Source organism: Zootoca vivipara, chromosome 1 (genome assembly GCF_963506605.1).
Source record: "Zootoca vivipara chromosome 1, rZooViv1.1, whole genome shotgun sequence".
NCBI lineage: Eukaryota > Metazoa > Chordata > Lepidosauria > Squamata > Lacertidae > Zootoca > Zootoca vivipara.
In genome coordinates, this window is record NC_083276.1 from 74,313,426 (window position 1) to 74,435,321 (window position 121,896).

General features: G+C 41.2%; 1 protein-coding gene across 4 annotated transcripts; it reads left to right on the forward strand.

Moving 5' to 3' along the window:
* Window positions 1-8,976: 8,976 nt before the first annotated feature.
* MOB2 (MOB kinase activator 2) lies at window positions 8,977-115,163 on the forward strand. Of its 4 annotated transcripts, none has more exons than XM_035121672.2 (5): window positions 8,977-9,397; window positions 103,839-103,999; window positions 105,234-105,327; window positions 112,793-112,917; window positions 113,649-115,163. In XM_035121672.2, exons 1-5 carry the CDS (start codon window positions 9,381-9,383, stop codon window positions 113,972-113,974), a joined length of 723 nt encoding a protein of 240 aa, XP_034977563.1. In that variant the 5' UTR covers window positions 8,977-9,380; the 3' UTR covers window positions 113,975-115,163. The 4 variants fall into 4 exon arrangements, with proteins under 4 accessions (XP_034977563.1, XP_034977554.1, XP_034977545.1 ...); XM_035121663.2 differs by lacking the exon at window positions 8,977-9,397 and adding an exon at window positions 56,030-61,362; XM_035121654.2 differs by lacking the exon at window positions 8,977-9,397 and adding an exon at window positions 80,880-83,293.
* Window positions 115,164-121,896: the final 6,733 nt, after the last annotated feature.

Genomic DNA, 121,896 nt, shown 5'->3' on the forward strand with positions numbered 1-121,896 from the left:
AAGGATGGCATCTAAATCAAATGATGTATAGAAGTGGCGTGTGCAAATATAGCACAAAAGCTGTAGAATATAAAATGATTTCCAAATGCTATGGTCAGCTGTTCGCCGATCTGTTCTGAGTTCTTAAAAATAAGCATGAGTTAAAGCAAACTCCACTAAGTTCCATATGGTTGTCTGTCCAAATGCTAACACAAGGAGGAGCCACTGAAGTTTGCTATACATATTTTCCTCTGCATCTTTTCTTTTGGTTTCACAGAGAAGCCACTGCACGTTGATGTGGCCATTCTTGTGAAAGCGTCATAGCTGCCAAGTTTTCCCTTTTCTCGCGAGGAAGCCTATTCAGCATAAGGGAAAATCCCTTTAAAAAAGGGATAACTTGGGAGCTATGGAAAGCGTAGGCAGTCAGCATATATTTGCCATTGGCGTTTGTTGCCCTCAGGAGGCAATTCAAAACCCAGACCATTAACAAAACTAGCCACTAAGCCCAACCGTAGGATGCATGAAGTCCATGTGGAAACCCTTTGTGCAAATTGTCCCTGAAAAGGACAAGGAATAAAGACTATGCTATGAAGTGTGTGTGTGTGTGTTTCATAAGTGTGTATTTACACTCACTCTAATACAATCATGGTTGTCACATGTTCTCATAATACTTTGGTGACCTCATTTTTGGTGCTATGAAAATCTCAAATACTGTTTAAATTATAAACATCTGTATGCCAGCCTACAGTGTATTTAGTAGCATTTTACCCTATTATTTGCAATATAAAATGAGCAACATGTCTATGCTTTGCCGGGGCGGGTTATGGGGATTCAGTGAAGTTGGCTGTTTAAAGGAAAAGTAGCTCTGAGCAGCTTTCCATGGGTCAAAAGGATTTTTGCTAAAATGTTTGCTTGATCTTTACTTTTCAATGATTGTTTCAGAAGGAGCATTGTATTACTATGGACAGGAGAAATCCCTGCTTCTGTAATAAATTACATGGAGTAAGTCGTATGAAATCAAAACAAAGCCTAGGTATTGAATCTCATAGTGCAAATGAATTTTTTGCACTTCCTCTCTACGGAGTATGTTTCCTCTGAATAAAATCCTGGTTCTCCTTCATATCACATTACTACTACTACTACTACTATTCAGTGCTTTTTTTTCTTAAAAAATGTTTATGGGGACTCTCATTTTCCTACTCATATTGAAATACTGCCCCACAATGAGGCCAAACTTAGATTCAGAAAATGTTTAGGGGTATGCATACCCCTGCATCCCCCCAGAAAAAAAGCACTGTTATTATAATATTCTGTTGGGAGCCATCAGGAGTGGCTGGGGAAACCCAGCCAGATGGGTGGGGTATAAAATAAATAAATAATAATTTTGCACTTAACTCTTTGAGGCTCATTGTCTATTTCTGTGAAGCCTTGGGATCCTGTAAATTGTGGAACCACTCAGAGCTGGCAACATTCCATAGACTTGGACAGTAAGCACCATATATAGACAATGCATTTGACCTGACATATGGAGAAGACAAGTCAGGTACACATGGCACTGGAAAATGAAGGTATCTTATTTAATACAGTATCCATTTAAAGGCAAACTAAGACAATATAGAGGGACGCAGGTGGCACTGTGGTCTAAACCACTGAGCCTCTTGGGCTTGCCGATCAGAAGGTCGGTGGTTCGAATCCCCGCGACAGGGTGAGTTCCCGTTGTTCGGTCCCAGCTCCTGCTAACCTAGCAGTTCAAGAGCACGGCAAAAGTGCAGGTAGGTACCACTCCAGCGGGAAGGTAAACGGCATTTCCGTGCGCTGCTCTGGTTCGCCAGAAGCGGCTTAGTCATGCTAGCCACATGACCTGGAAGCTGTCCGAGGACAAACGCTGGCTCCCTCGGCCCATAGAGTGAGATGAGCGCCACAACCCCAGAGTCATCCGTGACTGGACCTAACGATCAAGGGTACCTTTGCCTTTACCTTTTAAGACTATATAGCTGTCCAGACAGGCTAAGAATGAGTCTCTCTATATTGGCATTGATGCATTTCTTTCACTAGCAACCTGATCCACACCTCACTGACAAAGGGCTACTGCTGAAGCAACACAGGCACAGAGATACACACTGCTAAGACTACTTCTGCCATTTTGCTTGTTGGGATCAAGTGGTCCGAATGGTAGTTGTGTTTTTGACATAATGCTATTTCCCACCCCCCCTTTCAGTGATATTCCATGGGCCCAACCTGGTATTTATATGGCTTTCCCCCCCCCAGGGCACAGTATGTCCAAGACAGCAGCATAAACATTTTAAAACCATGTAATCTTGAAACAACAAAAAATTCAAGATGGGAGGGGGAAGCAGAAGTAAAAAGCAGAGGGCAGGGCAAACCACTAGCTTCTCATTTAACATCAGTGCAGCAACACTGGGAACCTATGCATGAACACACATGGGGTGGTGAAAAAAGATCAGTTTGCCAAGTTAACACAGAAGTTGGGCCCAGCCTCACCCAGCAGCCTCACCCACATAATAATAATATATTGTTTATACCCCACCCATCTGGCTGAGTTTCCTCAGCCACTCTGGGCGGCTCCCAATTGAGTGTTAAAAACAATACAGCATTAAATATTAAAAACTTCCCTAAACAGGGCTGCCTTCAGATGTCTTTAAGAAACAGGATAGCTGCTTATTTCCTTGACATCCACTACCGAGAAGGCCCTCTGTCTGGTTCCCTGCAACCTCACTTCTCGCAATGAGGGAACCGCAAGAAGGCCCTTGGCGCTGGATCTCAGTGTGGGGGCTGAACGATGGGGGTGGAGACGCTCCTTCAGGTATACTGGGCCGAGGCCTTTTGGGCTTTAAAGGTCAGTACCAACACTTTGAATTGTGCTCGGAAACGTACTGGGAGCCAATGCAGATCTCTCAGGACCGGTGTTATGTGGTTCCGGCGGCCACTCCCAGTCACCGGTCTAGCTGCCGCATTATGGATTAATTGCAGTTTCAGGGTCACCTTCAAAGGTAGCCCCATGTAGAGCGCATTACAGTAGTCCAAGTGGGAGATAACTACGGTAGAGCATGCACCACTCTGGCGAGACAGTCTGCGGGCAGGTAGGGTCTCAGCTTGCGTTCCAGATGGAGCTGGTAGACAGCTGCCCTGGACACAGAATTGATCTGCACCTCCATGGACAACTGTGAGTCCAAAATGACTCCCAGGCTGCACACCTGATCCTTCAGGGGCACAGTTACCCCATTCAGGACCAGGGAGTCCCTCACCCCCACCCCCACCCCCTGTCCCCCCAAAACTGTACTTCTGTCTTGTCAGGATTCAGCTTCAATCTGTTAGCTGCCATCCATCCTCCAACCGCCTCCAGGCACTCACACAGGACATTCACCGCCTTCACTGGTTCTGATTTAAAAGAGAGGCAGAGCTGAAAGTGGCTCTGAAAGTGTATTAGGGATCCAGTACTAACTCTAGGACAATTGGCAAAAAGCACATTGTGCCCTCCCTTTTGACTTCAGTTTGACTTACACCACCCTTTTTGGTGGTGGAACTTGCACTGGTTTTCCAGGTCATGTGATGGAGCTGAATGGGATTAGGATCCAGCAAAGGTACCTCCTCCTTTGTTCCTGCCCTCACTACATCCCTATTTCAAGGCTTGCGCAAGCATATGACCCACCAGACTTGGCTCAGCTGGCTGAACTCCAGCTGAGCTCATATGGGGGACTCATATTGGATTGAGGGTCTTGTGCTGGTGTGACCCAGCTGAGCTGGAGATCTGCTGGATCCTAAGCTGCTTGGCCCGGCAGATCTATGACCAGGATTCCTCCCTTATACAATGCAAGCAAGCTGAGTAATATTGAACAAACAGCAACAATTGCTCGATGGATCTGTCAACGGTGTTCATTATCCCATAGAGTCCACAAATTATAAGAAGCAGTTTTCTTAGGTATGAAAGGAAATTGGAAGGGGGAAAAAATGGCTAAGCAGCAGTGACGATATAGCAGTACATGTAACAACAATAAAGACGGAAAGCTGTGGAATATGTTAAATAAAATTAATTTCAGAACTATGGGCGACAAATAAACAATTTCCATGTGCAGAATTTAAACAGAACTAGAGGTGGAAGATCAAAAGCAGGAATTAAAAAGCATGTTGTAACAGACATTTTAGAAGAAACTACTATTGACAGGAGGAATGTTCACATTTTTGTAAGTGTATCCTTTTCAAACCATTGCATAACCTCCAACATTCCTCAGATGAAAACAGAGACATTTCTGACTCCTCCCCAACTCACCCACCTCAACCCCCCCATTTTTGTCCCCCCTCCCCTGCAGAGCATTTCATGTCAAAAGAAGGGCGAGTCCCACTACCACTTCACCAATGGGACACAGCACACACACCCTCCACCATCCTGAGAAAAACCCTTAATCCCAATTTTATTTCATTACATTTTTTGGGTGGATTTACAAAAAGAAAAATGCACACCAATACTTTTTTTTTTAGAAAGAGGCAAGAGTAGACACAGGCACACAAAGCATTAAAATGATAATAATCAAGCCTCTCCTGAATTGCTGAACTACTGCTTCTGATCCTTTCCACTTCTTGCCTTGCCTAGATGGAGTTGGTTTGTTTGTTAGCTAATGCTGCAGAGGAGCAAGTTGTTTGGAGGTCTAGGCTAATGGTTAATTTACCAGCTTAACTAGTAATTTTCCATGTATTCCAAAATACCGTCCCATGTTTACGGGAGCCTTTGGCTGGTTCATTTGGGGGAAGATAACATTCAAAATGTAAACAGATCAAGTAACTTTTGCTTTAGCATGCATATAGCCAGGAACCATGCCTTTTAGATGTCCAGTTGCCGTACTAATTTTAACATAGCGTAAGAAATGGATCAGCAATATTTATGAGATCAAATGACAATTTATACTTTTTAGTTATTTATGGCCCTAAAGATAGTAAGATAGTATCTGAGTAATTCAGGCTTCAAAGACTCCATTCTGGACCTGAAACCAGGGGTACATCATTTTCTGACACCGAATATGGAGCTTTGGGGTAGTTATGTGCTCTCCAAACACTAGATCAGGCATCCCCAAACTTCGGCCCTCCAGATGTTTTGGACTACAATTCCCATCTCCCCCGACCACTGGTCCTGTTAGCTAGGGATCATGGGAGTTGTAGGCCAAAACATCTGGAGGGCCGCAGTTTGGGGATGCCTGCACTAGATAATACTATCATAGCTGCCAAGTTTTCCCTTTTCTCGCGAGGAAGCCTATTCAGCATAAGGGAAAATCCCTTTAAAAAAGGGATAACTTGGCAGCTATGAATACTATGCAGTTTAGCATCCACTGGTTTTTTAACCTAAGGAACATCTAAATTAACCTCTAGCCTTGCTAAGAGCATGACTCATATGCTTCTTTTTATTTCTTTTATCTGCTTCTCAAGGGACCTATGTGTCCCCAGTGGGGCTGTAACAAGATCTGAGATTCTTTTTAAAAAAGGGTGGCTTGGGGGTGGGCGGAGCCATTCTTGTTTTGCTGCCCCAGAAACCCTTGGTGCAACTTTGTTTCGCACCTAGCAGAGGCTAATCTAATGAAGCCTGCACAAAACCTGGAAGATATCTTAGACCAGGGGTCCCCAAACTACGGCCCCCGGGCCGGATGCGGCCCAATCGGCCTTCCAATCCGGCCCGCGACGACCCCCGCCGCCCGCTGCCGCCGCCCGCTCTCACGGCGCGCGGCGCAGCGACAATCTAAAAAATCGCCAAAAAATCGCCAAAAATCGCTTGTGCGCATGCGTACGGGCCTCTCCCGACCCGGAAGAGGTCATTTCTGGTGCACTTCCGGGTCGGGGGAGGCCCATACGCATGCGCACAAGCGATTTTCGGTGATTTTTTTTACCGCCCGTGTGCGTGTGCGCATGCGCACGGGCGCGCACTCCCCCGCCCTCCGGCCCGCTGCGCGCGCACTCCCCTACCCTCCGGCCCACCGCGCGGTCGGCGCGGCGGGCACCGGCCCGCCGCGCGGTAAGTCTGGGGACCCCTGTCTTAGACTGTTTCAATATGCAAAGGCTGGACTTTAAGACCATGTCAGCTTTTCCTTTTGTATTTTGCTTGACATCTATCCTACCCTGGTGTTGAAACAGGTACAATATTTATGTTTTTTGTTCATCCTCATACCATTGTTTCATGATAAAGACTAGAACGAATTTTTTTGTTGGGTGGTCAACATTTGTCAGGAAATCGTAGCTGTACTTCTCCACTACAAAAATGAAGTTGAACTGGTGTTTCCAAGTACCGGTATGTGTTGACCATTGAACATCTTTGTAATGTGGGCCACCATTTATCATACAAAGACTTTCACCTTGCAATCCACCCCAGCAACTTTTCTTTAACACATCTGAAACCCTGGACAAGGGAAAAGTAGTTTGGTGGCTGTGATGTTGTAGAGGCAAAACAGTAGGTGGGAAAAGGCTAAGCACCCTTGCCTTTTCCTCCCTTCCCCTCCCCACAAATATTTCCATTCTCCATCCCACCAACTGTTTACACAGGAGGAGCATGTCTGAGTTTTCAGATTCATGCCTACTCCTAAGCATTTAGCAGTACAATATGTTTAATATTTATTCAGAAGTAGGCCACACTGAGTTTATTCCTTAAAGGTATGCGGAACTCCCAGAGAGAGGTGATATTCTAATTGCAGAGCAGAACAGCAGAATCTGTTCACATCATTAACACATTATAGCTATACTGTTTCCTTTCCCCAGATTTCTCTTTCTTTTATTTCAAGGTTCAAAGTTACATTTTATCTCTCAACAGTTATAATCCTCATTCTATAATACTAATGACTCCCCGCTCACCCACCCTTGATATTTATAATCACAAACAATTGCGTCTTAAAATTCCATCACGTCCAGTTTCCTCCTCTTTAAAAAGTTTCTTCACATATTTTGCTATTTTCTCTCTATCAAACTTCAGCAGTGGACTTCACATATTAAATATTATTTTTTTAAATAGACGAGAAAGTGTCTCCAGTCCTCCTTGAAGGATATATTTGGGGGGGGGGGGAGTGGACAGTAGGGAAAGCTCTGAGGAAGTTTTAGAGGACCATGCTTGAGAAGAAGATACATGAATTAAAGCATGCATTGCTGTGGTGGGAAGGCTCAGCATTCAGATGGCATATAAGGAAAATTCCACTGAAACTGTTAGTTGTTACTCTCGGAGTTCCTATTGGCCCTTTTCTGCTTAGGCCAATGTAGGTTTTGATGGGTAGGTGTTGGTGTGTAGCATGTGAGAAAAGGTTAACCCACTCGACCCAATCCTGATTGTGCAATTCCACAGCTGGTGGGTTGTCGTTTTTTTGTAGGGAGAACTAGACATATGAGATGCAATTGCACATTTAGTGTAATGTCTTGGTTGTACTTCAGCATTATTGGATCATATCCAATTAAATTGTCCTGTTCCTGCAGAGACTTCTACAACAACAGTTCAGTGAAGAACTTCCCCTCCCTTTTTCCGCACAACCCATTGTTTTCAGAAATACATGACATTCCAAGTGAAAGTTCAGAATCTTTCAGGCATGGATCATGGCTAGGAAGGGGAACTGGAAGTATGCTTTCATTTCCAAAAATAGATTGACAAACATCCTAATCCCAGTTACAGGTAGGTAGCTGTGTTGGTCTGACGTCGAAACAAAATAAAAAAATTCCTTCCAGTAGTACCTTAGAGACCAACTAAGTTTGTCATTGGTATGAGCTTTCGTGTGCATGCACACTTCTTCAGATACACTGAAACAGAAGTCACCAGTCCCTTATGTATAGTCAGAGGGTGGAGCTGGGGGTATTACTCAGAAGGGTGGTGGGAATGGGTGATTGGCTGATAGGTGTGGTAGTTAGAAAGATGTCAGGCTGTACCTGTGCAAGTTTCAACAATCTAATTAATAATGATGGCTGTATTTGCAGTTCAATCCCATGTATGTTTACCCCAAAACAAGTCCTGCTCTAAAGTCATTTCTACTTTTAGAGACAGGTTTATTTTCTGGGGCTTTTGGCTAAAAGCATGAGCCTCTTCTGGTTTCCATGAGAATGAAGGACTACATACTATTTTAAATAAAGCCAGATAATACTACTATTATTTGGCTTTAAATTATTATTAATATAATATACTGTAATAATAAAATTATTAATATAATTATTATTACCGTGTGCTGCTCTGGTTCGCCAGAAGCGGCTTAGTCATGCTGGCCACATGACCCAGAAGCTGTCTGCAGACAAATGGCGGCTCCCTCGGCCTATAGATTTTCAACTTTTATTTATTTAAACAAGTTTTATTCAACTCTTTACCCATGCCTTCAGGCATGTAATCTAAAAAAGAAAAAGAAAAAAGGGGTTTTCTCTCTTTTCCAGCTGCAAAAGCTACGATATAGGCAAAACGAAGTAAAACAAAACACTTATGCATGCTTACACATAAGTAAGCTCCCCTGAGTTCAATGGGGCATACCGTACTTCCAGGTAGGTGCGAAGAGGCACTTTTCCCCAACCTGTGACACTTTACAGAATTGTTGGACTCCAACTCCCATCAGCCCCAGCCCCAACGGCCAATGGGCAGGAACGACGGGAACTACAGTCCGCCACCATCCACATGGGGCACCCCTGGCGCGTGGGAACAGCAGCCGCAACGTGGGAAAACCAAGACTCGGGTCGATAAGGCGGTAAGAAAGCGCAGTATCGCATGAACCTCGCATGATTCCCAGCGGCCGCCGTAGTTTCAGCCTTCCAGGTGTTTTTTTAAACCTCCCCCTCTCTTTCCGCAGCCAGAAGAAACTCTCCCTTCTCCGTTCCCGTTTAGAGGTTCTGTTCCCTCGGAGTTTGCGCCGGGACTCCATTTCCCATCGTCCCTCGGGAGGGCGGTCGCTTCCGGGTTGCTGTGCCGGGCGCGCGTGTGGAGGGGGGGTGGTGATGAGAGAGGGGCGGGGAGAAAATGTTGGAGGAAAGGCAGTGTGTTTACTTCCGGCCATCCTGAGCGCGAGAGCGAGGCGAGCGAGAGAGCGCTTGTGTGTCTCTCGCCCGCCGAGGCTGGTTGGCTGAGGGGACCCGGCGGGCGCTGCCTTGGGGGCGGGAACCCAGCGGAGCCGCCCGGAGCAGCAGCAGGAGGAAGACGAGGCGGCGGCGGTGAAGAAAGAAGAAGAAGTAGCCGAAGTAGCAGCCTCCTCCTCCGCCGCCGCCTGAGGGAGGAGAGAACGGGGCGCCAGACGGGAGAAGGTCCGGTGCGGGACAGGCGCCACCCATGAGCCGCCTCAGAGGCCGGAGCGGGCGGTGAGGAGAGGAGCACAGGCGGTCAAGCAGGGACACAGCCGGAGCCGCCTGCTTGCTCGCCCGGCCCAGCACCGCGGCGGCGCAAGGCAGCAGGCGGCGTCATGGACTGGCTCATGGGGTGAGTAGCCTTGGCTGGGCGAAGCGGAGGGCGGTGGGGGGCCGGGCTGGGCTGAGTTGGGGTTTTGTGCTTCGTTCGAGCTTCATCGTGGGGTAAGAAGGTCAGAAGGGGTGTTTCCGGGCTTGCTAGCGGTTGCTCCCACCTTCCCCCCCCCCACCTCCTTTCCTCTCCCCCCTCAGGCCGCGGGGCTCGGTTTTGGCACGGCGCTGGCAGGGTCAGGTGTAAGTTGTTCCTGAGTTGTAGTCAAGATTGGATTAACTTGGATTAAATTAGCGCCCAGCATACTTTAATCCCAGCCACACCTTTCTACTGATTCTCAGTCGGGGCAAGGTAAAGAATGGAAGAAGATGAATTTCATGCTGCCTGCCCGAACATGCATAATGTGTGTGCGCGCGAGCGCGCACGTGTTATGCACACATGTAGCTTTGCGCAGGGCATCCTTATGCATGGAGTGGTGGTTACAATTTTTATTTGCCATCTAGAATCAGGGTTAGCAAGTCCTGAGTTTGTTTTTTAAAGATACAATCTGAGAGTATTTGGGAGCTATTTTATGCTTGTTACAGGTGTTGGTCTGGTGTAGTCGAAACAAAATAATTCCCCCCTTCCAGTGGCACCTTAGAGACCAACTAAGTTTGCCATTGGTATGAGCTTTCGTGTGCATGCACACTTCTTCAGATACACTGAAACAGAAGTTTCAGTATGTAAAATGTATCTGAAGAAGTGTGCATGCACACGAAAGCTTATACCAATGACAAACTTGGTTGGTCTCTAAGGTTCTACTGTACTGGAAGGAAAAAAAATTATTTTATTTTATGCTTGGTTATGCATGCACTGTCCCATGCAGTTGTGTAAGAACCAGAGACTATAATGCAGGGGGTGTCCTGGATTTCGGGGGTGGGGGGAGGGCCGCAGATCTGGCTTGAATAAGATGCAGTTGCTATAGAAACCTTAACCCTGACACAGCACCAGGATGTCAAGGAGGAATTTCCAGTGGTGGGAGACTTGGCAAGGGGCACAAAAGGGAGTGGTGTGTGAGTGAAATGCAAAGTGCTCACTTTGATGGGAGTAGTACATTGGTCTCATGTGTGTATGTGGTGGTCAGTGTATTAAGGTTCTGCTGAGTGGCAGAGATGCTGGATCACATGTCCGTAAATGACATTTTCTAATTGCAAAATATGGAGCATCACAACAGCTGGCTTGGGATCCTGTGTTGTTGGAAAGCAAGGAATACAAAATGGTTGGTAATACCTGGTTGGGATTGAAGTGCTTTGTAATGGTGGGGGCTTGACAAGGGAGTTTCCAAAAAATCATAACTTGTTCAGGCTGAGGGGCAGAGAGGTAATGTACAGTAATGTTAGGAGTGGGGATTTTTTTTTAATGGACTGATGCTTTTATACTAGTCAGCTGTCCAGGACATGAATATTGCTTAATTGGGTTCAGAGAGAGGAGAAATGCAGCATACATATACAGTATTGCTGTAACCCAACAATTTAGTAATAATTTGGATTCAGGAGCAGCAAGTTGCAGCACATTTCTGTCAACTTAGACTTCTGTTTTTGTAATATCACTTCAGGTCACACCTTAAAACTTTTTCAACACTTTGCCTGCTAGAATGTAAAAGAGGAGACCTTGGCGGAGGTTAAAACCAAATCATTGCCATGCCAGGGGGCTTGGAAAGCTTGGGATTAATAGTACTAATTACCCAGAGAGACAGAAGGTAGAAAGCTATTTGCTGTTGGTTTTAGGGTTGAAAATCTCAGGCAGCTGAGGGATGCTAGCTATGATTAAATGCAAACGCTTGAATATAGTCTGCACAACTATTCTTGACGTGGGTGAACTATAAATAACGGTGATGTGAAATTCATTGGTGAGTAAGATGTGTTCCATAAATGTGCACTCAAGTTATTTATCTTTATGTAATAATTTGATCCTATGCCAAAGGATAATAGTTTAACAGGATATCATAGAGTTTTAGTAGAGGGGTCACAAGCCTTGTGCAATTTTAGATGTGGGTGGGGAAGGTGTCTTATGCTTATGGTGACTGAAATCAAATCAGTTTTGGGTAATACTTCTAATAAGAGTTTGCAGCTGCATATGGTGCTCCTCGAGAATACTTGCTGGGACATCTGGAGCAAGCATTGACTTTATGTGTATTATCAGATTAGGCAAGCTGGCTGATAGTGTATTATGCTTGCATGTATGCCCATCAGTGGAGATGGGTAACATAATGATGAAGGTTAGTTATTTAAAACCTCAGAGGTTTTCCGGAGTTAGCCCAGTTACTGCTTTGATGTTTGTGTTTATAAATCAGAACGTATAGAAGCTAGAATTGGACCATGTAGTTGCAAGTAACACTTAGGGTAATTTAATGCTAATGGTTTGTTCTGACCTTTTTCTGAACTGAATCATATATAGTTGAATAGAATTGTGTACTTTAGTGTCACTGGGATTCTTACAGCATTATGCAAATCAAACTTACATTGCTGTACATCCTTGCTGCTATCACCTGCAACTTTTGGAACACTGTCAGCAGTAATGGTGCCTGCTTTGTTTTATCTCAGTTACTATAGGCTTTCTACTTGTATAGTCTGGTTTTGAAGCGGGAAGCCTTCAAAAGTTAAAGTGTGCACTTCTAGAACAAAACACATACCGGTAGTATTTTACTACTGTAGCAAAGTTCTGATAATGGACAACAGACTTGCAACTAAAACTTAAAAAACAAAAGCCTAGTTTGCATGTCAATATAAACTATTATTAATGGTTTACTGCAATCATAGAAAATGGACCCTTTTGACTCTTCCCCTAGTGTGAGCGAAAACTACAATGCCTGGCTTAGTGTTCTATCTGAACTGGGGATCATGGTTTGTTTCGGTCCACACCATGATTAGTAAGACAAGAACAAACCTTGGCTTCACATCATGGTATGTTTGGCCCCAAACAAACCTGCTGTAAGGGAAACACTAATATTGGGGTTTCCAAAACTGATGATCGGGGAATGTTTTGTTGTGAAGAATCTGTGTTCAAACAGTGTTTTACGAGGCTATAGGTCCTGAATACCTGGAAAATAACAAACCACCATCCTTGATTCAAACGTAATGCTAAGCCACTGTGGTTTGTAGCTTGCAGCAACAAATTAACATAGCCAGAGCCACCCCTCTAAAGTTTATGCTATCTTTTAAAAGAGGGATTTCTGTGAAATAAACTGCTTTCTTAATTTTATGTGTTTTCTCTCCAATACTGTTGTGTATTGGTTTCCTTTAGGCTACAGTCCTTTACCTAATTACCCCTGAATAAAGCCTGTTGGAGTAATTCATAGAGAATTGTAGAGTTGGAAGGGATCCCAAGGGCCATCTAGTCCAACCCCCTGCAATGCAGAAATCTTAACTAAAGCACCCCTGACAGATGGCCATCCACCTCTGCTTACAAACCTCCAAGGAAGGAGAGTCCACAACCTCTCAAGTGAGTAATTGGGACTCACTTTTGAGTAGGCATATACAGTGGTACCTCTGTTTTTGGAAGCCCAACGTTTTGGTTTTCGAACGCCGAAAACCCAGAAGTAATTGCTTTTTATACTTTTGTATTGAGCAACATTGACCATTGTCCTTATTCTAGGCTTTCACAATTTCAAGTTCATTTGCTCTTTTGAGCCATTATTCAAAATCTCTGGTTACCTGAGTGAAAGCATGGTGCGGATGTAATGTTTTCTGATCTATTAACCATAGTTAAGAGATTGGAAGCATGCACAGACTCGGGTGCCTTCTGTGTTTAACATGATGCGTGGTATAGCATCCTATTTGTATCATAGTTAGCTTTAACCAGGGTTTGAGTCTCGTTTATAAGCTTCGGTTAAAGCTAACTGTGATGGGTGTTTACCCTCATTGTGGTGCTCTATGTTTGGTCTTACAATATATTTTTATTGTTTTATTGTCTGAGTTTGTACCAGAAACATTGTGCTTCTCTTTTGTGTTCTCGTATGATTTGCTAAAAGTTTGAGGGAAGAACTATGTGAATCAAACTGTCATAACTGGATCTCCAAATTTCTATGACCTTTCTTTACATTAGTTAAATATTGTGTATCCTGGTGCTGAACACTCATGTCATGTCAAGGTCAATGACTTACAGGTGTGTGCAAATCCAGTTAGTCTTTACAGGTGTTGCATAGCAACAGGGAATATGTTAAGCAATATATTGCAACTTTTAAGAATGGGAGATTAAAATGTTCCTATTACTGTATATGTAAACATATGACACACCACTTTGAATGGAGTTCAGAGTTGCATTTGGATTTTGTGCACTTAAATTTGGTATGAATATGCTGAGAGCTTTGTTTCCTTTTGGAAGAGGATTGATTGCTATGAAAGTTTGTTCTGTTAGTTTTAAGTGTCAACAAATAGTATTTGTGGTTGTTTCCTGTTACTATATAAATTTCTTAACTTTTTATGGGGGAAAAAAACTGTTAATAAATTTGTAGTTCTAAAGTGACAAGACATCATGGGAGCTGATATAATGTTATGTGACAATTAAAATGATTTATTGAAGAGCATCTTATTTTAGGAGACATTTTAACATCACCTGTCAAGTATTTTGTAGCCAGTTAATCTTTTCACATTTGGAACTTTTAAAGACTTGTACGTTCTAAAGGAAGACAAAAACATGGGGCAGGGAACTTGTGCCATAGACTCCAGTACAATGATAACCAGTTGGTGTGACAGAACCCTGTTCTTTGTTTTTGTACCATATGCTAGTTTTTAGAAATACTAAAATTGTAAACTGTCTGGAGTGCCATGGCAGAAAGGCAACATATAAATGCCAACATCAACCTTCTATTCTGTGTCCAGTTTTCAGAGCAGCGACCTCATTATTCAGTAGAAGCTTCAAGCTGGTCAGTATTATAACCATGTTGAATTCACCATCATATGGAACTGAATAGTTAAAGAACTGAGGGATATTGTTTTAAGAAACCCAATCCATCCTTTATCTATGCTAGTATGTTACATACATCAAAGTTTATATTCTTCATACATTTTGCACATTTCTGGCACCTTCTATGTAGAGTGTCAAGAATTGTTCTTTATTTTATTTTATTTCTATACCACTTTTCTACCAAGGCATGCAACACTGTTGGTAATTTTTAAAATATCAAAACAAATAAATGACATAAAATGTAAAGTTGAGGTGTAGGGTTGAAGTAGTTCCTGATGTTGTCTTTGCCTGTCTTCCTTGCTCTCTTCTTCATGCCCACAGGACAGAACATGTAATTTGAAAAAGTAAACATTGTGCCAGTTACTAATGGTGTAGCATCAGTGCTCTCCACATAGAGCAAAAATTGCTTACTCCAGTGGAAAGAACTCCTCATTTAAAGCTACCGGTAGTTGGATCCATACTTCCCGAGCACTGACACTGCTCGTGGGAGCCACCTGTTTTCTCTGAGTCCTCTTTCCTCTTGCAGCCCTCAGTACCCTGTGAAAAGCTGCTTCGGAGAGTTTGAGGCAGGAACTTCCTCCACTGGTTCTCAGTCCTTTCCCCCAACAGAAAGACAGATCTGGGTCCATGTTACCCCAAGAAGCCAGTTGTGATGGTGACATATAAATATGGTTGTATTATATTAGTGAAACTATGGACATCTTGATTGGGAATTTCCAATGTGCATGTAAACTTAGAGTTATGATGCTAACATGAAACATTTAACATGTTTAGGTCCTCATGTGTGGTAGACTAAATCTAAACATTTTAGAATTGCATTAATAGATTGGATCATGGCCCATTTGGGCTAACGGAAGTAAAATTTAGCTGTCATGACTGATAGAAACAACAACAAAAATTCCTTCCAGTAGCACCATAGAGACCAACTAAGTTTGTCTTAGGTTTGAGCTTTCGTGTGCATGCACACTTCTTCTCTGAAGAAGTACCTGAAGAAGTGTGCATGCACACGAAAGCTCATACCTTAGACCAAACTTAGTTGGTCTCTATGGTGCTACTGGAAGGAATTTTTTTATTTTTTGTTTCGACTACATCAGACCAACACGGCTACCTACCTGTAACTATGACTGATAGACAACTTCATGAAGAAGTTCTCTATCAGTGGCTAATTCCTTTTGGAGCCATCTTAACCAGTACCCTTCTCCATATATTGTGGCAGCAAATTTTGTATGCATTAATTCCTTAATTATGCATTGTGTGACGAAGCACTTTTGTTTGGCCTGAATTTAATACTAATCAGTAGATTAACTTGTAGTTTGTCAGTAAGCCCTAGAATGTCATCTCTTGTCACCTCTAATTCTTGAGATGTCTTGCCTGAAAAACGTAATTTAAGCATGATATCTAATGTCTTCCGCTGAAGATTGATGCAGAGAAGCAGAATGATATTGCCCTGCCCTCCTTTAGTACTTTCACATCTTGGCTATCTAACAGTTACCTCCCAGGCTAGTTTCCTGCTTCTGTTGTTGCCTATTGTCAGGACACTTTTTTGTCAGTTTGTGCTCCATTTCATTTGTACAAGATTTTATTTAGAGGAAACCGTCTTGGCTTTTATGGCTTCCTTGTCTCTGCTTCTTAGCTATACTGGCATACCTTTGGACTTGATCTCATCTAGGCAGCTCTGTAACTAATGTTTCTAAGATGTTTATCTAGACATTTTTGTCACCACATCTAAACATTGCTCCCCCATTGTATTGATTGCATGTAAAAGACATTTTTAATGACCATCAAGGGAGGTAATGTGTAAACCTGTTCTGAGTTTCACTCCTTTAATCAGATTTCACATAACCTCTGTTCCTACTACAGACTATTATTAGGGAGTCTAGAACTCCCTAATGTTTGTTAAAAGTGCTGCAGCTGCTTAGGTCAATATAATATTTGTTAACTAGCTATCTTTGTTGACTAAGCCTCCTTCTGCAAGGAGGCTTGAGAACTCTTGGATTTTTCATTGGAAAAGTACTTTTAGTAAAGTTTCAACTGTTTGTTGTCTCAGTCTGGTTTACATGTCAGTCACAGTAAGCCATAGTTTGAAGTAAACTGCTACCGGTATGTTTGTGCCTGCTTTGTTACCTAGCTTGGCAAAAGGAAGAGCAACCCATGGAGTGGATGGCTTAGCATTACAGTATATGTGATTCAGTGTGCATGGTTCCCCCCCCCCCAACCATGAGAGGAAGCTAAAGTATTTTTCGTAGCTTACTACTTGATGCTTGTTTCGTAGAAGCAAACCATATGTAACACCAACATAGTTTCTCCGTGGCTTCTCCCAGCTTGGCAAAGGAACAAGGGAAGCAGGTGAGATTGAGCGCAGAGCACATTGTTTGTTCATGGTAAACCTTAGTTTAGTTCAAATTATGGTTTATTACAATGTGCAGACAAGACCAGTGTGTGTATTAGTTTGTGGGCACTATTAGTGTGTTTACCATTATAAACGTTTTATATTTTGTTTATGGTACTATAAGGGTCTACTATGTTGCACACTTCTGGAACTAGTTTTGATATCATGTATAAGTGAGAACCATGAAGGAGTTAAGAAGGTTGGCAGCTACCCAAAACACCTTGTCTAAACATAACAGCAGTCTGATACAGGAAATGAATTAGATCTTAAACATTTATTAAAATTCTCTGTGGCTTTGTTGAGACAACTTAGAAAATTTGGGGATTTTCTCAAGAGCAGCTAACAGATCAGATACAATCTTATGATATAATCTCATCACTATTTCTTGTAGGTAGACTTTACCAAACTTCTGTTTGAAGTGGATTCAAATCCAAGTTGGTTACTACACATAGAAACATAAAATTGTAGAGTTGGAGGGGACCCGGAGGGTCATCTAGTCCAATCTCCTGAAATGCAGGAATCTCAACACACTGTCTCCCAATCAATTTGAAACCGTACTGGACCCTGCTGAGCTTTGCAAATGTTCTGACAGTTTTATTGCTACAGCACAACTAGATAGTTGCTATGGATGGATAATGAGTTAAAAAGAAACTTTTTCCTTCTTTTTGTAAAACCTTGTTGGTGTCACTTTGATTTACAGAGGTGCAGTGTATATGCTTGCTTTTTATTCTCATTTAGGCAGGTGCTACTCTTTTCTATTCCCACTGCTTTCCCCCCCTTTGTGAACTTCTTTCCCTCTACAGAAAACTACTGAAGATATCAGACCTATGTTTTCCACCCATGAAAAGGTTCATGTATTGAAATGTATTGATCATCGTATGCCATAAATGTCTGATATACTGCTTTCAATAATTTTCGTGACTTCTTCAAAGATACTTAAGGGTATAGAAAAAATCATTGGGAAGTTTGACAATTTTGGGATTCACCTAGCAGCAGCATTCAAAATTTGTCAGGTGGATATTGACCACTTGTGACCAAGTGAAAATGCCCAGGCACTAGGATGGTGCCTGATGTCTCCCATCCTCTGAAAGTACCACCCTCTGAAAGGAACCAAAAAGTTGTACAGTATTGAGAAATACGACTTTCAAGTTGTCTGGTCCAAAAAATGGCACCTAGACTAAGGTTACCAGATTCCCCCCCCAAGAATCCAGGAACACTATTTTTTTTGGGGGGGGGGGGTCCGGGGACAGATTTTTAAAAACGGGGACTGTCCCCGGGAAACAGGGACATCTGGTAACCGTAACCTATATGAGTTTCTAATACTGCCTAGCAGGTATTGCATTTCATTGTTGTAACAGAAGAAATAAGTGGATGATCTGCCATTACAAAAAATTATCTCAGTAAGAGAGAGTTTTGGCATCTTATATTCTCAGGACACTGTGAAGCTTATTCATAGCAGGGGTGCTCTAAATAAGTTTGCATGAATCAGAGCAGTGATGGGAATTTGTGGTCCTCCAGATGGTGCTGGATTACAGCTCCCATAATCCTTAACCATTGGCCATGCTAACTGGGGTTGATGTGAGTTGGAGTCCAACGACACCTGGAGGGCTGCTGTTCCCCACCACTGAATAAGAGTTCTAATGGAGAACAGGTGAAAGATACACAGTCATATAAATAAAAAATCAGTTTGAAGATCAGCATCCTGTAGCATGATGTTAGTAAAGAAAAATTAAGGCCATGTTCCTGAGAGTATTATCCTTATAATGATAGTGTGCTAGTTGCTTGGCATTCTGTTTGTGCATTTGTAGGTACAGGGTTGTTGTTTCTTTTTCTTTTAATAGGACAGTACACAGGAGAATCTCCAGGAAAGAATGAAAACAAATGCAGTGGCTTGACAGTATATATATATGATATAGGTACTGATCTGCTTGGTTTGGATGAGATATTCAAGGAGTTCTGTATTTTTCCTTCATATACCAAACAAAGGTTCACAGGAGGGCATTGCTTTAGCTTTGGCTGCTGACCAGAAAGTTTTCAGATGCCTTGGACTGTAAGCTGAACAAAGACAATAACTAAACAGACGTTGATTTCATTTTTCTTAAGAAAATTAAACCTTTAACTCTTGAATGCCAAGAGAATTCAGGTCATAGTTGTGATAAAAATTCTTCTTGTGGTTGTGTGGTATGTTTGCTGGACTGTCTCATGGCCTCTGGAGAATGTGGGCAATGTGCCCTGGCATGAAGGGCAATTGAAAGAACTGAAAGCTGGCCTGGGTTTTCTCTCTTACATGAACACATAACATTGGTTTTCTTGATTAACTTGGTGCATGGACTTGTTAGTTCATGCTAGTACTGATAATATTACTCAGTGCACAAACTTCATCTTCTTATTTGGAGAGACGTCCCCCCCCCCCCATATGCTATGTAATGCCTCCTTTGTTATCTTTCCACTTGTCGGAGGGAGAGTTCTCTTCAGTTTCTGAAGTAACAATTTTATGGGTTTCAGTTAATGTGAGATTTGTCTGCTGAATTGAGCCACCTTCCTTTTGTAAATACTTTGTAAGTTGTCTTGGTTTTGTTGCTGTACCTGTTGTCTTTATGCAGCAAATTCACAGCCTAGAAATACGGAAGTATGTCTTCAGTGGCAAGAGCACATAGTAAGTTAATAGGCCCTTGGCTAGTAAAAGAATGGCCTGGCTATTTCTGTTAATCAGATTAATGTGCACATACACATGTTACATTTTAATCCTCCTATGTTTTTTAGATCAGTTTGAATAATTTATGCTTCTTCCTAGGCACTTTTTGATGATGAGTGTGCTCTGTGACCTTCAGCTCTGGAGTATGTACTTGTATTATTTGAACTAAAAGTGTTAATTTCTCATACGTGTGTTTGTCACAGAGCAGGCATTTAATGCTGTTAGATGGGGCTTTGTGGCACCACCACTTGCTGGGCAGTAGTGTTTTTTTAAATGCTAATGGTTATACAGTACTTCTCTTTGAGCATCCGGAGCAACAGAATATTGTAGGGCTTACATAAAATGCAATGTGAACAAAAAATAGTCCTTTATACCTAATACAAACCAGGAACTGCTGTAGAAGAAAATATGTGTTTTGTCTAATTTCCTCGCCTTGTGCATGGATGAGAGGAGGAAGATGAAAGGAGAACATCTTCCTGAGGCTCACCATGACTTGCTGCTACTTATGCACTTAATAACAAGCTATGGTTTGTCGTTGCATCTAAACTGGGTCATTGTCCCTCAGGAATGCATGGATGCAGCTATCAGTCTGTGAGGGGGTTGATTTTGTTTTATAATGCAAGTGCTGTAGCTTTGTGGATAGAGTTAAGTGTGGGGTTGTTAATTTTTGCTGTGTGCACACATCTTTATGTGTGCATATCAAATTAATTATTTTCAAACAAAGTCTGTAGGAAATAACCTCTATCTTTATCCTATTTTCTGTATTATTACTCTTCCATTGGGAGAACAGCTACACTATCTCCTTTCCCTTTTAGTACTGTATTTGCATATTTTATAACTTGTAGACTTGATGCTGGTACTTTGTTCTTTTCCAGTTTCTGTAGTTTCTGCAAGGAAGACATGTGCGTGCAAAGCACCTCATATTCACATCCTGTTTTCAGGCACTGCACTTTTCTGATGTTTCTATTAAGAATGTGGCTTGGAGGGATGGATATACAATGCAGTGCTCATTGGAAAATATTTCAAAAGTTCTCCTCACCCACCACTGTTGTTGTTTTGTTAAAACACGTCTCCTGCATAACACTTGCTTCATCCAGTTGTGGTGTTGAAATACCATGTTTTAGTAGTTATTCTTTATTTGACTGTCTAACCAGTTTAAGATTCTCACTATGAAAAAATTCAACCACAGAGAAACGACAATTGCACAGTGAAGGAAGTGGTCTTGGAGAGGAAACTAAACTTGTTTCTCTTTAGTCATCTGGCTAAAGAGATGTGCAGATGTATAATACTGGAAAGTAAGAAGTTCATTTTATTGAAAGTTGATCCTATCTGCGCATTTAAAATAAATGTGTAACTAGCTGCATTCTAAATTGAAATAATTTGCATTAGAACTCACATAATTTTCCACCACAGCTTTAGGGGCTATGTCAAATTTGTCAGCTCAGGGTTACCTTAAATATAATCAGCAATTGTATAAGCTAGAAATGTTAAGATCCTTATTTTTATTGATATTTTTCTAAATATGTGTAATTCTTCATAAATCTGTTTAAAGCCACAGAACTAGGTAGCAGTCTACAATGCTCAGTGAATCCTCTTCAAGACAAATGCAGCTGGTTGTGCTCGTTGTTCTGATGTGAGGTATAAATAGGTATGGGTTACATAGCTGTCAACCCCCGGATTTGAAGATAAGGAATCCTATGGGGCTGTCAGCTCCCGGATATGAAAGTAAGGGCGCTGAATAAGGGAATTTCCCGCAAAAAAAGGAAAAGTTGACAGCAGTGATGGGTTATAAAGACTTATTAATCAAGATTATCTAACTACCAGTTGCCCAATTTTTGCAGTGTAAAAGTTGCAGTTATGTAGGCTTCTGAACACAAGCAATGTAAAATCATTGCAGCAATTTGAATAATGCATGTTCTTCTAAAATAGTATACAGTGGTGCCTTGATTTAGGAATTTAATCCGTTCCAAAGGCATCTTCGTAGGTCGAAAAATTCGTAAGTCAAAAAGCGCCATTGGAAATGCGATTTCCCATAGGAATGCATTGGAAACGGAAAAATTAGTAAGTCGAAGCAACCCTATCTAAAAATTCGTAAGTCGAAAAATCCCTATCTAAAACCGCCGCGGTTTTCCCCCAGATGTCGAGACATTCATAAGTGTGCGGCCATTACCCCCATTCGTAAGTCAAAAAATTTGGATGTCGAGTCGTTCGTAAGTCGTACCACTGTATTTGTACGTGGGACAGATTCTACAGGGTAAACTAACTTCTTAGTTCCTTTTGACACATCTGGAAGATACCATGTTGGGTACTCCTTTAGAATTTAGCTTTGTTACAATAAAACCCAGTGTTCCCAATCTCCTATGTGACAATGATTTCTGGTCTAAGGTTGCAGATTCCTACATATAGATCAGGAGTCAGCAACCTTTTTCAGCCGTGGGCCAGTCCACCATCCCTCAGACCATGTTGTGGGCCGGACTATATTTTGCGGGGGGAAATTAATGAATTCCTATGCCCCACAAATAACCCAGAGATGCATTTTAAATAAAAGGACATATTCTACTCATGTAAAAACACACTGATTCCTGGACCGTCTGCGGGCCGGATTTAGAAGGTGATTAGGCCGCATCTGGCCCGCGGGCCTGAGGTTGCCTACCCCTGGTATAGAGTGCTCCAGTTTATGGGTGAAGAAGGACCTGCAAATAGAATTCATAGAATCATAGAATTGTAGACTTAGAAGGAATCCTGAGGGTCATCTAGTCCAACCCCTGCAATGCAGGTATTTCAACTTAAGCATCCATTGGGCATCAAGAAAGCAGTTGTACCTCTGCATAGTGGAGGGACTAAATTGTGCTCTTCTGATCCTATATCATCAGAAAAAGGCAGACCTTTCCATAAACTCAACCAAATCCTGATGCAGGGTTAGGCATTTAACCCATCAACAAAATATTGTCAAATAATCACTCCTTTCTTTGCAATCAGATGTAACTTTGATGGGTGTAAAAAAGAAAGAAAAGAAATTACTGCTTACAGGGGCATTTGTGGCTGATGATATTTAGCTGTTTTTAAACAAATGCCCCAGTACATACCGTGTTTCTCTGAAAATAAGCCATACCCCGAAAATAAGCCATAGTGATAGGCAGTTTAACCTTGTAGGTTAAACTGTACCATACTTAATAAAAAAAAGACATTCCCTGAAAATAAGCCACCGTGGGTTTTTTTGAGGAAAAATAAATATAAGACGGTGTCTTATTTTTGGAGAAATATGGTAGTATTTGACCTGTGCTCTGCCCTTAAGTAAGCTTCAATATTTATTTATTTATTTATTGGCAATATCTCTGTCATATTCCTTTTGATGCAGTGGGAGAACATGATAGGTCTCTTCCCCCAGCAAATATCTGTATGTTTACGGTAGTAGGTAACAATTATGAAAACGTAGCTCTAATCTGAACTCCCTAACCTTGAAAAGGTAACTTTAAAAGGTTTGATATCCCCTTAAATGAAATGAGAACTATGACTGTGGAGAAAACAGAGAACTTCTATTTATGGTAGGTGTTTGTCCTACAAAAGATTACTGTATGTTGGTGCATTGGGTTGTAAGGGTGAGAGGCTTGTCCATCTCTGAAGCCTTGGAACTATCTATAAAAGTACGGTGCTGATGGAAGGAGGCTTTTTTTAGCTCACTAAAATGATTAGGATTTTTGGACAGAAGCAAACACTTGCATGACATTAAAATATCTTTTGAGCTAAAAATACATGATACTATTTTTAAAAAGTAAGTGACTGACTAAGGAGTAGGCCTGATTAGATAAAATTGTCAATCCATGGCTATCATTTGGATATGTTCAGTGAAATCCTGTTAAATGACCTGATTATGAAATAATGATAGTTTTTCAGAGCTCTGCCCTTGTGCACCAGGTGGTAAGAGTATTATGGTCAAGTGATCTTAGAGAGGTAAATTATGATGTGTAATTTAGCATCCACATAACCTTCTTGTGGTCTTGTATGAGCTAAATTGTTTTTTTAGGATTCACACACATTTGTGTGTGTGTGTTCAACCAAACCCATTTTAGCTCCCAGCACCACTGCTTATCTTGTTGCATCCTGTTGCTGTATACAAGAATATGTCGGCTGAGATACTAAAGATTCATATGAGGTCTGTGAGGTTAGGAAGAAGGATGATTGGAGGCAGTGGCAGCCTCCAGGGCCTGCCCAGCTACTCATGCCACTGGTCTGAGGAAAGGAACTGAGGGAATGGCTTCCAGCTGCTGCTTGTCACTTCATTGAGATCTCCTGTTTTCACTTCCATCTCTCTGTCTACCAGAACCAGGGTTGTGCTGCTGTGTGTGTTCCCAGGCACTAATAGTTTTCTAACAGCCGGCAACTACTTTGAGTCATAGCTTGTGGTAAGACGCCTGAACACACACACACCCCATTCATTTCTCAGGAATTGAAATGTAGGGATCATAGACCAGATCTACACACAGAGGGTGTAATTAACTGCATCCATGCATGTGCAGAATAGTTTCACACTCACTGTCTTCCTGTCCACCCACTGTGTGCCTCTTTGGAGTAGATTTTGCGGTTGGGGGTGTACAGGGGCAGGGAAGTCCTGTTACCAGAATGGACATGCACTTGTATAGCATTTGATTTTACCCAGGAGCAGTTCCTGTGAATAGCCTGGTTTGCTGAGTGCGAGTATTCTAGCCGCCTCTTGAAGCACTTCTACTTGCCTGCCACTTCTAACATCTTTTCGCTTCTCTTTTCCTCTGTCCCCAGGCTAACAGGCAGTGCATCAGTACACTTGTTACAGCTCTTAAGTGTACTGTGACAGTTTCACAGCTCTCTGGTGTAATGTGAAAGGCAGTGGGATAGGTTTATCAGAAGCAGCTGTTTTTATTTTGTAGATTGTTGCATGGGTGGAGTGGCAAGGGATGGGGCTAGTAGCTTTTGCAGGAGATTAAGATGTAATTGCAGGTTTGGCTTTGAAAAAACACCCTGCTAAAGAACAAAACCTGTGAGTAAAAGAAATAGAGCATCAATACATTTTAATAAGCCTTTCGCTTATGGATCTTTGTAGCAGCACCGCTCTAAGCTGTAGACCTCAAAATAAGTTTATTACATTCTCAATTTTGCCTTAAGTAATCCTTTATCAATTGTGAATTGAACATGGGCGTGGCTAGGCTGTTGCTGTTGCTGAAATGGCTTGTACAACCTTGAGATGGGTCAAGGTGTTTTGAGGCAGGGAATAGCCAATGAATTCACCCTCTATATAATCTATGTGATGGGACCCAGGTGGCGCTGTGGTTAAACCACTGAGCCTAGGGCTTGCTGATCAGAAGGTCGGCGGTTCGAATCCCTGTGACGGGGTGAGCTCCCGTTGCTTGGTCCCGTTGCTTGGTATGTGTTTTCATGGGGAAATTATGCACAGCTACTTTGCCCCTGACTCCTGCCAACCTAGCAGTTTGAAAGCATGTCAAAGTGCAAGTAGATAAATGGGTACCGCTACAGCGGGAAGGTAAACGGCGTTTCCATATGCTGCTCTGGTTTGCCAGAAGCGGCTTTGTCATGCTGGCCACATGACCTGGAAGCTATACGCCGGCTCCCTCGGCCAATAATGCGAGATGAGCGCGTAACCCCAGAGTCGGTCACGACTGGACCTAATGGTCAGGGGTCCCCTTTACCTTTATAATCTATGTAATCTATGTATTGTACCCTGAAAGTGCTAATCAAAGAACATGTAGCTCATTAGTGATAGGAAAGGAGGAGTCTGTACAATATGAATTCTAGACCTTTATGGAAAGAATAAGAATAATACTGCTTTGTGTTGATATTTTCTTCATCCCTCAAACACTTCTTAGAAATCTTAATGGTTCTGAAAGGTAGTGTAGTGTCGGTATAATTTTCCCCACAGTACAGATTGGGAGGCTATTGTGGCTGAAAATCTAGTTTGAAAATGTAAACCACTTGGTACTTTTCATTAGACTTTTTTATCCCTTCTAATTCTAGGTGTGAAATTCTAGAGAAGCTGTGCATTTATTATTTATCAGGCTTATCCTTCAGTAGAACTTACTATGATGTACACAAAGTTTCCAGGTGATCTCCTGTCTAGGTGTTGAAAAGACCCAGACCTGCCTGCCTTCAGTAAGGTTCAGCACCAAGTACCTTTTGACCATAGCTTGTTGGGGAATAAAATGAATTAAAAATTGTTTCAGGAATTTAAAGGTAAAGGTACCCCGACCGTTAGATCCAGTCACGGACGACTCTGGGGTTGTGGTGCTCATCTCGCTTTACTGGCTGAGGGAGCCAGCGTACAGCTTCTGGGTCATGTGGCCAGCATGACTAAGCCACTTCTGGCGAACCAGAGCAGCACATGGAGACTCCGTTTACCTTCCTGTCGGAGCGGTACCTATTTATCTACCGTACTTGCACTTTGATGTGCTTTCAAACTGCTCTGGTCCATGGGGTCACGAAGAGTCAGACACAACTAAACAACAAGGTTGACAGGAGCAGGGACCAAGCAACGGGAGCTCACCCCAACGGGCGGATTCGAACCACCGACCTTCCGATTGGCAAGCCCTAGGCAATGCTGACCAAACCTAATCCTTGGCATTCTGTTGAAATTGAAAGGAGTTTAGAAAATGTATCCCACAAATTACAGCATTGTTTGCATTCTGTGATGTCCTTCTAAAATGACTAAATTATATTTCCTGTGCTGATAAAATCCAATCCAAGATTAGTTATTCTAGTAGCAAATGGTGGACTTATAACAGCCCAATTTCTCATTAGTTCAAAAACATTTGTGAAATGTATTGTCCCAGGGGTCAGCAAACTTTTCCACCAGTGGGCCGGTCCACTGTCCCTCAGAACTTGTGGGGGGCCGGACTATATTTTTTGGGGGGGAGGGGGAATGAATGAATTCCTATGCCCTACAAATAACCCAGAGATGCATTTTAAATAAAAGGACACATTCTACTCATGTAAAAACACCAGACAGGCTCCACAAATAAGCCAGAGATGCATTTTAAATAAAAGGACACATTCTACTCCTGTAAAAAAACACTGATTCCTGGACCGTCTGCGGGCCGGATTTAGAAGGCGATTGGGCCAAATCTGGCCCCTGGACCTTAGTTTGCCCATCCATGTATTGTCCTATCACAGATACTATGTGTTACGTCTAATGCTAGTGCCACTTGCGGAGAAGCTAGTAGAGATGATTTCTGAGCAGAAATAAGTGCATAGAGGAACACTGGAGTGTCTACCTTGCACTAAAGAAACAGCAACTACAGGCGAAGTGGTCATAGCTGCCAGATCAGCTGCTGAGAGGGTGTAATCCTCTTCCATAAACACAGTCAGCTAGCTTGTTTCATGTTGCCTGAAATTGAGGCTGATCCCTGCAGCCCTGTTTGGAAACTTGATTTTTCTTGCCCTGCCCCTCCTCCCCCCAAACCCACTTTCCATCCCATCATCATTGGGAACATTTTACAATGGTAATGAGCTTGGCAAGCACAAGGCCTCTGCTTGCTGCCAGGATAAAACACAAATAAGAAAAACAACAGCGGCTCCCTCCTTTCTCTCTCCACCCTTTGCAGTGGGGTGGCTGGTACCACTGTGCCCATGCTGTAAGGAGGATAGAATGTCCTGCCTGCGGTTTCATGCAGATGGCCTGGAATCTGTCCGCACTGGGCAAGAAAAGAGGGAATGCCACTCACTGGCCACCCTGTTGTTTGTGATTAAACAGAGGGAAGACAATGCATCTAATTTCTCTGTTGCTCATTTTAAAACATACTGGCATGTACTGTTTACCAAAAGTAGATTCTGTGTAAGTTGATCAGGGATGATCCAGGAAATTATAGACCTCTAAAACTAGTTTTTTGTCCCATATGGTTGGCATCCGTATGTCTTGGGACAGATGGATTTGGAAGTGTGTGCCAAATAAATCAGTGGAAAGCACCTATATTAAACATATAGGGAAAACAAATAGAAGTACTGGCCTAGGTTGCCACCACCAATCCTTCATATTTTTTTGAGATGTCAGTAAAGACAGATGGAGTCATCTGGCTACATTAAAACCCACTTCCAAAGGATATTGCACTTATTCCTTGTGATGAGTACATTTTGGGCTTTCACATTTATTAAAGAAATAACTAAGGACAGAGGTTCATCATATGATGAGGATAGAGGAATTTCTTCCATTAGAGTATCAACCTGCAAAGGCCCTGGGGACTATGTTTTTATTTTAACTGGAGAGGCAAAGCCTCTATTGTTCCTGCTCGAGATATCCAAAGACACTCTGGGAAGTTGACTCACTGCTGGCTGAAAGTCTCTTTGTATTTTTAAATGTAAACAACAGCTGTGATATGCGATTGGTAAACTGAAGAATAAGATGTGTTGGCATTTTGTATTTATTGTTACTGGATGATTGTCACAATATATTTGGGGAGGTTGAGGTAAATGTTTCAGAGTTTGGGTAGATGGTGCTCAGAAGTTATTGATAGCTATTCAGTGATGATGACGACAATGACGACTATTCTATTTAATGCTGCTTTCAGCATGAACTTCAGTGACAGTGGGGGGTGGGGTGAGGGGAGAAATCTTGCAGGCACTAGGGGAATGCCTCTACAGGTGTATGTGTTCCTGGATCTGCTGTGCTGGCAACCCTTGGATTGAAACAAATCCCATTTTTGTGTGTGGTGTGAACTTGAAATTCCTGGGTTCACATAGCTGAGACACTAACTTGATGGCCTTTAACACGCTGTTCGCTCAGCCTCAATTTTCTATCTGAAATAGGAATAATAACCTATTTGAAGGACACATTGTGAAGATGAACAAAGGCTTGTAAAGCACAAAGTGCTAAAGTGCCATGATGGGGTGTAGTAAACTTCGTTTTAGAGAAATGCAAGTGGCAAATGCTACTTTAAAGAGCTCTTATTGCTCTGAGCTTCTCTCCCCCCCCCTCAAATGCTGTGGAATAAACGGAATAAATTTCAATGACTCCTGATGCTAGTTGTAATTACTCATTGTGCATTGTTGTCATGGTCTGATGTAATTAAGTTAGATGAAGGGATGATTTTGGCCTTTTACTGCTGATGTCCATTTAAGATTCATATAAGTCCATTTAAGATTCATATAATAGTTTTCAATCAAATTACCAGTCCCTTTTCTGAAGGCAAGCATTTCCTCATTTGTAGGGATAGATCTCATTTAACATTAGCGTAACTTTTGAATGTACACGTACGTTTTCGTTTCTATCATTGGCTTAAATTGGCAACAGCAAAGCAGGGCTTTGGCAGTCAGGAGTGCTCATATTGGTCTGTGCATTTCTTCCTTTCCTCCCTGATTTTTAACGTTATTTTACTGTGACATCTGAATTGGCACACAGTGGCATTGCTTTGCCTCCAAGTGATACTTCACAAAACCAATTCAAATCATGGTTCAGTGGAAAGATGCTGCCAGTATTGATTTTATCTTGTAGCAAACTTGATGGACAGGAGGGTGATGAAACAAAGTCACCCACCGAAAAAGTGGAGACCTTTGCACGCTTGGAGGGTGAAGCTGACTCCAGAGGACCAATTTCTGCCTGTCCATTTGATGAAGATACAAGAAGTTTACGGGTGATATTTCTTCCCTTAACTTTAGCAAAGAATTAAAAAAATCTCAGTGGGTAGAGCATGAGACTCTTATTCACAGGGTCATTCACAGGGTTGGAGCTACATGTTGGGAAAAGATTTCTGCATTTCATGGGGTTGGACTAGATGACCTTTGTGGTTCCCTCCAACTCTACAATTCTATTACTTTATCAGGCACAGCAGGGAGGAAGTATATAACTGCATACCTCACGGTGCTGCTTAGGTTAGGCACTTGATGATCGGATTCTTTTGCAACTAGCCCTCTAACCACCTTACTCTTTATACCGTAGTACTGTCCTCAGGCTTGGAATGAGTAACTTACAGCATGGAGAGAATACCTCTTCCTCCACTGAGTAGCCCCCAGTGTCCTCTCACTTTTTGGTCTGACTGCAGCTGACTTTTTTTTGTGTGTGACTTGCAGCTGACTTTTGTTGCTTGACTGTAGTTGCTGACTAGCTGCTGCCCTTTTATTTTCTGTTGTGTTTACTTGTTCCAAAACTCCCATTTAGAATAACTGCCAAATAGAAAGACATTTCTGCGAAAATGATTGCCTATGAATTAGTCACTTTAACAAGGCTGTGTAGATCTTTTCTACCATACCACACCCCATACGTCTTTTTTAAAAACCTGCCTGAACAAGCTGGAAAGGTAAATGAGCCATAGCTGTGTTTTGTTTTCCTTTGGTAAATCATTGTCCTGACTAATGAGTCTTGTCACCATTTTAAAACTACTTTTTTCATTGAAAGCAATTACTGGTGTGTTGATTAGATGTTTGATAGGTCCAATTTAATAGAACTTTGTATTTGTCTTCATGAAATTGAGATTCTCAGTCTAAACTAGTATTCAGTTCTTCTTGTAAACCAGACACGTGCAACATAACTGCAAGCCAGATGTGGGGCTTACTCACAGCCTATTTGCAGCCCCCTAGGATTCTTCCAAAATCCAATCAGTAGTGAACGCAACAGTTGTGTGTTGCTCCTGCTCTCTTTGGTTCCAAGAAGGGTGCTGGAGTTCATATTAGTTTGTCCAGTTCATTGCAGCTGGCTGTGGTGTATTACAGGGGAGAAGGACCTTTTTCAGCTCATGAACTTCAGTGTCATGGGCAACATTCCAGGGGTCACATGCCAGTGGTGGGCATAGCTAGAGGCAAAAGTGGGTGGAGCAGTAGATGTGACTCTTGCCTTTGTTTAGTAAGCTGCATTCTAGCCAGGCAAAAGCACCCAGAAGGGCATGGAGTGGGGTCTGTGGGGTCTCAATGGCTGAATATGGAGGCCTGGAGAGACACATTTGGGTCCCCTGCTGTCTAATGCTGTAACTCTGAATGAATTGCTGGGAAAAATAAGCACTTGGTGGGTACCCTTGTATTGAACAGAAATGAGGGTGAAGAAGGATTGAAGAAAGAAAAATTGGGCTAATTGTGAGATGAGGAGCAGAGAGATTCCTGGTACAGCGTATATATACACGTGTTGGGGAAACGGGATTTCAGTCCTGTGGCTCCAAAGACTTGCCTGATCTATCCCTGGTATGCTCCTCTCTGAGGGACAGGGGAGATTTCTGCCATGAATAGATCTTTGGTGAATTGTCTCATTCAACTACAGACATCCCTCTCCACCACTGAAGAGGATGGCCCTACAGTTCTATGTCACTCAGTGTTCAGAAAAATAAGGAATTAACTCCAGTTGCTTGTACTTCATTTGTAATAAGTATCCTCATTTGTAATAAGTATTTTCTACATCCCTTAACTGAGTATGAATGTTAAGTGAAAAGAGACATGGCTTTGACTTTTGCAAGTGGTAACTTGTGGAAAAATGGAATTGTGTAAGAGTATAAGGAGCTAAAAATCAGAAGGATGGAAGCTGTAGGAGTGCTCTTTTTGAATGCATTTGCTGAAGAGCTCCCTCTCTGTAGTTTGAGGGCAGTTATGCTGTCATTCTTCATAGAGTGGTTTGTAAGGATTACTGAAATAATGGTACAGTATATGGAACTCTGAGTATACCACCCCACGTTATGTAAAACATACTACAGACTATTCACATACTAATACTTGTATTTTATTGAAGATATATAAATAAAGTATATAAATAAAGTGAAGGAAAGAAAAAAGAAAAATTAAACTATAATGCAATATAGTAATAACTACCACCCACATACTAGGCCACTACTAGAAGTGCACTTTGTGTTGGGGGCTTCTCTGGATTTGAGAATTTTATGATGTATTCTTTGAAAAGTCTCCTTATTTTGTTGCACTAGCAGAGCACTTTGTATCCAAAATACGTTATTTTTATCGGGATATTGGTATTATCCTATTTAAGACGTGAGGGTTAAAAAACACCTGTCTATCTTGTCTCAGAAAGCAGATTGTATAGCTTTAGACAACTTTCCTCAGAACTAACCACAGAACAAGAGCACATCTCTTTTTTAAAAAGCAACCAAATGCTAGGATGAGCAATGATTTTAATGTAGGTTGTTAAACTCAGACTCCCCTGCTCCCTTCTGAAGTTATGAAAGGTTTCCTTGACTTTATTTTGACCTGGGCCAACTCAAGTTGCAGGCTGCAGATCTCCTTGCAACTCAGCTCTTTAAGCACCAGAGTTTCTTGCATTTGTAACTAGAGATGCAAGGCCCTAATTTATATTCCATGTGTGTTACTTTAGAGTTTATGGGACGTCAGATTCCAAGCAGCTACAGTTGCTCAGGTACAGAAATGAGAGCTGACAAGAGATGTGGACAGACATAAGAATTTGTTGAATGGGATATCTTCCAATCCCCATTTGAAATTAGTTGTTGATAAACTAAGCTTGAACTAAGGCAGGGACATGAGAACTCAGTTATGTGATACGAAGTGTCGTTCTTCTATTATCAGTATTTTTGTACTCAGTGCTACGAGAGATGTGAACTTTGAAATTAAACAACCTGTGTTCCAGCAGTTATTCACATTACATTTCTTAAGTTTTCTTAGCATCCCCTTAAACAACATCTGGGCAGAAGTAGTTGCGTTGCAGCTGTTTCAGCTTTTCCACTTGCATTTCTTGTTCCTCATATGATTTGTACAGTTGCTATTTGCATGGGATGAAGAGGCATATAGTTTGTTTCTTAGAAAATGATATTAGCAGCATCTCTGCCATGTGCTCTAAATCTGAAGTTGAGGACTATGGCTTCTTTTGTGTGGATTTGCAAACATGGTGTGTGTGTGTGCGCGCTAGCTAGCTAGCTAGCAGCTTCTTAACTTAGTAATGCACTTTCTGCCAGCTAGACAGGGAATCTTTATCAGTGCAGGCTCCTCCTTTCTTCAGAATGCCGAAACCAAATTAACAGCATTAACTGACTTTATTTCATACAAAATCTGTAACTTGTATTTGCCATGTATTATGCATTATAACTTTTCCAAGGGCAAAACACATAAACCATCAGCTGTAGAGAGCTTTTCAATTCACTTCCTCCCAGTTGGTGTTCTATGGAATCTGCCTTGCAGCCTTTTGATTTCACCTACTTGATAGTGCTCTCCAAGTGCACGTTTACACACTGTCCAAGCATAATGCTACAGTATGAACACAACACTTCAGAAATCATATATATGCCCCTTGGAATAATTGCCCTGGGAAGCCAACCCATAAGTGATACTTGCATCTCTCCCCGCCCCCCCCACCTCATTTTTACTGTAATGGTGGATTGTGGTGATCGTGGAGAGGTGGATCAGTTCTGGACTTCTGCCACAAAGCATTTGTTCTGTGGAAAACATGGACTAGAGCTAAAGCCTCAGCATTTCTACCATCATGGGAGGGAGAAGGCCGCTGCCTCCACCTTGATAAATTGCTTTCTCCATTCTCATTAACTCATTTCCATCGGGATAGAAGCTAGTCAACTGTTCAGCTCCAGCATGTTTTATTTTTAACAATACTGTGCTTCATTTTAGAAACAATAGGAGGTGCTGGATTTGAAACTTGGCCAGAGTCACACCTTTTGAAAATTACATAACTTTCTCCTAATGGCAGATGTGAAATAATTTGATGTAGTTACTCACTAGTAAAAGGCACTTGGATATACTCAGGGATGCCCTCTCATTATTTTATACACCTTTGGAATGTTTAAAAACAGCTTAACATGAACTATGTCAGGGCCCAAGTCTATCAGAAAGTCTTCTTTAGCAGTATTTATTCTAAATTTGTATTTGGTGGTTTGTGGTTACACTGGAGAGAATATGCTGCATATGCCCTCTTTTCTTTATAATTCCAGACAATCTATGCAAAACCAACCACATCTTTATGTTCTCTATCTGTTAATCTAGATCAGGGCAGCTCAACTTTTCATAGCAAGTGAGCCGCAATAGTACTTTCACCTGGAAACCACAGGCTGCACACTACCTTGTTGTGCTGGGAAGTGAGCCCAGCATTTGATGCCCAACCCAGCCCTCCTTCTGCCTTCCCAAAGCCAGGTTTGGGAATGAGGTATGAGGCTGGGTCTGAGAGCCCTCCTACCTCCTTCTCAAAGCTGGGAAAGTGCTAACTAGGCTTTGGGAAGGAGATGGGAGGACTCTAGGACTGTGTCAGAGCCCCCATGCCTCATTCCCAAAGCCTAGCTAGCACTTCCCTTACCTGGCTTTCAGAAGGCAGCACAAGGGCTGGAGGGGCAGGCATTAAATATTGCCAAGGGCTGCCAAAAAAGACCCTTGGGCTGCACATTAGACCACCCTGATCTAGAAGAAGTATATTAATAAGAATTCTCAGTTTTCCCAGGAGTGAGGATCAGCTTTCATATTTGGAAAAGCAAATTCTGGATGTAAAAACTGGTGAGCCTTAACTCAGTTTAGGTCATGCACCACTCAGATCTTCCTTTTGCTTCAGAGCTAAGACTTTGAAATGGGGCAGATTTATTTTCTTAGGTAAGGAGATGGGTTGGTTAGAAGAACTCACATACACTTTGAGTATTATTTAATTTATATAAAAAGTATATAGTGCTCAATATTTCAAAATAAAGGTATTGGGTTGACATGGTTTATGCCATTCTGTGGTGTGTGAATCTTGTGACACTGCATGGTTATCGGGTCAGCCAGGTAATACATGAAAGTAGTGTTAGACGTGTAGATGTAGCTACTTGTATGCTGTGTATTGTGTGTAGGGAGGGACAATTCTCATAGGTGGGCACATGTGCAACTGTATGGAAGTGAGAGCTGGGATTGCTTTGTATGACTGTGGGTGATCTAAAATTTAAACTCTGACCCCCCAACCCCATATCCATAACCATCCATTGAAGCATGTTGCCTCTTGGCTTTGTGTCTTGTTGAAAACACCACACTTTAAAGAGCTGTTGGGTTGCTGAGATGAAGTATGTTTTTTGGCAGGCTGTAACAGAGCAGGGTAGACATTTTGAGCTATTTTAGGCTAATTCTTATGGCTCTGGATCACAGAAGTTTGCTTTAAACAGAAGTTGTTGTTCTCCAATCAGGCATCAAACTGCGTTTGCAGATAAGGACTCTGTGAACTGGAAACTGGTAATTTACTAAAAATAACTGCTCTGTGGACCAAAGTAAGGCATCCTATGATCTTGTAAAAGTAATCATGTTACATATGTAATCATGTGGGGCTTTTTGTTTTGTATTACCAAACACACCATCTAAAATTTAATTTCCACCTGTCAAGAAACCCTTGTATTTTGCTTAAGGGTAGAAACAGACATGGGTAACTGCTAGCTTTATAGTCACAGATACAAAATCAGCCATTGCTATGTTTCTTGTTTCCAGTGAGTGTTAATGCAGCCTGATGCTTGCATAGCACCTGAAAGGCCTTATTTGAATATCTGCTGTTTCTACCCTTACTCCAACTTAAGACTACAAAATGCTGATAGAGATAGCTTTACCATTGGCCAAATATTTTGTTCCTCTTCCATAGCTCCCATGCCATCTAGGCTGATGAAGAATTCTTGGGAACTTGAAAGTTTTGTGCACTATTTCCTAATATTTTGGTTGGTCTAAAAGTTGTGTCCTATAAAATGGACTTTGGAGTTTTTCTTATGGGTCAGCACAGCTATCTTTACTTTTCATGCTAAATGAAATATTTAGATTGCTTGTTGAGCTTGCAAATAATTCGGGTATTTTTTCACTGTATGAGCAGCTGCTGATTTATTCATCCAACTGACACTTGCATCATTTAGTTCTGTCATTGCTATGCTCTTTCAGTAAGCTTCATGCTCTAACATAACTCCTGTTCTTCACTGCCAATTTGTGATTCACTTCTCTTGAATTGCCACTTAACTTGCAGAACTCTCTCTGCAACTCTTCCACCCCATAATCATCTAGTGCCCCCGTTGCCTCTGCTTTGGCTTTACTAGTGAACCAGTAGATTTGTGTTTAGCCTGGATGGAAACCAGGTTAAACCATGTACAGGAACCTTGTGACTTGCATGCATTTAGCTTGTATGCATTCAGTTTTAAGTGCTTGGCAAAAATAAACAAATAGGGTGTTGGCATCCAAAGGGAAAAAAGACTTCACCAACCCCACACACCATTGAACCCAATGTGTTTTAACGATACACAATTTTTGACTTTACGGGCTGTGCTCAGAATATAATCCCTGGGTAAGTTGAAAATCACTTGTACTAAAGATGATAAATTTTGAAACTACAATATTTCCTTGTTAAAGGTGCTGAAAACAAAGGTGGTATGTGAAACACTTGCAGTACTCAAAAGAGCAAAATAATTCAATTGGTAACACTTGTGCTTTTTGCCTTTCTTAAAAGGCCCCTCAAAATAAAAAACAAAACTGATGTCCTCTGAGATACTTTTCATATAATCATAGAATGGTAGAGTTGGAAGGGACCCTGAGGGTCATCTAGACTAACCCCTTGCAGTACAGGAATCCAGGCATGTCATACATGACAGTTGGCCATCCAGCCTCTGCTTAAAAATGTCCAAGGAAGGAGAGTCTACCACCTTTTGAGGGAGTTTGTTTCACTGTCAATGAGGTTTTTACTGTCAGAAGGTTTTTCCAGTTGGAATCTCCTGTCTTGTGACTTGAAGCCATTGGTTTGGGTCCTGCTCTCTCCAGAGCAGGTGAAAACGAGCTTGTGCCATCTTTCATGTGACAGCCCTTTAGATATTTTAAGATGGCTATCATATCTCCTATCAGTCTCCTCTTTTCTAGGCTAAACACACCCAATTTCCTCAACCATTCCTCATAAGGCTTGGATTCCAGAATGTCATATTGGTCGTCCTCCTCTGCACACATTCCAGCTTGTCAATATCTTTCTTAGATTGTGGTACCCAGAACTAGGCAGAGTACTCCAGAGAAGAAAAAAATTGAAAGCCAGATCCCTCTCCCCAGGTGGCAAGGGAGGGGCCACCATAGCTGGTTGATGGGCAGCTCATTAGGCTATTCAGCCTTTCCTCTCTTTGCCTTAGGCAGAATGAGTATTTGTTTTGTAGAAGTACCGGTAGCAGCCCTCACATAAAAAGGGCATGTTCCTCAACCACTCTATTATAATGACTCAGCAGGGCACATTGTCTCTTTCCCCCTTTGAGACACTCTGATGCTTAAGTGCTATAGGTATAAAGCCACCTATCTGCCTTTATTATGCAGAATGGCTGAGGTTTGCAATTTTATTTAAAACCTCATTTCATTGTCAAACTACAAAAATAGCAATTGGAAGTGATGACACATCTTTTTTGGGCCACAACAGATCAGTAGGGAACTGAAGCTTAAACCAAACAAGAAGCTATTAGTATCTCATCTACTTTTGTAATGGCTCTTTTCTTTAATAATTTGTTACAGATTAGCACTGATGCAAGTCAGCATTGATAACATTTCAGCTACCCACCTACATTTTTCTCAACACATATTGGTGCAATAGAAAGATGAGTGTAATAGTCCCCATGATTATTTGGAGGTAGAAAGACAAAAGTAGGCAGTGTTTGAACCTTCAGTTTGTTTTGCTTAGCAAAAGCTTGGGTGCAATTCCTATTTGTAAATATGTCATACCAGATTCACATTCTCATTTCCTGTCCATTATAATCACTGTTTTTCATGATTTAACTGTATCTGCTTTTTATGTGTAGAAAATATTTTTAATAAAAGTGTAGTATATCTCATTAAAACTTAATGTATTGTTTCTATCTGACCTCATCTGAATGTCAGTATTGCAATCCAGCACTTCTAATTTCTGCTTGATTTTCACCTGACTCTTCCCTCTACCCCATTGCCCAGCTTGTTAAGTGTTGCATGCATTTTTTTTCTTGAAAGAGAAAAGTGCAGAGTGTAATAGTTACAATGCATCAGAACCCCTAGCACTTTTAATGTCTTATCGGCTGTTTGAAAGTATGAAGCTATTTCCCTTGCTATTCCTATTTAGATTTCTAGGGTGCGTGAGAAGTTTATAATGGTTGAAGTGAGGACTCCATCCCATGCTACATTGAGAAGTAAATATGTATGTTGAATTCCCCAGGGCAAGAGTGTATGCTTAAATTGGGTTATGAAAATTTGTTCTGCTTTTGATGTAAATAGCAACCCAACCAAACACTCCCTTATGCAAATTGCTTGAGTGAGAGATGCTGCTTCTGAATCCTGCTAAATTATTGGTGTCCAAACTTTTTTCAAAGAGGGCCAGATTTGATGAAGTGAAGGGCTGTTGTTCACCTTTTTTCAGGATTAAAGTTGTTGACTTTGACCCCAAAGTTAGGATTGAAGTTGTTGAGTTTTTTTTTTAGGATTGGAGTTGATGAGCTTCTTTTGGGATTGAGGTTGTTGAGGTTTTTTTTTAGGATTTTACCCCAGGAAATAAACTGCCACACGGGCCGGTTTAGGCCCCCGAAACAGACTTTGGACATGCCTGTGTTAAAGGGACTGCATGGATTTAGTGGTTCCAGGACTTTCTGAATGAAATTGATTGTTTACCTCCAGTTCAGTCTGACTTTAGGCTTGGTTTTGGAATGAATTACTTTGGTAATTGATTTGTAGCAGATGGTGTACAGGGGATGTTTTACTTTGACTTTCCAGGGTATGTAAGCAGAGGTACTACCTATTGTGAGATTGGACAGCTGATTCAACCTATTCGATCGAAACCTATAGTACTACACTCCCCTTGAAGGAACAGTCACATAGCTTGGTAGTACTCCTTTTCTCCCACTTTCAAACTTACTGTACTTTATTGATTTTTCACAAAACAAAAACATTAAATTGTAGTCCAGTACCACAACTTGCATTATATATTTGCCATGACTAAACAATACAAGAGGGCCCTTATTTTGGCTTTAGACAGATCAATTTTTAGATAACCTATCCGCATATCTTTTTTAGTAGTGGGCAATGGGGACTCTTCCATGTTCATTGACATAAAAAAATAAATGGATGTCACACCATGTCAAACTTGTCTCTTTTTGAAGTTTCTTGTACAACTGTTCTGTGGCAGGTTAGTCTTTCTGAAAAGGCCACATCCCACATAGCATTGATTCATGGGTATTTTTGATTGATTTTTCCACTGCAGGCATGCTGCAGACAGAAGAAAACCTGTTAATTCTTTATGACCTTTAGCACAACTTGAGCTAAGGTCCAGCGCGAGGAGTGCTGATGCTGTATTAGGCTGCAAGGGTTGTTTAGTGATAATACAAATAACCATGAAAAGTTTGATGCAGAATTTTTGTACAATATTACATTCCCAAGCTTGGTTGTACTCCTTGACATAGTGCTTTTACTGGATACTTTGCTGGTTGCTACTCTAAGCAATCTTAGAGTGCCCTTTATTAGCTTTTGGCCAACTACGGCATTTCCTAGGGAGGCAGACTTGGTTTCTGTCATCCATGCTTCAGTTACCGTACTTCCAGGTTGAATTGTGATTTTAGAAATCACTGTTATTGTCATTTATATTGATTGTGTTATATGCCAGCCTGCGTATGTTTAGTCAAAAAGCAGGATATGAGATTGTTAGAAGTTGCTTTGTAAAGCTGGTAGCTGACTGAATTTCATTCACAGAAGAGAATGAATACCCACTAAATCATGAAAAATGTAATGCAGAATACATTAGCGGTCTTCAAAATACCTTCCCAATCTCGCTACTTGGTACTTACCATTATATCATTTAATATTCACGAGGGGGAAATAAACCAACAACAGTCTCACCCCCCAGAATGGAACTGCTGTGAATTATTATTTTTGAAAGTAGCAGGCTAAATGTATTTGCATTCATTATGCTTACTCATGGCATTATCAACTCATCAATCCCTAATTTGTTACGGTGTTTCTCTCATTTAGGATAGAGTAGACCAAGATAAACCAGTAATGTATAGCAGTTCTTTCTTTATGAGAAACCTTAAAGCAGACCTGGAAAGAGAAAGTGTATCTTCTTTGAAGCTTTGTCTTTATAACTTGTCTGCCTGGGCAGAAATTTTACACACACATCATCGCATTAAAAGGTGGACCTGTACACTGTCTCTAGCCAGGAGGCATTGGAGGGTGGAATTCAACTTTTTTGCTTTGATGAATGTTCTGTCATTCAGAACATTGCAGCTCTCCAGGCAGAATGATCTCCTCTGGCAAGAGAGGGGAGGAAGTCCCATGGCGCAAGCAGATGCTCTCACGCTGACCAACTTCATTAGGTGAATCCTACCCAGAGTATTTTGTAGTAGGCAGGAAAATATTAGATAAGCAGTGATTTCAATGTTGATGTTGTTGGATGCTTTTCTTTACAGAAAATACTGAATGAATGTAGTTGAGTGTTATTTGGCACAGTCTATATTTCACACCTCTATTGTATTTCAAAGATACACACCATCCAAAAAGGAGATGCTAAATGCTGTAAACTGCCAGAATCAGCCTTGTTTTGCAAGCTTTTATGCACTAAATGTATGCTGTGAAGGAGTTGAATCCTGTACCTCATGGCATTAGGTCTTTGGGAATAGCTTAGCCTGCTTCTCTTAAGCAGCTAACCTGCTGATGACTCAGTCAGCAGAGGGATGCAGGCATACAGCCATTTATTAATGCTTCCTTGTGGATTTGCTCTGTGTTAGGAGACTTAGATGTGTTTGGATACTCTTTCAGGGGTGAAGTCTGCCTGTAACTATGCAAACATAGTGTTGGTCGGGCTCTCATTGTTTCTGAAAATTGGCCTGCTAAATGCTTCCAGCTTGAGGATTCTGAATTTAGGATCAAAATTCAGTTTCCAAGCTTCTCGGGACAACAAAAACAACACTTCTAAAGTGACATGTTCCTCTGTGTTTGGATATCTCATGTGCTTTTGCCTTCATTATGGACAGTTTGAATTTGCCTTCAGTCATGCACCTTGTTTAGGGAACAACTAAATTATTAGACCATTTGTTCGCATATACTTCATTTTTAATGGCATACAGAAATCCACAGGTTCCTTGTTTGATTATCTTTTACTCACCACAGATGACCAGGAGAATGTCTATTTGGAATCCTGTTTTAATGTCCTTTTCTGCTGAGGAGGAATATTCAAGAACTATTCAGGAGCTTATTCTTCCTTGATGCTCTAAACATAACACAAAAGATAAAGTTTATAAAACAGTTTATAAATCTTTAGTTACTCCAATTACTTGGTTTGAAACTTTTTGTTTCTAAAATAGTTATTTTACACATTCTTTCTTGTAAGCTAAAAATGAAATAACAGTGACATATTTGGGAAACCTGGTACAATACTCATCCACAGACACTTGCCTACAGTATATGAATATACACACTAAGAATATGTAGGGACTGAAGTTGGAATATCCTATGTTAAGTATTGAACTGAAATGCCTACATAGTGCAAGGAAGGGTAGGAACAGTTGTCACAAATAACATTGGCCATGACCTCTCCTTGTTTTGTTGCTCACTACTTCCAGCTGGGAAATTCTTGGTGGTATTAGATCCCTTTACTAGGAAAACCAAATGTTAATTATTTTGCAGACACAACCTACACTACTTGTCTGATTTTCTGAAGCTTGAAAAGAGTACTTTTCAAAATGTTCCTATCGTAATCTCTACTCTGTAATATGATACATTCTTTTTGGGTGTGTGTGTGTGTAATGGTGTCTAATACTACTTTAAAACTTTACTTCCATCTGTTTGTGTTACTTCCCCTTCTCATGTTTCCATTTCACAACACTTGGTTTATTCTCCTAGTAATGATTTAGCACTTGCTGTTCTCTTGTCTCATTTTTATTTTCTCTCAATATGGGAATCGTCCACTCTAAAAACTAATCTGTTTAGGAGAAATATTGCCTGGAATTAGTATATTCATATTTTGAAAATATTTTAAACTGCCTAAATAATAGGAGGAAATGTGCTTTTCATCTGAAATTTTAACGAAACTTGTTATTTCACATCTTAAGCTATCTCTGAAATTTGGTAGGCTTCATCTCAGAAGGGGTGATTGCAGATTGCATCCAATGCTGGCAGAAAAATCTAACAGACCTTTCGTTTGACTTTTCCTTTCCTAAACTTTTCCTTTGTTTTTTAAAAATCAAAATTTAAGAGTGCCCTGTAAGAAGACCTCTGGGTGTATCTGCTGTCAATTTGGGAGGTTTAAAATACTATACAGGTTTTCCTGTACCAATAAATTTCATTCACTTTGGCCAAAGGAGAACAATAATAGCCAATTTAGATACCCCATTATAGTGAATGGGGAGAACAGAGCTTTGCTGTATAGAGCGTGACTCAGTCAGAACCCAGATTTTTAAAAATATGCAGGTACAAGATGAATCCTTGCATATCTCTAACAAATAATAGTGGATTTGCATTCTGCCTGAAAAAGTTGGTCCTAAATACTAAATAGCTTTGATTTGCCTTTAAGTGCATGTTCCCTTCTTTGCAAATTATAAATTTGCTTGTGGTGGTGACTAATGTCTATTGGGCATCTTGTCTGCCCTTAGTTAGTAACCTGGTACTATTTAAAATGATAATATTCCAAGGTTTTTAATAGCTACATAAATGAATTGGTATCCTGTATTCTTTCATTACGGTTCCAATAATGAACCCCATCAAGGCGAAGAATTATCTAAATAAAATAGGGCAAAATGGGAACAAATGTATTTTATATTAAAATAAAAATCCCTGTTAATTGATATCTAACTTATCTGCCTTCTTTGTGCTTAAGACAGCAGCACTCACTATTTTTAGAGACAGGAAACAATAAAACTAGCACATTTACAATATAGGATGCTTTTGAGCTTTATCTGTGTCCAAGTAAAAAAGTGAATTGGAATGTATCACTTTTCTGTTTATCTCTCAAAAGGGAGGCCTGCAGTTATGACATGCCTGCAGAAACCATTTTTATAATGAGTTCTGTGGCACCTTAAGACCATTTTTGTGCCATGTGAGCCTTTGTTTTATAGACTACAGCATGAAACCACTTTACTCAGTAAGGTAAAATGTTAGCAAAATGCAATACTTAATAAAATCAGAATGATGAGTCTCAACCCATATTTTACAGTATAGTTGAACTCTAGCAAAAAGCATCTTAAAAAGCAGAGACATCACCTTGCCGACAAAGGTCCGTATAGTAAAAGCTATGATTTTCCCAGTAGTGATGTATGGAAGTGAGACTGGACCATAAAGAAGGTTGATCGCCGAAGAATTGATGCTTTTGAATTATGGTGCTGGAGGAGACTCTTGAGAGTCCCATGGACTGCAAGAAGATCAAACCTATCCATTCTGAAGGAAATCAGCCCTGAGTGCTCACTGGAAGGACAGATCCTGAAGCTCAGGCTCCAATACTTTGGCTACCTCATGAGAAGAGAAGACTCCCTGGAAAAGACCCTGATGTTGGGAAAGTTTGAGGCCACAAGGAGAAGGGGACGGGAGAGGACGAGATGGTTGGACAGTGTTCTTGAAGCCACCAACATGAGTCTGACCAAACTGTGGGAGGCAGTGCCTGGCAAGCTCTGGTCCATGGGGTCACGAAGAATCAGACATGACTAAATGACTAAACAACAACAACAACAAGAAGAAGAAGCAAAAAGAAGTTATTCTTAGCTGTGTGTGCGTGTGTCAGTCCTCTGGATCCTAAGATACTTGTAAAATCCAGTGAGACCAAGACACTATTTGAAGATCTTTGTTAAGACAAGATCTGTGGTAGAGGAGTCTGGCTTTCATATTTCTTTTATAAAAGCAGTTTTCCCAGTTGTAATTGCAGATGTTTCCCACAAGATGGGGCACGCTCCCTGTTTTAAAGCAAGATTATTTAATCCTTTCTCAATTGAATAACACTACTGAAATGGTTGAGAGTTCCCACCTTTTGGGGAGTTTCCATTTCTTTTGGGGGAAAAGATTAAAAACTAGCATACCCAGTAAAACAATTTGAACCAAAATGCTTCCTTTTAAGTCACTGAAGTGTTTGAATTCCTAATGTTAGGAAGACAAAGCAATGAACGAGTTGCCTCTTTGCTTTTTGTATTGAATGATATTGATAGGATGGTAAGTAATGTTCTTCATAACTTTGCATCCTGTTGAAGTGCGGCAATGAAAATTCATAAATGGTGCTTAACACATGCCTGAAATGTTTTGGTTCTAAACATACAGATACAAGCCAGTGCTTTAGATAACTGTACAGTGGTACCTCGGATTACAAATGCTTCAGGTTACAGACTCTGCTAATCCAGAAATAGTACCTCAGGTTAAGAACTTTACTTCAGGATGAGAACAGAAATCGCACGCTGGCTGCGTGGTGGCTGTGGGATGCCCCATTAGCTAAAGTGGTACTTCAGGTTAAGAACGGACCTCTGGAACGAATTAAGTTTTTAACCAGAGGTACCACTGTATTTAGTGATATTCTCCCTTTGTTCGCAAATGTTTCCAAATGAGTATGAAGGGGTTAGCTTATGTGTGGCAAGTGGTGATCCAACGCCATGAATAACTGAAAGCACTGATTGTTGGAATATTTTAAAGTGGGGTGACTAGAACTGAACACAATACTCCAAATGTGCTCACACCATGGATTTATAGAACGGCATGATAGGCAATCTTATTTTTCAGTTCCTTTCTTTATGATCCCTAGCATGGAATTTGCCATTTTCATGGCTGCCAAATGGTGGGTTGACATCTTTGAGCTATCTTCTATGATCCCAAGGTCTCACTCCTGGTCTGTCACCTCCAGTTCAGACCCCATGAGTGTGTGTGTGAATTTAGGATTTTTTGCTCCAACATGCATCACTTTACACTTGCCTTCATAGAATTGCACTTGCCATTTTACTGCACATTCACTCAGTTTGGAGATGTCATTTTGGAGCTATTCACAATCTCTTTGTTTTAACAACCCTGAACAACTTAGTGTCGTCAGCAAGCTTGACTGCCTCACTGTTCACTCCTAACTCTAGATCATTTAAGAATAAGTAAAAGCACAGGTCCTAATGTTGATCCTTGGGGGACTCCACTTTCTACTTCTCTCCATTTGGAGAACTGTCCATTCCTACTCTTTGTTTCCTGCGGCTTAACCAATTCCTGATCCACAAGAGGACCTCTCCTCTTATTCCCTGACTGCTAAGCTTACTTGGGAATCTTTGGTGAAGTACTTTGTCAAAAGCTTTTTGAAAGTTCAAGTATACTATGTCAACCAGATCATCTCTATCTAAATGCTTATTGACACTCTCAGAGAATTCTTAATAGGTTTGTGAGACATGGCTTTCCCTTGCAGAATACTTGACACAAATTTTCCAGGGAGAGATATTAAACTAACCGGCCTGTATTTTCCAGGAACCCACCCCACCCCGGATCCCTTCTTAAAAATTGACGGCCCATTGCCAGTTTTCCAGTTCACAGGTATGGAGTCTGATCCAATGAACAAGTTACATATTTTTGTTAGAAGATAAATGAGAACCAATTTCTCATTTGAGTTCCTTGCAGACTGGTGGATGTCACCTGGAGCCAGCAATTTGTTAGTTTTAATTTTATCTATTAGGCCTAGAAGTTCATCTCTCATACCACTGTCTGTCTTAGTTTTTCAGACTCTTTTCCTACAAAAGTTAGTTCAGGCACTGGTATCAGAAAACAGATGCAAAGAAATCATTTCACTTCTCCATAATCTCTTTATCCTCTACAACTCCTCCTACTCGCTTGTCATTCAAGGATCCAACTGCCTCCCTGAAGGGTTTTCTGCTACTATTATATTTAAATAGGGCTGCCATGTTTGAAAGATGGTGCTTAACAACTTTGGGGTTTGTCTATGGCGACCCTATATTTAAAGAACTCCTTGTTGTTGGTCTTAATGTTTTCAGCACTGCGTTCTTCAAAGTCTTTAAAAGCACCCCTTTCTGTCTGCTTGCACTTTTTTTTTGGTCACAGTTTGTATTCCTTTTTGTTCTCTTCCTTTGGACAAGACTTCAGTTTTTTTGAAGGGAGACTTCTTGCCTTTAAAGCTTATTTGACTTTCAAGTACCTTTGGACCAGTGACCCACAAATTCTTACACCACCTTCCCTTTAATTTTATGCCTCATGACTTGATGGGGATCAAAATCAATATAATAAATCTTCACATCAGTAGTGTTGGAAATTTCCCGCTCACAGTTTCACTGGAATGAAATCTGTTCATCCTGTAATGACTGACTGGTGAAAGAGTAAGAGAGGTATGAGCATGTATTAACTTCACCTGGGGGTCTTGAGAAGAGCTTTTTCAAAATTGGGAGGTAGTAATGTTTCCAGGGCAAAGTTTCAGGGTGTGGGATATTTGAGCCATAATTTTTTACATGCTTCATTTACCTGGGTCAGTTTAGTGGCATCACCCAGCTTCTTAAAGATAATCTGTAGTAATAGTTACTTGGGTATAATTGTGAACACATATTTTTAGACCACATATTAATAATAGTGCCACCAATCTTTTTTAAAAAGAATGTTAAGAATTTCATATTTTGTAAATACATTAAGGCTGCAACAGCTATTGGTTTCCTTTGCCATACTATGATACAGACAGTATAAAGGATCAGTATGGTTAAGTTGACAAGTAAAATGTTGAGGATCAAATGAGGAGGAGAAGGATTATGGCTTTGTTCCTACAGATCAAGGTGAGAATAGAGCAAGTTACTTTTCCAGATGTCCATAGCTGCTGAAGAGGTGGATGTATTTGATGGTTTTTAGCAAAGTCTAAGAATCCCACCAGACTGCCACAAATGAGCCTGGTTTTGCCTTTCCCTTTAGGAATCTGACATGCCATGTAAGTTTTTTCCTGAAGAGCAGAGTTGCAAGCATTGTTCCACCAGTTTGTGATACTGAAATCAGGAACGGTCTTCCAACATTGATCTATAGATAGTCTTGCTGCAAGAATCAGGAAGGTAAGCAGTTAATATCCTCATTTATTCCTTCAAGTTTGGAGAGAACTGAATACTGTCTTTCATAATCTTTTGGAAGGACTTGAAAACAAAAAGAAGGGTGTGAGATAATTTTATGGTTCTGCTTAACCTCCCTTATAAGCATGGTGGAATGCTGGCATGTCCTTGACGTTTACTAGTCAGTGTCTGCCAGACTGAATTTCAGATGTCAGTGCCATCTTTTGAACTCTTCAGTGCATCAGATCAGTGGCTACAGAATTTTCTTTCCTTTTGTTCATTATCAAATCCTTAAGGCGGGGATGGGGAAGCTGTAGCCCTCCAGAAGTTGTGGGACTCTACAACACTCCTACCCTGTTTCCCCTTTTTTAATACGTAGTCAGAAAGTAAGCCATGGCAGGGTTTTTAAGCATTTGAGAAATATAAGACATACCCCCAAAATAAGCCATACTTCCGCTCCGCGGAAACCAACCCCCACAGGCACCTCCACTCACAGAGTCACTCCATGCAGCTGGCACTGCAGGAGCGCGATCAGCTCTGAAGTGGCGCTCCAAGAGCTCCGCTTAACAGCTGATCGCGCTCCCGCCTTGCTGGCTGCATCCCCGCGCTCCGCCTTCTCGTCCATCGCCGCCCTGCCGCTTCTGTGCTTGTCGCCACCGCTGGGCTCACTGCTTCTTCCTTGCCTGGCTTGGCCAAGGAGCTTGGAGCGCCCTGCAGCGGCAGGCGGAGCGCCTGAGCCAGCGGCCTCTGCCTGGCCCGGCCTAGGATGCCTGCTGCCCTGCCACCCGGAACCAGTGGCTGCTGCAGCGCCGAGCACTCAAGAGAACCGAGCAGCGCCCTGAGCCAGCGCCCTGAGCTGTAAAAACTGTACCGGTAATAAAAAAAATAAGACATCCCACCGAAAGTAAGCCACCCTGTGTTTTTTTGAGGAAAAAAAGTTATAAGACGGTGTCTTAAAAAAGGGGAAAGACGGTAATTCCTGAACATTGGCCATGCTGCCTAACATCATCTGGAGGCCCTCAGGTTCTCCATCCATACCTTAAAGCTTAGCTGAATGGTTCATACAATGTCACCTATGAGTTCACTGGAAGTTTGTCTAGGCTTTACTTATGTTGCCCCTATAAAAGCTTTTTTATCATGTTTAAGTTAGTACATTATTGTTGATTATTGTTGTTTAGAGGGATAGTAATGCATTGGTGGAAGGAGGCAGCGAGTTGGAGGCACATTTGGGGTACATTTGTGGAAAGTTGCGTTGCTCAGACCCATGCATCAAAGTCTGGCAAATACAGCAAGAATGTCAGAGCAGTCTAAATGAAAGAGGACAGTTAAAGAGCACAGTTGTTTGGAAGAGACTGTTTTCTTCGTTGGCAGAAGATAGTTGCTTGCTTTGAATAAGTTTTGGTATGCAGTATTAAAATAGAAACTTTAATACAGAAGCCCACTCACTTCCTGAGGGTAACCATTTGTTAGCTGCTAACTGCAGCCTAACTCTCATATGAGAAGGGATTCAACTTCAAGCAGAAACAACATAATAAGTAGTTAGAGCAAATGAGGAAGCAAAAGCTAAGTCCCATTTCCTGCAGAACTCATCGGCAGTGGAGAGGACAATTTTGTGTATATAACATTTGAGCATTATACAAGCTGAATGAGTTCCTTCCTGTGTATTTCTTAAATAGTATACTCTTCTAGGAGTGTTTATATTTGTTTTTCTGGCCAAACACACACCTTTCTGACAATAACTTTAGGTTTTTTTATTTCTTTATCTGTTGCTGGTGTGAGTTTTTATTATAGCTCTTGCTTTACTAAACACTCTTTAGTTTTTCAGCATTTGGATGATTCTGTACAATTTCATCAGTTTCTTCAAGTTTTTCCTTGGGTTTACTACTACTAGCAACTTCAATTTATTCTGATCTTAGCAAGTTTAGTAGGTGACTTATCACATTTAGCCCTTTTGTTACAAAATGGTTTCTTACCACGTATCAGTTGCACAATAGTGTTTGAATCATAGCATTAGGTAAATAACCTGATGGCAGTGAATATGTTCATCATATACACCCCTGAATCCTGCATGCATCATTCACTCAATCCCATAGAAGACACTTGTTTGTTTTTGGGGCTGCATAGGTAGTACAACAGTTGCTTTGCAAGTACATGCTCAGCTGAAGGCAAGGGCATTTACTATCTGGACAATACTGCTTAGATATTTTTGAAATATTGAGCAGTATAAAAATGCTTTCAAATAAATAAAATAATACTGCACTAGAATGAAAGTGGGTGTCTCTGAATAGGACTGCCTTAACTTACTACCATCTACGAGTCCTATGGTTATCGGAAGCCCTTGGAGTTTGGCATGCCAAACTTTTCCCCACAATGTCTATGTGGTTTACATGCTGCTGTGGTGTGGGGAATATGTGATATAGCGTGCTATGAGTGCTTGGTGTCTGTGTGATGGGATTTCAACATATGTAGCAAGGTATAACCTTTGTCACCAAACTCTTAAGGAACAGAACTCTATCTTGACCATCTAGCAGTAGCTGGGTATTACTAAATAGCACTGTCTAGAGTCTGTTAAAAGAAGTATCGTTACACTGCTTTTCCAGACTACTTTACTTCCTTCTGTATTGGGTCACCTTCCAGCTGTGTGCCTGGGTTTTTGACCCTGAGATTGGGAAATCATGCAAAACAAGTTGTTGGCAAAAAAAAAAGTATCAGAGGCATGGATCAATTCAGATACCTGTTTGACATATGATTGACGGATCAAACAACACAGTTGGAAAGACTGAATACTTGAAAAGCATGAGTATCTGATGTCTGCTCATACTTTGAGGGCATGGTTCTGATCTCACTAGGCAGTTGCAGACATTTTTAACTGTGCTTAAAATATATTTGCATTGTTGTTTGCTGTGCAGCTAATAAATGCTGCTTCTTGATATGTCTGAAAAAGAATGAAAGTTCGTTCAGATACACAGAAGTTTCAGAGTATCTGAAGAAGTGTGCATGCACACGAAAGCTCATACCTATGACAAACTTAGTTGGTCTCTAAGGTGCTACTGGAATGATTTGTTAGAAATAAAGAAGTAAGCAAGCTAGTATTTATTTAAAGTTGCATTTCCCTCACCAAACACAATTCAAAGTGTCCACAAGTATATAAATCAGTCTTGTGAGAGCAGAAAGGCATTTCTGCTCATAGAAAGCAGCTGTTCTGAATTCTCCCAATTTCCCTGTCACACTGCAGCCCCCATGTTGTCCCAGAGAGTCTCTTTTGAGGGGCCTGTAGTGGGTGAGCTGGAAAGCCCTGTTGTGCAAGAAGGGTCGCACTCACCAAACCAATAAGTACAACACAGCAACACACGAAAGCTTTAAAAAATCCCGAGAGAGCCAGGACTAGCCAACATCACAATCTAAAAGTATGTAGCCTTCTATTGAGAACAGGAGCCCTGCTGGATCAGACCAGAAGCCTGTTTAGTCTAGCACCCTATTCCAAAAGTGGCCAACAAGATGCCTATTAGAAGCCACCACTTGGTCCTAAGTGCAGTATCCCCATTCATATTGTCCAGGTTCTTTACTCACAGGCATGTCATCTCCAATACTGAGGTGGTATAGAGCAATCATGACTAGAAGCCATTGATAGATAACCTTGTCAAGATAAGTTACAGGTAGGTAGCCGTGTTGGTCTGAGTCGAAACAAAATAAAAAAATTCCTTCAGTATCTGATGGTATCTGATGAAGTGTGCATGCACACGAAAGCTCATACCAAAATAAAAACTTAGTTGGTCTTTAAGGTGCTACTGAAGGAATTTTTTTTTATTTTCTTATCAAGATAATTCATTAGTCTCTGTATTCATTTAAAACTATTCGATTCATAGTTTTGTAACTCTCATTTGAGCTACTTCAACAATTATTTGTGAAGTAAAATAGACATTTTATAAAATGTCAAAATAGATAGAAGGGGTCAAGATTTTGTCATGCTCATTGCCTTGAGCAGTGTTCTAATGGTCATCTATAAAGGGGCCCCTGACCATCAGGTCCAGTCATGTCCGACTCTAGGGTTGCGGTGCTCATCTCGCTCTATAGGCCGAGGGAGCCGGCGTTTGTCCGCAGACAGCTTCCGGGTCATGTGGCCAGCATGACAAAGCTGCTTCTGGCGAACCAGAGCAGCGCACGGAAACGCCGTTTACCTTCCCGCCACAAGTATTTATCTACTTGCATTTTGATGTGCTTTCGAACTGCTCGGTGGCAAGGAGCTGGGACCAAGCAACGGGAGCTCACCCTGTTACAGGGATTCGAACCGCCGACGTTCTGATCAGCAAGCCCTAGACTGTGGTTTAACCCACAGCGCCACCATCTATAGCCATTGTTAAAGCTAAGACCAGGGGTAGACTATGTGGTTTAACCCACAGCGCCACCATCTATAGCCATTGTTAAAGCTAAGCCAGGGGTAGGCAACCTAAGGCCCGTGGGCTGGATTCAGCCCAATTGCCTTCTAAACCCGGCCCGCGGACGGTTCAGGAACTAGTGTGTTTTTACATGAGTAGAATGTGTCCTATTATTTAAAATGCATCTCTGGGTTATCTGTGGGGCAAAGGGATTTGTTCATCCCCCCCCCCCCAAAATATATAGTCTGGCCCACCACATGGTCTGAGGGACGGTGGATGGCTGAAAAAGGTTGCTGACCCCTGGCTATGACACTCCTCTTTGCTACAAGAATTAGCAGTTGACCTGCATTAGAAGTGGATTAGCTGCTTGAATAACCTGCTTTTCTTGACACTGGATGCTCTTTTCTCCCTGTCTGCCTGATGGCACTTCAGAATATGAATGGCAACATCTGCCTTTAAGGATATTATAGTGGAGAGTGACATGATAGAACTAATTAAGGTTAGCTGACTTGGACATATCTATCAGTTCATTGATAGGGGTATAAGATAATTTACTTTTTCCACTAATCAAACAAAGATGTGCTGCTTTAAGCTGCAGGAAAAGTTGTATAGTGATGAAGTAAAAATGGGAAAGGCACCAGAAGAGAACACTGAGCTTCAATATTCTTCTGTTTGGGCTGGAGAGGTGGCAGCAATGTTGGGAGATGCAACCTGAGAGGTTATCCATTCTTCTGTGGGTTGGTCAATGCAAGATATTCCTCTTGCTGATACATGTCTAAAGAGAGAGGGACTGTTTTGGCATAAAATATAATATCTTCTGTGATGTGCATGGAATGCTAATATGCAGACTTTACTTCTCAATCCAACCTTTAAACTTCTCTGAAATGGCTGAATAAAATGTATAAAATTGCTTTCTGATTGATAATGATGTGGGCACAAGATGCTTTTGACTAAATAACTGACTTTTGTCCTTACGTCTTGGGAAAGTGTTAGTATTAAAGCATCATGGATCCTTGGTACCTATCACCGTAGAATATGCACATTTTTTGTGTTATCAGATGGTGATAGTCTATTGTCCGTCCTTGAGTGGACCAAATTTCTATTTGTGCAGTGGGATATGCTCTTCCTCTCCTTCCCCCCATTGCCCCATGTACCTCTGAAATATCCAGAGAATCTTGGGCCGGGGGGTGGGGGTGGAGGAGGAAATCTTTGGAATAGATTTGTATGTGTGGGAACTGTAGGGTAAGAATGGGCAGACACTTACTTCTATTCACAGAATGTTGGTTATCATCCAGTATTGGCTAGAATATTCCCTATAGATATTAGTCAGGTTGTTAATATGTACAGTACACCCTGTTTCCCCACCCCCACCGCAAAAGAATACCATAAGCTGTTAATAGCATAAGCAAATAAAGAATGTCTCTTATGAAAGGAAAATGAAATTAATGTTGAACACATCTACAGTGCAGTGAAGCGTTTTCTGTATGACACTTTCCCAGTCACATTGTGAGCAGCAGTGTAGGAAAAAGTAAATACAGGGAAACACTCTATTTAAGGCCTTGGATCTCTTAACTGAAGTCTGCCATCTGGATGGAGGATGGATGGTTTGTTCCTGGAACATATAGAAAGAAATTCCAAGGGCTAAAAATAAACTCCACTGGAGACAGGAAGCATTTGAGGCATGGAAGGGATGATGAGATCTGCATAGCCTTGTTCTTGTTGCAGCAAGAATGAGAATAAATATTTTCTGATCTCCCAATATATTGATGCATTCTTGCTATAGGATGCCTTAGAGCAGGCATCCCCAAACTGCGGCCCTCCAGATGTTTTGGCCTACAACTCCCATGATCCTTAGCTAACAGGACCAGTGGTTGGGGAAGGTGGGAAATTGTAGTCCAAAACATCTGGAGGGCCGAAGTTTGGGGATGCCTGCCTTAGGCAGTGTTTCCCAACCTTGTGCCTCCAGCTGTTTTCGGACTACAATTCCCATCATTCCTGACCACTGGTCTTGCTAGCTAGGGATGATGGGAGTTGTAGTCCCAAAACATCTGGAGGCACAAGGTTGGGAAACACTGCCTTAGAGACTAAAACTGAGTCCACATGAAAAACACTTATATTGTAGCCACTCCAAATAGGAGCTATAGTGAATGTAACAAGTTTACAAAATGGATTGACACTATCATACTGATAACATCCACATGGCCAACTGCTTTCACATGTTTGGTCCCACCAAACATATCACCTCCCTCCATGGTATAGGATTGGAAATGTTATTCAGTGCTCAGAAAGAGGATGAAACTGTACAAAGGCACTGCAGTCCTTTATACATTTAGCCTGGGAGTAAGGTCCATTGAATTCAGTGGGATTTGCTTCTGAGTATGAAGAATACTGGAATTTTGTGAATCACTTGCAATCTCTAGATTTTAGATGCACTATTTATACTTTGTTTTTTATTAAAGTACTCAAAGTGGCTTACAATGATAAACAACAAAAACACAGCATGAAGCACTACAATTACATATCCAATTTAATGATATCAAGAAGAACAGTAATATATTCCAGCTGCTTCTCTTGCTGTTCTGGAGCTCTGGTTGTTATCACCCCCAAAAGTTGTTTTCTCTTTGGCAGCCCCCCCCAAGGGCAACCACCTTTTAGGTTCCATTGCTGTGTAAATTTGTGGAGCCCTTTGGGCTGCTCTGGACACCAATGATATATAATGCCCTGCAGATCATTACTGATCAGTATGCCTGCCTGGCGTGCTATGGTCCATGGGGTCACGAAGAGTCGGACACAACTAAATGACTAAACAACAAAACATGCCTGCCCTCAAAATTATTTTAATTATGTCAAAAATGGATGATATTTTAATTATGTCAAAAATGGACTTTGTAAAGCTTCTCAGCTGGGGCTGCCTTCCTGTTGGTAAACGGGCATGGCTTTACAAGCTCATTATCAAGTTATTTGTGAAGGGATACTTGTTCAAAGTGTAAATTACTGGTATATTTCTGTGGGTCTGTCTGAGGACTGTAAGGCAGAAACCCAGAGAATTCCTAGCAGAAGCAGTAAGAATTGGGAAATGAAGGGAGAACTCATTAATTTTCATGTGTATGTAAATTATTTTCAGAAACTTTTAAATGTGTTAAAAGTTTTCAGTGTAATTTTCTGATATTAAGCCAGATGGGCTTTAATCTTGAGAAGACTGCAACAGAAGAAAATAGACCGCTACTTGATTCTGTGGAGAGACTAGGGATTTGGATCATATGTACCGTAATTCAGAAAATGTAACATCTATGAAAAATATATTCATGTGGTGTAAAGGAACACAAGATGTGATGGAAAAATTTCAGCATTAAAATGACAATACTTCTAAAATATGCTGGGCCAGATATAAATAGAGTAGCAAAAAACCCACAAACCCTTTGGTCCATCAGATGCATTCATTTCAGTGGGCTTACTCAAAGTAAACCTTAGGTGAATACCACCTTTTGGAACAACTGTAAAAAAGGGAAATAGCATTTCCATGTATTAAAAAATTGACACCTCAGTACATTTAAAAACATGGGACTACCTTCATTATGTACCTGCCTAGAAGGTGTGTATTGAATGCTAGCATTCCTCTCTACTTTGTGGCATTTTGCTTTCAAACCTCTTCCCACCTAGACATAATGCAGCAGTGTGAAACATTTCACCTGCGGGCCCAATTAGTCTCACCAGTCCTCACCATTTGACTGACGAGACCATTTTGACCAAGTTATACCTACATGACCTAAACTTACGTTATGAATGATGTCAGTTGTGGGACAGGGGAAGATGTGATTGGCCTGAAATAGTGTTTGCAGGCATTAACAATTAGCTGATCTTCAGGGCAGCCCAATGTCAAGTACATTACATGGAGAGAATGAATGATTTCTCTAGGAAGGGGTGCAATTGGCATATTAAAAGTAGTTGGCAAAAAGCACTCCTGGCCAAACTACATCTTATTGCATGTAACTTCTATGCATTGTCTTTTTCAAAAATAAAAAGCAGTGAAAGCCAGCTAGAGTTAAACAGATCATTAATTGGGGAGGTCGTCCCATCATGGGTCATTTTCCTACTTGGCATTGTCCCATGAGAGTAAAAATACGTAAGATAAGCTTTTGTGGTATGTGTTTTCATGGGGAAATTATGCACAGCTACTTTGCCCCTGACTCCTGCCAACCTAGCAGTTTGAAAGCATGGCAAAGTGCAAGTAGATAAATGGGTACCGCTACAGCGGGAAGGTAAACGGCGTTTCCGTGTGCTGCTCTGGTTTGCCAGAAGCGACTTTGTCATGCTGGCCACATGACCTGGAAGCTGTACGCCGGCTCCCTCAGCCAATAGCACAAGATAAGCGCCGCAACCCCAGAGTCGGTCACGACTGGACCTAATGGTCAGGGGTCCCTTTACCTTTACCTTTTACTTTGCCCTGAATCAAGCAGGACAATTTCTACTGTGTTTCTCATATTTTAAGACGTCCCTATAAAATAAGCCATGGCACGATTTTCATGCTTTGAAAAAATATAAGACATACCCCGAAAATAAGCCGTAGTGCTACCGTAAGTGCAGTTCTGGAGGGCCTCGACCAAAATACCCAGCAGAGCGCGCCGTGTGGAGCCCCGAGCCAGCGGGACCCAGCTGAAGCGCCGACAAAGCCTCAATCATCCTGTGCTGGGAAACATTGTGGCTGTGGGGTGGTGGAGGTTACTCTGGCTACCCGGCGCTGCTCCTTTCACCCTCCGCTGTTTGTGGCGTGCAGCAGCAGCAAATTGGAAGGGCCAAGCAGCGCCTCGTGGTCTGCAGAAACGCTCACACAGTGCAGGATTGTTTTCCAATTATCTCGGGACAGTCGCTCCACCTGGAGCCATAACTTGCCTTTCTCTTTCGCCGTGTAGCGCCAGCGATTATTCCCCTCCTCCCTTTCTGCCCGCTCTCTCTCCCCTCCTCCCTCCCTTTCCCCTTGGCATGGGACCTGCTGAAGCGCCGACAAAGCTTCCGGCAGCGCTGCGCAGAGCGCCCCGAGCCGCAGCAGGAGTGGGTGAGGGTAACGGAAGTCGGAAGTGGTGTGTCTGCCACGCACCTTTCCTCTATGGTCTCTACGGGTGCCGCGGAGGAACCTCCTGGTGGAATTGCGCTCGCCCCTGGCTTTGCATAGAGCACTGCCGAGCGGACGAAGCCTGGGACACCCCGGGAGGGAGCAGGAGGCGGCGGCGCCTGCGGCGGAAACAGGAACGGGACGGCGGAGAGGCCGAGAGCCACGGTGCTCCTCCTGCGGCTCAGGGCGCTCTGCGCAGCGCTGCCGGGAGCTTTGTCGGCGCTTCAGCGGGTCCCGCTGGCTCGGGGCTCCATGCGGCGCACGCTGCTGGGCGCTTTGTCGGTGCTTGAGCAGCAGCAGCAACTTGCCGGTTAGTAAAAGAAATAAAATAAGACACCCCCCGAAAATAAGCCATAGGCTTATTTTCTTGAGTAAAAATAAATATAAGACATGTCTTAAAATGTGAGAAACACGGTATGAGGTTTTGGTGTTGAAATTATTATTAGTAGTAGTGTAGTAATAGTAGTGGTAATAGTATTTACAGTCATACCTCAGGTTAAGTACGCTTCAGGTTGAGTACTTTCAAGTTAAGTACTCCGTGGACCCGTCTGGAATGGATTAATCCACTTTCCATTACTTTCAATGGGAAAGTTTGCTTCAGGTTAAGTACGCTTCAGGTTAAGTATGGACTTCCAGAACCAATTAAGTACTTAACCTGAGGTACCAATGTATTTATATCCCATCTTTTTCCCAGTATGGACTCAAGGAGACTTAGTAGAACAAGCTAAAAACATGGGAAAGTCTGTCATTAATGTAATCAAACACTAATAGAATTAAAGGACTATAAAAAGATCCATTAAAAACACAGACAATAATAATAGACCACATTTTCCTCAGTTCCAAAATTCCTCTTGGAATAGAAAGTTCTTCAGCTGCTGGCAGAAGGACAGCAAGGAGGGAGCCAGTCTAATGTATGAACTCTGGCATCAGTCACTGAGAAGGCCCTCTCCACCAAGTCTGCCTGTGATGGTGGCGGGGCTGAGAGAAGGGCCTCCTAGGCAGCAGGTTCATATAAGGGAAAACAGTCTCTCACATAAAAATCCCTGGTCCCTGATGGGCCCAAACAATTTTTAGTTGCTATTATTAGACAATTTGGAGACAGAAAACCATTTTTGATCTACTTCAAATCATTTGGAACTTTCAGGAAATGCTAACAAACTTTCTGCCCATTCTTGGTGCTCTTTTCTGCTCACTCTTGGTCTGTACGTAGGGTATAAGCCCTCTGCAGTGTGGAGGACTGAACTGTTCTACTTCTCCTGCTTCAGGCGATTGAGCTAGAACAGGCATAGACAACCTTGGCTCTCAACATGTTTTGGAACTACAACTCGCATGATCCCTAGCTAACAGGGCCAGTGGTCAGGGATCGTGGGAGTTGTAGTTTCAAAACATCTGGAGAGCCAAGGTTCCTATGCTTGAGCTAGAATAGCAAAGCAGTTTTGGTTATCATGTCTGTCTGTCTGTCTGTCTGTCTGTCAGTCTGTGCCTGTCCCAGAGGGCTATTCAGCTCAGGTGTGGTGTAAGTGTCCATCCAAGTATTTTTCTGGAGGGTTTGCTACTCTTTTTGGTCACTGTAAATATCAGCTAAAGCAAAACTCATTGCTTTTTCTTCCTGAACTCCCGTCTCTTGCTCTCCCTCCACAGCTTTCCTCCTCCTAGATTGTGTCACTGGCTATATTTTGCAGCAAAGCCTTTTATACCAGCTAGGGCGTACTTGGGTGGAGCAAATTGGCAAGCTGAACAGTCGCTTCCTGTATCTGGGCAAATGTTGTGCCTCAATTACCTGATTGTTCCCTTTCTGCGAGGGGGAAAAATACTCCAGTAAACTGCAAGCTTTCCTCCTGCTCTCTCTTTATGTAACTTTATGAACTTGGATCTCTTAGGAATAGTGGCTTCATGTACTGTATTTGGATATTCAAGAACTTGGCCACTGTCCAGCATGCAGTTAAGCATGCTTATCTTGACTCTTAATTGTGGCTTTTGTTGACGACTACCTCTAACAAATCTCTAAAATTGAAAAGTTTGTGTGTGGGGGGGAGAGTTTTTACTCTGTGTGTTGTGATAAAGAAGGACATTTTGTGTATCTGAGTTTATATATTTATGTTTTTATTAAAGTAGTTTCACACTTGAAGGTAGTTTTGTTCTATGTTTGAGAATTCAGTTTGCAGACAGAACCAAGACTGTGTTGTATCAAACATTTTAAATGTATTTTAAGACAATTTTAGACATTACTTACTTAAAATAGTGTACTTAGTAATTGAACCTCAAGGGGGAAGTGAGACATTTAGCTGGGAGGGGGGAGGAGAAGTAAGTTTTAACATGTACAAGCTGTACCACCCATGTATGTGTGCCAAGCTAACAGTTCTTAATGCCTGAAAAAAGAAGTGACTTAATATAATTTTCTTCATGTAAATCCCACCATTGGAGTTGTATCAGGAGCATAAAGCTTCTGCTAGTGTAGAAATCCCAGAGGCGTGACCAGATGCTACTTTGACCTCTGGGATTAAGTCATGCAGGACTTGATCTCCTGGTTCACTCATTATTCTCCTGCCTGCCTGCGCACAAATGGACAGGGAAAGCAGTGCAGGAGCCCAGAGCTTTCTCCCAGCCTCATTCTGGGTGTGAAGCAGCATATGAACAGCCCTTAATTCTTATGGTTTAATTTAAATACAATTATAATTTGTATCTAATTTGGTTTATAATTCAATTATAAGGTATGGTGCTGGTTTGGATAGCTACCTGTCCTTGGATCTCATTCTCTTTGCACTCCGAAAGCTTTTATAACTTCCATTGTGTGCCCCCGAGCCTTCTGTTGGTTTTCATGGGTATTTTGTTGGTGGATTTCATGGGTAACAGTTTTTCATTTATAAGATTTATGTGGTGCAGTGGTTAAGAGCGGTAGACTCCTAATCTGGGGAACCGGGTTCGCGTCTCCGCTCCTCCACATGCAGCTGCTGGGTGACCTTGGGTTAGTCACACTTCTCTGAAGTCTCTCAGCCCGACTCACCTCACAGGGTGTCTGTTGTGGGGGAGGAAGGGAAAGGAGAATGTTAGCCGCTTTGAGACTCCTTCGGGTAGTGATAAAGCGGGATATCAAATCCAAACTACTCCTCCTCCTCCTCCTCCTTCTTCTTCAACCTTTTTCTCCAGGGTCCTTCGTATGGCCCCCTATGGCTCATTTTGATCTTTGTTTTAGTTTGGTTATGCTTCTAGTGGCTCAAACACATGGTTTTTCACGTGTGAGAATCTTGTCCTAGCACACTTTGGGAACTCTGAGTTCAGCCTTGTCTTGGAGCGCTACCATATCCATGAGTTCTTTTAAATAATCAGTTGTAGTGGTGCTGACATTTTGTCCAAATATGCAGTTTTGTTTGGCAAAATATGTCCTACCTACTCCATCATGAAACTTCCTACCCAAGATTTGTTGTTTTTGTATTTGCATATGGTAAAAGCTGCAAAGAAACAGATGTCTGCTTATGTTTTACCTGCCTGATTTAGGGCTGATAACTGGCTTGGTTTACATGTGAAAAGAAATGCCACCAACTTCTTGTTTCCTATTCTATTAAGTGGTGCGTCTAGTTTTGTACTATATACTGTATTTTTCCATGTATAACATGCCCCCGGTGTATAAGACGCCCCCTATTTTTTTGGGGACTCCAAATTAAGAAAATGAGGGGAGATTGCCCAGAGTTGTTGAACTTAGGGGGGGATCGCCAGTCGGATCTCCGCTGACACTCGTGTGTACCGCAAAAGCCACCTATCGCCCATCCCCTTGCCAGCAGAAGCCACCAATTGCCAACCAAATTGCCGCAGCAACAGCTAATCAACATCAGCCCTTGCCGCAGCTACCAATAACACACCCAATAGCTGCTGATAATCTCCAGCTCACGGCAGCAACCAATCCCACGTCCCCCCACGCACTAACCATGTATCAGATGCCCCACCATTTTTAACATGATTTTTTAAATATAAAATCGTCGCCTGATACATGGAAAAGTACAGTGCTTTCCTTAATTGGCTCATACTCGCCTGCTGATTCCAGTTAATTCTTCTCTCTGGTTCTTATGTAATACATTAATTTGGCCATAATGCTAAAGTCCAACATTAATGCTATTTAGAGTCCATTTCATTACATGCCTGAAGTGCTACCCTATGTTGCAGATGTATATACATAAAATCCTAGGTTTAAACCTGTGAAGATACAAATCCCCCGGGTATTCAGAGCAAATAATAATGAACTGATAGGATGTTCACACAGGCTGTTGATAACCTTACATTTGACTCATCTGAGTTGCTTAACATTCTGGGCACATAAGATGCCTTTCCTTTAATCTTTGTTTTGATTCTCCTAAATCTTGAATAGCTTGAAAGCTTGTTTTTCTTACTTCAAAAGCAAGCTAGTCCAATTAATTTACTCTTGTACTGTTAGAGGTCCACATTATATGATTTGGAATTTCCATGCAGAATGGGACTCATGTTAGGATTGTGATGAAATCTGCATATAGATTGTGTGAAGATCTTGCATCTTTCCCTGTTGCTTGCATATTTTGTCCATGTGCTAGGGAACCAACTGCAGCTTCCTAATGTGCAATATGCAAACTCAGAACCACAATTTACCATCTGTGTACATGTTCACATTATAGTCCTCCATGGAAGTGCTCTCCATGTAGTGTGAAGCAGTCCTTGTTTTATGGAACCAATGCAGGTGCTTCTGTTCGAGTCTCATTTTAAAAATGCTTAGAACATTACATAACAGTTATAGTTCTGTGCTATAGAAATTGTGTGGGTCTCCACAGCATATTGCTAAACAGTCAGGGAGTGGCAGGCTGTACAGGAAGAGAGGCTAAGCAGCCTAATCAGAGACAGTGTGATCTAGTGATTTATGCAGGGCAGCCTGCCCGGGGACTGGACTATTGGAAGCATTTCTTCCTCTCTGCCCCCACCCCACCCTGCCATGTGCAAGACTCGAGAGCAGCCTGCTTTTTGTGTTAAATGTAGCTGTCCCACCTACTCTCCTGCTCGGTTGTCTGCGGCTTGATCTCTTTTTTGTGATATTAAAGAATCTGGACACCAGCTACTTTGATTTGTTTCTCATTTGCCTTGTTCTGCTGAGGCAGTCATAAATACTTGAGCAATAAGTCAAGCAGGCTTGAGAGGAAGAGAGGATATCTGAAGCTGCTTGCAGACTAATTAGAAGAGGGCGAAACATAGCAAACTTGATTCATCTTTGTCATTATCCTTTGAAACTTAGAGAGGACGTAACATTTTTTATCTCTTCCTTTTGCTCTGCTTCAGCTGCCAAATTCTGCTCCTTTTTGGAAAATGTTTTGAGGGTTTTGCTTGTAAAGAGGTGGAGTATTTTACATCCTCAGGCTCTTGTTTTGCCTGAACTGATTTCCTTTATATTTCCTGCTAATTGGCAGTTTCTGATTGTTCCCAACTGATGACTGTGTGAAACAGGAAAGACGTTCCCTGACCAGCAAAAGCCTTTCTGACAAACAGGTGCTTCTGTTCTCATTAAACTAGGACAAGCATATTCCATTCTGGATTTTTTTCTCAAATTTTTGTCTGCAAGCATGAGACTCAAGAGGAATGGGTCTTATACATTGAATAGGTAAGGAATGATAACCACTTTCATTTGTTTTGTACTCTCCACCCCCTCAAATGGTATGGAAAGGGATAATTTGTTTGTGAAGTTAAGATAGTTGTTTTCCAAAGTGTCTGTATTGCTGTTGCTGGTATGATCACATATTTGCTTACTGACTTTGAGTGAGAACTGAAGCAAGACCAAAGCATGAGTATTCTTGGGGTTTTGTGGGGGTTTTTTGACAAAACTATTTCCCATTTTTGCATGTCCTCACAACACCTCATTTGGTAGATCCATCTTGTTCCTGATTTACAGAAGGAAACTTAGACAAGGAGAAAGTGATTTGCCCAAGGTCAAACTGAGTTCATTACTTATGCGGGATGAGGGTCTTTCAGGAGTAAGTTCCAGCTTCCCAACTGGGCTACATGGATTCCTATATGTGAAGGAATGGCAAGGTGCTTTGGTAGTTGAAAGGAGCCCAACTCTTAATACAATGCTTACCTGAAATCTTTTCATTTTGGAGTTTTAAATACAACATAAAGCTAATGTGAAAACCCTCCCACTTTACACTTCGTTTTGTAGCTCAGTTTTACCTTGAATATCATCAGTTACCTTGAATATATCAGTTAGTTATATATATAAGCTATATTTAATAATGCTTAGGTTTGGAAGATACGAACATGTTAGGCAACAGCTTGCTTTTAAATATTTTGAAGACGATAACCATATGTTGCGGAATCCTGTGTTTTGTAGCAGCTTGCTATGATAACTTTATACATAGATTTGGCAACTTGTTTAATGCCATAAATTGTGAACATTGCTATTGTTTTGTAGATACTGGAAACATTGTAGTAATTCCTTTTTAAAGAGAAGACTCTTAAAGTGAGGCAAAGTGCAGAAACAGCTTCCAAGGTTTGTTAGTCTCTTGAATCCTAAATACACTTTTGCTGTAATAACTATTGACTACAATTGATCTAACTTTTTAGTATGTCTTTGGATTTTCTGCGAAATCTTCTCTTCAGTTAAGTGTTCATCCTAATTAATCCTGTGGTGAAATAACTAGATAGGAATCTTTTGAACCAGTGTGCATAATTGGAGTGGACAGAAGGTAGATCTCTGGACAATTTGCAGTAGATCAGCATGGATTTCTGACTTTGAATTTAGAAGCAGTGACATGATCTCCCCAAACCTAAGTTATACTACTGAAATGAAGAAAGTTCTGCTACTCAGAACAAATTCCTGGGCTCAGATTTCTTTAATATTTAGTAGTGTATGTCTCTTGTACTAGTCTCTGGTTGGTGGATCTTTGCTGTTCTGGTAGAAAACAAAGTAGATTGTACAAGCCTGAAGTCTGCCCACCCTGCTACATATGCTCAGAAGAGTTGTTTTAGCTGCATTCTATATAATGGGCACCACATTCATAGAACTTAAGTGCCATGCAGACCACTAATTCAGCTGTTGTAATGATAAGTCTCTGATAACTTTGAATCTGACTTGTTAAAAGAGAGTTTAAAATCCATGAATATTTATGCCTACTAAACAATCCAGACAATGTTAAAGAAGTAGAATATGCATAAGTAGCCTACTCTAGGGGTGGAAAAGATTTTTGACTCCACAGATAAGAGATCTGCCAAATTTGACAGGTGGGCAGGTCAATCACCTGATTTCACAAACAATGACAGATGATCCAGTGCTTTCACATCCCAAAGGCAGGGCTTCAAGCCCCATATCACAGGCAGCCAGGTACTTGTAAAACAATGAAGTCACCATTGTAACCACCACTAAAACAAAGAAAAATGCAATTGTTACAGTCAGCATTCCATCTTGCTTAGTGCTGGGTTTTGGTGTATGAAAATTCCTTTAAGGAGCTCTCTTGTATACCCAAATTGCATAGGATTGACCATCCTACATATCAACTGATGTGCAGGAGTCAAATCCTGCTTTGTTAATGTTTCAGAAGCTCCTGTCAACCAGATGGTTTTCACACACTACAGAAGCTGCACAAGGGGACTTGGCAGATGCTGTCAATTTGCAACATCTGTCAGGCCCTGCCAGGGTGGATTTGATTTAAATCAAACTGATTTAAATCACGATTTAAATCACGATTTAAATCACTAGTCAGTAAGGCTTGATTTAAATCATAGTTGATTTAAATCATAAAGACTAATTCTTGCTGGTATAACTTTATTATGCAAGTAGATGAAGATTTTTAGAATAACAACTTTTCATATTAGTTTTTTTATCCCCAGTTTAATAGGTTAATCATTCATATTTGGACAACTTTACTGTTGTACTTAGGAAGGAGAAAAATAATCATTACCTTAATAATAACAATTTAAATAGATTTATTCAACTGAAACAATAACATTTCAGCAAATGTTATTTGCTTAAACAAACATCCATGTTTGTTAACTAATTTGGCTAAACAAAAACAAAATATATATATTTTAAGAAACTTAGACTGTCAGCCCAGCCTACACATGAAAAACTTAAATACTGTCCAAACAATCAGAAAAATATTGTTTCTATTCTATTCACTGAACTTCTTGAAACTTAGCACTGAAGGGGTTGCTTCTGTATTCATAGGTTTGTAGAACAATAGGATTAAGGTCTTTTTCTCAACTCTGTTCATATTATAACATTTTTGCTGTGAAGAAGAGGCATGTGATCTCTGTTGAGTCAAATTCAGTTTTGAGAACTGCAAAAGTAAACCAAGCACCTGTGATAATATCTTGTAGGCAGAGAAACTGCCCAATAATCTTACAAAAACCTCTGGAAGAGGTGAATGGATTAATGGAATTTATTTACCCCATAAATTAAACATATACAACCTTATACTACATAATTAAAAAAACTAATCTTTATTTCATGATGGAATAACCTTTGGATGGTAATATTCTTTCCTCAAAAAGCATTTTATTTAAAAAAATCCAATTTAAATCAAAAAAATCATTGATTTTTATCCACCCTGGGCCCTGCCCTTATGTGCCCCACATTTGAAGTTTTATGAGGCATCAGGTGAAGGGCAGAGAGGTATGGCTATCCCAAAATGTGCTTGTAGGCCAAATGAGGAAGCCTAGCAGACAAGTTTGACCTGTGAGCTGGATGCTAGGTACCCTATCCTACCCTCTAGCACTCAGGTAGCAGTATTATGGATGGAAACTCATAGGCAATCACTTGAACAACAGCACTAAAGAAAAGTATTCAACTGCTGGTGAAACAAAGCAAAGATAAGAGTCAGTACTTGATACAGCAGGTCCACACATAGGCTGCTACCATGGTAATGCACAATGGGGGCTTCTCTAATGACCAGACCTTAGAAGGCAGTGAAATGCACAAGAGAGTTGCTTAAGTTGAACTTTGAGGCCACAAAGAGTGGCATGTGCTGCTGCTGCGACAATCACTCTAGCCAAGTAAGATTGTCTTCCATGAACACGATCTTAACTTTCCAACTGCTGGGTGGTGACCCCACTGGGTAATCCAGTCAGGCAAAAAGGGAGACAGACTGTGTTAGGGCACCTTTTCTAGCCCCTACCCCTTTTCAGGGTGAACAGAGTGGATCCTAAATAGGACTGCTCAATTGTGGATACAGCTGCCGAGATACTAAACTGCCTCATTCCTTGAGTCAGGACGACTGAATCTGTATCCACCATCCATGTGCCAGTTCATGACTATAGGCTTCCAGATTTCATGACCTTGCCACCGTTACCATTTGCCTTTTTTGCCACCATGGGCCTTTTGGGGGGTTGGGTTTTGGATGGGTTTTTGGAAGATGCCTGTGTGTGAATTTGTTTTATGTGGGTAGATCAATGCATGCTGACCAATGCACAGTAAGGCTCTGATGGCATGAGTGTCACACGACCAGTAGATTCTTATCTGCTGCAGCCTTCATCCACCTTCACAGCTGTTGTAACATGCCAACATCTTCCACCTGTTCTGCTGTTGAGGACTTATTGGGTCATTCTTTGTCTAGCTCCTCCCCCTTGGCCTTACCACCTTGGGTAACCCTACTGGGAGCATGAGACTCATGATGGCTTCACTCACAAAGATCATAGAAATGTGCAAGCCCACTCACCACGACTAGGTGATGATCCAGTAAGTGAGGATATGTGCAGCCTTCGTCACCAGGCAACTGACCTAATCATCATAATCACCACTAATAATAAATTTATTACCTGCTCTTCACTTGCATGTCCTGGGGTGGGTTGTAACAATTTAAAATTCAGCAATAAAAAAAGATTGTACAAATTACAGTCACAAGAATAGGGTGTGTGTGAAAACACACATCTCAGTTGTCAAAGACCATAGTAGAGAGGTACATTTTCAGCATTAGTCAAAAACTGTACAGCACCTCCCCTTTCCGGGGCCATCCTTTGAACTTCTGAGGCTGACAGAACTACCAGGAGCGCCCCGTCTGCTGATCTTAACACCCAATTGGGTCTGCAGGAAAGGAGCCAGTCTTCCAGCTGTTTGGGCCTAAGTTGTTTAGGGCTTTATATACTAGTGTGAGCACCTTAAATTGAGCTGGAAACATCACCTGTTTTGTGATTGGTGTTTACTTTGCCTCCCTAAATTGCATCCTTTCTGTGAATAGATAGCTGGTTGCTCCCCTGGATCATTTTCCTCCTGGGGTGATGGTCTCCTTTTCCTGAGACCCTCCTTCTCTGTGACAGCAGAGGAATTGCCATGCTGGGAGTAACTTTTTTGATATCTTAGTGCTCAGGTGCTATTTTGCTTGCTCAGCATTGCCAGTTTTTCCAGTGCCTGAGCACTATTAGTTCTAACAAAAATGCTTGGTTTCTAAATTAAGCAGTGCATGTAGGGGAGAGAATCTATCTAATTAATTCCATTCATAATTTGTTTGTCTCATCACAGGTGGCCTCATAACATTATGTAATGGAAACAATGCCAAAGAAAATAGCTTTTCTTGTTCAGCCAAACCTTTAACTTGTCAGCAGAAAAGTAGTTTGCCCTTGCAAAACTTGCCCTTTAATATCACAGGTTTGTAATTGGTTTTGTATTTTGTATTGGTTTTGTATTTGTCTTCTCCTCCCAAACAGCTTCATAGATGTAGGGAAGAAATTAAAAGCCAAGAGGATAGGGCAGAACCTATCTGAAACATTGAACATTGTTCCAGGTGAACTACCTGGGAGTGTGCCTGCCAAATGCATCTTCTCTTTTAGGAAGCAATATGAGAGAAGCAACATGGAAGCATGGCAAGATTGTGTGGGCTGCCTTTGCAATGCCAGAATCCATTCCCTTTCCTCATTTACTCTTGTTTGCAGTTCTGTGTTTTTGTGACATCTGTTTCAGCATATGTTGCATGTGACTTCATCCTACTAGAATGATTGAGTCCTGACAGGTTGCTTGCTTGCCAAAGAGATTTGAGCATCTCCCCTCCACTCTGTCTTGGGGAAAGTTCACAGTTGTTCTTTTAGTTCTTTGATCTAGATCCTCAATACAAGATAAAGGTGATGTGTTCAGTACATTATCTGTTTTGTGCAACTTCCCTTATAGTGGGGAAATATGAACAATCACCTGCAACAGTGGTGGCAATACTTAGAGTACGTGGTATTTCCTTGTTTGTAGTCATCGGCCACATGTGATAAGAAGCTAACCTTTAAATCACTGCAATGACCAGTCCATCAGGTTGGTGAAGACAGTAAACTAAGTAAACTGTACTTAAATCAGTTGTTGATGCCTGCTGAGTGTCAGAAACCTTGGGCTATTTGTACCATGAATGTTCTTCGTGTTTTTAGTTGTGCCATCTTTACCTTCAGCTGTTTGTATTGAGAATTTGTAACCAGTTTCCAAAGTATTACTCACAAGTTGACATAAAATAGCAATAAGCTTTCAATAAAAACATGCACCTGCAGTAAAAGTGAATTGAAACAGCATCAAATCCAACAACAGTTAAACAGAGTATATTTAGGCAGCAGCTTAGCACCTTTCTGATAAGGAACTTCAAAGTTGATTTGGTAGGGTAACAACTACAGAGCTTTGCTTTGAGTTGAGAAGATTTCAAGATATAAGGTTGTAGAAGAAGTCATATACACATACCCAAAAATAGGTTTGATTCATCTTACTTAGGGTTATTTCAAAACATAAGAAGCTTTCGCACTTTCTTCCCCCATGGTCGGGGAAGAGGTAACATGAAATCCTGAGGCCTATTCCCAGTTGCACTTACCATATCCAGTGGAGTTGCTGGTGACTGAGTAGCCTTTAGTTGCCTTGGCACTTATGGTTCCTGGGTAGGATAGGTCCATCATTTCACTGGGAAATCAAACATTTTTGCAGTTCCCTCCCAAAGCACTGTGTATTAAATTAAGAATTCAGATGTGTTACACAGATTCCCAGTAATGCCTGCATAACATAACTATTCTTTAAAGGTGTAACAACTAAGAGAGTTTCCTTCAGGAAATACTTCAAGAATGATTTTTTTTTTTAAAAAAAAAAACTGTTCCTTTTATCTCATTCAATTTGCCCTTATTTAACACCATGCAAACCAGACATTAGCAAATAGTTTTAGTGCAGATGTCACAAATTGTTGCGTAAAACAGTTTTTTTTTAAAAAAAAAATTGTTTTTCTCAGAGTGGTATCAGGCTCCACTTGCATCCTGAACGACTTGATCCAGAGCTATAAACTCCCAGATGAGAAGTCATAGGCATTTCTTGGAATTAGAAAGTTCTCAAGTTTTCATTTCAGATAGGTGGGAGGGGAAGAGAGGAAAGACTTTCACAATAATTGGGTCCCATGAGAATAGATTCTTAGAGGAAATGGGAGTTTAGCGCTTGAGGAAAGAAGCCTTCAGTGCTACAAGTAACCCACAAATTGTTACTAGCTTGCCTGCTCACTCAGACCCTAGGCTGTTTGCTGCCTAAAAGAAAAAAAAAAGTTTGAAATGCTTTCCTTGCTATTTGCCTAGAGGAGATTTACTAGTCATACATTAGCACATAGGCTTTCTTGCCATGCATTTACATCTTCAAGGTTGAAGCATGAATTGCTGTACTCCCTGTTCTCCTTGTCCTTGGTATCATTGTGCTCTCCAGCTTGGCTTCTCATTTGCAACTGTTCTTCAGTGTTTATTTACACTGCAGATTTTTCTATACCATGAAGGTCATTATTGCAGCAATTTGCTTAGTGTTATACTTAGGCACTTTTCTTGGTATGTTTTTAAAACATTTCTTCATTCTGAGTTCTTGCTGCTGTAACCTGTGTGTCTGACATATAGCTTTGCAGCATTTGCTCATGTACCTGTTTTGTATGTGTTTGTATTAAGCCTATTTACTGAGGCATATTAGATTATGAGGATGCATATTAAAATGAATAACTACCTACTTTATAGTGTAAGCCTCCCTCTGATCCTTGGATGAAGGGCGGCATAGAAAATGCATACATACATACATACATACCCTGTTTCTCATATTTTAAGGCATCCCCATAAAATAAGCCATAGCAGGATTTTTAAGCATTCAAGGAATATAAGCCATACCCCGAAAATAAGACATAGTGATAGGAGCAGCAGCAATGCCAGCCGCGGCAGGAGGAGGAGGAAAAAATAAGACATCCCTTGAAAATAAGCCATAGTGTGTTTTTTTGAGGAAAAAATAAATATAAGACGTGTCTTATAATATGAGAAACACGGTACATACATGATACTTTAGAGCCTGTCAACTATGTATTCTGATCATGACACCAGTTGTTTGCATACTCAGTTCAATACTCATGGTAAAGAATTTCAGTGGAACATCCTACCAAGTAGTTATGGAGGCCAATGTTGGGCAGTGAATTCTTGGTACAGCAGGAGATAGTTCTTGATCATTCACTTCCAGGTAGCTGGTATGCCACAAGTGATTGAGTATGTGTAAATGCTGACAGGCAGACATATAAAAACATACATAGGCTAATAGCTTTTGTAGACTTATTTATAAAAATTTTAGTGAGCTTTTAGCTTCTCCATCATGAGTTGTTGATTAGCATCATTCTGTGTACACCATATTATTATTGTCACATAATGCACATTTTTCAAAACTAGCAATAAATGCTGAACTTTGCTGTGAAAAAATGGGGACCTTCAAGAAATTGGGGAGACAGTGCCCCCTAGTCCCAGCTAAAAGAATCCATCCAGCAGGAAGCCATCGCCAATGGTACCAAAGGTCACCAAGAGATCAAGGAGAATCAACAGGGTCACCATCTCCTATCTCTCTCCTGATAGATATCATCTGCCAGGGTGCCCAGTGACGTAGTAGGTTCATATTTAATTGATACACCAGTACCGCTGCATTGTCAGCAGTAGAAAAAAAATAGATGGAAGCAAACATAAGGCCAAGGAGGGTTTGAGGTAGCAAGATCTGTCAATTCCAGTTCTAGCAAAGAAGCCAGTGATGCCTCCTTAGTGCTGCCGGGGGTTGGTGGTAGCAGTGTGTGCGTGGTCTGTAGCCTACCAGTCATTTGATAGGAGAGAGAGCTACAATTTATGGACAGTTTTCTAAACGTGCCAGTATTTGAAAAGTAGAATCCAAACTTAAAGAGATGAATAAACCATGGTCCCTTTAATTTTGCCTATCTTTTTTAACATCCTTTAGATATGCTTCCTGGTATTTGTGTTCAGAAGGCTTCTGGTCATTGGGTACTGTCCTTGAAGTAAATGTGTATATGCCTGTTTGCGATACATAAGCACCTCAAGACTTTCCCTCATGGCTCATTTATTTCATTCATGTTTTCTTGCCAAGTTTCTTATCACCTCCTGGAAAAGCATGCTGTACAGTCAATAACAATACATCATCACCGATCTAACAGCCAAGAATATTTTGTGGTGGTACTGTAGCTGACTTCATTGTATTTGTGGTCTTCAAGAGGGGTTACTTAAGTTTGCCTTTTTTTTACCTTTTCCTTAAGTCTGATAAGTGTTAAGATTTTAGTGAATTATTTTCACACTCTCACAAACAAGTTCCCCGTGTGTGTGTGTGTAAAAAGAAAAAGTCTGTGTACTTCCTGTGAGTCTCAAAGCCTGTGATGCATAGCAATTCAGAATTCATTTGTCTTGTGGTGTTTGTTTGTCTTGTGTTCGGCGGTTCGAATCCCCGCGACGGGGTGAGCTCCCGTTGCTCGGTCCTAGCTCCTACCAGCTGGAAGGTAAACGCCATTTCCGTGTGCTGCTCTGGTTCGCCAGAAGCGGCTTAGTCATGCTGGCCACATGACCTGGAAGCTGTACGCCGGCTCCCTTGGCCAATAACACGAGATGAGCACCACAACCCCAGAGTCAGTCACGACTGGACCTAATGGTCAGGGTTACCTTTACCTTTACCTTTACCTCCAGCTATTGTGGAGTTCAGTTATAAACCAATACCTTTTCCTTTGAATTGAGGAGATCTATGTCCATGCTCTGGTCCATGGGGTCACGAAGAGTCGGACACGACTGAACGACTAAACAACAGCAATGTTATTAACACCCCTGAATCATGAAGCATGGGTGCTTTTGTGGTCGGATATGCAGCTGGAATTGCAACAAATGCATTTGTGGATTCCTTACGTTCTATTCAATAGAATAATAGACTATTGGGTAAAATGCTCCCAACCCTTTCAGATAGAACTGATCCTGTTCTGTTAACTGGACAATCCTGTGCGTGTCTACTCAGAACTAAGTCCCATTGAGTTAAAGGAGCCTTACTTCTAGGCAAAAGGGTTTCATATTGCAACCTAAGACAGTTGGTTTGTATGTGAGGTTTTGGAAGTGAAGGCAGGTGGAACTTTTAACACCAATGGTGCAAAGCTTCCAAAAATCTCCTGTATTGAAAATCTTTTCCCACTTCTTTGTGATGACTTTTATTGTCTTTGGCACTAATTATAAGTAATTCTTGGATTGAAGCTAAATTAAAGATCCAGTGTACAGTACTCTTACCTATTGGTGTGCAAACTGCAAAATAATCCATATTACCAGGAAACATTTATATTCTCAACTCACTTTCCTCAAACTATAGCATTCTGTTTATAAGGTATCTGCATTTGAAAGCTTTTATTGGCCATGACTCCTATAACTGCCAAGTTAAAAGGCAACCCCGTTTATTGCGCTCCTGATTTAAAACTAGTCAGACTAGCTTTTTTAATGCAAATTTTGAACTTACTAGTGAAAGCAAATACACCAAATCTGAAATCCATAGCAGTAAACCTCTTCAACATTACATCATGTCCTGGCTATTTATAATAGCAATGTGTTCCAAACAATGCTGTTGTTGTCACCTCTGTTATGTCTGAGGGCACTTGCTGATGACCAACCGCCCACAAGTAATGAGTAGCCTTTTGTACTTGGGCTTTCACTTTTTTCAAATGGAAATGGCACTATGGAGGAAGCCAATTTTATTTCTTTATTATGGAAATCCACCTTCCTACTACACATACTGGATGTCAAGACTACTTACTGGTCATTGCATCTGATGTAACAATTTCCATTACAAATAACTGCTGCAGTGTATTGTGGTTTCAACATACAGTATATGCAGAAGTGCTGAGTGTAGAATAGCGCTGTGTCCATGAGTATGTAGGCTCTTTTTGATCTGGCAAGCTACAATTTATTATTAATTTATTTTGAGGGTTTAAATGGAAGTGAGAACACCTGAATTGTGAACACTTGAGAATGGAGGAAGACGCATGTGACTCCAAACTTGCTGTGGTTCATTCTTGTAATGTTAAACTATTGTCTGAACCATCTGCTGAAGTGGAACCCTAACACACAGTTTTCTGTGATTTATGTGCATGTTTAGTTAATACAAAAAATTAAGTGGTTGTTGGTTATTAGAGTTGTGCACAAGTAGGAAAGAAGATTTCCATGAAGTGTTGGTTAGCACGTGCCAAAAGCAGCAAGAAATATGTCATGCATATTGTCTTTCTATGCTTCGCAAACATCTGGAGTTGGCATCTGTGCATAGACAATTCTATTCTGCTGCTTCTCTGACTTGGGCAATGATCAGTTTGTGATACTGCTGTGCTTTAACAAAGCACACTACTCCCAACAGACCCTTACGGTAATCAAATCATGATAAATGATATTGGCTTAAATTAGCTGCATTGTAATCTTAATTTGGTGTGGTAATTTTCATGTCCCTGGAATATATGAAAAGAATGTCAATTGTGTTTTCTTGCAAAGGAAAAAAATCATATTGAGAAATACATTAGTTTCCATTATTCTGGACTTCTCTGGACTTCTCTGTCTAGGTATATAGTGCACACTGGCAATTGTAATAAAGGAATTGTTCTCTTACATTCTCAAGCACTTTGGCCTCTTTCCTGAAAGATGAAACCATTTTTGCAAATATTTAGCTGGGGATAGGCTAATAATTAACTGGTTTGATTGGGTTATGGGTTGTCCACAGCTGTTCGTTCTCTCTTCTCTCTCCCCCCACCCCCCCGCCAATGGAGCTATCTTGGGGACAGAGGCAAGTACTTGGTAATATCAAACTAGATTTGCACTTGAATCTTGTTGAAAACTGAATATGTGAAGTTGAAGTGAGAGGGGAGTGCTGAAGAGAGAGGAGTATGCTATAGATTGATTGATTGATTGATTGATTGATTGATTGCAGCAACCCCTTGTTCTCTCTGGTTTTCAGATGCGCATGCGAAGGGTTATGTATCCAAAATAGCACCACCCACATATAATAGATAAATTTTAAAATCTAGTATAAAAATGGGACCCCAAAGTGAGGAATGAACAACAACAATAGCTACAAATGGTTTACTGTTACTTAATAAATTATCATTTATTAAATTTGTATACTGCCCTGTTGGTAGATTGGGGGTGGACAGAAACAATTTAGTGGGTGAGGAGTGGAATCGGGTTTTGTGACAGGGCGTAGTTGATTGGAATACTGAACAGACGTGATGCATACTGCAGCATTTTGTTGCAGGTTCCGCTGTGTTTCATGTCACAGTATTATTCCAGGTTTTTTGGTTTGCAAAAATAGTATCTGCTAGATGGGCACACTTTCCCCAGAATCCTTTTAAATAATACTTACATGATAGTGTACCAGCTGCTACCTCAAAACAAGTAGCAATGGCTTTAAAAAGTGATGAAGTAATCCCCCCCCCGCACCCCAGAATGTCCCCAATTTCATCCAAAGAATCTCTGTTGAGAACTTCTGGCTCAGCCAGAAACCATAGAAACTATAAACCTCTTGTGGTATAAATGTAAATGCAATATCTGGTTGATTGGCTTCAGTTTTCAGCTAGTTCAGTTAGGCTCGGGAGAAGTAGATCACTGTTATTGTGAACTGCTAAATTCCACTTGGTTGTCTTAGAAACATATTGAAGCCAACTCTGAGCAATACAGTGATCTAGGAAAATTTTGTTACTTTGTCAGGTTCAAATAATTGTGTTCGAATACTTTAGCCTTTTCTTTTAAGAACTCTTTTTAGCCATTTTCTTTTTTCACTTCTGAGATGATTATCCTGAGGCTCAAATGAGGAAGAACGAAAATGTGGCCAAATGCAATTTGTGGGTTTTAGACTATAATCCAGGCTCAGTTTTTAGTTTAGATTGATGGTAGGAAACGGAGCAGTGTTAGGAAACAAAAATGCTCAGTCTGAGAAGTTTGTAAGAGAAATTGTCATCCACACTTTCACCCATATCATAATCTTACACGTTGCTTTTATTAAAAGTATACTATGATTAAGGCTCCCCCCTCATAACTCTAGTTTCTTAGACTAAGAACAAACCTTGCACTGTATATTCCTTACCAGTACTTTTCCTCCTCACCATGGTTTCCATTACATCTGAATTATGAAACTATAGTCTAATCTGGATCTACAATCTAGGATCTGAAACCAGGATAGACCAAGATGAAATTACAGTTCCTCTTGATATAAACAGATACCTTGGTTTAACAAACCCTGAAATTTTTCACCTATAGCATATGTGTGATAGGAGGAGGGCGTGTAAGGACATAAGTTTGATCTTAACCTAATAAATGATGACTTGCCTGAACTGAGCCATAGAGGCACACGTGGAAGGAGTTTCTAGATACATGTGCAAAGATATTTTAGCAAGTGAGCAAGTAAATCCACCTGTAACTGTTCAACAGATTTGAAATGGTGACAGGCAGCATATAATATGACCAGTGCACTGCAAAGATAGATTCATGAGTAACTCTTAAATGGTCTTCTGATCTGAAACATGCAATTCATACACATGGTAGTGAGCAAGCTGCTAACACAGTTCTGCATGTCTTGGCAAAAATAGTCAAATACAAGTAGAAAAATGTAAACTACTGTAGTTAAACAGAGGTTTTAAAGCAGAGGTTGGGTGGTCTTGGATGCTTTAGCTGAGATTCCTGCATTGCAGAGGGTTGGACTAGATGACCCTCAGGTCCCTTCCAACTCTTAAGATTCTAAAGTTACACAAAATACAGGGATGGTTTAGATAGAAGGATTTAGAAGTTATTGAAGCTCTGAGTATGACTTCATCATACAGTGATGTGGCAGCCAGGACTAATATGATTCCAAAGTGTATCAAAGAAGCAGGAATATTAAAATGCAACGATAGATCAGACAGTATTTGAGATTCCTACCTTGGTGCACATCCTTCTTGACTAATGGAAACGTATTTGATAGAATTCAAAGAAGAATTTTAACCAAGTCCAAGAAAACAGAAGAAGGAAAGTGGTCTGAAATCTGTCAGTAGTTGGAAGTGAATGTTGAACAACACCTATCCATAAGAAAACAGATTCTTAAATGTGATATCAATTAAATGCTGGATTAGCTCTTGGAGTCTAGATTTACTGCCTGTTGAAGCTCTTTAAGTCTGGTTTAAGTCGTGACTTAAACCAATCTAAATAAAAATAAATTCCATTTGAAATAGTACTGTCTCTGATTCATGTTTAAAGTAAAGGAAGATTTACTCAACCTCTTTCTAGACCAGTGATGGCGAACCTATGACACGCGTGTCCGACGTGACACGCAGAGCCCTCACTGCTGGCACGCGCTCCATCGGCTCATTCATGCTGTTGTTTTCCCCCCATTTGTTCTCCTGCTCCTCCTACAGCTTGTCTCCGCTAGAGCTTGTCTCTGCTGTTAAAACCCGGATCCTTTTTTTGTTGTTGCTGCTGGTAGCCAGAGATTGGTTTTTTAACCCTTTCTGTGCTGTTTTTTTTCTGGCGCTTTGGCAGATTATGGGTGTAACAGCGTTCTTTTTTAACCTGTTCTGTGCTACGTTTTTTGGCGCTTTGGCAGACTATGTTGGTGCATAGCTGCCAAGTTTTCCCTTTTCTCGCGAGGAAGCCTATTCAGCATAAGGGAAAATCCCTTAAAAAAGGGATAACTTGGCAGCTATGTGTTGGTGCTGCGTGTTAGTTCTAGCGAAGGTATTAATAGTCATTTATTTCTGTTCTATTTCCCCCCCAAAAAAGCAAAGCAACTTTTGCACCCCCCAAAAAACCTCCAAAAGCTCAACAACTCTGGGCACTTTGTGATAAATAAGGGGTTTTTGGTTTGGTTTGGTTAAGTAATTAGTTATTGGTTTATTAAATACAGTTATATGTTACAATTATACATTTTTTGTTATTTAAACTATAAATATTGCGAAATTATGGTTTTTTTTCTCAAAGTGACACACCACCTGAGTTATGCTCGGTTTTTTGGCGAATTTTGACACACCAAGCTCAAAAGGTTGCCCATCACTGTTCTAGACTGCAACTACAATAGACAACCAGTTGCTATCTGAAGACGTGTGCATGCAAACGAAAGCTCATACCAATGACAAGCTTAGTTGCTCTCTAAGGTGCTCCTGGAAGGAATTTTTTTTATTTTGTTTTGACTATGTCAGACCAACACGGCTACCTACCTGTAAACAGTTGCTATCTCTTCTTGTATTTTCGAGTAGCAAAACATGCAAGAGCCCTGGTATTTTACCTGTGGAACACCATAATTTATATTAACCAATCTTGCTCTATGTACCGATCAGTATGAATGGTATAGCCCTCTTATGAATGAAGCAGTATTAAGGATTTCATGTTTGTGAGAGAGATATTCAGAAAGCATACATTATTATTAAAACAAAGTTTTAACACTTAGTATTTTTCATATTTGAAAATAATTTTGTTGAGCTGCTAAATAGGACTGAAATATCCTCAACATGTCAAGCATGAGAACTTAGCCCTGAAACTGCAAGCCTGAGCACTTCCTTATCAACTGTTCTGTACAACTAACCTTTCTGGCATGCATTAGTGGTAAGTAGGTCATTGACTGAGGTTCTTAAGCCTTTCCTGTAGCTTTCTGCTTGCTTTGCAGACATGCTGGCACAAGAATCCTGTCTAAACAGGTTTTACCTTAGGAATATGAAGCTACCCTTCCCAACTTTGTATACAACAATGCAAATAGGATAAAAGAGTCATGTAAGATTTATCCACTTGTATGCAGAAACACATATGCTACTCCTGAGGTGTCTACTTTTGTTGTTGGCATCTTTCTGTCTTAGGAGACAGTGGAGGGATATACCTTTGGGGGTGAACACAAACCATTCGGAGAATTACAGAGCCTGCTATAGCTTTAGAGACTGATACCATGCCTGTTCCCATCTTCTGTCAGAAGCACTTGTGGAGGAAAAAAATCCTCCTGGAAGGATTTTTTAATTTTGTTTTGACATTCACACACTTGTTCTTAAAATTTGTAAACCGCCCTATACCCACAGGTTCATAGGAAAAAATATGTGTATATGAAGGGAGATACCAGGTGCCTGTGTTCATTTGATCCAGTAGTACAGCAGCAAATATTGTCAGCCTTTCACAGAGCACAACATCCAGTTATATAAACCATTAATAATATATCCTCTCCCTTGATACAAGTTAGATATATGACTCTCAGCCATTTTCTATGTCAGTTTTGCTTAGTATCCTATATAATAAAGTCCCTGTGTCTTTCCGTCCAGTCCCTGTGTCCGTGCTACTGCGCATGTGCCCCACGGACACAGGGATTGGACGCAGAGACTTGGAGCGCAGAGACCAGCCCCTCCTCTGCCTCCTCCCACTGTCCCGAGTGGCGACGGCCTCCTCCACCTCCCTTCTCCTGAGGAGAAGCAAGAGGCCTCTGTCGCCGCCTCCCACAGCGCGCCTCAGGTAAGCGCGTCGCCCCTTGCTTTCCCGCCTCGCCGCCCTGCGTCACTCCGCCGCAGCAGGGAGGTGGAGGAGGCCGTTGCCACTCGGGGTAGCGGGAGGAGGCGGAGGAGGGGCCGGTGGGCTTCAGGCGCTCGGCGGAGGCGATGCCTGCGCGGTCCCAGGGCTTCCCCTCCGTTCCCGCCCGGCTAGCGCCCGTTTACTGAACGGGCTGAATGACACTAGTTGACACATATTGACACGTTGTGAAGTGGAAGGGTTATGTTATGTGAAATGTGCAATTGATACTGAGTTAATTGAACTTTGAAGAGCCCTCTTAACCTCTTAGCCATTATATAAAACAGAATCTAAGATTAGGGCTCTAGGAGCAAAGTTCAGTGCTTTCCTTTTAGATGGGTTGCATTGCTTGGCAATGCATTTCAACTTCAAGGATTGAGGGGTGTGTACACACACACACACACACACACACACACACACGTCCTGACATTAACATTGCATAAGTAGCAAATGTGCTAAATGGTGACTAAAATATGCACAGTATTGAGAGCTCGTGTAGTGTGGTTAGAGTGTTGGACCAAGATGGGAGTGGGAGACCCTAGGTTCAAATCGCCACTCAGCTGTGAAGCTGACCGAGTGACCTTGGACCAGTCACTGGCTCTCAACCTAACCTACCTCACAGGGTTATTGTGGGGATTAAAGGAGGAGAGAGGGAACCATGTACACTACCTTGATCAGTAAAAAGCAAATACAATAATAATACTAGTCCTTTAAATATATTTATATACTAGCAATGAATAAGTATTATGGACCAGTAGTAATCAATCAAAATAATTATCTCCTTCCCCAAGCGCTAAGCTATGGCTAAAGAAACGTGTATGAAGAAATTGTGCTTGAGTGGGTAGAGCCTGAAAAGAAATTGCATCATAAGTAACAAGCCACCCAGGAAATGCTGTCTGCATTACCTCAGTGCTTTGCAAGACATGCACTTGAATTGTGGGAGGAATCTGTTATACTAATGAAGAACTAGATTAACTTGTCTGCTGTTTTTGAGAATAGGCTTATTTGAAAGTTTGATATTCTGTGCTGCTGCTGTATCCCATGTGTTTTCATTACTAAATAGCCTTTCTTATTACTAGAAGTGGATGATACAAGAATTTCTCATGTTTCTTTTGGGCTCAGAATTACTGTGCTTTCAATATGTGTTTAGTTGTGTCAACACTTCTGTTCAAGAACAGAATTTCAAAGTGATATTGTGATATGGTGATAAAGCAAATTGAATGCCCCCCCATCACCTAACAGGCGTTGGAGTCCTCCCATGACACCTAGAGTGTGCCCCCCCCCAGCATTCCAGCACCTGCTCTGCGTGCAGAAGGAGACTTCACACTTTTTTAAAATGGATATTTTATGGGCCTAAAGTACCAGTTTCAGACAGGAAAAGGAGGCACAAGTCTTCCGAATTGTGAGTCAGAATCCATCAGGCAGCGAGTGAATGCATTTTTTTTAAAAAAAGCCAAATATGGTAGCTTTGACAGACAATGGTCTTCAACACCTTTAGACATTTGTTGTTCAGTATCCTTCAGTCTTTGGATAGGACAGACAACTTTCTCAGTAATTTTGTGTGAATTGTTTTCACTTTTTACTTGCTGCAAGCTTGAAGCCTGCAGCATTTTTTCAGTGAAAGCCCTGAGTAGAAACTTAAGTAAGAATATTATTTCAGAAAACAGTCTAAAATATTTAGCAGACATGTTTGGTTGGGCAGTAGTACAACAAGCACAATGAAGTGAAAAAAGAAAAGGTCAATTAGCAGTATCAAGACATTCATTATGTTAGGCAGGGACACACTGTATGGATAGGTTGCAAGTTAAATTAAATTGACTTTCCAATTAAACCGTGCAAACTTTTGTTTGTCTCAAATGCTGCACTGTATTCTTAGTCCGAAAAATGAACTTGATTCACTTTAATTTTGAGGCAGAATTGCTTTTTTGAACATTTTCCTCCAGGCCTCCTGATACTAATATTCTCTGTGGTGTTCACTGAATGCTTTGTTAACAAACGGTTGCTCAATTAGCTATTTATTTGCCTCTTTCTGTGGTCATAAAAATAAAGTGGTTTTGTAAACTCTCAAAGTGTTGTTGCTTATTAATATTTCCTTGCTGTTGAATAGGTCGTCATTGTTGAAATTAAACAAAGCTCCTGCTGTATAAGGTATAGCAATGCATCTAAACTGTCTGGAAAGTTTTTCATCATGTTGTAATTGATATTATGTCTGTGTGAAATGGCTAAGCAAAGGGATTTCCAACATGCATGAATTTCTGACAGCATTCCTACTGTTGACGCAAAATGGGGATGCCCATGCTTACAGTGCATTAACACGGGTTTTCCTTGAGAGTTGTCATGTGCTCTTAGCAATTGTACTGTTGCCAATAGCCCTCTCATAGAAATGAATGTTTAGGCAGTAAGTAGTTCCTTTATTTAGCCACAGGATAGTAAAGGATTCAGGAACAACTGTAGAGCTTAATACCCTGAAGGAGCAAATGGGTAAGCTTGGGATGTTCGTGTGGGAAATGAAGTGGCAGAACCTGAACAATCAGGCTGTGAAAACAACACTATCACATTAACCTTCCAGTTAACAGCCTGGCATATTGCAGGCAGATTTTGCCATTATCTCAAGATAAAATATTACTCCAGTTATGCTCTCAAATAAGTACTTGCACTGTGAACCAAATGATACACCCCTTAAATGGTGTAGATACTTTTTTTAGTGGTGATTTTCTTAACATCTAAATGGGCCGATGCTCTCTAATGATTTTTTGAAAGCTTCCATGTTACAAAGTGTCTATATAAAAGTAGGCAAATTATTGCTTAAAACTGCATTTCAAGTTTCTTTCTTTCATGGAGTCGGAATGTTGCAACTGACTAAATTTAAAACAATAGTAGCATACTTGCCAAAATCTAAAGCAAGAATGGTACACAATAGGATTCTTTCAAAGTGTGTAAATCGAGTTTTAGGTTTAAGTTTGTGGATTTTGCTATCTTCCTGCTTTGATGTGAAGAGTGTTTGCTATTGCTACGGCCTTGAAAATGCACCTACTTGGTAAGTGCATTGAAGTCAAGATTGCAGATTCAATACAGTGGAACCTTGGTTTATGAACACCTCGGTTTATGAATTTTCAGTTTATGAACGCCACGGACCCATCGGGAACGGATTAATTCATTTTCCATTACTTTCAATGGGAAAGTTTGCTTCAGTTTATGAACGCTTCAGTTTATGAACAGACTTCCGGAACCAATTACACCCATGCTTCAGTTTATGAACGCTTCAGTTTAAGTACTCCGCGGACCCATCTGGAACAGATTAATCCACTTTCCATTACTTTCAATGGGAAAGTTTGCTTCAGTTTATGAACGCTTCAGTTTATGAACAGACTTCCGGAACCAATTGTGTTCATAAACCGAGGTACCACTGTATGTGAAATCTCTGTTTATGGAACTGATGCCCCTAATTGTACTGGGAGAAGATGAGCCCCCTTGAAGTGGAAAATGAGTCACATAATCTTTCTCCTTGGCTTCATATGAAAGGGAAGATACAGAATATTTTCTTTATCCTATTTGCTCAAAGAGTAGCAGAAGGTAGGGCTGAGCGATACCTGATTTCTTACACCATAATACTACACCACCTAAGCATCACAAAATGGCGGTATACTACAGTGTTGGAAAGGATCGGGAAGGAAGAAAGCAGTTGCAACTGAGGTGACCATGCCTTCCAGCCCGTGCTAAGGCAGCTGAGGCAGGACCTGCCTCATCCGCTGCCACCTTATAATGGGTGGGGCGGTGGGGAGGAAGAGGCAGCCCATCCCCCCCCTGTGCAAGCCAATTTTTTGGGGGGGGGATTGATCAGAGGAGAAGTGGGTGGTGTAAGGAAGCCTGCTTCTCAGCTGAACAAACCACCAGCTCGCAGGAGCCGGAGTGGGGGCTTTGTTAAACTGCTCTGCTGAGGCATGGGCAGCTGCACACCCATCAGCAGAGCAGTTTAAAGAAGCCACCTGCCCGCATGGTATCTCTACGGTATGAGGGCCAGAGCATGCTGGCGGCTTCACCAGTCATTTATTGCGGGTGAAGCAGCCCATCGCTCTCTGGCCCTCATACCGATCCTGCCTAGTAGAAGGTACCATAAGGTACCACCCATATGGAAAAGGAATCTATCTGAGCATTTTAACAAGACTTTATTCAGTTTGCCCCTGGATCAAACTACCGGTAGGTTTATGCTGTATATAACTGGAGACCCCTGCTTCCTTCAACATTGACTGCTTCTGTAGACCAGAATTCCCAGCTCCATTACTATTCCCTTGTTTGTTTCTTTTTTTAATACTGTCCTGGCATGGGGGAGCGGGGTTGTCCAATGCTTCTGTGTTGCATATAAGAGTTGGAAGATGCTTCATTTGGAAATACTGTACTACTCCAGCCAGTTGCTCCTGTCTGGGAAGAACAGGTATTATTATTTCAGTTTCCAGAATTTGTCGCACCTATACTGCATTACTCCTCTCCTGATATGCCTGAAACTGATTACTCCTCTCCTAATATGCCTCACTTGACCTAGACCCTGCTGTAGAGGCACACTTCCAGTATTGGTTCCAGCAGCAAAACGCTTACATGCTGGTATGAATGCACCCTTGGTATTTGAGGATGACATGTGTTTATGCTGATGTCTGCAAACTACTACCTCCCCCCACCTTGTTTATGCTGATTACTTTAATCAAGTGTTTATAGGGTGCTACTGCTGACCATCATTAGTGGTTAAGGAGGAGTGAATTCCATGCTGGGTTGAATATGTATCAAGTCTTTAACAAAAGTCTTAAGTTCTGGAAACTTGGCAGGTACTATCTGGGAAAGGTACCATACTTTCAGGATTAATATAATCTGTATGAGCGATGGACATGATTCTGAAAGTGCAAAGCAAATTCTGAGTTAAATTGGATTTATTTCAGCTTCATCACTAACTTCAATACGAGAGTAGGCTTTTCATTCATGATGATTCCATACTGGGCACTTGGGGTGTGTGTGTGTGAGAGAGAGAGAGTGAGTGTGTGTGAGTGAGAGAGAGAGAGAGATTCATAATTAGTACTTGCTGTGAATATTGCATCAAAACTGTAGCATACTTCGATGTATTAGTTATCACTCTCATAATTTGACTAGCTAGATGTACATATAATTTTATATTGAGTTCATGCCTTATCTGGTGGCATGTATGTGTTATGAGATTTTGGACATGGTCTGGTAGGTTCAGTACTTCACAGTTCACAGAAATTGAAGTGTAAACGCGCTCCCTCCTCTCCTCTGTTCATGCAGTACCTCTGTAACAGGGTGCTTGAAAAAAGCTTGCTTATCCCTCACACTACTTCTCTTGTCCTGTTGCACAGCCGGCGCCAGTCTGAAAAGGCCAATTCAAATGCTTCCTTATTGGCACTGGCTCCTCAGGCTTGGCTTTTACTTAGAGTTTGTAAAAAGGAGCAGCTGTTTGTCTTTTCCAGCCTAGGTTTTTTTTCCGGTTTCCTTTGCTGCTCTTTCATTGGCTGAGGGAAGGAGGGAGGGAGGGTTAGAGTGAAGTAAGCTGTGTAAACTCTGTGAATGTGGTTGGACTAGTTTTTTTGAGGAGGCAAGGAGAGAGAACTGGTAAAGCGTTGCAAGTCTGTACTGGCAGTTTCCAATTTTCCCCCTTTCCCCCTCACTTTCTCTCTCTTGTCTTTCTCCAACATGGTTGGGGATCATTGTAACCTCAGTGGTGAAAGACCAGTACTGGCCCAAACTCCCAAAACTGGATTAAGCTGCAAAATGGTTCTTCAGGCAGTGGGCAAAGTATTAAGGTAATGCCGGTAACTTCTTTTAAACAATCTTCTTGATGTGATGGGGGACAGAAGAAGCATATGTTGCATTCTCATTCTGTAGCTTGTTCGGCTATTAATTCACTTTGAGTGCAGACAGATCCTTATAGACATAGTGGCAAAACTACAATTGATTTTAAATGAGGCAAGATTGCAGGTGATCATGTGAAGTAGAACAATGTATTTAGAGCTAGGGTGTTAATAAATTTAGGTTGGATTTTAGTAAAGACAACAGTAGTTTAAATGGCTTAGTCTTGCCCCAATTTTTCTGACTTCTGCATTCACTATTTTAGAATTCAGAATCAAAAGAGAAAAATGTTTGGAACTTCTTATTCTCAAAGCACATGAACACCTTTGTTCAAATGTTATTGGGCTTCAACTAAGAAATGTAAACTTCATGTATGCATATTGATGGTGGGGTTTTCTGGTAGAATTACTTAAGTAATGCTGCAGTTCTGTGTGCGCTTAACTGTGGAGTAAGTCTCATTGAATACAATGGGCATCTTTATTTTAAAGTGAAAATGCATATGATTGGGTTACAAGTCACTTTGCTGAATAATTTGTTTTATTTTTATTTTTTTGTTCATTAATGTGTTCGGTCATAAGGTTTAATCAGGCTCTCGGTCCAGAGTTTGTAATAGGAATTTTGGTCAGACGAGGAGTTTACTTTTCCATTGTAACTTCCAGAAATGTTACTACAGAAATAAAAATACCTTTCAGCAGAAGTAGTTCTTAAATCAAACATGAACATTTATTTAAATTTGAATGTATGGTTAAATAAAGTGGTTAAAGATCAGTATCCAATGAATGAGTTTATTATTTTATCACAACTTGGTTTTGGTGAAGGTTTTGGGGCAGTATGTCAACCAGAATGTTATCCCCCACTTCCTTTCTTGCATTGTGCTGTCCACAAAAAGGTCATGGACATTTATTTATCTGCATCCATGGGGTAAATGATATATAAATGATATATTTGAAATGCATTGTCTTGTAAGTTACATTTTTCAATTATTTGTAATGATAACACTGGTATTGACATGAAAGTGACGAACCCAGACGGCATAAGTGGGGTACTTGGCTCATGAAGAAAACTCTGAACTAGCCAATTAGCAATGGCAACATAGGTTGTGAGTAATGATATGGTATGTGAGTATGATCGCCTCACTGCAAGTTAAATATAATTACTACATTTTGAGGTGGAGTTGTGGCTTGCCTGACAGCGTTGGCTGCCATCTTTTGCTGAATCAAACTGCAATTAACAAAGATGGAAAAAGTGATGTCACAATGCAGTATTTTTCATCATTAGTGACTACTGGACTCTTCTAAGTGGTGTGTATGTGTGTGTGTGCATGTGCATGCTACAGGTAGACTTACATAATTTAGCAAGCCACTTTCGGCATTTCATTTTACAGGTTTTGTCTTGCCCCCCTCCCCCAATGAATAATCCAAAATTGAACTTGTTTGGGGCACTTGGTACTTACTCTCTGGTGCATAAGGATATGAAAAACTTGGGAAATGGCAAGCTCTGGGTGTGTGCTGTGCAGGAGGACAAAAAAAAGGTGGTGTTTGTGTGCTGGGATTCTGCAGAAGCACAGAAAAACCTTAATCCAACTTCCTAAGAATACCATCTGTCATTAAGGAATGACAAGAACTAACCAGACTTCCCAGCCTTATGTTTATGAAGGTACGTGTGAAAACATGTGGATGGTGTCTGATGAAATCTCAGAAGGCAGTGAGAGTTTCTGAGTAAGATTTTCAGGAGTCACAGGCAAGGCTTCAATGCCATGTACAGTCATACCCCAATTTGCGACCACTTTGCGCACACGCAGAAGAGCCCCTCGGTTTACGACGAACTCGGGGAGCGACTGGCTCCCCGGAACGAATTGCGGTCGCAAACCGAGGTATGGCTGTATAGGCTGTTGCTTCTCTCCATGTTAAGGATGAGGATAACAAATTTTGCAGGGCAAGAGATCCTGCCCATTTGCTTAATTGGCAAATTTTATTCCAAGTCAAAGAAAGCAGTATTTCTTATCACAGAATTTGGGCTAACTTGGTGCAGTATTGTGTTCTTTGCATGTGTTTCTCTTCATCATAGATTATGGACCTGAGCAAGAGTTACTATGAAACTCAAGAGAAGTTGAGGGGAATTTCCTTAGTTCCTTTGACTTTTCAAACAAGCATGGGAACCCATTTTTTATCTCATTTAAAATGAGTTACTAGTTATGTATTGAGATACTCACCTACGGTGCCAACAAAAAAAAGGAAATAACCAATTAAATCTTTCCACATCTCTTTGCAATACCCTGTTCTGCATGCAATTATTATCAGTCAGCAGGATTGACTAATATAAGAGTTTAATAGCTCTGTTAGAGCAAATAGGCTATGACTGAAAAGGGTGACTAGAAATGGGACATGAAGGAACAAGGCAACATAGGCTGCTCAGGAAAGGTAAATGAATGATAGTTTAGATTGTATAATGGGTTTGTGTGTGGCAGGTGACAGAGGGTTGTGCCAAGAAGGATGAAAACAAATTTAATTCTCTGAATAGTCTTTTTTTAAAAAAAAATTGGCAAGTTGGCTGTGATAATTTCAAAGTGTCCTTTCAATTTGCCAGGCTTTAGTCAGCTAGTTCACTTTAAGGACTGTGGAACCTAAAATCAGCAGAACAGTAACCCATTCATCATGCCATAACTGGAAAGAACTGCTTTTGCTATAATGTTTGCTGAGAGAATTAGGGAGCAGGCACACCTGGCTTTCCCATAGGAATGCTGCCACGTTTCTCAGGAAGCCTATGCAGTCTTTGCTTTCATACAAAGGTAGCACCTGTGTTCTTCCTACCACCTTTTACCACCTTATCCACCTCTTTGGTTGGTTTGTCTCTTTGCTGTTACCGCTCCCTGACTACCACTTAGTTGGCTGTGCATGTGCATGTGCATGTGTGTGTAAAAACTAAAATGTTGCTTTACTTGAATTGCTACAGTACATCAGGTAGCAGTAAGTTTTGTTAATAATATATCGTCTCCTCATCCAACAGTTTAGGTAGGAAGCCAGCCCACTTACATGTGCACGGTTTCATAGAATATCTAGTGTGAAGGGTAAATCTGGTGAAGCTTCTTCCTGGTTGTTAAAAATCCATTTCCAAGATCTACTGCTGTTGCTTTTGCTGAAAGTTCATTATTCTGGAGAGAATTTTGTCTGTTTCATGGACACACTTTGTGAACTGGATCATATTCACCAAGCCCATGATCCTTTTATGTTTGAGTTAGTTTGCTTGTTAAACAAAAGCAAACAGTATTGGGACTGCTCACTTTCCAGTCATGGCTCCTCCTTATATTCTTTAATTGTATTGCAACTTCTAGCAAAAGCATGGTAGTGCATTTGTGCAATTTGATTTAAGTTTATACAGTGATGATTTGGCTGAATCCTAGGCTCCAGTACTCCAAATTCTGCACTTTGTTGCCATCTCAGTTACTTACTCAGTTGTGCATGTAGATATGGTCTAGAATTTAACTTTATTAAAAACAGGAATGGTAGAAAAGTTGAATAAGGATCACGAGTCACTACTATCAGATTAGTAGCCATAGGTAAGGAACCAGAAGCTATGTAGATCCCTGAATCCCAACTCTGACTAGTAGAAGCCCTCTTGATCCTGAGCATGCACACGTTTCTTCTGAGTGTATTTGCAACACCATGATAATGACATTTTCTCTCTCTAAAGGATACACCTTTTGCTTCCTTGAATTATGTATTCTATAAATTGTTAGGTTGAATATAACTAAACTGGCAATCCTTTTGATTAACGTCTTATCAATCTCCATCAATTTTACAGTGCAACTAATGCAACTAATTTTAGTTAGGTGCTAGAGAGAAATTAAATGTTTTTTTATAGGAAGTTCAGCTTCTTTTTATAAACAAGTCAGTTGTGTAATACTACACATACTAGCTCTGAGCAATGTTTTATTTGCAGACTAGACCACTTTTATCTCTAATGGACCAAGTTCAAATTTTGTAAGATTGGGCAAAATAACTTAATCACAGTTTGAACTACTCTGTAGACATTGCTAGAAAACAGATCATCTTGGAACTTGTTTAAGCAGAATTTAAGATGGTTTGGAGACTGCTGGGCAAAAGGCAATTTGGGAGCGCTCTGAACTATTTTTGTCTTGCTCTGTTCTTTTCTCCAACTTTCCATTTGACAAAAATAGTGTAGCAGGGAAAACTTTTGACGGAGAGCAAATTATTGTCTGCAGCTTGAGTTGAGTTTCTTTTAATTGATTCAAACTGAAACCTGATTGTGTCTTATTAGAAATATATCAAGTAGCATTTGCCTCGATATATTTCTAATAAGACACAATCAGATTTCAGTAGCATTTGCCTCATTAGGTCTTGGCAAAAGGTTGGCAGAAATGTTTAAGCATAAAATAAAAATTGTGCTCCAGAGTAACTGTTGAGATACCAGGGTTCAAATCCCCACTCAGCTATGGAGCTCACTGTGATTACCTTGGGCCAGTCACCATCTCTCAGCCTAACCTACTTTACAGGATTGCTATGAGGATAAAATGGGGGGAACCACCATGTACTCAACTTTCAGCTGCTTGGAGGAAAGGTGACATGAATGTAATAATAACTACCGTAAATAAATAACACTACATAAGAACACCTGGATCTATGTATGTACTTTGCATAATTCTGCTTCTAGTGCTCATGATGGAAAAAGTAAAAGGGCTGTGTGGTACACTTGAGTACAACTCCACGAACTTGGGAAATCCTGGCCCAAATGTGTGCGTGTTTCTCAAAGATGCTCTGTCACTTCTTTAAGAATGGACATGGACTCTGAAACTTCTTCTGTTTTTAAATTAAGAATTTAGTCAATTTTTGAGTTATACTGATGTGTAAAGGAGAACCAATATGGTACTTAGAATTGTCACCTAAGGAAGAAGTTTTCTGATTGATACATCATTTTATCCAAGGTGTAATGTTCAATTGTCAGTTATATTGAAAGGGAATATTTCCAATCCTGTTAAAGATGCAGTCTGAAGCTTAGTTTTAAATTTAACAATAGAAGCCCATGTTCCTTGTTAACTATTGATTTTTAAAAAAACAAGTGTAAAGTTATTTTCACAAAGCTGGTTTTAAGTTGTTGAGAGAACCTTTGGCATTTGCAGACCAATTTTTGTCCAAAGCTTTTTTGGGGAAACATCAGATCCTATTAATGCTTTAAGCATAACATGTTTTAATAAGCATAACATGTTTTAAAATGTTATGCCAAACAACTTGTATATAGTGGCATATGTAGAAGAACTGGTAGGTGTATTCTTTAATTACAGTACACATGGAAGGATTTCTTAAATGTATGAGCAGAGAAGTGTGGGATCTGTCACCCTTGTTCCTAGTTCTTACAGTCTGGCCAGCATTGAGTACATAGGAAAATGCCAGTGTATTTGTGCATACATGGAAACCATTTACCAAGTGTAGAAATGCTTGCTGTTTACAATGTTGTTGAATCAATTGAAAAGGAATGTTGAAATTCCACTTGGAGACATTAGTTTGCAGCATGCTGTAAGGGGGGGGGGGAGAGTGAACTTTTAGATCTTGCTATATTCTCAGAATATTTTGGAGTGAGGCTCTCTTTCTTCCACAGTAATTTGTATGTGTGTACTTGTAGCCATTCCTGCAGTATTTCTAAAATCTTCTGTGGCTTGTCCAGAAACAAAATAGTTTCTGGTTAATTTGACCTTGTGCTTATGAATGAGGCAGAGAGGTATACTGCAGTTACCATTCAACACTGAATTGGATTCAATGGAACAACATTGTCCTGCCAGCCAACTCACTTAGAACCAGATAGAATTGGTGGTGTTTTGAATGCCAGTCCCAACATGCTGGTGTTCAGCTTCAAGTGTAGATGTTATTGTTTGATCCAGTAATGGACTGAATTTTGACATACTGTTAGCAAGGCATTATGTGCTGAAAATTGTACACACAAAGTAGTTAAGAGGTTAAAAGGTATTATAATCTCTAATTTGAAAGAGTACAGAAAGGGCATCAGGCAGGGCAGGACCCTTTTATTTTCAGTGAGGGCGAGACACAATGAAGTGAGCAAATGTGGAAAATACCTGGTTTCTTCTCCACTCCCTCAAAACAGAAACCAAATCTCTTCATCTCAGAGCACTTTAATGCATATATGGCTTTTCTGGCAGGACAAGGCAAGTCTGAACTAAAGACAGACCTTTTGCTGTTCCTTCCCCCCAGGGAACTTAAAACAGAAATAAGACTGAGTGAACTCAGCTGACGTGTTGCACCGTGTTGAAAAATATTTATCCTGCAGAAGAGGGCTCAGCTTTGCGGAATGACTGTTCTGTGAACTCACTCACTGATGGTGGTGGGTGAACGTGGTCATCTTTGCATTCCAGCATAGCACTATTTTTGCTTGCTTGGTTTATTTTAGAATACTTATATTTTGCTTTATAGCCTAGAGAGTCACTACTAGTGGATTTAAGAAGCCCCTCACAATAGAAGTCACATTCAAGTCTGGTACCAGGAATATTAATTACATGGTGTTCCTGTGGTGCCAAGATGATTCAGGTAGCATTTCCTGCCCTCTTCTTTGGTGTTGTTCTTCACTCTCCACCTGCTAGGGAACAACTCCCTTTGGAATGAAGCCAAGAAGCTGGAGCTCACTTAGCCCATTATGAAGGAAAGTCCCCTAGTGACATTTTCTAACGTTCATCCTCATGGAAGCATTTCTGTAGATTGATGAACTGTGAAAGTGTTTTCAAACTGTGAACATGCACTTACTTCATTCATATCCTTTTGTACTCTCCTATCTGTGCTTCCCACTCTGTCAAATTGCAGCTGATTGCAGCTGTTGTGCCCTTCATGCCTGTACAGTCCTCACAATACATCTTCCTTTGACTAATGAAATAGTCCAGGCATGTCCATCTGGTAGATCGTGATCTACCGGTAGATCACTGGACGTCTGCGGTAGATCACTGGTAGATCATTAGCCCCCCCCCAAGAATCTGAACAACCGTGGCTCCCCTAAAAAAAGCTCAACATTTTACCTCCTCCCTAAAAAAGCTCAACAACTTTGACCTGAACCCCAAAAAGGGGATAGATCACTGCCAGTTTTTACCTCTGTGAGTAGATTGCAGTCTCTTGGGCGTTGGCTGCCCCTGAAATAGTCCATGCCAATTGCACTTTTATATAGGGGACCTTATCCAACCTGGTGCCCTCCAGATGTTTTGAACTTTAGCTCCAACAGCCTAAGCCACCATAGCCCATTGGTTGGGAATGATAGAAACTGTAGTTCAAAACATCTGGAGGGCACTTGGTTGGGCAAAGTGACCAGGTGAAAGATTCCATAGCATAGTATTTCTTCTAAACAACAAAGCTGCCTTCATTCTTGGAATCTTATGGCATATCTGGAGATGACTTGTAGCCTTGAACACTCTGGAAGTAGTTTTTCCATTGTAGATAGATTCACACTTCACATTGGCTCCCCACCCCACCTCCCACCCCCGTTCATCAGCGACAGTGTGTAACCCAGCTTCATTCTTCACTCAGCCAGGGGTGGGGTGGGGGATGATATTAGTGATTCCTTAAATGGGGCTATTTCTTGTTATGGCCATCTTAGGACTATTACCAAATGCAGACATGGCTGGCTTGATAAACATAGTTTTTATCCCCCAACCCAACCCCTCACATTTTTAAACCACCTACCACAGTATTTTGTGACATTTTTGTTGACCTAACAAAGGTATTGCCAAATATGGATTTGGGTTGAAAAGCAGGATTAAACTGACCTTGAAGTGAAGATAAGCAAGCAGACTGGCCCCCTAAAGACCTAGTGCTATTAATGTTTCATAAATGATCTGAGTTGAGTCAGCAATATATAGCCAAGGTTCTTGATCATGCCAAATTATTTAGTTCCCTTAAAAATTCATATGGCTGCAGAGAACTCCAAAACAATTTATCCAGACTGGCTGAATAGGCAAAAAAATGGCAAATGCAGTTCAATGGGCAAAGTAATGTGCATTGGGGCCAAAAATCCTAACCACACATCTACTGACAGGGTTGGAAATGGGTCTGAAAGAATATTGAAAATCTGGCATAAAAACAGATATGGGCAGCAAAAGCAATTAAGGTGATGGTGCACTTAATTGTATCGGGGTGGGGAACTTGTGGCCCTGCAGATGTTGCAGGACCCCCACCACCACCACCACCTATGCCCATTAGCCATGCTGGAGCTTTGCTCGATAGTAAAATGTGTTCTACCCACTTTTCATTATATAAAATAAGACTACTTTTGGGGGTCTAGCCCCAAATAGCTTGCATATCATAAAAGCATAATACAGTTCAAAGCAAAAAAACTAAATGGCTTAAATGATGGTAGTACAAAAATATTTATAAGCATCGGTCAGTTTCTCCAGCTGATTAAAAAACACACCCAGTAAGTCACAAAATATGTATCTAAGCTTATACAGTAGTACCTCTTGTTGTGAATGGGATCCGTTCCGGAGGCCCGTTTGCAACATGAAAAGGCTGCATCCTGAAGCGCTGCATCTGCGCACATGCATGACGCAATGTGGCGCTTGTGCGCAAAGCGCGATTTTGCGCTTTTGCACATGCGTGCAGGTTATGGATGCGCCGAAATCGGAAGTAACCCGTTCTGGGACTTCCGGGTTCGGCGCGTCCGTAACCTGAAAAGATGCAACCGGCAGCGGACGTATCATGAGGTATGACTGTAAAAGGCAACCAGGCAGTGTAGCTATATTGAGCTTCACATGTTCAGGGACAGTTGTTAGGAGGACTTATGGAAAGCATCTTGTGCTTGTGGATTTATTGAAAGCATCTTGTTTGCTGCTGTTAGAAAAATGTGTCAATTTAGATCGGCTTTTAAAATGTGAAACTATGTAACTCCTTACTGTGTAACATGTTCCTCTTAAGCATTTGTTTGAAGACAGTTTGGGAAAGCCCTGTCCATTCCTTACATAGCTGCAAACCTTTGCATAAGTGATCTACAGGGCAAAAAGCGCTCTTGTAATGGTGCCCCTTCTAATCACTTGATGAAGAGTAGAGATGAACCCAAACAATCATATACTCAAGATATAATGACAATTATTGAAGTATAACGTAAATATTGGCATCAGAGAGAAAGGTAACAAACTGTATGTGGCAGTGTCTGTATGTGTACGAATGTGAACATTTCCAGCCATGAATAAATCTGAACCTTCATGATGGGATTGTTTGTAATAACAACGTGTTCCTCATTTCTGTATCGTCATAAATGTGTACATGTTAACCAGCATGTGGGCTATATACTCGATGAGAGGAGGTAATGTGATCTCAACGATGAAATAGATTGTGTAAGCATTTTGTTTCCCCCCCATAAAAATGGAAGCTTTTTGGATGATGAGACGTGAAACAATATGTAAGCTTGTTTCAATATGGGCAAACCTTCAGTTTAAAAAAAAAATCCATGATAAATATGAAGAAGTAGAAACTGACAGTGATATAGCTCAGAAGATGAGACTGATTAAATTTCATTGAGCCCTCCCCACCCCCCCTTAATACTGACCTTTTAAGTGGAAGGACTTGGACACATAGAAAGTCTAGAACAACACATTTGGTCATGGGAATATATTGGGCACAATAATTATACTACTAACAAGCCCAACTTTGTCTTCATACCTCAAAGTTAAGTACATTTATTTGCACAGTGAATGCTGAATTTAGAAAGCAGAATTATGCAATAAGGTTATGGCACTTGTCATCCTTAATATGTTTGCCATGCTTGGGCACTGGCTGTGTTCAGTCCAGCAGGATCTGGAGCCAAGGCAGAGATTGCCTTTTAAGGGAAAGATCTGCTTTGAGAATATGAAAGAAAATCTTTTCCCGGGCACGCAGTGAACTTCCTTCCTTCATTCTCTTAAACTATTAGCAACTTTTTTAAAAGGGCAAAATGGGGGTGGTAAATAGCTGTTGTTGCAGCCAACTATTTTTTTTTTAAAAAAAACTTTTGGCAGTCAAAAGAAGGCAATGTGATTCTCCTTTGCCCACAGCCAGCATATGACTGCAAAAGATAAGCTATAAAATGGGGTTCTGGGGGAATCATTATTCATAAAGGCCTTGGATGCCTTCTCTTTTGCAACCAACTGACCACAACAATAAAAGAATAGTTTTTCCCATACTTTTACCTTGCAGCTAGACCCTCTACAATGTGCTCATACCTCCCAGATACAAAAGCTTGCAATAAAAAAGCACTTAAAAGCTGCTCTCATAAGGGAAACACTTATTCTTGCTAATATTTTTTCCTGCCAAAATATTGAAGATGAAATCCCAATATATACATTCTGGTGCATGAAATTTAATGTGTGATGGGGAATTTGGATTTTTGAGGACACCGCTTTTTTAAAAAAATGACAAAGATTTATAACAATAAGTTTTGCTAATACGTAAGCAGTGTTTGTGGAAGACTCTTTATGTCTGTTTCTCATGGGATTTGGGTCATGTTCTACTGGTGTTCCCTTCTAGCATTGCACTGTCCCTTTTGGTTTTTGATCCCCATCTGTCAAAATACCTGGGCTCAAATTGAAGCATTCAGGTTGGATACACACACGCAGAAAAGTCAACTATGAATGTATCATTTTACCTTGAGTATTAAACTTGAATTTTCTTGACCCATTATCCCATTATTTGAATAATCTTGTCCCCTCTCACTACTGAGGAGGTGGGGGGGAGATATTCCAGTAAGTTATACTCAGGTAGACTTAAGTGTTTGCCAAAATCTTTACCTTCTGCCTCATTAAAGTTATTTATATTTGAAGTATAAATCAATTCATACTGCTTAGAGCAAAGTAGACCTAAATATGATGCTTTCCCCTTAATATGTAAACATTTTTAAAGCAATTTAGTTTGGCTAAAAATATGAGTTCCATTTAATGGGATTCACCATCCTGAATTTGGATGAACAAGTTTGGGTTTAACATAGACACAAAACAGGGAAGCCATACAAGCCCCTTGCTCGCAGCTCCCTGTGCTCCTTATTTTAGACATTCATGTGTTTAGTACGAAGCACTAGGTTCTCTGTGTGCTATATGCAAAGCACTTAGAAAGTATGTATAAACCTTCACGTTAATCATGCAAAGGTCTAATAAGGAAGATATGCCTGGCCATGCTGCAGGTAGGGATTACCTGTCTCTCTGCCCCCACCCCTTCTCCCTACAAATGCAGGCAAACATCTGGGTTGAGCTCATATCTTGAGCTAAGGAGCTTGCAACCCCACCTGACCCTGGCCAATCAATTACAGTGATTATATGAAACATGCAAGCCCCCATGTTGAGAAAAGTGCTGAATAGAGAAGCCTAGAAAAAGGACAGAGTACGTTGTTGATTCAGAAGCAGTAACTGGTGGGAAAGAGCTGTAGGAAATTGCACATGTATTCTAGGTTGACTGAGAAGGCGGAGAACCTGTTGACTCTGGAACAAGAGAGACAGGGAGCTGAGGTGCATGTGTTGAATTTTCAGCACTGTATAAAACAACTAGCTAAATCTGAAGCTGTGGCTCTCTGATTAACAGCTTATTCAACTTTACAAAAGTAACTAATATTTTGTTAAATTGTTGGCAATGCTTGCTGACTAATCTAATTTATAATAGATATCTTCAGGTATTCTATATTCTTCAGGTATCTGAAGAAGTGTGCATGCACACGAAAGCTCATACCAAAATAAAAACTTAGTTGGTCTTTAAGGTGCTACTGAAGGAATTTTTTTATTTTACTTCGATCCAGACCAACACGGCTACCTACCTGTAACCTAATCTAATTTATGTTGAACATTGCTTCGTACATTATGGGGGGGGGGAATTGCATACCTGAAGTCACATGCTCTGTCCTTCTCCCTCTTTTGTTCTTGACTTCTGCAGCTATTCCAGTTCTGAGACCCCACAGGCATTATTGATCCACTGCTTTGTTTTAGCCATGCATTCTGCTGGGTAGGGTTTACACTGTGTACTGCTAACCCCAGATTTCTCTCATCTCAGATATGTTGGAGGAGATAACTTGCTTTCAGGTTTTTGAGAGATGCAATCTAGATTGTCTACTATTCTGTGTTGAGCTTTACCTTTCTGTTTTTCCCATCCTACACTGGAAGTAGAGGATTGACTACCCCATTCACAAGCATCCCACAAAATGATATATCCCAGGCATCCCCAAACTGCGGCCCCCAAGATGTTTTGGCCTACAACTCCCATGATCCCTAGCTAACAGGACCAGTGGTCAGGGAAGATGGGAATTGTAGTCCAAAACATCTGGAGGGCCGAAGTTTGGGGATGCCTGATATATCCCATAACAGGAACTCTTAGCATTACCTTATATAGGCATGGACGCTACTAGCTTTAAGTGGTCATTAAAATCCTACATGCTTTAGAGATGCTTGTAGAACTGTGTAGGTTCTGTGTAGTGCCTGAATAATGGATTTGGACATGCCAAGTGCTATATAAAGGGTCATACTCCCTCTGTCCTTCTCTCTTTAATTGCTATAGTCTCCCTGTTATGTAACAGACATTTCTTCCACCATCTATGTCCCAAAACAGTAGCAGACAAAACAGGCCCTACTATGGGCTATTACTATCCTTCATCAGAAGAGCTTCAATTCAAGTACAGATCTCAGTTATTTTTACTTGATACACCAGTGGCTTTTGATACCAATGACCGTGGTATCTTCCTGCGTCAGCTCTATGAGATGAGTATTTGGAACACTGTTTTGTAGTGGTTCCAGTTTCATCTTCAGTGTCTGTTTCAAAGAATAGCATTGAATGATTGTTTCCACAGTTGTGCTGTGGCATGCCGCACCATAGGGTACTATTGCATCCCTGATATGATGTGATGAGGACCAATAAACTGACAAGACAGAGGTGTTGTGGCTGGATCCAGAGTCTAGATAACTGCTCAATTGCCTGAAGGAGCAGGTTAATAGTCTGGGGTTTCTCTTCTTGCTAGAGCCCCAGCTACAGTTGCTGTTTTTAACTGTTTTTATATTTATAATTGTTTTTATATATGCAAATTGTTTTAACTGCCTTTATATATGTAACTATCTTATATACGTTATGGTAAACCACTTTCGAATGCCTGATAATGATAACAATGGAATTTTTGTGTAGGGCCTAAGAAACGAAAGCAGACTCTTGGTTGGGTCAAGAGCAAGCAAGAGCAGTGACACTGTTCACTTAGCTCTGAATAGCCCATAGCTGTTGCCTGTGACTTAGGAGAGGAGTGTCACTTTGAGTGTCAGAATAGTCTATATTGACTTGTTCTAGTAAGTTCTACAGACTCACTGGAACAGTTTCTGAAGAAACATGTCCTCTTTGTTCCAGAGCATCTAGTTAGGCACCAGATTTGAATATGTAAACATACACATTTTGTTGCATTTTTGCACTGAACAACATTGCTTGATAAGGAACATTATTGCCCCTGAAGCTGACACAAGCTTTAACCAGCTGGCAAGTCTGAGAGAACCTAATACAGTGGTACCTCGGTTTAAGTACACAATTGGTTCCAGAAGGCTGTACTTAACCTGAAGCGTACTTAACCTGAAGCGAACTTTCCCATTGAAAGTAATGGAAAGTGGATTAATCCATTCCAGGCGGGTCCGCGAAGTATTTAAACTTGAAAGTACTCAAACCGAAGCGTACTTAAACCGAGGTATGACTGTACTTCAGCCTGTTTGGAGCATGCATGCACACCCGCCACATGGTGTCTTGTACAACACTGGGGTTTGTCTGTGGTTGTGTATTTCTCAATACACAACCATGACATACCATGGGCCAAAACCTGGTTAGCTTGGAAATGTGGTTAATTCTACTCAACAAAACCCAACACTACTTGTTCAATGTTTCATATGGGAAGGGGGTTGATAGAGCTTGTTTGGGGCCTCAAGGTGTGAGATCACTAAATTATCTACATCAAAAGAACTTGTAAAACTAGAAACATGTATCATGTTTCTTTTCTTTTGGAGTGGATTCCTTTTGGAGCGGATTCCTTTAAAAAGAAAGTTCTATTCACAGTAAAGCATAGAACAGGTATCCCCAGACTTCGGCTCTCCAGATGTTTTGGACTACAATTCCCATCTTCCCCGACTACTGATCCTGTTAGCTAGGGATTATGGGAGTTGTAGGCCAAAACATCTGGAGGGCCACAGTTTGGGGATGCCTGGCATAGAACATCAAGGAATTCAAATAAAGTTTGGGCCTACAAGATGTGATTAAATATTGTCTCACTGCTTGCATAATTGTCCATTGGCTGACATTGAAGCCAGTTTTTCTCCTTGGGAGGCTATTGGGGTTGACTGTATTGGGGAAAAATACCTTATGCTACTAAGAGTACTTCATTCTAATGTCCTGAATAGATATGCTTTCTCTCTTCTGCTGTGTCAGTGTTTTCTATGATGCTAACTGTATATAGTGTAATTCTTCTCCAAAAACTTTCCCCCAAAATCTTTCCCACATTTTAGTCTTGTGGAGTGAGAGGCATAGCTGCCAGGTTATCCCTTATTTTAAGGGATTTTCCCTTATGCTGAATAGGCTTCCTCGTGAGAAAAGGGAAAACTTGGCAGCTATGGTGAGAGGAAGGGTAACCAATTATGTGATAATTTTATATAGTTGGGAGATCATTTCCTTTCTCAGTGGGTTGATCAAATTGAGTAGTTGCTTTAAACTATTTAAGCTATGTCCCTATATATTTGGCTGATTTAGAAAAAGTTTAATTTGGGGTTATCTCCCAATATAAAAATTGTTTCTGGAGCTATAAGGGGCTTTGATTAGTGTAGAAGTATTTGAGTTTATATAATCCCACTTAGCAAGTGAGCCTGATTTGGCTGCTGTGTGAAGGAAGACTTTTGAGTTATTGGAACTAAAGGGGAATCAAAAGGTTTTAACTAAACCTATTGGAACTAAAGGGGAATCAAATTGTTTTAACTGCCTTTATATATGTAACTATCTTATATACGTTATGGTAACGTATTCTGTTTCAGTTTCTGTTTCAGTTTCTGTTTCTTCCACAGGGTCAAATCTGATTTTAGAAAGGGGTTAATATTGTCTTCTACTGTTTCATCCATTTTCTGATAAGGGAGTGAACGCATACAGTGTACGTTGTTAGTATTGTGAGTATAGACAGTTTGTTTTGAGGAACATTGTTAACGTGTTATTTGGTTTGAAATGTTTCTGATCCTCAGGGCTGACAAAATGAAAAGAAAGGGAGAGTCAACATGAGGTGCTTGGCATGGAACTGCCATTTGACATTCTCAGATGTGTTTCCAGGGAAATAGCTTAGGCTGTAGTTTGATATTTGCATGCATTCCAAGGGGTGACAAATCCAAAGTTTAAAAAAACAAGAGGCAGTTTGGAGGTATGGCATGTCAAACAGGGGTAATTCATTATGCTTTGTATGCAGCTGCAACTCTCTGAGATAAAGAATATCTCGGAGGAGAATAAAGGACATCTGGCAGTCCTAGATGTGATAATAAATGGGAACAGAACCTATAACACTTCATTGTCACTTATTTGGACTTTAACAAGGTTGTGATTTATGTGACTAGGCTTGTGAAACTCTTTTTAACCTCAGATAGGTCAATGTCTTTGTTATATATATCCATGGAATCCTTGGCTAATGGTAGAAATTTTGTGTGCATGTGTAGTGTATATATAGGGAACAAGTTGCTTTTAAAAAGAAAAACATTTCAATAACTTTCAGCTGTAGTGATGCTTAGATCAAATATTTCTAATTTATTTTTATTTATATCTGTAGTGTTCATAACAGTTGTTGCTGTCCATTTTGGGTGCTGTTTCTAGTTGTTGATACACATTGCAGAAACTTAAATTGATTATAATTCCAGAAATATTTACCTGGGAGTTATCTTTTGGTAATTGATGTTTTCTTTAGTTCAGCGTTTTGATTTCTGTACAACACGCTGGGGTGCATATGAGTTTAAATGGCTCAGTTTATATATCTTAAGTATTCTCAAGCCCTTTTATTGCTTGAATAGGGCATCTTCTCACCTGATCCTTTGTCTTTGGACATGTGAAGGGAAGACGTGTAGAAAATAGGGGGGGGGGCTTTTATTTCAAATACATGAAAATGGATACCGAATCCTTCCTTTACTGTTTCAGTGCAGTATAAAATAAGGTGCATAATGTATTATAAATTTTAAAGATCTGCTTAGACATGCATAAACATTTCACAGTATCTGTGTTTCTTTGTCCTTTGATTCTTGGGTGTTAGTACAAAATGCCAAATAATAATTTTCTCTTTGTGAAACTTCACAAGCTGTGTTCCGAAGCTGGCTGACGGAGCTTAAAGTAAGAAACTTGATTATGTTTACCAATATTCAACTAAGTAGTGGTGGAGGGGGGAGCGTGGTGATGAGGCATTTTAAGAGAGAGAATTCAGGTTTTGAAAATGAATTATACAGTGGTACCTCGACTTACAAACAACTTGACAACCAAATTTTTCGACTTATGAATGGGGGTAATGGCCGTGCGCTTACGAATCTGGAAAAAACCCGTGGCAGTTTTAGATAGGGATTTTTCGACTTACGAATTTTTAGATAGGGTTGCTTCGACTTACGAATTTTTCCATTTTCAATGCATTCCTATGGGAAATCACGTTTCCAATGGCGTTTTTCGACTTATGAATTTTTCGACTTACGAAGGTGCCTTCAGAACGGATTAAATTTGTAAGTCGAGGCACCACTGTAACTGTTTAATGGTATTAAAATGTGAATTTTCAAATGCATTTTTAAAGTCATGGAAAAATGTAGAAATGGGATGGAATAGACACATTGTAAAAGGGTTTGACCATCCTTCATCAGAACTGAGACTTGCGGGGATATCACTATCTATCAGGATCAGTAACAAGGAGAGTAACAAGTAACAAGGCAAGTGAAATTAGCCACTTGCCTGCAGGCAAGTAACAGTTTGGTCCAGGCAAGTAGCTTGCCAAACCCAGAGATCAGTGGTGGGTTTGCAGTCGAGCTTTCATTGCAATAGCATTTTGTGGGCTGCTGAGTACAAAAATGTTATCACTTGGGCTGATAGAAAGCAGTTTGCACATTACAGTACAGTACATTACAGTAATTGTGTTTTATATTATTCCAGCTACAGAGAGATTTCTTTCTCCCAGCTGAATATAAAGCGGTATGTGTGTGTAAAAGGTTGGCTAGAAGCAGCAAAAACTTGAGCAAGCATAAGATTTCACACAATGACCTCAGTACACACTCCATTTGTCTGGCATTCTTCTCTGCCCTTCTCTTTCCCTTTTACTCTGTAGGGTGATTTGTGCCTGTGACATTTGCATCAACTGTGGTTTGGGTTTTTAAGTAACCTTTGCTTGAAGAGCCGCCTGAAGAATTGGTTTGCAGTCGTGTTTTCACTGACTAACATAGCTGAGGTTTATTTCCTCAGAGACTGCAAGGAGATGTGATTTGACTTTTAGCAACAAAGGGGAAAAAAGCTTGCATTTCTCAAGCTGGATATTCACTGACATTTGAGCATCATGAAGTGGGCTTTTCATTTGTTTCTTTATGTCCAAGCTTGTGTATATCTAGTAGAGGCATTTCAGATTAGCCAGGAACTGAAGGAATGTTGTCGTTTAGTCGTGTCCGACTCTTCGTGACCCCATGGACCAGAGCATGTCAGGCACTCCTGTTTTGCACTGCCTCCCGCAGTTTGGTGAGACTCAGATATAAAGGCATGTATAGCCATGACAGAGTGACTTGTGAATAATCGTATTGAAGGATACCTTGTTTCTCCTGCCCAACACATTAGAAATAAGTGTATGTATGTTATCAAGATTCAAAAGAATGGAAAAGTAGATGTTGCTGGCATCCATCTGTCTTGCCTTCTTGACCATTGGACCCTCTATTGGTCTCATCCACTCAATCCATTGGGATGTGTCCTTGCATGCAGGGGCAAATCCCTAACTCACTGAGGGTTAGAGAGCCATCAGCTACCCTCACCTGGCCAGTCGAATCTATTTCCTGGAGTGTGACCATTGTCACATGCTGACAGCTTCTAGGAGCCACAGGTGAGAGCTTAATGCAGGATGGAGGCCAAAGGTGGACAAACTATCTCAGGAGAAGCACAACATGTCCCCCTCCAGAAGTACTACCCAAAATTAAAAATGTTGGGTGACAGGAAAAATCTGATCACAGGCATGCACCATGAACAAGATTTTCAGCCCTTAAGGAAGCTCCAAAATCAATGGTTTGAAAGTCTTGAATTGGGTGAATAGGATTAGCGCGCTGTGTATTTCCTTGCAGGGTACTCCAGCGGTATAGAGCATGGAAAGTGGTGTTTGTGGAGAATGAAGGGGTCAGTAGCCTATCCAGATGCTAAAAAGCAGGTAAAGTAAGCAGGCAAGAGGGTAGATATGCAAGGATACAAAGAAGGGCTTTAAAATAAAAACAAGGAGAAATAAAACTATATTGAAGTTCTTTCCCCTCTGTGCACAAATTACTACCACTGAGCTTCCTTCCTTCTTTCTTCTTTTCTTTCTTATTAAAGATCTTCTTGATTTACAAAAATATGTGCAATGTCTCTCATAACGTTTTTACAAATCAGTTTCATTTGTTGAGACATTGGGAAGAAAAGGGAAGGTAGGTGGGGGTGGGGTCGGGTGTATCTGTGATAGGTGGGAGTGGGGTTGGGTGTATCATCACACAGCACTGGATCAATAGGACTTCCAGTTTCTTGTCTCCCTTCTGCAACTGCCCTCACACCTCTAAAAATTGCTCCAGAGGTTGTCCCAATTCCCTAAAGCAGATATTGGGGACACACAAGGAAAGAAAAAGACCCTTTGCACAAGTAGATGCCCGCTCACTACACTGAATGGACAACAAAAGCACAGCTTTCCTTTCCTTCCTTGCCTCCCAAATGGGCTCGGCATAATTTCTCCATCTCTTCTTTGACACGGGAGCAGCTTTCCAGCCTAAATAAATGCATGAAAGGTAACAGGAAGTATTAAACAATATTTTTCAGGTGGTGGTGGTATCACACTTTCCACTTTGAGCAGCAACTAGCATATATTTCGTGTAACCTCTTCTAAGGCTATTGTGCTCAGGATTCTCGTGCTTCTCCTTGCTCTGTTTTTAAAATAATTTCAATTATGGTAGTCAAAGGTTTTGAATTGGCTCTCCTAAATGCTGCCCCTGCCCCAAACCTTGTTATTTTCTACACGCACAACTTTGTCTAGAGAAGAACAGAAGAATTAAAGGCATGCTGCACAGAACCTGGCCAGCTTGTCCACAGCATTCAGGGGGTTACTAGTGTAGATTTTCCTTTGGAACGAGGCAGGCTCATCATGTTGTGCTTTCTTGGCTACCTTGAGGCAAAGTGCATAGTTTGAACTGGATTTATGCTGTTTACTGTTAAGATAAACTGGTTCCATGATTGGAGCTTGGCATTCCTGGAGGAGGAAGAGGTCAAGTGGAATGTTTACAGTTGGACCACTTTGAGAAAGAAAGATTTAAACAGTGTTTTCCACGGGTGCAAGACTCTTCTCTCTTTATGCTCCTTTGGACTGAGCAATAGCTGGTATTTTGAGGCATGACTCAGCTTGAATGAGGCCCAGAGGCAGAGAGCCCAGGCCAGGCATGGTCTCTAAATCAGGGGCTAGATGGAAGAACACATAGGAAACTTGTGTAGACCCCCTTTAAGCTCCCCTAAGGAAGGTTGGACGCCAAATGTAATAAATCAAGGCCATGAAGTTTAGTAGGCAGAAGCATGCTTCATTGGATGCAAATAATGCAAAATACTGTAAAAATGTTCAGTAGAATAAAATGAGTATCTGGAGTAACATACTCTTTAGTTTCAACTTCTCACCCCTTCTGTGTTAGCCTTACTTGAAAAAGAGAGAGAGAGAGAGAGAATGTGTGTGTGTGTGTGTGTGTGCACGCACAAAATGTTTTTTGTGTAGAATATAAAAATATATATGAATAAACAGATACCAAGATTGCAGTGCGGGTGTTGATGTCCAAAGGACCCACCCTGAGTTTACCTTAATTATTTTTTTTTCACAACAGCTTATAACATTTCTCATCCTACATTTTCCCATAACAGCTCAGAATGCTTCCTTTGTGATTCATTGGATTCATGTACAGTTTTAAATATTTAAAGCAGCAATCTTCTAAAGTGGACACCTCTGGTACAGAAGGCAGCATTAATCGATCACCTGGTAGAGGGAGGCTTAAATCAGCTTGGGCATGAACCCAGTTTTCATTATTTCTTTACCAGGAAAAGGGCAGGGTGCAATAGCATTTTCAGGCCATGAGCAACTATCCTGGAGCAGTATGCCTTTTCCTTTGGTTACCATTGGTCTCCTTCTTGCACGGATTCTAACAGCAGGTTTCCTTTGTTAATAAAGGAAATTGGAATATGCAATATGAAAGAGAAAGTTATTACAAAAGATGGGAGATGAGTTTATATAACCTACACCTCAGCTTGTAATTCAAGGCATTGTTTCCTTTTCCTTTTGCAGGAAATCCAAGGGAAAACCAAATGGTAAAAAGCCAGCACCGGAAGAAAAGAAACTCTACCTAGAGCCGGAATACACGAAGTCAAGGATTACTGACTTTGAATTCAAAGAGTTAGTCATGTTACCACGGGAAATAGACCTTAATGAGTGGCTAGCTAGCAACAGTAAGTACCATGATATTTATAACAACTGAATATTCCTGCTAGATAGTTTTCATGCTAGTAGGTTTTCTGATTTTTTTAAAGGAATTGTAATAGGCAGAGGATGTTGCATTTGGATAACAACTCTTCCACTTTGCAAAACAAATGAGTTCAGCAAGGTGAAAAGTTTCTCCTTTCACTTTGACATTTGCACGAGACCTTCAGTTTGCTATGGAATACGTTTCTAAAAGCTGATGATTGTACCCTTATTGTAACTAGAAATCCTGAGTGCTGAAATACAAGCCTGGATGACTGAAAAAAAATTCTGGTCAATGTGAGAAGATACAAAGTGCTAGGGCATTTTAGGCCCCTGCCTTAGATGGTGACATCTGTGTTCCTTCACGCATGGAAACATGTGCAACCTCCTCTGAACCATTCAGGCTGGTCTTGGTGTGCATGACCCTCTAGGCATACATTGAAAAGTGTGCTAATGAGACCTGCTTACTCCAGTTGTTGTGCTGCCTGTGGATAATTTAAGTAGTGCTTCTGATTAGTGCTCTCCACTGCCATTTTTGAAATGCATGCAAAGAAATAACAAAAAAGGCCTTGGGGAAAATAATGGATTTTGATATGTATGTTTCTATAGGCTTATTTTATTTTCATTTGTATTCTCTAAATAGCTTAGGGTTAAAGTTCTCCCCCACCTATTTTACCCTTGCAAATAGCCCTGTGATGTAGGTTGGCTGAGAATGTGTGACTGGTCCAAAGACAGCCAATGATCTTCATTGCAGGGCATCATGGGGCTGGGGGCAGCAGGGCGGCAGGGGATCTGGTGAGCGGCAGAACAGCTGTCTGTCCCTCAAAATGCCAGCTAATCAAGTTTTGCAGCTGTTCCCCCCAAAAAAGCTCAACACCTTGGGTGGTCTCCTAAAAAAAAAAAAGCTCTGTCCCAGGTACTGGAAAGGGTTGCTACGCCATGGATTGCACACACCAAGCGAGGGGAAATTTAGTGATTGTTGTTGGGCTAATTGTGAAAATGTTCAAGCGAACCACCAAATCTAGTGTAATTATTATTATTTATTTATTTATACCCTGCCCATCTGGCTGAGTTTCCCCCACCACTCTGGGCGGCTTCCAACAAAGATTAAAATACATTAAAATATCACAGATTAAAAACTTCCCTAAACAGCTCCTTTCTTTCTGCAACTAAAAGTTCAAATGAGTAATGGAAACACCTTGGTGTCTTTTTCTCTTTCAGCAACAACCTTTTTCCACCATATCAATTTACAATATAGTACAATCTCTGAATTTTGTACGGGAGATACATGTCAGACCATGGCAGTGTGCAATACGTAAGTGATGTCTTCATTTGTGATAGTATGGTGATGGCTTGGGCTTTTCTGCTACAGTGTGAGGGATGGTGAGAGGTGGAAAGCTTTCAGACTTGACTGCAAAAGTGCTTAGTGCATGCTAAAAGGATGACCAAACAATTGTTAAAGGATTAGATGTAAGGAAGAAGAGAAAAGTCCAAATTTGAATCAAATATTCACTCTCAGTGTTATTGTTTTTTGAAATAACAATTTTAGAAGAAATAACAGAACGATTTGCTGCATCTGGCATGTGTTTTGTTTGGGCCCTTACCCACCACCCTAAAAAATAATCCACACTTGCAGTTTTCTCCATGGCCTACAGTTCTATGGTTCTGGAACTGAGTTCTGCATTATTCAAAGCTCTAACCCCCCCCCCCAAAAAAAAACCACAACATGGAAGTACAAAAGGCCACTTTTGAGCTGCTAGCCTGGGGGGACTTTCTTAACCTCAGGAATGATGGCTGGGCACCCAGCCATTCTGCAGACAACCTTCAAGTAGTGTAGCTGCCAAAGCTCTGAAGTGTTGTGAGCATGATTTGGCAGTTTCTCGTGGACCAGGAAAAAACATGCTCTGCTCCTACGTAGTGTTTTCCCTTTGAGGTTGACCATATCTTTCTAAAAGTAGTGAACTGCTGAAAGTGAAAAGAAGGGTTGTTTCTCTATCACAATATTGGAAAAAGAAAACATCGTTCAATCAGAGTATGCATGTAAAACGTAAAGCAAATAGTTTTTGTTATGTTTTTATTGAAACAAGAATGTAATTTCATTCAAATGTAAGAAAAAAATTGAGAAATTTTAATTTTCAAGCTGGTATTTCACTATTTCCACACATGCTTCTTATCTGCCATCTGCCAATCTGCACTTTCACACCTCTGTGATCCAAATTCAGTGTCACACTATGGTGAATGTTGCATTGGTGCAAGCGTTATAGCTTGTCAGATGGAACAATCCCCCCTCTCCTCCCACCATGCACACTTCTGGGGGATTCTGTCAACCTCTCCAAGGCCAGTTTTGTGGGGTGCCAGGAAAATATATCCAGTACCCTGCTACCAAAATTATTTAACCTCTCATAGCTCTGATCATGTGACATCACCGCACTGACTTCTTGCAGATCCAGCACTCATATTTTGCCCTAACCTTCAAAGCCCCCCATAACCTCTCCCTGAATTACCTCTTTTGTATCCTAGTCCCTGCTCCTTCAGCTCCATCTTTCTACCGTGTATGCTCAGAACTGCCTCCCAGAAAAACTGCATGAGGACACCTGTCTTTCTTCCTTAAAAAATTCTACAACAACAGTTGAACACATTATTTGAATGTGTATCATTGGCAGACTTGGGAAAGCTCCAAAGTTTGCAGAAGAACAGTATTTAGGCTGGAGAGAGGAGGGACCCTAAGAGTATAAAAGACCACCAAAATCTGCCCAGTGAAGACTGAGCATGCTTAGTGGCCACAAGTGCTGGCTGATTGTTGTCCGGGGAGGGGGGGGGGAGAATGGAGAGGAGCGTAATGGAATAACTTAGAAGAGGGCCTGACTGAACAGGAGTGCTTCACATTTTCTTATAAAGCCCAGTTGCCCCTTCTTAAAACCCACCTTTTCTGTGATGCCTTTAGCACACCTCCTAGTTCCTATATTGTACTACGACTAAGCACAAGCACAAATTACTGAAACAATTGCATATTGTCTCCACTTTGTGTTTCACTTGTGTTTTGGATCGTAAGCCCCTTATGTTCTAAAAAGAACTATGCACACTGATGGGGCTATATAAATCAATAAATAAAACGTTCACAAGATGATTGCCCAGTAAAATGGCAGTCTTTATGTGCTATGAAATAGCATTTTCCTTTAATGTTCCACACATGGACTAAAAAACTTCTAGTAAAACAAAAATATGTAGAATTATTTGGTGATCAGTTTTGAAATGTGACTTCAGCCCCAGTCCCATAGGAAAGTGGTGTGTCACATTTCAAAACTGATAATAATAAGCAAGGTGAGGCTATTCAATCCCTTTTTGTCCTGTGTCTGGTAGTTTAAAATCTACAGTGCCAGAACATGGAAGCATTTCTAGTTCTCACTGCTGGGGTAGCAATGTCAGGTTAGTTAATAAAAGAATTGGCTGGATCCTAAATCCAAAGCATGGGGCTAAACATACTCTCCAGCAAGAGATAGCCCGCAGCAGAGTATTAAAATTACAGAAAATGCATCACTGTGAAGCATGGGAACAATAGGTGGTTAGACCTTTTTAATATCTTATTTAGTTTGCTTACAGCACTCCCCTGTTTCTACCCCTTTTACAGTGTACAGACCACACCGTTTAGTAAGCTTAAATGTTTTACTTACAAACTCAAAGGTCAGATTCATGCATTATTCCATGCAGCAGGAAGAGCAACACAAATAGAAAATTCTTGGGTTACAAAATACTGCAAAATATTTCTGAGCATGCAGTCTGGGCTTGAAGCAGTCAAGCTCAGGCGTGTTGCCAGGTCGGCTTCACATGGTGGAAGAGAATGAAGAAAGAAGCTTTACTTCCTTCTTTACTAGAGGAGAGGGAGCATGATGTAATTGAGTCTAGGGATACTGTTCTGTTGTCTTAAACCCTTTATGCTATGCATTAACTAGCTCTAAGTTTGCTAGTTATATTCAGCTGGAATTTCCCACACTCATAGGTAGTAAGCTATTCACCTTATTTACTCTTTGTATACCTAACCTTCTTTCAAAAGTATTTATGCTACTGGCCATTGCATCATGTAGGAACTAGTGCTGGAAAACTACTAAAGTTCTGGAAAAGTGAAGTTGCAGCTGTTTGGGGATAACAGGAAATAGGCAGCATCTGGGTGCAATTCTGTTAAGTTGTTGTTATCAAACTAAACAGAGAGACTGTTTTTCCTGTGCTGTGGAGCAGTTGAACAATCATGCTTGCAGACTGTAGCTTTGCTTCATTTTGAAATTACTACCTTACATAACCTCCTCCTTGTCTTCTTTCCCATTTTTAATTGTGTTGGGGGTGGGGGTGAGGGTGCTGTCTTGTTAGTTGCTTCTGCACAAGAAAAATATATGGGATCTGAGGGCATGTTTGCATTTGTCTGCTCCAGTATCCCTCAGTATCCCTCAGTTTCGGCAGTCTTTCCACATGTCATTCACTTTTTATTCTGCAAGGAAGTCAGTGCAGCTGCAGCAGTAGCTGTGCTTCTATCCTGGTTCTATCCTGGTTTTGGTTCCACTTTGTCACATCCTTTTCAAGCTTCATGGATGAGTGACAATATGACTGATTGATGTAGGTAATATGATGACTTGGTCGTTGCTAGACATTCAGCTGTGGCAAGGGAAATGCCTGGCCCTATACCGGGGGGGGGGGGGCGCGTATATTTGTACATGGCTGCTCCTTATAGAATTCACCTCTGTTTGTGACTGTCTTTCCCACCTTATCTCTGGAAATGAGGGCACACGCAACTCTGTAGGCTCAGTGCTGCAATACATATTCTCAGTTGTCAAACCCCTTTTGGGAATAACTAGAATTTTGGATTGTTAGGGCACATGAACAGCCACGAATGAAGCTTTAGTTTTTTAGTTCTTCTTCTATTTCCCTGCGGTTAAAATGGACATGCCTCCTGCATTTTGCCCAAAGCAGGACTTTCCTGTTACACTGCCTGGACCAAAAGTTGCCCTCTTGAACTTTAAGACAGTTTTTGTCTAGAATTCAATCTCTGCACTGTGTGACTGTTGCAGAGGCATGCTGTGTAAAGACAAACAAGTTTAAGCTTGGACTCTGCAAATCGAGTGAGTACAGTGAAGTCCTTATGTATTTGCTTTTGAAGATGGCTGTGTTCAAAGTAATGCTCATGCTGTAAAATAAGCATTTGACCAACAAAGTATTCAGTTCTGCTTTGCTCTAGACAACTCCTTTTTCAGATGCAGGGATCATTAGCACTAGTCAGTTTTTTTTAAAAAATACAGGTATCAGTCCAGTTTGTTCTGCTGAAATTGGTTTCCCATTGTCAAGCAGAGATGGAGCTGGGTGACTAGAGAGAGTGAGAGAGTTAAGCAAGACCCAAGGGAATCATGCCACAGACCAGACCAGCCAGAAGAGAGAGGTCCACTATTGCTTCTCTAGAAAGTGAGCTGCCCCTGGGAAAGGATTGTGCTCTCGATACTCTGGGAAGTACAGCTTTCTCTTTTTAAAATGTGACAGCTGAGATCAGGAACCTCTCCTAGAGGTTAGCAGACAGGGCATCCTGCCTTAAGTCAGCAGACTGAAGCTCAAGCTATGGAAAGGGATAGGCATAGCTGGAAATGGCACCTGCTGACCTGTTACAACAGAGTTGTATTTTGCCCTTTATATTCATGCCCAGTGTACATGAGCTCTGTTCTCAAAGCACTCTTCTGTTGCTTTTGTAGCTGCTTCGGTTCAATTCTGTTTTCTTGAGGTTGACCTAAAAATGACATGGGACTGACTTTCCTCTTATTTCAGTACTTCTGACCCTGTTAGGCCAGGTTGGTTTCTCTAGCACACATCATCAGTGGTGGGGTCACATGTGCTCACTCTGTCTTGGTTTAATCAGAAAATATACTTTGCAGTGAGGCAATAGGAGTGTGACTATTGAAACTGTCGTCCTTAAGCCTATCTTGAAAGTTACTCGACTGGGGAATGATAGATAGCAAGCTGCTCTGTGGGTTATGCAAGAAGCACATATTCTTGAAGTTGGGAAGGAAACCTTGCCCTTTTGAAAAACACAGCCCAGTCTTGTTTTATGGCTTCCTCAATGACTCACTGGTGCTGGCAGCCCTTGCTCTCCCAAGCAGCCTGAATTTGGAGACATTCCACCACTGTTCATTTAGGATGAAGGACAGGATTTTAAAAATATTTCCCAGTAAGAATAAAATTATTCTTTTTTCTTTTGGCCTTGTTATCAACAATTGCAAATTTGTTGCCTGAAGAGCCAATATAAAATTATATTTTTGTTTAAACCCTTAACACCTAGCTCCTGCCTTACCCTCTTGATTCCCTCCTGCTTCCTGCACTCAGCTGATGAGGCTGCTACACATTCTGCATGTACAGTAGTTACCAGCAGCAGGGTCTTCAGTGTGGTTGCACCAGCATAATGGAAGATGTTCCCCTTGGCAGTTAGACAGGCTTCTATTATAATGCATTTTAGATGCCTCTTGAAAATCATTCTTTTTCCTCAGGCCACCCAGCTGAATTGATTTGTTTGCCGAATTGTTTTAGTTTGATGCCAGTTTGATCTATAATGAAGGGATCTTACTATGTTTTGTTTTGTTTTGAATGCTATGACTTTCATCTTCCGTATTGTAACAAAGTCCCACTCACTGTTTATAAACCTCTCAATATAGAATATCTAAAGTATTTTAAAAGGATAACATGACAATGAATACTGATAGCTGATGCTGCTTCAGTATAAAAACATTTAGAAGGTTCCCCATTGCTATATGTAAAACTCATTTGGTGGTTGTAACAGTCAACATCTGAGTGTCTAAATCCAAGGATTATTTAGATGATGGTTAAAGGCTGGAGCAAATTTAAAACTCAAAACCCTTACTGCTGGTGGTAATAAGAGTCCTGCAGCTTCTGAACTCTGCTCCTTAAAGAGATTAAAACCCACTTGTAGAACTGGAATTAGGAGTGTATTCTTCCAGTATAATCTAGTGAAATATAGATGGTAGGTTTGAGTGGTAGCTTGAAGGAAGCTTGGTCATATGCGTAGTTCCAGACAACCAAGACAGGTAAAAGCCTACTTTATGCACAATAAGATATATAGCAGGGAAGGCAGGATTGATGTAGACAGAGGCAGGATTGATGTAGACAGAATTACCAGTATTTCTATGGTAACCATGTGTAATTTACTATTCTTACTTCACTATGCATTACTGTACAGTAGTTATAACTACTGCTTACAACTGCTGTTACCTATTTGTTTTAAAATGCAAACAGCAACCTCTCATCCACTTTTGTGTTCCAAATGAAAATCATTTCTTTGAAACAGCCATTTGCTTTGGGAAGATTTCTGCTCAATGTGAATAGCTGTTCCAGAGTACAACTTTGATCGGGCCGTAAGAGCTTCATGGATCAGGCCAAATGTCCATCTAGTCCAGTAATGTGTTCTCACAGTGGCCAACCAGATACCAATGAAAAGCCTGCAAGTGGAGCTCAGCCTGTGACTCCCAGCATCTGCTACCCAGTGGTAGAACAGCCATTTATCCTCCATGCATTTGTCTAATCCTTTCTTAAAGCCACCCAAATTGGTAGACACCACTACATCTTTTGCGAGCAAATGCTGTAGTTTATGTGCTGTATGAAGGGACACTTTCTTTTGCCTTTCCTGAATCTCTCAGCATCAAGATCTAGTCTATCAGGAACTCCACATAGGAGGAAAGAGTTTGGTTCCCCTTGCTTGCTTCAATCACAGTAATTACCAGCCTCTCCCCAAGTGACTGCTGTTTGCATTTAAAAAAAGAAAAGAAAAAGTGGGCACATAATGCAAGAACACATTTAACATCAGTCTGGTTTGAAGCTGTGTAATGACTGTTAAAGTATGTTCTTAAGTCTGTCTTGCTATAGTGCCCTCTCCTGACAGCTGATTTTATTAACACACTTTAAACTTTACAATATGTATAGTCTTTCTACACACACTAATATTCTGCTGCAATTCAGTCTGAAAGCTTGAAATTCTGTATTCACTTGTCATACTTTGTCACAAGATCACTGGCATGCTTTTGGCCCACATTTCAGTAGTGCATGGACCTACTGACTTGGATGGAAGATGTTATTTTGATGACAGCTCAATTGACTTAGGCTGTGGCAGAGAATGAATTGCCAATTGAGTAGTCCTCAAAATAAGAGAGAACTGATCAGCTCTGTTGACATAGTTTCATTTTGTCTTTGTATTTTTAAATGCTACAAGCCGCCTCGAGAATGGTCAGCAGGCAGGATGAATTTGTGCTGATGTTGGGAGAAGCAAGAGCTGCGTATTTTGCAAGAGCAATACCATTCTGTTTCAGTTGGTCTCCGTAAAAATTCTAAATAGGATCTGCTTGGTCCAACAGCAAACCTGCAAATGAAATCTTTATAAGCATTGGTAAAGCATATCTGTGCTTCCAGGCTTCTGCTGATATCTAATTCCAGAAGATGGTGTTCTTAATATGCCAGAATCAATAATCAAAATGTTAATGTTCTAAAACACTTTTAATTTATTTTGTTGAGGATGGCACAGGAAAGGCAGTATTAAAATGCTTAAACAAACAGACTCTCAGGTCAGCGCCTGGTGTTACATCACCAATTAAACACCAGCTCTTGCGTTCAGTAAGCAAAAATACAGGACCTTGTGTGAAATTTCTAGCTCTCCAGGGAGGACAATTTATGACTCTGCTTGCTTTGGTCTACATGGAATTAAACTTCTAGGACAGATAATACATTGTTGTTAATTCTCTCCACAGACAATACTACTGGTATGATGAGCGGGGAAAGAAAATCAAGTGTACTGCTCCTCAATATGTTGACTTCGTCATGAGTTCAGTGCAGAAGCTAGTAACAGATGAGGATGTCTTTCCTACAAAATATGGTGTGTTGCTTCACAGGAAAGATTTTATTCATAAAAATTATACACATTGTTTTAAAAAAAACCCTCAAAGCAGTTTACAAAGAGAAGTCGTCCCAGTCAAGAGTTTTATGGCTTTGAAACACAAGCATTACATATGTATAATTACTATTGTTTGTAGAAGTGATAAATAATAAGTGAAACTGTATATTAAATGCAGCTTCTTCAAACTACTTTGATCAGTGAATAATCAAATGACACCAACTTCTAAACGTATGCCACATCTCTGCTATTCCTTGCTATACACGTAATAGTTTTTTTCTGTGCCAGGAGCTGGATGACATGAGAACACACTTCTGGCTAAATGTGAGGGTGGCTTGTGTACGGTTTGGGATCTGAAACATTGGCCTCTCCCAAAGACAGAGATTCACCTAAACAGCCCTTGTGCAAGGACATATGTTTACAGAACAGGGCTTTCTCCCTCCCCCTTGCCCCCAATTGAGGGGTTGGAAGAATCCCAAGAACAATATGTTGGGGCGGGGGGGGGTTCATTCCTTCTGGTATGTTAAAATGCTTGCGCAGACAGACTGATTGGAAGAGTGATGTTGAATTCCACCAAAAAGCCTTTCAAGCTTCTTGCCCAGTGGGCAGAAGGCTAATTCCAGTGCAGGGAGTTAAGCAAATGTTGCCTTACGCCTAGAGTGCTTTGATGGGCCACTGAGCATTAAAACTGTTCTTTTTCTCTTTTGTGGCAGGCAAGGAATTCCCCAACTCTTTTGAGTCTCTAGTGAAGAAGATCTGCAAGTACCTGTTTCATGTGCTAGCCCACATCTACTCCTCACACTTCAAGGAAACGTTGGCACTGGAGCTGCATGGACATTTGAACACACTCTACATACACTTCATCCTATTCATCAGGGAGTTCAACCTGGTGGACCCTAAAGAAACCACCATCATGGACGACCTCACGGAGGTCCTCTGTAGCACCAGTGGGAGCAGCAGCAGTAATGGGAGTGGCAACGGCAGTGGTGGCAGTGGCAGCAGCGGCGCAGGAGCACAGAACCATGTGAAGGAGAGATGAGTCCCAGCAGGAGCAAAACTAATGCTAACATTTTTTTAAGAAAAACAAAACACTCTATATTCTTTGTGTGTATGTATATGTGCATATTGTGTATATATATACAGACATACACAGCCATGACAGTTTAAGCAAATATGCTGCCACCACAGGACATGTAGACGTATGGAGCTTTCGTTTAAATGCATCATCCTTGGCGAGAAGTTGCACCAGTTCTATTTTTTTCCTGCTCCCTTATTTCTTTTTCTCCCCTATCAGATGGATGAGTGCTGTTTTTAGAGAAGAACCACATTTTTTAATGAGTTGGGCTACCGCTTTGTCTTCTTTTGTTCTGCCCACTTCCCCCCCTCCCTTGGTGGGATGGGGTGGGAGTCCTTAATGCAAGCCCCTTCTGTCTGTCTCTCTCTAGGATGGTGGTACTGCCATTTTATAAATGTTATAAGAAGTGACTTTTACTTGTAAAGTGGCTTAAGATGCAGATATTTTGTTTTGGGGGTGGGGGAGGGCTTGAGATTTGTCTTGTTTCTCCTTAAAAGGTCCCCTTTCCTTTCCCTCCCCTTAGGCGTTTTGCATCTAGCCCTTTGCTGGCTTGTACTGGGTAGAGTTTTGCCTCAACTAGAGTAGCAATAAGCCTCCCACTAATTGAGGTGGCTCACCAGTCAACCTGGTGTCGTCAGCATGGGAATCTCAAAAGAGCATCTACAAACATGCTTTGCTTATTGCTTCTGGTTCCTCTGCCCCCCACCCCCGGCTTCTCCTTCCCAGACACAAACATCAGAATTAAAATAGTGGGGAATTGAGCCTAAATGCAGTGGTTGAGCAGGGGAAGCCTGGGGCAGATGAAAAGGGGCATACAGTGTATCACCACCTGTGCTAGAGAGATGGCTGTTGGCATATAATTATATTGTTGGCTTATTTTAGTTCATCTGTCCAATAATAATAATAAAACTTCTATCAGGTATAATAAGTGTTCTGTATGCAATGTCACATCATTAACCTATTTGCTTCAGGGGTTGAAATATCTGTTTACAGTGTGGGAAGTTGTTAGCCAAGGCGTGTGTACTTTGCATTTTCCAGACAAAGTTATTTTGTGTAAGTATTTGGCATTTACTATTATTTATTCCTTTATAAACTATCAGGGAGGGTGTATGGCATTAAGCACAACACTATTAAAAAAAGATAATCATTAAAATGACTGGCTAACCAAGAAATCAATTAAACAGCTACCGTAAAAGGCCTACTGGTGTAATAGCTCTGGAAATATCTGCTGCAAGAGTGCACAACATGGGAGTGGCGACATTAATGCCAGGCCCCTCTAAGATGCAACAGGCCCCCCCCTCCAGGTGACCTCAGTGATTAAGCTGCAGTATAAGAGCCTCAGGTGGTCTTTATCAGGCCAAGTGCAGTGAACCTTGTTACAGCCTTTCCCCAAGCCTATGTGGAGCTTTTGGACCAAAGGGGGCAGTCCTCACAGAGTGCAGACAAAACTGGTACAAGGCACTCTCAGACGCAAAGGTCACTGGCTGTATTTTAGGACATACTGAGCTGCTTTCAAGAAGTCAACATGCTTCCTCTAAGAACATACTTTGAATAGTTAAAATTTTCTAAATAGAATTTTCTGGGAGTGGACAAGATTAACAAACAAATTATATAGCAGGATGGCTCTTCGGGGATCCAGGCTTCTCTTTGTAGCTGTTTTGCCATTTTTAACAGTTCTGTTACATCGCAGGCCTTCTAAATTACCAACTTAAAAACTGAATAAAGACAGCTTTAGAAAAGTGATCTTGCTTTGGGGAAAAGGAGAAGTTTATGTTAAAAAACACAAGCACAGAATACTGTTTCCCATCTTGTACATGAGGTTGTTTAAAACATTTATCTGCCTTTCCTTAAAATGCTAAAAAAAGAAATGATTAAGAGCAAGCAGAATACAAAAAGGAGCCATTAATAAGGCTTCTTCTCAACACAGTTAATGGGAAGAGTGTGAGCTTAGTACTACCCATGGGCCAAAAAGCCTCTTTAGCCACATGACAGAAGATGAGCCTCCCTCAAGAAGACACGCTTGGACGCAGGCACTGTATATAATAGAAAATGGTGCAAAATAGTGTAATGTAACTTAACTGACAGACATACTATATGAATCCACCTCCTGGTTTATTTAATCCCCCCAGGGGGTCTTTTTGGCACAGTGCACCAGCACTGTTCCTCTTGCTCTGTACAAATCACCTGGCCTCAGATGACTGACAAGTGGGTGGTTTTGCCCGCTTATCAAAATTTCTTGTGCTGTACTTTTCTGGCACCTGACAACCAGTTGGAAACTGCAACACAAGAGGCTTGCCTGCCCTGAGCTCCGTGAAATCCCAAGCATAGAGCTGGCAGAATCACTTTCTGTACAGATCAGCTGTGTGATTGAGTGCCCCATATGTGGAGGGGGCAGGTGGCCTTGGTTTGGGGGAAGTGGCCTCTCTGGGCTCAACTGCTTTCAAAGTTCTCTGTTTTCTAGAAGCTCTCAGATTCTTGTTTAGGCAATGCATCCGTGTTGTTGTGCGTGGGAGAATTCCTCTTTAATTGCCTGATTTAATGAGGGAAACCTAAAGCCATTCCCTTAGTAATTTATGCATTAAAACTGTAACTGGCAAAGACATTTTAACACTGTGTTAAAAACAGTCTTAAAGCAACTAGCGTACCCAAATAAAAAGTAATGTATGAAGTGTGCAAAGCTGCCCCCACCCCCTGGAGATTATACTCTTTATAGGATGATGCATAAACTTAAAATAGACCTATTGCCCTAATAGGTGCTGGAAGATGAAGACGGGAGAAACAGGCATACACAGGTCAGTTGTGGAACTAGGTTTGGACATACTGTACTATTCTTTGCCATTGGAACAGTGCGTTGTACTCACAAGTAGAACTCTATCGCTACCTAATGGCTAAAGCAGCCAATTGCAGATACAGCTGAAATAGAAGAAATTTCCTTGCACCACATTGTGGAGGGGACTTCTCTTTCCTGTAAACAAACAGCATAGACTTCTTCATAACTGAATGAGGCTTAGCACTGTATTCTAAACATTATTCTAATGTGCAGATTTTTGAATTGTCTAGCCCACAGGCCAGATGCAGCCCATAGCCTCCCCACCGCCTGTAACAACTTTGCTTACTAAGGGGGGGGGGGTCAGATTTGTGGAAATGGCGTATTTCCCTACAAGCCTAATTTCTACATGGGGAAGTAGTGGTGATGGGAGGCAGCTGGGGAAATAATGTTAACCCTACCCCTCTTGTGCTGTGACCCCTCTGCCCTGCCAATTGTCACTCCCCAGAATTGCCCTCTAAGCGGTATTTTGGCTTAGAAAAAAAGACTTCACCCATAGGAGGAAAACTCTAACCCTAATTGTCCTATGGGGTGAGAAAGGGAGAGGAATGAAAACTTGTGCAACTATCCTCATGCAGGTGTGGGGAGTCTTTGGCTCTCCAGATGTTGATAAACTGCAAGACCCATCAGCCTCACTAAGCAAGGTGAATGGCCAGGGAAGATTAGAATTGTTTTCCAGCAACTTCTGGAGGGCCAAAGGCTTCCCCCACCCATCCTAAGGGAATATGGTGCTTGGAAGGAGGGGAAAGGTCCCCTACCCCTACATGCAGCAAAGAGAATCACACAGTTGGAAGGCATTGTGGAGGCCATGCAGTCCACACAAGTGCATGTCCAGCCTCTGCTTAAATACTTCTTGTAAATGGGAGCCCACTGCCCTGAGGCTGGGTCTCTCCACTGTAAAGCAGCCCTTGTTGCCTTATTATTGTTAAGAAGTTTCTGCCAAAGTTTCCAGCATATTATCTGCTTCACCCCATTAGTCCTAGTCCTGTCTGCTGGAGTAAAGAGAGCAGGTCTGGTGCATCGTCTGCTTAACAGCCCTTCCAATATTTGAGAGCCACTACTGTCTCTGTGGTCTAAACCACAGAGCCTAGGGTTTGCCGATCAGAAGTTCGGCGGTTCGAATCCCTGCGACGGGGTGAGCTCCTGTGGCTTGGTCCGTGCTCCTGCCAACCTAGCAGGTCGAAAGCACATCAAAGTGCAAGTACAATGGTGCCTTGACTTACGAACGACTCGACAACCAAATTTTTTGACTTACGAATGGGGGTAATGGCCGCACACTTACGGATGTCTCGACATCCGGGGAAAAAACTGTGGCGGTTTTAGATAGGGTTGCTTCGACTTACGAATTTTTCCGTTTTCAATGCATTCCTATGGGAAACCGCGTTTCCAATGGCGTTTTTCGACTTATGAATTTTTAGACTTACAAAGGTGCCTTCAGAACGGATTAAATTCGTAAGTCAAGGCACCACTGTAGATAAATAGGTACTGCTCCGGCAGGAAGGTAAACGGCCTTTCCGTGTGTTTCTCTGTTTTGCCAGAAGCGGCTTAGTCATGCTGGCACACATGAGCTGTACGGCGGCTCCCTCGGACAGTAAAGCGAGATGAGCACCGCAACCCCAGTGTCATCCGCGACTGGACCTAATGGTCAGGGGTCCCTTTACCTTTCTGTCTCCCCTCTTATTTTTCTCCAGGTTAAAGCTACCCAAGTCTTCCAATTGTACCTCAGAGGTCTTGGCTTCCTTACCATCTCAATTGCCTTTCTCTGGACATTTGACAAATCACCTCAACCAGATTGCACCCCCCCCCAAGAGTTCTATAACAAAATTATGCAACTTTTCACTAATATCAGGCACTATACACGAGGACTGTAAAGTGCCCAGTGTAACACCACTTTTAAAAAAGGGGATCCAGGACATTACAGGCCACTTATACTAATATCTGTACCTGGAAAACTGTTGTCAAATATAGAGTTACCAAACATGTAGAACAGGTAGCGAATATTCTTCATGCTGGTAGGCCAAATCTGGCTGCTGTGGGGAAGGGTCAGGTATATTTCCCCTAAAAACCCACCTCTCTGTTACTGCAAGAACAATAGTCTTTTCTTGTCTGACTTTAGATTGAACCTCTTCGTGTTTCAATGTCATATCCAACCATGTGCTTGCCACCTGACTCCTTGTTTTGTTGTACAATATTTTGATTACCTCATAAAGTTCAAAGGGGGGGGAGGGACTGGGCAGGTTTTGCAAAGAAAACTGAAAACAGCATAAAAGCATCACCACTCAGCAGAGAGCTCTCTTTGCAGCCACACCGGCTTATTTAGATGCCTTCTGTTTTCCCTTCCCATCGAAGGAATGGTTTGTGGTTCAGTATTTTACTTTTCAGAATCTCATCCTCAGCACATTTCACCTTCAGAATTTTTAGCCATGGGATCCAATCCAAGTTTTCTCAGAACTCTTTGAAATCAGCTTCCTAAAGTCTAGGTTACACAACACCCTGTGCTCAGTTTCCCCAATCTCTTGCCATCACAGATTCCAAGGTGCTCCTTTTAAGAACAAAAGCATTCCAATCTAGGATGTTACAAGGTCTGGGTTTATATTTGGCTCTGGGAAAGCCAGGTTCAAATCCCTATTCTGCACAGGTGATCAACTGCTAGCCTGGATGGAGTCACCAGTTCCCACTCTAATCTGCCCGATAGAGTACTTGTGCAGCCAAAATGCACTTCTGAGCTCTTTGGAGGGAGAGCAAGATGCTGGTAACAAGGAAGCATCTTCCTTGGTACCAAGATATGCGCATGGCCAGCCCCAGATATTTTCTGCCCAAAGTGAAGCACAAGTTGGACACCCACACCCTGCTCAATTGAACACAGAGAAACCAACTAGACAACAAGAAAGCATTCTCCATTGCATTTGAGTGCAACAGACAATATTCGGGGGCATCGGACAACCCACACATGGCACACAGAACTCTGTCCACCAACATGTTGCCACAACTCCTTGCCTCCCCATTTCTGCCTCACTGCCTAATGGTTGGGCCGTCCCTAGGTATTCCCTGCTGAAGAACACCTGACATAGCTTGACAACATATATTTGCCACCGCAGAACATGGACCTTTGGCTGAAATAAAGGGGCTTAAGGGTGCCACAAGCCTATAGCCTATAGTTATTAAAGGTATAATATAGGCAGGAAAACAGCTTCACGTGTGCCAGTCATTGTGACCCGAGCACATCAGCCCCAATGAGGGCAAGTGATTGGAAGTTTTGTTTTCCATTGGCAAAGCACTCAAATACATCAGCTCTTAAGGCGCAAGGGATATGTGCAGTGCTTTCCCCGCTAGAAAAATAGGTGCCGGTACTCACCATGAAGTTGTTACAGTAAGTCTCACACTTTTTAACAACAAAAAAGAGGTGATGGTACTTGAGGACTGGATATATGCACTACTACTTCTGCTAGGCACCTACTTATTGAACCTATCTGATGTGGCGTGCATAAGCAACTGGCAACAGCGCCTGCACAGCAGCTCCATCTTTTTCTGTCCCTATCAGCCTCTCATTGTTCTTGGAGACAGCAGGGGAAGGGCACTCTCTTCTAGCTCTGCACCCCAGGCCTCCTCTCCTTCCATCTCTGACCACCTGGACTCTTCCTCCACGCCTGGCTCCTACCTCATGGGTGTCACAGAACCCTATCTTCCCCTGGATCCTCCGCCTGCCCATCCCTCAGACTCCCCGGGGGCACGATGACATTTATGGACAGTCTTGTGTCACTACAGCAAACTGTCCATCTTCTGAGAGAGCAGGCCCACAGGACCGAGAGTGCCTTCACGTTACGAGTCTGTCAAATACTAGAATGTTAAAAAATGTAAGCAATATTGACGCCAAGGCATATTTCACAAGCGTATCCTATTGCAAGCAAGTTCAACAAAATTCCTGCTGATCTCCAGCTGTTAAGGAGTTGAGACTACACAAGCCGCAGAGAAAAGGAAAGTCAAGTTGGCAGGACACATTACATACACAAGTAGATGGTTCTGCATGAATGGTCTGGCATTTCAGACACAGCGGTAGCTGTTGTGAATTAGTAGATAATCTTGTCTCTTACCCCACAAGGAGCCTAACTTTCTGCTTTTAATGTAAATAAAGGCTTTATTCAGGGCTAGCTGCTCTTGGGATAGCTAATGGAATAGTAAGGCAGGAGGAAGGCATCTAATCGCTTCTCTTTTCTGGTACCACTTAAAAAAGAAACTTCACACACTCCTCCTCCAAGCAGTTCAGGGTGGTGTGTAGTTGTTTTCCTTCCCCTCCTCATGTTATCCTCACAACCCTGTGAGGGAGGCTAGGCTGAGAAAAGGTGACTAGCTGTGAAGACTTGAACCTGGGTTTCCTCAGCTTTTGTTTGATACTCTTTCCCACCACACCATACTTTAGTACATTTTAAACATGCTTCTTAGGAAGCTGCAAAGGTACAAGGGGGGGGGGGAGAGAGATGCACCATCTCTGCCCTTTGACACCATGAAGCTTCTGGCCCCTGGCAGGAAAGTTTACATCAGTTGTGATGGGACACCATACATTTAAAACACAGGTGTCAGGGGGCTCCCAAAGGGTCCGTGGGAGGAGGGGGATGCCAGGGATCCCCGGCCCCTCCTCTCCAGCAGTACCTCTTCCAGCCGAGGTAGCAGCGAGTCCTCCAATGGGGAGGAAGAGGAAACGGTCAGTCAGGTGGGAAAGGGGGACAGGGATGCTAGCGAGGAGCCCCTGCACCACCTTCACCAAGAGGGCTCAGAGAGAGGCGCAACTTCCGTCGCCCCTGGCACAAAGAGGGGAGGCGGCGCCTGGGGGTGCCCAAGTTCTTCTGTTGCACTCATAATAGGAAGGGGCTACTCCCAGATTCTGCGAGTGAGTGAATTGAACGTGTTTTAGTTAGCTCTGCACTGTACACAGTATGCACAATAAACCTGTAAAAAGCCAGGTTGGATTCCAGTGTCATTACTCGTTAGCAACCACCTCATGCCCATTACAACAACCAACAAACATTTCACACATGTGTCTTCCCCCAAAGAATGCTGGGAA

Excerpts from the sequence above, each read along its gene's own strand:
- MOB2 (XM_035121654.2), top strand. The coding sequence starts at position 83,184 with ATGGTTGGGGATCATTGTAACCTCAGTGGTGAAAGACCAGTACTGGCC. Across the intron at positions 83,294-103,838 it reads GCAGTGGGCAAAGTATTAAG|GAAATCCAAGGGAAAACCAA; the intron begins GTAATGCCGGTA and ends TTCCTTTTGCAG. Across the intron at positions 105,328-112,792 it reads ACCATGGCAGTGTGCAATAC|ACAATACTACTGGTATGATG; the intron begins GTAAGTGATGTC and ends TTCTCTCCACAG.